This window comes from Crocodylus siamensis, chromosome 1 (genome assembly GCF_052110815.1).
Source record: "Crocodylus siamensis isolate JL-2025a chromosome 1, ASM5211081v1, whole genome shotgun sequence".
Classification (NCBI taxonomy): Eukaryota; Metazoa; Chordata; order Crocodylia; family Crocodylidae; genus Crocodylus; species Crocodylus siamensis.
Window position 1 is genome coordinate 69,557,131 of NC_143395.1, and position 144,179 is coordinate 69,701,309.

Below are 144,179 nucleotides of genomic sequence, written 5' to 3' on the forward strand. Positions count from 1 at the left end.
TTTATCAGGAGGACAAGTTCGTCCTGCTTATTCCCCAAGCTCCTGGCATTTGTGTATAGGCATGCAAGTGTCCCTTTGGGGGCCCTTGCCTTGCCTACAGTTTGTTCCAGGGGTGGGATCCCTCGAGTGCCTTTGCAACCCTTTGGAGCAGTGACACCTGGGATCTGCCTGTGCTGCTGACCCTCTGCCACCAACTGCCCCAGAGGGGACTCAGTCCTGTCCCTTATTCTGCAGCTGATCATCATTGGATGGAGTCCCTGAGCTTTGTGCTTGGATCACGCCAATTGATGCAGGATCCTACTCTGTTGCTTGTTGCTTGCCTTTTTGTTTGCCACAGAGGTCATCCTTCAGCCTCTTTGGGGGGTTGGGGTCTGAAACAATTTGACTGCTGCAGACCAGAAGAGCTTATACTGTTGCAGTCTATCACTTATTGGAGCTGCTGGAAATGAGCAGCTGTAGCATCTCAGCAGTGGCTGAAAACTGTCAGTTACCCTACCTGTGGTTCTTGAGTCAAGCGTTGACTAATGCATTATGGTTTGTTTTGCCATTTAAGTTCACTTATAAATAACCTTTACTATTATTCTTGTTTTTTAAATAAAGTGTAAATAGTTAAATCAGTTAAGTGTTAGACCTTCTTGGGACCACGGGCTGCTTTGTGGGGAGCAGGGGCCAACTGGAAAGTAAATTGGTGCTTGCCGGAAGTCCTGCCCCACTCTCACCACACCATCCCTGATATTTAGGCAGGGGTGGCAACTATTGGGCTGCCACCCAGGTTACAGGATAATGCCTGATCTGTCATGTGGTTGTTAGAGCAGTATGTCAGGAAGTCAGAGGGATGTAAGATCAAACCACTTCTGGGCAAGGAGAGGAGCCTAGGACCTAGGTCTCCTATTTCCTGAGCAAACTCCTAACCCCTCAGCTACTGGACCTAAAATATAAGATGGCCCTGGTTTACTGTTTAAAATGTTAGCCATGGGTTTCTGGCTGGATACATTGTCATGACCAGGGATCCAGGTTTTCTGTTTGATGTGGAAAAATGTGGATTTTTTCCTTTAGTGGAGAAGAACTTGGGAAAACGCAGGTTTCCCTTTGCAGGCTGCCAAGGGGCTGCTTGGGACTGGGAGGAGCAGGAGGAGAGTAATCAAGGCAGGGGATATTACGTGCATGTGTATGCACAATATGAACATGGCAGCCAGGCAATGGGGAAAAGCAGCTCCCACAGCTCCCTCCAAGTAAGGCTTTGGAGGTGGAGAGGAGGGGAAGTAGGGAAGGAGCACAGGCTATGCAGCGGGAACGGGGCACAGGTCACATGTTGTATGGAGGAAGTGGCACAGGCCACACATTGGTGGTTGGGGAGCATGTGACCCCCGAGATTTCTGCACCCACAGCACAGAAATTGTTGTTTACATGGGGGGCATCTACACATGTACTTTACTGTGGAGCCGACTAATTAGCTCCACAGTAAAGCATCACTGTCTACACATACAGCGCTATAGGCCAGAGTAAACTAATTAACTCCACCATAGCATAGTACTGCCTATGGCAGAGTTATTTACTCTGCTGCAATGCATGTGTAGATGGTGACCAGGGCTGAGTGGGACATGAGGGCGGTACAGTATGGGAACTGCCTGCCAGCTATCCCCACACTGTGGCATCCTTGTGCCCTTGCCAGGCCCTCTGTAGCATGTTAAGCTGAGGCAGAACAGCTCCAGGCTGGCAGGCTGACCCCTGGAGTTCCCTGTCAGCCGGGGCTGAGCTACCCCAGCAAAATGTGCACACATAAATGCTGCACCCAGGAGCAATAAACTTCAGCTTGAACTGTGCTAACGTTTATTCCTCTGTGCCAACTACAAGTGTAGATGTGCCCATTGTGTATGTATTGTCTCTACATATTCCCATCCATATGCATGCCTTACTGTAAACTATGAATTTTATTTATATACATAGGTGACTGGTAAGGGGTGCATGGGCCAGTGCCCCCCCCCCCCCCCGATGGCTGACAGCAAGGCTGGTGCCTCCCCCTCCCCACCCCCTGACAAGGCCACCGCCATCAGCGGCTTCTGCAGGTGCTCCCCCAGACTCAGGAGGTACCACTCACTCACGTTTATATATCATTATCTTAAGAAAGTATAAATAAATACCTTGCAGAATTTTGGATTAATTTTCTGACTCAACATTATTAGCCCTATTTACTGGAAAATTGGAAAACAATTTTGTTGCTTAGATACAGACCTACTTGATATGCAAAAAAAGTTCAGATTCTAGTCATTTATAATAGCTAAAACTACAGGAATCAGTTACCAGGAGGAGCCTCCCGTAGTTTCATATATGGATGTACGAATCTCAGTTTATAATTCTTTGAGCATATGTTAAGAAATTAGTAAAGGCAAACAGAACAAGAACAACAGATTGATCAAAAATTTAGTACTTGAATAAGTCACACAAGAGCTTTCCACTTAGTATTATGTTAAAATTATTCTTTGTTTTCTGCTAGTGCCCATGTGTTCCAGATATTAAATTAAGTTGTTTGGCAGAAATTACCTATTGTCTCAGGGCAGTTTTAAGTATATCATGTTGTTTATTGTTATTGATATTTATGGACTTGGCAAAATCAAAGGACTGGGTTTGCTTGGACCGTACACAAATCTCTCACCCCTGGAATTGGTCCCTACTAGTCCAGATTTAGACACAGTGACTTTCTGTTCTAGAAATGGAAGAGGAAGTAATCGGATGAGAGAGGGACAATTTCAAAGAAGTTGGGAGAAAAGGGTGCACAAGAGTCAATGTCTCCCTGCTAGTTTTTGCCAGTCAAAAATGACACAGCTTTCAATCACAGCTTGCTGCCTGGAACTCCAAGGCTTGAGTGAGCAAGACCAGCATAACAACAAGTAAATATGACATCACAGTTCTCATCCTTCTCACATCTGACATGCCTCAGCCATGACTGAAGCCTCTAAGCAACATATGAATGAACGCATTCTTGAATCCAAATAATCTGATCTGACAAGCAGATTTCTCTTCACAGTGAAAGATACTTGACTGCACATAAAGGAAGGCAACTCAGTTTCATGAGATTGCTCACCATCTACTGCAAAGGATTGAGTGTCCCAGAAGCTAAGTTATTGAAGGTCCATTGCTAGAGGTGGTGTAGGAAAGCTCATACTGCTATTACCTGTACATGCACATAACAAGGGCATTGTGCCGCATGCTGAAGAGCAAGGAAGGAAGGATTAGGGGATGGGGAAGAGGGACACAGGGTCTTAGAGGCTCACTGCACTCTGGCTTCTTCTGTTGCAGCTGGGGGGTGGACTCCCTGCACAGTGGCTACAGCAGCTCCCATAGCACAAGGGGCCAGTGCCAAACTTGCTCAACCCTACTGACTTCACATCAGAATGACCTTGTGAATCTAGTACCTGTGGCTGTTGTTACAGTACTTGGCAGGAACATGGCATTAATTTAGTTTTTTAAATAGCAGCAACTAAAGAATCAAAATACTTAATTTATTTAATATTCTATTTTGGGGGCTGTCATACCACTAAGCTTCAAGAAACCTTCTGCCTAAACAACTCTGAGTGACTAATGTTTATTCCTTTCAATGGGATTGCATTGTTTCTATTTAAATCCTTCCTTTCACATGTTATTCGCTATAACTGCTATTTTTTACAATCCATTATATTTTTATTGTCAAGCTTTTTAAGAAGTTTGAATTGAGGGCTCTGTATAAGTAAATGATTGATGTATTCCCATAACATTCTTGAAGGTAGCTAGCTTGAATTTACTCTATTTGTTCTTGCCATAGGAGTTGGCAAGAATGATAAGATGTAGTGATCGTTAAGTGGGAGAGAAGGCATGATAAAGTGAGTAATATAATTCATTCAGTCTTATGCACATCTGAAAAGATATTACCTTACAAAAAAATGGTTCATATTAAAATAGTGACAAAAGGCCCAAACCAAGATCATGGCCTCGTAGCATGTGTAAAAATAGAAATACTTGTAATCCCACAATTTTTGCAATCTAAATAGAGAAGACAGAAAATACACCAGAAAGTCTTGACTATTAATATCACAGGCTATGTTGTTCAGTGTTACTCATGATCTAAAAGTTTCCCCAAAATATTTCCTGGTTATTATTTCAAAGGTCCTGTATAATATTGAAACCTGAATTAATGGGAACTTAGGGGCCTTTGTACACAACATATTTTTTACCCTTCTTACATTACAACAGCATGACTGTTTGCATGAGTGGGTTTTCCAGATGCTTTTGAAGTCTTTCTGGTGCATTAAAGTAAAACTCCTTGGACATAATTTAGTTGGGCTTGCAGCAAGTTAAAGTGTTGTATCCATGGATTCATTGCATGCCACACAAAGGCACTCAAAGACGTATAATAAGCCTCTTTGTCCACCAGATGGTGCTGTGACTTTTTTGTAGTTCACCCCTTTGAATTGCTTCCTCTTTCAAATTGCTTACACTTTTTTTTTCTTGCACCATTTGCCAGCTCCATGGTCCCACAGCTGCATGGCAGGGCATGGGATGGAGGGCCCTGGGCCTGGGTGGGGGGACAGGACAATGCTGGACTGTCCCACTCCCCTGCAGTGCTGGCCAGGGACTGCATTTAAGTCATTCAGAAACCAAGTGTGCGCAAACACTGATGCGACACTCCAAAGTGTAATTTGTTCAAAAACCTACTACATGCAAACACTGATGTGACACTCCAAAATAAACAGGTTTAAATTTTATAAACCTATTTAATTTAATGAAGATTAAATCCCTTGGTGTGTACAGGCACCCTTAGAGATTTCACTCAATCTTAAAGCAAATGCCTGCCTATTTAAATCATATGTCCAGTAAATGGAAGTCTCAAAAGGGATGGCCACAGAATTCTACTGATGGTGAGAGATATCATTTTGCTTCACTTCACAGCATGGAAGCTGGTATAATGGATTGGCAGGCTGGCCTCAAAGGAAAGGTTCAAAAACAAAACAGGTAGAAAACTACAGAAACACTGGAGCTTGTAAGAGACTTCTTTGTAGAGCTGATCAACCAAAATACCCTATAGGGCAGATGGAAGGCAGGAGGTAAATCCATATGTTCCTTGGCTCATCTTTTCTCCTGCCTTTCTCCATCTCCACCCTCAACTTGTTTTCATTGACTTCCTTATTTTTCCCTCTTTTTTTTAATCTCTTTTGTTTTGATAGGCAACATAAAAATGTGAGGCTAAAAATACTGTGGCTCATAGGTGCGAATCCAGGCACAGCATAAAAATATGGCCCTGTTTTCTTAATGTACAACACTTTTCTAGTTGTTTTATATGTTGGCAACTAAACTTTGTTTGGCTTGTTACAAGAAAAATATTTAATAAATAGACTGTTTTTCATCTTAACAAAACAGGGTGCCCAATAGGATTTGCTTTGTTGTTTTGGCACAGGAATGGCAGGCTCCCAGTCTGACAGTTAAATGGGGGGTGGGAGGGCTGTTGTTTTAAAGAGATGCTTATGGGAGAATGAATCATAGAATCATAGCAAATTAGGGTTGTAAAGCACCCCAGGATGTCATATAGTCCAAACCCCTGTTCAAAGCAGAACCATCCCCAACTACATCCTGTCTAGCCAGGTCTTAAAAACCTCCAAGGATGAAGATTCCACCACCCCTCTGGGTAACTTGCTCCAGTATTTTACTACCCTCCAAGTGAGAAAATTATTTCTAATATCTAACCTAAGCTTCCCTTCCTGCAACTTGAGACTGTTGCTCCTTATTCTGTCATCTGCCACCACTGAAAACAGTCTAGCTCCATCATCTTTTGAACACCCCTTCAGGTACTTGAAAACTGCTATTAAATCCCCTTCCAGTCTCCTCTTCTCTAGAATAAATAAGCCCAGTCCCCTCAGTCTTTCCTCATAAGTCGTGTGCCCCAGCCCCCTCGCCAGTTTTGTTGCCCTCTCCTGGACTCTCTCCAATTTGTCCACATCCTTTCTGTAGTGGGAGGCCCAAGCTTAAACACTGCAAACCAGATGTGGCCTCAGCAGTGCTGAATAGAGGGGAATAATCATTTCCCTTGGCCTACTGGCAACACACCTACCAAAGCAACCCAGTAACCTGCTAGCCTTCTTGGCAACAAGGACACACTCTGGGCTCATATTCAGCTCGTTGTCCACTGTAACCCCCAGGTTCTTTTCTGCAGGGCTGCTTCCTGTACTACTCCATGGGATTGTTCTATTTTAAGCGTAGGACTTTGCACTTGTCCTTGTTGAACCTCATGAGATTCCTTTTGGCTCAATTCTCCAATAGAATAAGCTCTCACACTGGGGATTAGAATCATTGTTCCAGGTCCAGCTACACCCCTGCATCTCGGGCCTCACCGAATCCCACAATTTTAGCACTTTTAACACAGGTTCCAGCCTGCAGTACCCTGGGTATCAGCAAACCCTGCAGGTCTGGCTAAGTTTGCTTCCTGAGTTCTGCCCTGCAAAAAGGGGCCTGAGGATATCAAGAAGTTGCCAGGACTCCTCCTTCTCAGGAGAGTGCCATATTCATACAGCCAAAAAAATAGGGTTGTAGATACAGCTGTGTGTATGGTTCCTTCTTAACTTTCCCCCAGGGTATGTTTATGTATTTTACATTGGACAGGAATTGGCTAAAATAAGAGAAATAAGCCTGACAGTAGGCAGTAGAGCCTAGGAACTTCCCCCTCCCATAACTACCAGGCTATACAGTCAGGTTTGCTGTGTAATCTGCTGCTTGTTGTCCTTGTGGTTCCATGACTCTTACACTCTTGGCTGCCCTATTTCAAGAGAAGGAGTGTGGAGTCCTTTCACCTACTAACCTCTTCTCTAGTCCGATGGTTATGGCACTCTCCTGGAGTCTGGGAGATGTATGTGTAATTCCCTTCAAGGGCATAGGATCTAAATCTCCCATTTCCTGAGTGAATTTGCTAACCATGAAGCTATTGGACAAAACATAGGCACCATTACAGCTATTCTGAGCTGAATTCAATGCAGTTGGTGTGAGACAACAATGAAGGGGTGAAGGCACAGGAAAGAGGGCTTTCCTTTGATTAGCGGAGGGACTTAGGCAGAGGTTTAGTACCTCCCAACACCAGCTGGAAGCAAAACAGAGCATAGGCAAAAATTAGGCACAGGATGTGCCTAAGTGCTTCCCCTGAATCACTTCTGATCGGGAGTGGAAACCTTAGCATCAATAGCTAGGGACCTCAGCAGTCCAAAATGGAGGCATTAAATGAATTTAGGCACTTACTGAGCTTTGTGGCTGCTTAGGAGGGGCCAGTTTAAATTGCTGTTTGAAATGGGGATGTCTAGACCCTGTGTAAGTCCTAATTTGGTGCAAAAATAAATTCTGCTCTAGAGATCTAGCTCCACAAGATCCAGCTCACACCAATGTCTGTGCTCTGTTTCAGCAAGTCACGTAGCTGCAAGTGCCATCCTCCACCAGCAGCTCCTCCCTCTCAGGCTGCAGCTGTTCTCACTCTAGCTGTAACTTTTTACTTTCCTGATACTGTAGATTTGGGAACGTCTTCTGAATGGAGTCTGGTCACTCGTCTAGTCACCCATAAACTCCTGACTACCTCTTCTGTGGCCTTTTCATTTTTACAGCCTCTCTGTTCTACTGGTCCCTCCTGGCCAGCAAGAAAACTGGGACCTTCCTCCAAGTCCTGATTTCAATCTGGTACTCTAGGTCTCTTCTGACCAATTTCTCTGTCTTCTCACAATCAGCAGTTAGCTAGCCTCCCTGATCATAAACCCACAAGTTCACCTTTCTGTGTAACAAATGCTTGGCACCTGTCTTTCCTGACCACTCTTGGTTTTCCAATTAAGGGGAGAAAACAGAGAAGGGTAGTACTTAGAGATTAACTGGTTTAAAGACATATAAGCTCTCATAGGAGATACCTTTGAAAGCTTATGCTTCTGTGACAGGCTCGGCTATTCACCTTCCCTGAAGTCTTGGTGCTCCAACTGTCCAAACTGGCCTGTCTGTGTTCCCAACCTCCTCTGCCTCCTGTCTCTCACCTGCCACGACTTGTTGTTAGATATATAAAAGGGCAGCTGCCTATAAAAGCCAGGTAGCCTACTCCTTGATGCCTTTTACCTCTCTGTTTCTCACCCCATAGGCATGTTCCCTCTTTACCAGGGCCTGAGTTGACTTAGAGGCTAGAATCTTGACTTCCAGCCACCCTCACAGTCACATCCATGCCTCACAGATGACTCTCAGTGGTCCTTTCATAGCAGGCCTCTATGTCCAAATCAACACTGAGCCCTCAGGCCCCAAAATCCTTGTCCAGGCTTCTGCCAGCCTGGCTTTGGCCATTTTTGTCTGGCTGAGACCCTTCAACCCAGGTCCACCGCCTTAGACTTCCTGGGTTCCAGCCCCATCAGCAGAGAGTGCCTCTCCTCCACCCCTACAGCCACAACCAGTGTCCCTCCAGTTTTCAACATTGTCAAAACATAAACACAAGCTAACTGCTTTCCAACTAAAAAACAAACCACTTTGGCTCCTTGCTGCATCACACAGTCAAGGGGAGCTTAGGATTTTTCCTTGCAACCCTGGGCAACTGCTTAGGCATCAGCCAGACTGCCATCTGAAGTCCTCTCCTTCAAAACATCCTCTCCCTGTTGCCTTCAGGGAGGTCTCAGGCCTCAGTTGTATATGCCCCAGAGCTCAACCCCTTCCTGCAAACTGACTCCCCAGGCATGTACACAGGTTTCTGCTTTGCTTGAAAATCAGCCTGCCTGCTGCCCAACCCCCGCCACCTCCCAGCATAGCTCAGCTAACCCTTTCATTGGCCAGCTAGTAAGGAACACAAGTTAGAAGAAGAATTTCTTAACCACCACTGACTGGCTTTCTTGCATCTGTACTGGCCCCTGGCTGATTTACTATTCCATCCAGGAAGAGCACAGACTAATTGCAGACACTTCCTCAGCCTGCCGAAGGGTATTGGTACCCAAAAGTTTGCAAAGCAGAATTTTTCCAACTATTTGAGTTAGTCTAATAACAGATATATGATTTACCCAAAGAAATTTGTCTTTCTTAACCACCAATATTTTAGTATCTTCAGCATCTCCAGGCAAGGAAGAATTTCTCTGCCTACATTCTTCCTCCCCAATTTTGCTTGCATGGGATCAAGGAAAAGCCCCCCGCATAACCACCTAAAATTATCACCTTTTGAAACCCTCTATCCTATTGTCAGCCAAGTTGTCTAGATGGGAAATTAAAATGTAGGGAGTCAAGGTTAATAGCCAAGATCCACCTAAACCTTGTGGCCCAGAAGGCTATTATGGTTAGGGTACACCAGTTCCTGTAGTCAGCAGCTATCAGGCACCAAGACACAGGCAGCCAGGCTTGGGTGCTAATTGGGTTTACAGGTTTAAGTATAAGGATAAAAACAGCAAAATTTGGCTGACACCAGCCTACATGACAAAGGTGCAACTGACACCAACATCAATGGTTGGTGTCAGACCTCGGGACCCTCAGCATCTGTGGCTTATTAACCAACTGCCCCTAATCAGCTGAGCCAGCCTGCATAAGACTTGCAAATATGTTGAGCAAACATGAGTCAACACCTCCAGAGATAGTGAAGAAGAGCCTAGGGCTGAGACAACAATTTGACATTTGAATAACAACTAAAATAACAGTTTCTGACATCTGATTGGTTGAGGCTGGGGCACAGCTAAAGCATGTTGAGGGAACACGATCAAGGCATTTGAATATGAATTAAGATAACAGTTTCTGACATCTGATTGGTTGAGGTTGGGGCACAACTGAAGCATATGAACATGTGCATACACCAATGCAAATTGGAGGGGAAACTGGTTAGGCTGGACAAGTAGTAACAGTCTTAAATTGTAAAAAATGGATACTAGAAAGAACTTTCTGACTTATGAGGGTGGCTATGCACTGGAACAGATTACCTAGAGAAACTGAATCAAAAGCAGGTTAAACAGACATCTGTCTGGAATGGCTTAGACAAACAATCCTACCTGCAGGGAGCTGGACTAGACCTCCTGAGGTCCCTTCCAGCCCTATTTTTCCTATGATCCTCTGTGGCTAGCACCACATCCCAGCCCAATACCCATTCAGAAATAGGTGCACAAGCTTAGGCAAGGCTCAAACTCAAGATGCTTTAGCTGCTCTACCAACATATCCCAAAGTGAATGGCCTTTCTGGTAGAAATCACATTGTTCAAGAAGGGAAGAGTCAATCAACATCAGTAGCCCTTGGTGGCTCTCATTGTTAGCCGACTGCAAAGGATCTGCTACCTCACATGGGCACACATTACAAAACAGACTAACAGTGTTAAAATTAGTGACTTTTGCCCCCAGGTGGATGTCAAACACATCTAGACGTTACAATACAAAGAGAAGGTTGCAGTGAAGGCCAGGATCCCAAGACGATTTTCTCAGAACAAAATGGAGTTCATAATTTGTCCCAAACATACCTGTAATGTGTTACAAGTATCTCTGAGTTTCTGCTTTTCCCACCCACTCCAGGTTTATTGGATATATTTGGTTACTATTTGAGCTTTGCTTCTCAGTAGACAGAATGATATAGTGCCATATCTTCTGTTGGAAATAGGGCTAAAATTTCCAAATATTATTAGGAAGAAAAAAGGCAGAACTTCTCTAACACTGCTCCAGTTTCCCATCCTTCACTTTCACAGACTTCACTTCGCAGTATACCACAGGGATTTGTTTAGGGATTTCCAGCAGCATGGTCCTGAACAGGGGTGATGCATAGGAGGTGCACCACCGACACTGTGGGTGGTCCCTGTGGGCGGTCACCACTCACCATCCTGCCGCCAACACTGCCAGTGGTGTCTATGGGTGGTCCGCAATCATCCCTGGCCACTGCCAATGCTGCTGGCAGCACCTCCAGGTGGTCACCAACCCCTGGTTGGCACTTCCCACCCATCCCACCACACCCCGCTGCTGACAGTGCTAGCGGCATCTGTGGGAGCTCCTCCCGCTTACTGCCACCGCACTCCCTCCACTGCCAGCGCAGCTGTTCTCCCCAGCCGCCGGGGCACACGCCATTCATTGTCCTGAAGTAGAACAACTTTTACTGTTTATCAGCAGAACAAATTCTGCCTTGAGTTACATGGGGGCAGCACACACTGACTCCAGCAGTATTTGGACATGTCTATCCATGAGCTGACTATGGCCCTAAACCATTATCAAAAAATTTCACAGTCTTTTAATCCTTTATATCATCAGAATATGATGACTTGCATCACAAATCCAGACACATCCAATTGAAAGAGGTCCTAGAAGGGGACAGTAGAAAACGCACTGGATAAATGGGGTTAAACTGAAATGACATGGAAAAAATTGAGCAAACAACAGAAGAAGGAAAATAAGTTAAAAGAGCTCCAAATAACAACAACAAAACACATCATTTCTGCAGGAAATAAATGTGAGCAAGTATTAAATCATGCTAAGTAAAACAAAGAAATGTCACAAATTCGCTGTTAGAAAGCAAGCCTACATTAAGTTTTTTATTCTTATAAGGCATTATTTTGTTTGCTGTCATATATCACAGCTGTGCTACCCAACATCACTCTTTTTCTATCATTGTCAGGTAGCTCAGATTTCTGTGGTGCCAGGTCTTCATTGAAGGAGTTGTGGGGATCATGTTAAGCCTACATCTGGTGAATATAAGTTTTAAAATGGTCTCAAACACAGGCTCAGCCTCGACTGACTCTGTCAGGGGAATGTATCAGCCTCTGCCCCGTTCTCTTGGTTCTTATTTGCTTTCGCTCTGTACCACTCTGTTTGTACTCACCCCGCAGACGCATCCTTTTTGGTGCCACAGCACAATTTGAATTAATCTGATGGAGCAGGAGAAAAGTGCAGAGATGAACATAAAACCATCAGAATATAAGAACTGTCATTTACTGTGTCAGATCACACATCCATCTTGACTCAGTCTCCTGTATCACGGTGGCAGACAGTGGATGCTGAAAGGGAGAGTGAACAGGATATGACCAAGATTTTTGTCCACTATTCCATTCCCACTTGCAGCTACCAACATTTAGGCTGCTTGCAGACATTTAAAAAAAAATAACGGCACTTTACTTTAAATTTGGCATGCCCCCATGCTGAGTGCAGCACATGCCCAGAAGAGGCAGTGCATTAATTGGACCTGGCTTGTCCATCATCTGTATAGATCAGGTGGTTTAATGGGGCTTTTTTGGCACTTGTATCTAATAGCTGATTGAATCAGCTGCATAAAGAAGTGCCAGAAAGCCCTACTGAAGCGCCCAAGATGTAGAGCTGGGTTCAAGTAATGCAGTGCTTCTTCAAGTAAAGTGTGTTTTGGGGAGGATTTTTTAATATCTGGGAGCAGCCTTAGGCTCTAAGAAGTTCTGAGTCAGAGGCTGTACCCCTCACTGATGACGTCATGCACTGATGACGTGTAAGTGTTGACAGTGGGGGAGGCACAACTCTGCACTGCCAACCTTGCTCCTGCCCTGCTGCTGCCAGGCTCTGGCTCCAGCCAGGCTGCAGCCCTGTGCCCTGATGTCAGTGCAGAAACTTTGGCGGCCATGTGCTTCTCATACTGCCCCCCCCACACATTGCCTACGCTCCCACACTCAATAGCTACTGATGCCCTTTCCTCCAAGACTTTATCCAATCCCTTTTTTAATCTGGCTAAACTGTCAGCTTCCACAGCATCTGGTGACAATGAGTCCTACACTTGCATGGTACGCTACAGGAAAAAGAATTTCCCTTTCTTCGCTTTACACTTACAACCTACTAGTTTCATTTTTGACCCCTCGTTTTTGTCTGGTGAGAGAATAAGTTCCCATTTACTTTCTTTTCAATATTTAGTATTTTATAAACCCTGATCATGCCTCTGCTGAAGTGTCTCTTTGCTAAACCGGACAGGCCCAGCCCCCTCAGTCTCTCTTCCACACCTCTCCTCATCCTTGTTGCCCTTCTCTGGAACCTCTTTTTGAAGTGTGGGAACCAAACTGGGCACAGCAGGGAAATGTGGACACCCTACAGATTTACAAAGGGTCAGGATGACACTTGTGGTTCCCTTCTGAATAAGCCCTAACATTCAGTTTGCCTTTTGGACAGCTGCTGAGTGCCCAGCATCGATGGCAAAGGCCCATGGGCCAAAAAGCAAAACACCGCAGGAGGCAGAGCTGGGCGGGGGTTGCCCCCAGGCTCCTGTGGTGGAGTGAACAGCACAGAGCTCCTTATACTGGCAGTCAAGGCTCTGGGCTCCTGACAAGGATGCTGGTGAGGACCTGCCTGAAAGGGGGTGTCTGTGGGGGACCCTCAAGGGGAGCCACAGGAGAGGAGAAACCAGGGGCTGATCTGGGAGCGCAGGAGAGGCCAGGGGCAGGTGCAGGTGCAGCTGTGGGAGGCCAGGGGCAGGTGTGGGAGTGCAGGAGAGGCCCAGGAGAAGATCTGGGAGTTCAGGAGACCCCAGGGGGGCAGATGTGGGAGCCCAGGAGAGACCCTGGGGCAGGTGTGGGAGCACACGAGAAGCCAGGGGACCAGGTGCAGAGCACAGGAGAGGCCACGGGGGCAGGTGTAGTAACAGGAGAGACCCAGGGCAGGTGCAGAGCGCAGGAGGGGCCCGGGGGCAGGTGCGGGAGCGCAGGAGGGGCCCGGGGCAGGTGCGGGAGCGCAGGAGGGGTCGGGGGGCAGGGCAGAGCCCCCCGGCCGGCTGCAGGGCGAGCGGGAGCCGCGGGGCGCCCCGTCGGGCGGGACAGGCCGCCCCCTAGCGCCTGGCAGCCGCCAGCACGAGCCGGGCCGGCGGAGCGGGCAGTGCAGCCCGAGCCGGCGGGGAAGGCGCCGGAGGAGCCGGGCTCCGAGACCTGCCCGCGCGGCTCTCCCGGGCGGGCTGGCGACTCCGTCGGGCCAGCAGCGCCCGGTCTCGGGTTTCACCTGCGCCTCCTGCTCCCTCCCCGGTGGATTTAAAAGGCTTCCCGGCCGCCAGGAGGCGGGACCGGTGGCTGAGGGGCCCCGGCGGCGCTGGAGGAGCGGGCAGCGCGGGACGGCTGAGGCGCCCAGGTGAGCCGCGGGGCGGGGGCACGGGCACGGGCACGGGCACGGGCACGTGGCGCTCAGCCCCGGGCATCCGCGTGCCCCCGGTCGCACGAGCCTCGGGCGGGGGTGGCCCCAGATGCCGTGGGGGTCTCTTCCACCCCCGCTCTTCTCCGACTGCGTGACCTAGGTCACCCTTCTCACCCGCAGCCTGGCAGGTGACCCACTCTTCTGTCCCTGAGAGATGGGAGCGGTTCAGCCAGGTTGCAGCAGAAACAGGTGCCCTCTCCACTGAGCTGTAGCCCCCTGGCCAGGAGGCAGTGGCCCTCCAAGGGTGAGCCGCTTGTGCCTGGCAAGAAGGGAGAGGGACCCGGCAGGGAAGGTGCCCGGTCATCCTCTGGTAACTGCACAGAGCCGTGCCGCTGTCCCCCAGCTTGGGTGCCAGAGCTTTTTTCCAGGACTTTTGAACCCAAGGATTATGTTACAAGTTGCGGGGGGGAGTTGTGGTATATACAGTATTGAAGCTATTTCCTCAGAGCCTATTTTTCTCTTGGTAGTTTGCATCTAGTGTTTCAGAGGCACGCCAGGCATTTCTGCATTTGGACAGGGCATAACAGTGGACTGCAGCTCAAATCTGTGCTAGCAAAAAGGGCAGTGGGGTAGGGGAACAGAAAGAAGCACAAAAATGTGTGGAATGAGGTTTTTTCCTTCGGAAGATGGGCATGGCGCTGCCTGTCCATTTGTCGCTGTCACTGCGGGGTTAGTGAAGAGAGATACAGAGAGGTTACCTGAGACTCAATACACGTGTCATCCCACTGAAACCACCAGGAAATTCGCCACCTCTCAATCCATTCAGGTCCTGCAAAATCCCTCTCTGGTTTGGTAAATAGGGGACAGACTCTGAGTCTGTTGACAACAGGCAGGCTGTGTGCAGGTCTTCTTTTAGCAGTTTTTATTCCATTTTTCAGTGGTCCTAAGGAGTCAGGTTGTCCTTCCTAATACCTAGATGAAGTGATTGGCAGTTTTCCTTCCTTTCACTTCCCTCTCGGCTTAGGTAGCTGAATGATCCCTACAGAGTGAAGCAGTACTGCTATTCTCCATGCTTTAAGAGGCATATTAACCCTGACACATTAGGCATGAAAAGTCAGACAATGAAGAAAGATCTGCTGACCCGCTCCAGTACCTGCAAGTCTTAATGCACATCAGCCCTTTTTCTCAGCTGTCTCAGGAACCTTTCTGTGGTAGACCAGCATTTGGGAAAGGGTTGTGTATTCAGTGGAAGCATGAGTGAATTGGGGAATAAGACACATTTATTTTACATTCAGTGCTGTAACCCTCACATTCAAAAATCACGAGTCAGGCCCCAAGGGGAGTTTTAAAAGTAATACATTTCAGCTTCATTTTGGGGGTTGGTTTTTTACCCTTTTATGGTTCAGAATTTTTTTCAGAACAGACATTGTAACTTTCATTAAAAAATCGGATATTATATACTGAGTTTCTCATGTAACCACATGACTCTAGAAGATGAGATGTGATGCACACATGTGCTGCAAGTCAGTGATGTTTTCAACATCAGAAAAAACACCGTACTTCTCATCTTGCTGTAACAAATCCGTAGGGAGATAATAGATAAGTTCTGCAAAGCACTTAAGTATGCACCTAAAGGTGGGACTGTACTCATGTCCCTTTGACTTGGATGGAACTGCTTACATGCCTGAAGCACGTGACAGCAGTGGCTGCAGCAGCTCCAGCACAGAGAACAGCACACGAAGTGGGGGGTAGCGGCTCTAGCTCTCACTGCATGCCTCATGCCCCATACTAGACCTGCTGTTGCTGCTGTGCCAGAGCAGCAACTCCAGCTCCACACAGGGCTCCAGCTTTTGACCTGGGACATGCTGCAGTGCCTCCCCTAGCATGATGCAGTGGTGGAGGCAGTGAGGAGGTAGGGCTGTGGCCATGCAGATTGGCAAAGTAGCCAGAGGGTGACCTGGGTTGTATCGGCTTTCATTCACCCTCCTTCTGCTGATCACCATGTTCACTGGGCACCAGATTTTGCCCCCAGCCATGGCTCCAACCACTGGTGGCTTGCCAGTAGCCTGGCAAGCTGGATAGAGTAGCTCCACAAGCTAGATCCAGCCTACAGGCCTCTAGGTTAGACATCCCTGCTAAAAGCATTAATTCACATTAAGTTTTACTCCAGATATTCAAAATACATTAGCAGACAAAGAGACTTGCGTTCATAGAGCGGCACCGCCTCTGGCATTTGCTGACACAGGAGCAAGGAACGTAACACCCACAGGGAGAGCATGGATTTTCCCTGAAGATGTTAGAGCACATGAATGTATGGAAGTCTACGTTCCTGACCACTTGCTCTGTGGAAAGAAAACCCCCAACTCCACCCCCTGCACTGTGCGATTTCTTTCTGCCAGCATGCAGGCGTTCTCCAATTAAATGGTCTCCTGCAGATTTTTCTCCCGTCTTATTTGTCTCAACAAAAGAAAATCTTTTTCCTGGTAAAAATGAATCTCCACAGTAGATTGACAAACATCATAAATAAATGAATATCAACCATCTAGGTACTCAGGAGCTACTTTTAAAAAAGGAACATTTGCAAAATTAATAGAGCCTATTCAAACTTTATCTTTAGGTCTCCAGATTCTGGGAAAAAAAAAAAGCTTTGAGCCTCTTTCAAATTAGAGCCGCACTGCAAATAAGCTCTCTTCCATTCTTTATCCACCAACCACGCACCCTGCATGCATTTTTGATTCCCAGGTACCCTCCCTTTCTGCTTCAGACTAACAAGGCTGCTTCCCACTGCTCAATTTTTGGGAGCAGACAAGTGCACCTGTCTGTGTGCCTGCACCTGTGAACCACATGAAAAGTTAAATGTGGCACCTTCCCTTCTGCTGAAACTTAAAAGGCTTTAGAGGAGTTATGACAGAATCAAATTTGGCATAGTAGGCTTAGTTTTAAGCTCATTGCTTTTGACAGTATGCCTTGAAATAAACAGCAGCTTTTTAGTTTTTGCTTGGTAATAAATGCAAGCTTCCCTGTGCAGTCACTTCTAGATAACGAATGTGCACTTGAATCTCTGTATTCTTTCAGTCCTTGGTTTTTCCTGCTGAACTTGCCAGTATGGATGCTGGTTAGTGCCAACAGTGGGGTGGGGACATGAAAAAGGGAGTGATTGTTATAAATATGTATTTCTTCAAATCTGTCCTTTTGTGGAATTTGTAATTTGTGAGAGTGATACGTTTATGTCACCATGGTACCCTCAAAAGATCTAAGAAAGGGCATTTTTACACAATGAAAAGGAAAAATAAGGTTTGATGGCAAACTGTGGGGAAGTCCTAAATCAGTTCAAAGATATTTAAAGAGTCAGACATCAAATGCTGTGAAAACACTATACTAAAGAGAAAGTCAGTGGGTCAGATTCATCCCCGGTGTAAATCATTAGGGCTGTTGTGTTCTGTAAGAGATTAGCTTGCCTAAAATATTATTCTTCTTGCACTTAATAATATGACTGGTATATTACAATGGTAAGCTCCTATCCTCCGAACATTTAAGTATGCTGATAACTTTACATTTAAATAGCCCCAACAAATTCAAAGAGTTCCATCTGTGTAAAGTTAATGACTTGCTGGAGTGGATTAGCCAGTGTGACAATTTTTTTAAACAGGTAATTTAGCGCTCCTAATAATCATGGTGCAAGTAGGCCTGAAGTCTGTAATTGTTCACAGCCTAAGAGGTCTACTGCCCCTTTTAACACTGCTGGCAAGGCTCCTGTTTGCTTTAATGTGGGCAGTCTAGCCAAAGAACATTGCACACATTGGCACTGCATGCTTGCATATATTGCCCTGCCAACATGCCTCATTCTGAACCTGGAGGACATGCCTGCTGCTACTTGTGAAGAGTCTTTAGGGCAGATCTTTTCAAAGAAGGAAGACAACTGCAATGTGGTTACTCATTTAAAAGACTCGCACTATGTTAATGGAAATTATGTTCTTATTCTCCTGCAGTAGATTTGTACAAACATAGGTGTCATGAAAGAGCAAAAGAAGGGCCTATATTTTGTCTATTTTGAAGACATCTGAGTCATACCTTACAGAGCTTTCATAGGCTGTAAAACATTCTATAAGTCTGGATGCATATGGTTAACCTAAGAGCAAGTGCATTTCAATGCAAGGGATTCCTCCTTAGTGTGCAGAGTTCTTTGACATCCAGGATGTGAACACATGCCAGATATGCAAAAATAACACGCTCCCTTCAAAAACTCAGCTCATTTATATTAGCATCAGCAAAGAGCAGTGATTATACCTACTTCCATACCTGTGACACTGACCCATCACCTTCTTGGGTAGTAAATGAGTGCAGAGTACTTGTGGCTCCTACAAAGATTACCTAGTCAACATTTTTCAAGACTAAATCCTAACTCAATCCCCAGGACATGTAGTAAACCAGTGGTATTCAATCTTTTTCATTTGTGGACCACTTCAGAAATTTTGAGGGAGGTGCAGACCCATGTGAAGTGTAAATGTAGGTATTCACACACTTTTGATTCATCACAGTCATCTTTTGCAAACCCCTTAGACATTAGTCAGCAGACCCCGTGGATCACAGGGTGAAAACCACTTCAGGGCTAGGGACTGGCATTACACGTAAACTGGTTTAAGTGATCAGAAACTGGTTTAAACCTGTAACAGAACAGACATTCAGTGCACATAAACCAGTTTCAAATTGGCTAAAACTGGTTTGAGATAAACCTGGTTGAATGTAGTATCAGACTTAATTGTTTGAGCTCAAACCAGTTTATGCAATGTCTGTCCCAGACTTCTTCCTGGTTTAAGTTAAACCAGACTCCCCCAGCATTGTGTCTGGGCTGGGTTACCTGTTCCAGCAGACCAAGGCTGGCTCTGCCCCTCTGCTCCTTAGCCCAAGCAGGGATAGGCAGGGGTGTGGGTCTGGCCAGATGCTGGCCCAGAAAAGAGCAGGGAAGAAGTTTATTTCCACCACCACTCCTCCCCATCCCACCAACATGGACTACACTTCTCTGTGCTGGCTGCTCCAGTGGTGGGGGCATGGCCAGGCCTGGCAGTAGCTTTGGCTGAACTGGCCAAAGAGGGGTTTAATTCCCCACCTCCCTGTCCCACTGGTAGGGCCCCAAGCTAGGTCTTCCAGGTACTCCCTCCTTGCTGCTGCAGCAGTAGGTGCAGTGTGGCCCCTGAGGCAGAGATGGCAGGGAGAGGAGTCATTTCCCCCCTCTGCCCCCACTGCCCCCAGGGGAGCACAGCTAGGTCTGCCCTCCCAACTCCTGCTGCTTGCTCCATGCTTGGGGCAAGCAGCAGAGTAAGCCCCCTGCTGCCACCTCTATTGGATGCTGCCCTCCCTGCCCTCTGCTGGCTGGCGTCTGGCCATGCCCCTGTCCACCCACTGGAGTGGCAAGGGGGCAGGTCTCTTGATGGGGGCAGCAGTGGAGTGGTCAGAGCTGTAGCGCACTGTACACGAGACCACTGGGGCTCAGAGGGGGCCAGAGCCCCATTTCCCCCAGTGCTGCCACAGTCCACAGCAGCTTTTCTTACCCCACAGCATGGTCCTCCCACCAGGAAGGGGCTCACATTCCCCGACACCATGACAGCGGCTGGTGCCCCTGTCACAGTTGTTCACCCCTTGCCATTCTAGCTATCAGGCAGGGGCAGGGCCAGATGCAGACCAGCAGGGCTTCTTAGGTGGAGGGCAGGGAGTGGGGTTATCCAGCGTTCTGCCCCATGGGGCCGCAGTGGGTTCTGCCCATCCTTATCACCACCGTCACTTGCTCTGTGCCCCGGGTCAAGTGGTGGAATAAGCCCCCTCCACCAGACAGGGGAGGGAGGGGACACTGGATGGAGTTTATTCCTCAGCTTGTCCTGGGCACAGAGCAAGCAGCAGCGGTCAGCGTGGGCAGACCCCACTGCAGTCCCCTGGGGCAGAGGATAGAATAATCCCCCTCCCTGCCCCCTGTACCACAGGGGCCATGCCAGCCAACATCTGGCTACACCCAGCCCCACTGTTGCAGCAGCAAAGTAGGAGTGCCTGACAGACCCAGCTCAGGTCCCTGCCAGTGGGACAGGGAGGAGGAAATTAAACCCCTCTCTGCCCATTCAGTTAGAGCTACTTTCTGTTCCAGCCTCCCTGTAGGGGCATGCTTGAGCACCCCCCTGCTGCTGGCCTCAGCACCTGCAGGCATGTGTCAGCATTTCCTCAGTCTAGAGGGAATGTCTGTACAGTTGCAAATCAGTTCAGTCTTGGCAGGTTAGACTAACCTACCAAGACCGAATGAATTCAGGCTTCAGCTTTTTGAATGTCTGTCCCTAGCCCAATAGAGCAGCCAGCACTTACAAAATTACTGTCTAATATAAATGACTCACCAGGTACTTCTGAAAAACCAGAAAAGAAAAATAAATCACTGGTTCCTAACTATGAACTTCCAGTTGCCAAGATGCTAAATTCTTCTCAGTGAGGGCTCAGAACAGAGCATGACACAGCTGTCAGTGTTGATGGTGGGTCACTACTATCATTGTTTAGAAACAGCACAGTCCTCATCTTACTGAAGCTCTCTGTAATATTAAATAATTTCCAAATGTTCCTCTCTCACCTCTGTGAGGCTGCAGGAATGAATGGAAGGTATCCAGAAGTGGCTGGAAGCCTTCCCTTGCAGACTGAATGAAGAGGAGCAAGTACCCATTCTAACCTTCAGTCACAAAATCCTCCCTTGCAGAGCTGCATTCTCATCCTCTGTCTCATTCATTGAACTCCATTTAGCTTTGTGGAAACCAGTTAGACATGATGGGCAGAAATGACAGAAGTTAACAGACACCACCCTATGCTACCTCTTAATATGTGTGTCTTAAGGGAAAAATATGACCTGAAGTCAGGTCAAAACATTTGGTCACCAAATAGCAGATTTTTCTTTGCTGACATGCTCAGCTCCTGTTTACGGCAATAAGTTCATTGATGTGTGAATCAGAATGAATTCTGGCCTGATTTGGGGGGATTCCACCTCCCACCCCTACCTTTCAAACCAGCTGGCTGCTCTTTTGCCAAGTCTTTCCTAGAAACAAAATAAAATTAATGTCATTGTACTGCATACAAAATACTTGCCAGTTGCCATCACAGCTATAAAGCTAGCTGCATCTCCTTCCTTTTCCTGGCCTCCCTGGATTCATGTCCTTTAGGGGTCTATTGCTCTTGCCCATCTTGGAGTGAAATCCCACCATTTCTTCCTGTGTGTAGAATACAGTCCAAGCCCACTGCACTGTATATTATCAAGAGGTTATGATCCCATGTCTCCAGTTTGGTTTCATGCACCAGTATTTCTCCCTTCGGGATCCCGTGACCACTGATTTTTGTTTTGCACTTGAAATAGGATATATCCGTTTAGCCTTAGCTAATCTGACACTTCACTACAAGTTACTTTAGCCTTCTTTCTTAAGTACTAAAATAGATTCAATTCACATTCTTCTAGCAGATTCTCCTGTAACAGATTCTACTATTCTACATGGTTACTATTCCACCATGTCCTGAGGTTTCTTGTCTTCCCTGGCTTTAAGAGCACTGTATATATAAACTATTGCCCCGCTTCCCCTGCAATCCCACCTCCAAACTCTTAGTAGGAGAATCCATCTGAGCCTATCTAGCAGAACGTCCCCATAATGCCTGCACCACTGTTTGAACAGATCAATCCATTCAGTCTCCATGCTGAGATACTTCACACTAGGGGTGTGCAAAGCTTCGCTGGCTGTTACGTTTCGACGCTGTTTTGACTCGTTTTGAGCTCGAAACAGTGAATTTGAAATGAAACAAAGGATTTCAAAACAACCTTGAAGTGAAATAAGGCCAGTCAAAATGTTTTGAATTTTGAAGCAGCAAGGTGGTGGGAGACAGGAGAGAGCCAGGGCCGCACTCCAAGCACCTCCATAGCCCAATGTGGCTCAGCCCAGCAGAGAGCGCGGTGCCAGCTATGCCTACCTCCTGCTGCTGGGCTCTGCCAGCCCCATGGAGCCCAACCCAGTGGTGGGAGGTAGGCAGAGCCGGAGCTGCACTCCACTTCCCACCACCGGGCTGAGTTCCATGGGGCTGGGAGCTGAGCCTGGTGGAGGGTGATGGGGTGCTGGGAGCTGAGCCCAGTGGAGAGGCAAAGCACAGCCCTGGTGCTGCTCCCCAATACCACCCCCATTGGGCTCAGTTCCATGGGGCTGTGAGCCTCTGGGAGCTAAGCCTGATGGAGGGAGGCAGAGCAGCGTGCTGGGAGCTGAGCCCAGTGGAGGGAGGCAGAGCACAGCACGAGGGCTGCGGTCTGGTTTCCACCCCCCGGACTCAGTTCCACAGAGTTGTAAGCTGCTGGGAACTGATTTTCCCTGGACCCTGGACCAGAGCCAATTGAGGAGGGTGTGGGGCCCAGGTCCCAGCACGAGCTGATTTGCCCCGCACCTGCCTGCCACTGGCCCCAGCCAGCAGCACTAGCCTCCTCTGATCCAGGAGGCAGCTTGGAGCCTGCATCCCCAGGAGCGGTCTGGCACAGCCCCTGCAGCCCTCTCGGGGGTGCAGGTGAGGCCCCGATCTGCCTCCCAGATCACAGGAGGCTGGTGCTGCCATCTGGGGCCAGTGGCAGCTCCGATCTTCCCGGCACTGGCTATGGAGTAGCATATGGGCAAAACATCAAAACAGCGAAAGAGTTTCGGCAAAATGAAATGGAACAGTGCTTTCAAAACAAAACAAAGCTCGAAATGAAATACTGCTCTGTCGAAGCAGAATGATGCTGTTTCACACAGCCCTACCTCACACTAGCTCTGGGCACACTCGTTCCAGAACCAGAAGTAATATAGATACTTTGATGCAAGGGCTCACAGGTCCTGGGAAGTAGTGCCTAACATGACAGAGTACTTCTAATTCCAGAGATGAATAGTATAGGATTCCTCAGCCCAGCACTGGATAAACATAGCCTATGAAATGCAATCACACACCCAATAACAGGGCCATCCCTGTGGGAGAAGATTTTAAAGTCAAACACAAAATCACTTTTGAGGATACAGCTCCAATATACTATAAACACATATATTTTGGTCTTATTTCACTGTGGGTACAGTTATGGAATGATTGTCATTCTGAAAGCAATGGATTAAACATTTTTTTGTGAATCGCCAGAATAACTGTCACCCTCTGTTTCTGAAGAAGTTAATTTTTGTGCCTTGCTTGGAATGTGTTACTCCTAAAGATCTTTCAAACTTCATTTTAAGAGAGTTTCTTCAGACAGATAACATAAAACTTACTGTAATTGTAGCTGTGTTTTGTCATGCAAATTAAGGTTCTACAAAGCTGCTCTTGAAATTGGTCCAATGACTATCAGTCAAGTACATTAGTATAATGCATTTAAAAAATCAGACTGCTGTGCATGTAGCCCTCTCTGTTATTGATTTATGTTTGGAATATTGCTAAAATACATCTTTGGCATCTCATAACTTCAAATCCATAACTTCAGTTTCAAATCCTTTGACTTTTGTCACTAAAATAAAGTGGACTGCCTGGATTCCAGTTTCTTATGCAGCAAAAAAAGAATTAGAAATTAGAAAAGAAAATGTTATTCAGCTATTATATAAACCCATGGCTTATATAATACAGTCCTCTTAAGGACTGAGAAGTTCTGGTCACCCCATCTCCAGGAGAATATAATAGAGCTCTACACAAGATGCTGACTGCGTGGTAGTTCATTACTACTTTACTACTACGCAGTAGTGTTGCATGATACAAAGCATGACATGTTGCTATTGCACAGTAGTACAAGCTACTGAGGAGTCCAGAAGCTGTTTGGCGGTGCTACTCCCCAGTAACTCAGGTTACTACACAGTGATTTAGTACTTGTTTATACAAGTACTACTGTATATACAAGTACTAAATAACTGTGCAGTAATGACTGTGCAATCAGTGCCTTGTGTAGACATGGCCAAGAAGTACAAAGAAGGGCAGCAAAGACGTTCAGGGATATGAAACTGCTCCTATTCCAAGAGGGACTGAATAAAAGTTAGATTGTTTCAGCTTTAGAGAGGGATGACTCAGAGAGGGGAGGATATGACATGTCCATAAAATCATATTGTGTGGAAAAAGTGAATAGGTTATTTATTTTTTGTGTGTCATAAAAAAGAACTAATGAGCATCCAATGAAAATATGTAGTAGGTTTAAAATGAAGGGAAGGTTTTAAGGGGTTTTTTTTGTTTGTTTAATGCATAATTAAGCTGTTAAACTCATTGGGCGTTTTTACATGTGCTCTAGGAGGCATGGTTGGGGAGGGGCACTTTTAATTAGCGAGCCACACTAATTAAAAGCACTTGAGCATAATATGTATCAGCATCCCCTGTGTTGAAAAATGGTGGCAGGGTGCTTTGAACTAAAACTTGTTCGATGAGCTTTAGTTCAAAGCACCCTGCCACCATTTTTCTATAAAGAGACACTGATACACGTGATGCCAGAGAGAGTGATCACTAGAGATAATTAATCAAGTCTGCTCCACCGTACTGGATTTCCAGTGCATCGGAGGCAGCTCCCTGCACATCTGTAGGAGCCCATTGACACAGGATGATTGGGAGACCAAGAGTAAATTAGGTTCAAAAAAGAATTAGACAAATTTATGGAGGATAGGTTCATTGGCAGCTATTAAACATCAACAGTTAGGGATGTAACCTACTTCTGGGGAATGGGTGGGTATGACAGCAAATGGATCGCTATCTTGTTTCTTAAATCTTCCACTAGATCATCTGCTACTTGCCATTGTCAGAGACAAGTTACTGGGCTAGATGAACCTGTGTCCTGCCTCTGTATGGCACTGTTTATATATTTTCCTGAGCGGGTGATGCTAATTAATACTTAATGGGCTAGATTCAGATCCATTTATACAGCTAGTAACTTAATTCTGGTGCCATTCTGCAGACTCTTCTTCCAGTACAAGATAGCCCTGGCATAACAATTTAACAATACTTCTCAAATTACAGAAAAAGGTTGGGTTCCTGCAGAAGGATGAATGAGGATATACAGATAAATTAAAAGGAGTCATTCAACAGACACTTACTTTATTTGAAGACAAGAATAAGATCTGATCACGCATTATGCAAACACAGTTACATAGACATTGTCTTTACTAGATATTGTAGAATTGCTTCAAACATCAGAGACCCATGCATAAAAGCAAAAGCCACACCAGCAGTTACCACATTAGGTGTCAAATTGAATGTTTTCATGTGCTCACTCCTATAAGGCAAATGCCTTTGTCAAGTTACACTAAGTAATGACTTCAGTGATCATTATATTATATGCAGATAAAGTTTTAAGACACCACCATTTAATTAAAGATTTGGTGGAGATATTTAATGTGTTTTTATGCAGGGTGGTTGTATATGTGTATGAATTTCCTTCTGAAGGAAGCAGATACCAAGAATGCAGAACACGTCCAGGGCATTATCAGACTGGTGAGAGGCTTAGTTCAATCATGATGTTTCCTAGAGTGAAAAAATAATCATCTCAACATCCCAAAAAGTTTGAAATATTTTACATTTCTATTTTTATACATGTTATAGCTTCCCTGAGAGCTTTTCCTGAGCAGCATTTCAGGAGCCAGGCTCAAAAAAGCATTTAGGGCTCAATTGTGTTTCATCCACTAAAAATCTAACTTGCAGTTGCTGAAGCCAGTGGGGAAAAATCAGAGAGGCATTTTATTTTGCATGTGTAGACTCACAGGTCTCCTATACTACAAGCAGGGTAGTTTATGTACCCTCAGAAGCAAATTATATTTCACCCTGCAGAACCACACTTCACTTCCATTCATTTCAATGCACAGCACTCGGGCACCTCCAGGCACAGATAAGCATTTACACAGGAGACCTGTAGCTGTCCATTCATTCCAATGGGGAATTTTAACCTGTGCTAAAATGACACCCATTTGCCCAGCATTCTATTTTCCTGAATGAATAAAGCATATGTGTCTTAGCAGGACTGCCGACATAAGAAGATGGCCACCATGTGAACAGCAGCACGAGGGTTCCTCACTCATTCCTCCTCCAATTAGTCTAATAATTAACGCATTTGCCCAGCCTATGTTCAACCTGGGTTCTAAGGCTACCTGAGTCTCAGGGACTTTGACCCCATATCTGTGTCCCAGCAGTGCCCTCACCCCCAATCTATCGAGCAAATATGGCTGCCTGCCCATTACAGACAATTCTCCTGAAGTAGGCCCAGTAAGTTAGCAATAGACAAAGTCATGGAGCCAAGAACAGAAAAACCAAGGTAGAGCCCAATTCTGCAACTCACAGACGAGAGCCCTGCCCTGCAAAGATAAGAAACTTCCTCCCAAGGCCAGCCATGCACTTTATACAAGGACTCTTTAATGTCAGTGTGTTGTAGACATTCATCCATAGCTGAGTTGTGCCCTTATAAGTTAAGACACTATTGGTATCGTGGATCTGTCCTGAATGATACCAATGCAAGAGGGATGGGGTCTGGTCAGCAGTGCAGGGGTTATCTTAAAAGAAATCGATTGCCAGTCATTAATATGCCAACTCAACATTTCTGCACAAAACAGATGTGGTGAGAGGTGGCACAGAAATATGACTTGGAGATTTGACTGTGAAGAAAGTCCCTTGGTGTCCCACAAGGCAAAATAGGCTAGTGACAGGGTTGGAGAATGTTAAGTATTATGTATGTTTGGGCTGCTTTATTTTCTGAAAGGAAAATCAGAAATAAGGAAATTAATTACCCCCAGGCACTAGTTTCCTTTCTCCAGATGCAGATACACCCTTCTTCCTGTTAAGGATTCTGGGCTTGTCTTCTAAGAGGTCTCTCCTGCATGAGAAAGTACCATAATGTGGTTGACAAGGTTCTATGGGTAAATGTGATAAATTGTATTAGACCAAATAAATAATTTATGAGGTTGGCCATTCGCGGCCTTTCCAGTCTGGGCATCTATACCAGCCCCACGGGAAGGGAGTTCCAGACAGGTGGGGTCATAGGCAGATCTAGAATTTTGAAAAGAGGGGCATAGTACTGAGATGCATCATCACGTATAAAACACATTTTTCTCCAGTTAAAAATAAACTAGACACTTTACTCATAGGCTGGTGGCTTAGGCCTGTGCTGTTAAGTTTATGATTGAAGTAAAAAAACAAATTGGAATGAGTTCGTTGGAATGAGTTAAAAAACAGTCTGTGGGGCTGTGAACTAGGAATGTCATTACTATGAGCAGTTAACAGCCAGTAGAACTGCAGCTTGATTGGTGGAACATCAAGACCATTAAAAAGCAGAGAGGATTGTTAACACCCATGGAATGAAGTTTAGAAGGGATCAGGTAGATTATAACAAGCCATGAAGTTGGCTGACTCCCTCAGCACTGCCTGACTAGAAATACAGCTGCCACTGCCAAGCACTTGGTTTTAAACTTTGGGTGGAGCAGGAAGCAAAGAGGGGTGTAAGTGCACCAGTGCACCTCCCCTGGGTCCACCCACTATGTGAAGAAACCTGCTTTCTGTTCCCACTGCTGCTTATGCAGATGCTGTCTGTCTGAAATGCTCCTTCCCCCAAGAGTTACTGCCTTGCCCAGTCTAGGAGTGAGGGGCATGTCTCTCAGCTATGGTACTGCCCGAGTTATCTTAACTCTTCAGGTCCTGAATTGCCTGTCAGAATCCCAAGCTACTTGGTCCTGCTATTAAGCAGGGGTGACGCATAGGGTGTGCACACAGGTGCACTTGCACCCCCTGAGCATGGCAGTGCACCCCTTGCAAAAAGGCATGACTAACAGTGGGTGGTTGCCGCTCACCACCCCACTGCTGCCACTGGAGTCTGCACGCGGTCCGTGATCCCCACTGGCTGCTGCCAATGCTGCCAGTGGCATCTGTGGGTGGTTGCCGACCCTGGATCGGTGCTCACCACCCCCGCTGCCGACTGCGCCAGTGGTGTCTGTGGGAGCTCCCCCACTTGCTCGTGCTCCTGCTGCCACCATGCCCCCCCACCAGCCACTGGAGACACATGTCGTTCATGCTAATGAGACAGTTTTATCTGTATTTTGCTAGAGAGGGTTTTACCAGCCTTAGCAAGAATGCCCTCAAGGTGGGGGCTCCAGTCTAGAATTTTACTTACTTGCTCACTCTCCCCCTTTCTTCTTGAAGAGAAAAATAGAGGACATAAAGGCGTCGGGTTTCGTATCAATAGAGGACAGAGTAGCAGAAAACTGGAATGTCCTCTATGATGACCACCCTAGCCCTGGGCAAACAGAAAATTGGAGGCCCTCTGCAGGGGGAGGAGAGGCCCCTTCCCCTCCTTGTGCTGGCAGGGGTGGCTGGGCTGGGGATGGGGGGCACATGCCTGCCTCTTCTGTCTGCTACCTGTCCCCCCCCAGCTCTGGCCAAACATACACAAGCAGACAGGCACACACTACACATGGACATGCAGACGCAAACACACTCTCCCTGCCATGAATAGATACACACGTGCACAGCAGCACATGCACAGAAGCTGACACATACAGATGCATAGATGTGCACAGACAAATGTGTGCATATGCACACAGATGGGCATGCACACACACACAGATGCACACATACATACTTACGTGCACACACAGAGATGCATGCAGACAGAGACATATGCGCGCGTGCATGCGCACACACCCCCAGCCCCAGTTGCACAGACCAGCAGGGAGCAGCTGCCTGGCTGTGTCCCTACAAGCTGCATGTGCACAAGGCTAGGCTGGCTTAGGCTGGGAGCCCCTCACCGTGCCTCTGCGTGCAGGTGGCAGTGCTGGAAGGGGTGGCTACGGAGGGCTACGGTGATATTAGCCCTGCGGTGGGGAGGTCGGGGATACACCCCGCTCCACCCCCCCACGAGGTGCAGTGTTCCTGGCTGGCCCGACCCCAGCTTGCCCCCCTCAGCTCCATGGGGGGAGGGGCCTGCTCCTGGCTGCAGGGAAGAAAATGCAAAAGCTGGGGTTTTAAACCTGGCATCATTTTTGTCTCCCTGCTGGGCTCATGTCCAGTTGGCCCATTAAGCCACCCATGCTGGGAGAGGAACAGGGTGGAGTTAGGGGAGAGTGGCTGCAGACTTGCTCCTGCTCCAAACTGCTGAATTGCCCCAACCTCCAGACCCAACAGCGAATGTCTGTTAGCTCCAGGGGGTTGCTGTATTTCACAGCACTTCCTGCAAAGCACTATGAGTCACAGCAGGGAGCTGCATTTCTGCCTGTGCCTTATGATTTTTTTTTAATATTCTGTTATAAAGATAAAATAACAGATTTTTTGCCATTTAATATCATTAGAAAATAATTTGTTCCTAGCATATTTTCCTAAAAATCAAAAGAAAGAAATCTCATTTAAAGCTTTTCACATTGAGTTTTGATTTCTAACTTGGATTTGTTAAAAAAAAAACACACCACCAGCTCAACCATAGTCCTGCATAAAAATGCTATTCTTGAGGAAAGAAGGTGGTTTTTAAATGGTCAGGGAAGAGACATGTGTTGAGACAAATTTACAACAACCAGCACCACATACAAATTTAGAATTGCCAGACAGGGACTTTGTTTCTCTGTGTCTGTGAAGTGCCCTATAATAGTCTGGTTTACTGTTGATTCACCCTGTTAGTAAGTGCCAGATGGGTCCTGCATAAAGCCACAAAAGTTCAAATTAGTAAATCATGGAGGGAAGTGAAGCTCCACTAGGAATATATAGAAGAGGTGACGGCATCCTTCAGAGGGAAAAGGGAGGTAGGACAGCCAAGCTCAGGGAGGATGAGCTTTGTGTTCCATTTTTGTTTCTGAAATGCTAACAAAGTCAAATTCTGGGAGTGGGATGAATTAGGACACCAAAGGCAAAATCCAAAACAGATTTAAGCACCAAACTCCTATTTACTCCATCAGAATTAGAATAAATTCAAGTTAGACACCTGATTTTTTTTTTTCTTGGATCTTGCCCTATGTCAGGGGAAAAAGTAGAGACTTGGGCCATTCACAGTGCCAGATTAGTCAATATGCAAAGTTCAAATCCACTACAGCCAACAAGAATTTTGAAAACACTTGAACTATTATTCTGTTTACCACTGTTGGAGAGGGAAAGATATAAAAGCTAGTTAAAATTATAACTTTACTAATTGTTTGCTTTTTGCTCTCCTTAGGTTTGCTTTTAACAGTAGATCTACTGGAGAGATCAGTAATATGGGAGGTGGGGTGTGTGGAGACAGATCTATATCTCTCTGTACATAGAGATATATATCATCATATATACACACACACACACACACACACACACACACACATTAATGATCTCTGATATACATCTCTCTTTGTGTATGTGTATATGTATATAGAGAGAGATATACAAATACAGTATCTTGAGGAATTAAATGTAGCTGGGTCCAAACTCCTCCTAGTTTCTTCAGATTTGAATTTCTTGCTGTGCACTCCCACAGAGAAGATCATATCCTCTTGATTTGCAAAAAAAGGATCTGATAAAGTTTTCATGTTGTGGAAATGAATACGAGAAGCCAGCCACCAGAAACCACCATTAAAATGGAATAAAGTTGGTTGTGTATTCCCCTCTGCCATCCAGTAACCAGAAATAGGTCATGGCCACCTCTTGTTCTTGTAAGCAGCATAATTTTGGGATCCAATTGCCCCTCCCCCCCCCCTTCAATGCTATCTGAAGGATGGGAAGTGGAGGAGAGAGCTCTGGTCTGGTGTTTGCCCAGCCTGATTAGATCATAGGCTCTAAACTATGCTCCACTACCTAAAGTGGTAATAGGCAACCATCAATCCTTCTGTATGCATGAGAGGTCATCTGGCTCACAGAGCTAGGCAGCAGCATGGAGGAGAGGAAGCTGCCCAGACTTTTCACATCTCCCCTTTAGACCATTGAGAAAGAATCCAAAGGTCTGACCAAGTCCAGAGCTTCAATGGCTGTGGCTGTAGTTATATGTACATCCAGGAACTGAACCTGAATCTCTCATGCGGCAGTCAAGGATTCTACCACTGAACCAAAACTGTGGGTGCCTAAGATAATAATGAAAAAGGACAGTGGAGCAATAAGGAACAAGCCAGCAGATCTGTAATGATGAGTCATAGCCTTTGGAGTTAATACTCCAAACTTTTCTTTCATATATAAACAGAACTGAGTCTGATAATAAATTTATTATATATTTGTTTAACTCTGCATTTTTAATATGTAGTGTAGCTTTGTTTTACTCTTTGTTTAGCTTTCTTTGGTTAATAGTGAAATGCATGTTCTAATAAATTATTTTATTGGAGGTTTGTGTTAGGTTAGGAGCCATAATGAAACAGTCCTACATCTAAGAGCCTGGCAGCATAGGGAGAGATAATGATTTTAATACAAGGGTGGTGACATTTACAATGATACAATTTCCATAATATCTTCTGAACCTTTGTTTTGCAGCTAGATACATAATGGACATTATGCTAGGGAGGAGAAAGGGGATATTATAGTTCTTTTAAAAAATGACATATTGTGTGTATTCAATACATGTGCCATTAGAGAAGGGATGTGTATATTTAACCCCAAGCTGCTATTGCTGCCAAAACCTGCTTATAGGCTATTATGTGTCCTTCTGGAAACTATATTATAAAATGTACAATCCAGAAGCACTACCTTCAATAGGCAATCATACAAGTAATTCTCATTTTGCTCATTTTAAGCAGATTGTATATAAACTCTCAGCATATCAACAAATATCATAATGGATTTTTTTTTTAACAAACTGACCTTTAAAGGACATTGCTACAAAGTATGTTTATAGCAACATTCCTTTCACTCTGTTCTGTTTTATACAATAGCTTAATCCATTCCATGAGATGAGAAATCTTACATTAACTATATGATTGGATATATGTCCCATGGCAAATTACTACAGCCTGAGTTTGAAAGTGTGGCTGAAATTTTGTAGGCCAAATTTTCACCTCCTTTAGAATAGTTATAGTCTGATAGGGAGGGTCCACCAGATTTCAGGGCTCAATGGAATTCAGAGGGACTTTGGGATGCATCAAGAATGTAGTATTGGGTCCTCCATAGCAAACAGATACTCCTCCATGATCTTTGGGAGGCTAAATTATTAGTATAGAGTCCCTATATCCTGGCAGCCTCCTATTGCCACAGGTCCAGTGAACTGCTAGGCACTCTTTCTGTCCTGCTATGGTGGTTGAGGGAACCCAGGAGAAATCTTCAGAGAAGTTAATACAGCTGACAACCTGAGAAAAATATTACTTCCACAGGGTTGGGTGGTGGAACAATGGGTGCTGAAAGATGTGCAGCTCCCCAGTGTAACTCTTGGTGCTTCACAGAAAGCGCCATGAGTTACAGCAACCCCCTACAAATGACGCAATGATGCAAATGACGTTCGCTGTTGGGTCAAGGGAGTGGAGTCAAGCTCCACTTCGGGGCTGATCCAGGAGGAGCTCTCCCGCTTAGCCCTGCTCTCTGCAGCCTCTTCCCCTTAGCCCTGCTCCCCTCCCCTCTCTGTCCCTCCCCCCCAGCTCCGATGCTGTCTGAAGGATGGGATGTGGAGGAGGGAGCTCTGGTCTGGTGTTTGCCCAGCCTGCTTCAGAGCAGGGGGGTCTAGGGGATAGTGATATTGGGGTCACTTTTCCATACAGGGTCTGAATTCTGCCTGCCAAGTTTTTTTTTTAACATGAACCTCTGCACACAGAACTACTACACTGAACTGGTTTATATTAGAGACTTGAGAAGGAACAATTTTCCACAGAAGCGATGCCTACATACAGATAGGAGCAGGCATAATTTAGCTTCTGAATTTTAAAGCCACTCTTTAAATTGAAGTTTCTTACCATTTCTGAGAAGCTGCCAGAAAAGTCATGAGAACACCTTGTTTCATGCCATCCTTTGAGCTCCTCTGTAGGCTGCTCACTTTGTAGAATTCAAAACAAGCATTTTCACTAAGCTCCCTGAAGTGCTTGGTGTCCCCTGAAAATTGTTTACCTGGCTTTTTACCTTGCCATCCGTAGTATGATCAAGGAAGGATTGTTTCCCTGCAAAGAAATACTCAAGAGCATAGATTACTTGTGAAGCATACCATGGCTGAGATACAGCAGCTCTCGGGGCTTCATGCCTTTGAAAGACAGGCTATCTCAGCTGTAGTGTTCAGAACCTCTCCATGTTGACTTCACTGGGGACTTGCATGCGAACAGGCTCATCTGTCCTAAGAACAGTGGTTAGCTGCTCTCAACGTAGTGATGTCTGAAAGAGTCAGTATCCAAGAAAGCAAAAGTAGTGCAAGAACAGAAGCCATCTACCAATGACTCCCTTATTCATTTCCTTTCAGTATAGCCCTGCAGTTACTTAATATGATCCTTTCCTTTCCTGTGTCCTTGTGACCACATATTTAGCAGAATTTGCAGTCACGGGGCACAACATGAGTGCTTCTGCTATGGCATTGAACTTGCAACCTCAGGGCTGTTAACCGAGTGCCTTTAGTGCCTGTACCCCCCACAGGCCTCTTACCACAAGTGAATGGGGTAAAGAGAGACAAATCCCATCCCCCACATTTTTTTTTAGGATATTGAGCAGTGTGAAAAGCCCTTTCCACAAGCTCAGGTTGTTCATGCTGAGTGCTCTTTGCACAAGAGAGGTAAGGACAGGAGTGTCCTGTCTGCTCCCCCAGTACCACACTCATGTTAATGTTAGCCATAAGACACTTAATAGTTTAAGCTTGTGCTTCTCAACTTTTTTAGACTTGAAGCATCTCTGCATTGACTTGAGGCACCCATCAGAAAATGTCAGCTCTTAATTTTCATTCTTTTTTCTATTTTTCTTTTTTGAAAGCAGAAAAATAATAGAACAGTTTTTTCTGTTGTGAAGAACTCAGAAATCCATAGTTATGGTGTTTCTATTTGGGCTTAATCTTGTGATTCGTGTTTGTAAACATAATAGTGTTAACACTGCATGCATCCAAAGGAGTGCGCACATGCAGGGGCATGCATTTACTGTGGCACAAACAGCTTTGGCACATATTTGTGCTGCTGCTTTGTGCTGCAGAGCATGTCCCCACACACACACTCTGGTGCATGCCACATTGTTCTGGGTGGAGTAGGGGAGACTGCTGCCAGCACCTGTGCTGGCCCCAGCAGCCTTACCTTCCCAGGACAGCAGTGGTGCCTATCCAGCTGCACAGAGCCTGACCAGCAGGCAGAGCATGTTTCTGGATGGCCAGACTCCATTTCTGGCAGTGTACACTGCTGCCACATACGCCACACTGTATTTTTTGCAGCTCTTTTTTTTTTTTACACTGGGATCTCCCGGTGTCAAATTTTGGCACTGTGCTGCAAATTAGCAGCACAGTGAATGGGTGCATGCAGTTGGCGGTGCCTCATACAACACCTCAAACAGCTTTAAGGCACCGCAAACTGCATGTGTGCGCTCATTTGGATGCACCCATTGTGTGGCACCCTTGAAAGGATCACAAGACACCTGAGGGTGTCATAACACCATGGTTGAGAGTCACTGCTTTAAGCAGCGGAAGGCATGTTCCATTCATTACTGTCAACAGCTGGCTTCTGGACATAACAGTGGAATCTGTATTTGGGAGGTGGGGGTATCAGTCAGAGAAATAGTAGGACCTATTTCTCCATACGAAAGTTCTCAAAGAATGAGTTCACTGTCATAGAGCTACCCTTTCTCTTTAAGGACCAACACTACAGATTATTCAGCACATGTCAGTACGTTCTTCTGATCTGAGGACTTTAATTTCAGTTGTGATAATACTTCTAGCTTTAAAGATGTTCCCCTGACTCCCATCTCAAAAGCTGACACACAGACCCTTGAAGTTAATGGAATTGCTCAGGTACTGGAGTGGTGACAAAGTGAACACTTGTTTCTAATGGAGGGCTGTGGGTAACCATTTTCAGATGCTCAGTTTGATACCACCTATACTGTCAATTATCTTCCTTTCAAAATATTACACCTTTTAATAAGGCCTACATAATGTCATCATTTCTTAATGCTAATCAGAGGAGCAGAGGCTTCTTCAAAATCATTGTTTTGCTACCTTGAGCTTTCTAACTCTTAAAGGTCCCAATCACTGGTTAGGATTAGTATCATCAAAAGACTTTAGCACTTGAAAATCTGTTAACCTCAAAAAAAATCCATTGATCTGTATATCAAGTCCCCTCCCAAATGCACACTATACCCTTCCCATCCCACATATCTACCTTTTTTAGGGAGAGTATGGAGAAAGAAAAGCAACATCATACCCAGTTCAGCAGATTATAGTGTAACATTGCACATGATAAAAATAAAACAATTGCAAGTATAACTGTTAACTCAGGGTAAGTCTATATGTTACTATGCAGCACTGCCTAAAGATACCAGAGCTAACCTAGGTAGTAGAAGCAAGATAGATAAGCTAACCCAATGGTCTGCCCAAAATAAATTTACCAGGATACCGCCAAAGAGTCAGAGTCAGTCAATACAGAGTCAGTCAATCAGGAATAGGGGGTTGATAGAATTTAAAATGTCCAGCTTGGCAAATATCCTGCCTCTGGAGTATAAAACACATTTAAAATGTTATACGATCATGAATTTCAGTTGGAAAGTGTTGCCTGTTGACTTCTGTAGGCTGAGGTGTAATTCTGGAGGTGATTTGTGGCGTAATTTCACCAGTAGAGTACATGCTGAGGAGTCATTAGGAGTATGACAAGCCTAGATGGGATTTCATCAAGAACTGTTAAAGGTACTTTTCCCAACAGTTGTGCTGAATTCTTCTTTTAGCCTAATGATTTGGAGCATTTACGATGTAACTCTAGTCATGGTAGATTTGTTGTTTTTTTAATTTTATTTTAACACTTACAGATCACCTTTAAAACTGAAGTAGCCTACAATTTAGTCCAGAAAGCTTTTAAAGTAATTTGTGCTGTATTTACTGTGTCACCCAGATGCTTTGGGGTGATGAGAAATGTCAAACACCAATGCTACCACAGGGGCGGGCAAAATATGTCCCATTCTATCTGGCCTGTGGTGCCCAGAAAAAATTTAGAAAATTAATATTCATCTGCCCCTGGCTGCCTGCCTGCTTGCTCCCCTTCCCCCCAACCCAGAAGCCTCTGCCTAGCAGAACCTTCTGGCCTGGGACCCTGGGGCTGTTTCTGCTTCCCTGCACTGGAGGCAAGTTCAAGTAAGAGTGGGAGTGGGGGAGGCAGGGGAGGGCTGCAGGGATCGCCTCAGTCCTCAGGGCTGGGTGAGGTCAGGGTGGCTTCTGCTGAGTCCCATGGTCTGGCTATGCAGCTGGGAACCACATGGTGCAGGAGCAGCCAGCAGGCAGGCAGGGAAGTGATGAAAGCAGTGACAGGCACGTGGAATACAGCAACAGCTGGGTGGGAGCGTGGAGCCCACACCAGTGTCCCAGAGCCAGCACCAGTGGGGCCCAAAGCAGGGTGGCATGAGCACAGGGCCCAGGCCAGCAGCTTCTCTGGAGCTGGGCTGGCTCCTCATTCTCCCTGCTCCACAGAGCCCTGCCAGCCTGTACCCTGCATTCCTGCTGCCCTGCTCTGGGCCCCGCCTGTGCTGGCCCCAGGGCACCAGCACAGGCCCTACACTCTCGCCCAGCTGTCATTGCACTTTGCAGACCCACCCGTTGCCACTTCCCCTCCTCTCCCCACCACGTACCACCGCCTCTTTCACTGCTTCCTTGGCTGCCGGCCGGCTGGCTGCTGCTACACCATGTGGCTCCCAGCTGCATGGCCGGACCATGGGAGCAGAGGGCCTGTGCCGGTACCCCAAGGCCAGAAACAGGGTGTGGGGGGTGAGTGTGTTGATGCAATGAGGGAGGGAGGGAGACCAATGAGGAAGGGACACTGTGTGTGTGTATGCATGTGTACAATGAGGTAAGGACAATAGTGTGTGTGCATGTTCATAGGGTGAGTCCCATACACACACCCCACCATACACATGTACCCACACCCCCCATCAGACTGCCATACTCACAGATACCCACACCCCCTCACACACCCCAGGCACCCTCCCACCCCACACACAGTCCCCCACAAACCCCATACCCACCCACATCCTACATATCCATCAACACCCACATACTCCCTCACCCCGTACACATACACACACCCCCAGCCCCCCACAAACTTCTTCCTGCCCCTCCATGCCCCCTACACACCCCGACAATATACAAAAGTAAGACTTCATTTTAAGCCATTGTGCAATCACCTCTATGTACACTATACAAACACATGTAAATCAGGACAAAAATCTTTCTTGAAATCAAATTAATGAATGTTGTAGGTGTTCAATTTTTAGAATATAATTTGGTATTTTTCTGGTTCCAAGACAGCAAAACCCCTTGCTGAAAGGAGTACTTCCAGGGACAAAGGGAGGGACTTCTGGTCGCAAAGTTCAGGGGTTAGAGGGAGGGTCACCACAAGATGGTGACCAGGGGGCGAGGCACCTGTCAAGAGGTGAGGCTACCCATGCGGCCCTCGTCAGCTTGCCAAAACTTGGTAAAGGACCCTCCACCCAAAATAATTGCCCGCCCCTGTTGTAAGGTCTTTAGTGAAAGAATTGTTTCCTTTAGGCTTGGACAGCACCAGCTACAGCTGAGCACCCATTCTATTACCTGCGAGTTTTCCCTTGATCCGTACTCAGCAGAACCGCAGCTGCAGGATCTGATTCATCATGGATGTAAACACATAGCTTCAGAAAGATAAGAATAGTACAACTGATATAAATTGGTGCTTAAGCATGTGCAGGGCCAAGTACTGCTGAACTACAATGTTGTGGTATGGCAATATGGGTCTGATGCAAAAGCCACTTAAGTTGGAGACAGTTTTTCCATCAACTGCAGTAGGCTTTGAATCAGGCCCAAAGAGTGCAACACAATGTGATTACTAAAAGCACATATGTATCAATGCTTAGATGCCCTGGAGACATGTCTCTTGGAAATAGCTAAGATACCCAGACAATGCTAAAATAAAGTAATTTTTGTCCAAAGAAAAGCAATTTGCAAAACTATCTGGAGACCTGCTAGATGCTACTACGTTACTTTGAACAGGTGTCGTACTGCTAGCATCCATAGATTTTTGGGGGGAGTGAAACACCTTCTGCAGAGGGTGTAACCATCACAAACATAATGCTGGTACTTGGCAAAAGGAATTCCACTGAAGCACTTTTACTTCTTTGGGGCTGTCCAACTCCTGAGTGGTCGAGGGCCCCATGGGCCACATTGCCCTACCCCAACCCAGTCCCAGGGCAGGAGCAAGTAGCAAAAGCAGGAGGAGGGAAAGGGAAGCCCAGAGGTTCCACAAGCACCACCAGGAGTGCAGCAGAAGGAACAGTGTCCACTCAGGGACCCTGGGGGCTGCAGACTAACTCCTCAGGGCCAGTTGGACAGCCCTGGTTTACATCATCTACATTTTGTCCTTCAGTTACATATAAAGTAGCATAGGCCTAGTGCTGTGGGCACCTCTGAAACTCAACCCTCTCTTATTTATGGGTCAGATGAAAATCAACCTTGTAGGTCTCTCCATTTAAGCATCACAATGCCTAAAATTTAGGTACTGAGGAGGTTGCTCTAAAAACAGACCAAGTTAAACACCTAGGATCCCTACAGAGCGGGGTGGGCAAAATACAGCCTGCAGGCCAGATGAGGCCCACAAGGCCATTCTATCTGGCCTGTGGGACCCCTAAAAAATGTAGAAAATTAATATTTCTCTGCCCTTGGTTCCTGTCAAAAATGACAGGAACCCAGGGGAAGCCCGGTGGGCTCCAACAACAGCAGGGCCGTCTGACCCCTCTCCCCCTCCCCGCTGGAAGCCCTAGCCAGGGCTTCTGGCCTGGGAACACGTGGCTGCCCCATGCTGGAACTGCAGGTAAGTGGGGGCAGGGAGGGCGGGGCGGAACCCGGGCAGGGAAGGAGCACAGGGGCAGGAAGCAGTCCCGCCGGCACCCCATGCTGTAGCTGCTTTAGACAGCCCTGAGTGGGCTGTGAGTGGCTGCAGCAGGGAGTACTGGCCCTGGGGCAGGGGGAGGGGCTGCTTTCCCCCAACACTCAGCTTTTCCCTGGGCTCCTTCCCTGCACAGAGAAAAGCAGCCCCTCACCCACCCGATGGCCAGTGCTCCCTGATGCAGGCACTCGCAGTCCACGTGGGGCTGTCTGGAGCAGGCACAGGCAGCCCCAGGCAGGCTGCAACCAACTGCAGCATGGGGTGGGCGAGGGGCTTCTTTCCCCCCCCACCTGCCCGTACGTTCAGCACCACCGTGTAACCTGGCCCAATGGCTAAGCTGGTGCTGAGCACAGGGAAAAGCAGCCCTTTGCTCACCACGTGGCCGGTACCCCATACTGCAGCTGCTCGCAGCCCTCGTGGGGCTGCCTGTGCCTGCTCTGGACAGCCCCATGTAGGCTGTGAGTGTCTGCAGCAGGGAGCGCTGGCCATGGGGTGGGTGAGGGGCTGCTTTTCCCTGTGCTCAACACCAGTTTCTTCCCTGGTGGCAAGCAGGGGGTCGGGGCTGTGCTCTGCCCCCTGCCTGTACTGCAGGGCTGGGGGGCACTGGGAGTGAGTGGGTGGGGAGCCAGCAGGAGGATGGGGCCAACACCGGTTGCCCTAGGGTCAGTGCCAGCGGGGTCCAGAGCAAGGTGGCAGGAGCGCGGGGTTCCAGCTGGCAGGGGCTCTATGGAGCTGAACCAGCTCCCCCTTCTTCCTGCTGGTGCAACCTAGTCCAGCTCCAAAGACCCCTGCCAGCCTGTGCCCCATTTTGGGCCCTACCAGTGCTGGCCCTGGGACACTGGTCCCAAGACATTGGAGCATTGGTCCCAAGATGGTGAACAGGGTGTGGGGTACCTGTCAAGGGGTGGGGCACCTGTCAAGGGGCAGGGCTACCCATGCGGTCCTTCGCTGCCTGCCAAAACTGGGTAAGCGGCCCTCCACCCAAAATAATTGCCCATCCCGCTATAGAGTAAATGGGAAGACTTTGATGACTCCCAAGAGTAATCTATACCAGAGCAGCTAAATGCTGGTCAGGAAGGTTCCTGCAGCCAGCCAATAGGAAGTGGTAGGTATAGGAATGTACCTGAACTCCCACCCCTTCTCAAAGTTTGGGCATCTGATTCAGGCCACTGTATTCCTGCATCTGTACAGCGGATTGAACTAGGTTACCCTTCCAACTCAGTGATTCGACACTTTCATTATCTAAGATCTACAGCAGTGATCAACAACCTCTGGTCCACAAAGGTACTGTATCTGGCCTGTGGAAGCAACATTTGGCAAGAGAATACATAACATGTGATGCTGTCTGACAGTAAAGGGAAACAGTGGCAACATGAATTTGTGGTGGTTGGGATGTGGGCAAAGGTTTGCCTTAGACCGAGCTACATTAATTCAGCCCACCACTACTCAAAGGTTGCTAACACCTGATCTAGAGCACCCAAAGGAGATATGACTACCTGACTGCCAGAAGTGCTGAGAACACTGTGCAGTAGCCTCTCTCATTCCTGAGTATGGCTTGTGCTGGTGGTGTCACCAGCTCTTTGACCTGGTATTTTAGTGATTCAAGCACTTGCCCGGGAAGCTGAAGAGCTGTATTCTAGGCCTTACTCACCGAAAAGGATTTTCCCACTTCCCAGGAAACTCCCCTAAGCACCATTTTATAAGCTGGACTTGATGGAGTCTCCTTCTACTTCTTCTGTTAAAGCTAGTCCACTGGACAGCAAGAATTGTGAGGTTAGAAGGCAAGCAAGGAGGTATATGAGGGAAAAGGGAGTCCCAGGTCCCAATCCCTACTAGCAGACTATTCCAGTTATATAACCAGTAATCCTCTAATGTGAAGTTCAGTGCCAGTCTTCTAGTAGCAGCTGCTTATTGTAATAAGCTGCACATATGCAGTCAGCATGGAACACAATGGTTGATCTGTGTCCCCAAGACACCTATGGATTTTTTTCATTCGAAAATGGAGGTGCCTAATCAATCTAAGCATCCAAGCAGGTTTGCAGAATCAATCTGGATCCCTTTTTGTAACTTAGGCACTTAAATTCCAGCAGCGTCCTGCATGGGTGTCTTTAAGGCTGATTCAGAGCTTGTCCTAGGTACCTCAGCTTAGGTCCCCATGTTGGAAAGTGCCTTAAAAGACATCACAGTATACGTAAGTGGTGGTAGGGAACAAAACCCAAGGCTGCTTTATCCAGCTACTGCCAATAAAAATTACCTGATGTGGGAACAAATCAAAGTTCTATATTGTCCCATTTTCTTATTCCCTGGTTCCCATAAATTTAAGTGTATGGAAGATGATGGGGAGGGTAGGTGTCCAAAGAATCAGTTTTCTACTCATCATTGATACACAAAATGGAAGCAGACTTGGCAACAACTAACATTTTTTTTTTCATAGATTTCATAGACATTAGGGCTAGAAGGGTCCTCGGAAGATCAAATCTAGGCCCCCGCCCAAAGGGCAAGAAGTAAACTGGGGTCATAGGATCCCAGCAAGATAAGCATCCAATTTACTTTTGAAGGTGTGTTCAATGTAGGTGTTTGAACCACTTCTGATGGCAGGCTGTTCCAGACCTTGGGGGCTCGGACAGTAAAGAAATTCTTCCTTATTTCCAGCCTGAAACAGTCTAGCAGTAGTTTATAACCGTTCAACCTCATCATCCCTTGGGGCGCTCTGGTGAACAAACGTTCCCCCAGATCCTGGTGGTCACCCCTGATAAACTTATAGGTGGCCATCAGATCACCCCTGAGCCTGTGCTTTTCCAGGCTAAAGAGCCCCATGGCTCAGCTTGTTGTCTTAAGGTCTGTTTTCCTGACCTCTGATCATGCGCATGGCTCTTCTCTGGACTCTCTCAAGCTTCTCCACATCCTTTTCGAATCCTGGAGCCCAAAACTGGAAGCAGTACTCCAGCTGCGGTCTCACCAAGGCCAAGTACAAGGGGAGAATGACATCCCAGGATTTGCTTGAGAAGCATCTATGGATGCAAGCCAGCGTTTTGGTTGCTTTACTAGCCGCAGCATCACATTGCAGGCTCATGTTTATCTTGTGGTCAGTCATGACCCCCAAGTCTCTTTCTTCCATAGTGCTAGCCAGTATAGCACTGCCAAGCCTATAAAGATGCTGCAGGTTTTTCCTCCCAAGGTGGAGAACCTTGCATTTTTCAGTGTTAAACACCATCAGGTTCTCGTCCGCCCATTTGCTGAGCCTGTCCAGGTCAGCCTGAATTGTCCACCTGTCTTCTGGTGTGGATGCTTCGCCCCCAGGTTTGGTGTCATCAGCGAACTTGGCCAGTTCGCTTCTGACTCCAATGTCCACATCATTAATGAAGATGTTGAACAATATGGGTCCACGGACAGAGCCTTTGGGGACCCCACACGTCATGGGGCACTATGATGATTGACTTCCATCAATCACAACCCTCTGGGTCCAACCATGGAGCCAATTTCCCAGCCAGCGGATCGTGGTGGACCCAAGGCCACAATTAGCCAGTTTCACCAAGAGGTGATCATGGGATACCAGATCAAAGGCTTTTTTGAAGTCACGATATACAACATCAATCTCTTCCCCCTTGTCCAGGTGATACGTCACCTGGTTGTGGAAGGTACTGAGATTGGTCAAGCAAGACCTACCCGCAACAAACCCATGCTGGCTATCCCTCAAGATGTTAGCATCAACCAGTCCATTAAGGATGCCCTCTTTAAACTTTTCTAAGACCTTGCCCAGGACAGAGGTCAGGCCTATAGTTAGCCGGATCCACTTTCCTCCCTTTCTTGAAGATAGGCACCACATAGGCTTTCTTCCAGTCTTCAAGCACTACACTGGAGTGCTAGGAGTTTTTAAAAATCCATGCCAGAGGCTGGGCTATGATGCCCGCCAGCTCCTTGAGTACCCTGGGGTGTAGATTGTCAGGGATGCCTGACTTGAAGATATCCAGCCTCTCACAGTGTTCCTTCACGAGGTCAGCATTGATGGAAGTCAGGGGATCTCCCTCACCCAAACCTCCTTGTCCTATAGTGGGCATGGGCGTCCCATGGGACTGATGAGAGAGACTGACGCAAAGCACCCATTTAATAGGTTGGCTTTTTCCTAGGCGTCAGTTGTCCCATCTGGTTCAGCAGGGGTCTAACGTTGCCCTTGCTTTTCCTCCAGCTCCCTACATATCTGAAAAAGGACTTTTTATTGTCCTTGATGCTTGAAGCTAGTTGGAGTTCAGTTGCAGCCTTGCCTTTCCTGGTTTGCTCCCTGCAGGACTGAAACAGTGTAGAATATTCCTCCTTGAAGGTGGATCCCATCCTCCATCCTTTGTAGGCCTTTCTTTGTAACCTCAGTAGGTCTCCTAGATCCCTGGAGAGCCAGGGGATCTGCTGTGCCCTCTTGCTGCATTTCCTCCGAGATGGAATACTAATTAGCTTGTGCATTGAGATCACTCCCTTGAGGAGCAACCACTCTTCCTGGACTCCTCTCCCCCTGGGGTCATGGTTCCTTAGGGCCTCACTGACAAGCCTCCTGAGCTTGTCAGATTTGGCTTTCCTGAAGTCAAGGACTTCTGTATTGCTGACTGACTTGCCAGCTTTACAGTGGATGATGAAGGTGATCAGCTCATGGTCGCTGTCACCCAGCTTTCCATCAATCATTAGGTCGCCAATTAGGTCATCCCCAGTAGCCAGTACCAGGTCGAGCAGCCCTTTACCTCTCATTGGCCTGTAGACTTCTTGAATCAGGTAGAGGTCATCCACTCATGATAGGAAGCTTTGCGACCGCTCAGATTTTGCTGATTGATCCTCCCGTGAGATGTCTGGGTAATTGAAGTCACCCATGACAACCATGGTCCTGGAGCATGCGGCCTCAGCCAGTTCCCGGGCAAACTCCTGGTCAGGCTCTTGACTTTGGGTGGGAGGTCTGTAGTAGACTCCCACTGTTGTGTCCCCTGTGCCATGTACTCCACGGATTTTAACCCAGAGGGTCTCCAGTCACGCATCCTGGTCGCCAACATCAGCTTGCAGGGACATGTAGCTTTCCTTGACATAGAAAGCTACACCCCTGCCCCTTTTATCTACTCAATCTCTCCTGTACAAGGTATAGCCATCTATAGCTGTGGTCCAGTCATGGGTGGAGTCCCACCAGGTCTCTGTTATCCCTATGACATCATAATTATTTGTGTTAAGCAGTAGAACAAGTTCCTTCTACTTATTCCCTAAGCTCCTGGCATTTATGTATAGGTAGACAAGTGTGCCATTGGGCCAAGTGCCTTGGCCTGCTGGCTTTCCAAGGGTTGCTCTGCGGGCCAGCAGTGGCAGTAGTCCCCCCATCCCCCAGCGGGCTTAGTTTAAAGCCCAGTGGAGCAGATCAGCCAGTCTGGCTAAGAAGAGCCTCCTCCCCAGCAGAGAGAGGTGGAGGCCATCTCTTCCTAGCAGCTTGCTGCCTCTCTCGCCAAAGAGCAGGCTGTGGTCATGGAAGCCAAAACCTTCCCGATGATACAGTCTTTGGTTAACTACCTGGATCTTTCTCTCCCTATTTAGAAGTAGCTAGTGAGTCACAGTAGACCTTGGGGTGAAAAGTGTTAGAGGAAAAAACATTGCTTTTGTATTGGCTATCTATGCCTGAAAAACAAGAAGAGTCTGAGATAGGATCGGTGCTATCACCAGGGATCCTGGTTTTCCCTGATAAATCGCAAATTCTCAGATTAAAACCCCCTGAATCCCGGATTAAAATGAAAGGCACCTGACTTCCCCCCAGCCCCCTGGCTCAGACAGGCACTCTAATTAAAATTCCCCAGCATCACATGTATTCAGTGTCCTATGTTTTAGTTAAAGCACCCCCACTGCCATTTTGAAACATGGGACGCTGAATACATGTGACCCGGTAGCATGCTGGAACATTGTAATTACAGCACATCAGCAGACTTGATGGAGACTACCCAGGGCCCCCAAACTGGGGGGCTCTGTGTATGCATTTGTGGTTGGGTGCTGAGGTTGTGGCAGGGCAGGGAGGCTGGGAGGGAGGCGCCAGCCTTTCCAATGAGGAGAGGGGCGGGGGCCCTTCAGTAGCAGCAGGGTGGCAGCCATGGCCAGGCCTCCTGGCACAGCATGGGAGCCCCAGCCCAGGGCAGGGGGTGCCAGAAGCCTCCCCTCCTCCTTGTTCCAGCCCGAGCTGGAATTGGACTTACTCCGCTGCAACCCACATGAACTGAGGTGGGACAGGAGCAGCTGGGGTCCCCCTCCAGCAGGGCTAGAGGGAGCAGGGGGATGCTGGTGGGGAGCGAGGGGCACCAGCAGGGCCCAGTGGGTTGTGGGTGGGGGGTAAGGGGCACCAGCAGGGCCTGGGGGGTGCAGGTCAGGAGTGAGGGGCACCAGTAGGGATGGCGGGGCTGAGGCTTGGGAGTGAGGGACACCGCCATGGCTTGTGGGGCCAGGGAACTGTGAGTCAGGAGTGAGAGGCACTGGCAGAGCCAGGGGGCTACAGGTTGGGAGTAAGGGGCACCAGCATAGCCCATGGGGGTGGCAAGAGACTGTGGGTTGGGAGTGAGGGGCACTGGCAGGGCCAAGGGGCTGTGGGTCAGGAGTGAGGGGCAGCAGCAGATGAGGGGTACTGGCAGGGCCAGGGGGCTGTGAGTTGGGGGTGAGGTGTACCCCAAACAGGTGTCATCTCTTTTGGAACTGGAAATATGGTAACCTTAGTCTGTGTGGCATAAGAGGGGGTGAGCAAGGCATGCTTCTCAGGGATGGACTCAAGAAAAACACAGCGTCAGTACAGAGACCCAGAGAGCAGGACACCTCACCATGTGTCCTCTGGCTTTTAACAATAGAAAAAGTACACATATTTGCTCGCTTACCATTATTCATGGCTTATGATTAGGCAGTACAGAATTGCGGTGAAGAAGATTCACAGTATTTAACTTACTAAACAGCTGCCACATGAAAAGATGTAAACACCCTGTGTTATGGAAGATGACTGTGCACCCTGTACCTTCTTGCCCAACAGGTCCTGTGCACATCGGTTTTTGGTTGGTGATCATGCAAGACCATAAGTCCATCCCTATAAGAAAAATTAAACCACCCTTTGCTTTCCAGTTTAGTAGGCACCAAGGCAGCTCCAGCACTGAGATAGAAGAGGCAGAATAGGAGTCTTCTGGTCAGGAAGCTCTAAGTGAAAATGCCTACAGAAAGTTGGGAGGGAACAGAGGCAGAACAAGCAGTTCCTGTACCAGTGTGGCAACAGAGGCCAGGGCAGCAGCCATTCTTGAGCCTCCTTCAAAATGAGCACTGCCCTAGTCACCCACCCCTAGTTATTTTACTAAGAGGAAAAGTCACAATCCTGAACTGCCAAGGAATAATTAAGCCCCTGGAAATCTGTAGCTTATAAGAGTGCTGTCGTAGTAAAAGGCCAGCGTCTCTCTTATGAAAACAAAATCTTCCTGTGACATTTCACAGTTCAGAAGAGGCATGATTCACTAGCTCCTACAAGCCCACTGTGCTGCATGTGTCCCCATAATGAGAGTGCGCTTCTCATGAGAACAGTGATTCACTGGCCCTCCCCCAGCCCACTGCTCCATACATGTCCCAAGGATAACAAGAGAGTTCCCTTTTCAAATGGGGCCTGGATCCACTGAGCTCCTGTCTTCTGTTCTTTGATGAGATGAGTTCCTCAGCACGTAGGAGGTACTGTGATAAAACAGCGAGTCTTGGATGAACTGAGTAGAGTTCAAAGTGACTTGCAGTCGGATTATTCAGGTGAACGGGTTGTCTACAAGGAGCACATTATACAGTATTACAACACCCCCCTCTGCACAGTGATGCTGGTATGAAAAGCAGCTTTTTCAGCTTTGCTTAAACCTCTTCCCAAGTGACTTAAACCAAACTGAAAAATCAACTCTTATACCAGAAGAAATGTTCATAATGACAGATCCTGGTATAAACATAGATTCATAAATTCATAGATTCATAGATGTTAAGGGCTGGAAGGGACCTTATAAGATCATCAGGTCCAGCTCCCCTGCACTTGGGCAGGAAAGACTGCTGCCGTCAGATGACCCCAGCAAGGTGGGCTTCAAAATGCTTTTTGAAGAACACCAGGGTGGGTGATTTATACCACCTCTGGGGGAGCCTGTTCCAAACCCTTGGCACTCGACTTGTAAAGAAATTTTTCCTTATTTCCGGTCTGAAGCGACCTTCAATCAGATCGGTTTAAAGACACACCTTACCTCTTTCCTGTTTTAGACAAAGCCACTGACTTTGTTTCAGTCTAGGATGAGGCAGTTGGTCCAAAATAATGGGATGTTGACAAAAGGCTAAGTAAAATATTCAGTTCAGTCACTGAGTTTGTATCGAGAGAGAGCTAGAAAGAATAGGCAGGGAACAAATGGCTTATGGTTAATTTACAAAAAATGGGTATGACCTGTGAACTTTCTGGGCTTGAACAGGTTTAAAGCAGCAATGCCAAAATATCCAGGAGGGGCTGGTCTCATAGTATTTTGCTTTGACTGGAAACAAGTAATACAAATGACTTCACCAAAGAAATTTACTGAAGTTATCTTAGCTTTCAGAAGATTATCTGAATCATATCTAACCTTGAACCCTTTTAAAGCTTGGCTATCATCCAACTTCAGTTGAGATATTCAGAGATGGCTGTCATATTTTTTACCTTTCTTCCTTTTTCATCCAACCCTATTAATGGTCTATGTGTAGATGTACAATATAGGAGGACAGTGCAGAACTTCTCATATCTATTTTCCCAAACAAGCTACTGAATCATTGTGGGTAACTAAGAAATATTTTAAAATCTCCAGGCTGCGGGCAGCAGTTGGGCCCCAGGGGTACCCCCATGTGCCCTGCCTTGATCATACTGCCTCTCCCTGTGTTCTCAGGGCTTCTGCCTGGCCTGGCCCTTGTGTGCTCAGGGCAGGGTGCGCAGGGGTGCCCCAGGGGCCCAGCCACTGCCCCTGTGCTGCCTGCAGGGGTGGGAGGCCGAGACTGTCAAGAAGGGGCTGGGCTACCCCTCGGCTGGTGTTCACTAGGTGGGACTCACACCCTAAGGAGATGCAGGGGGCGGGGACGAGCTGCTTTCCGACCCGGGCTGGGTGGCTGCTTCCTCTTCCCATGTTCCCAGAGGTCCAGAGTGCACTACCTTCCTCTTCAGGCCCTTGCCTGCCCGGCTTTTTCCTGATGAATGGACAGAATGTTTTAAAGCAGGTATGCTTTACTAATGTATGTATATTTACTTTTATATATTTTAACATGTGATTTTTATAATGCTTTTAACAGTATACTGTCATTACTAAATTGTCTTCCCCCACTCCCTTAATTCTGTGCAATCCTGCAAATTTAAATGGATAAAAATTGGAAGAAATGCTTTAAAATAAACATAAATTTTAGCCATTGAGATTATAAAAAAATAAAGATTGAATTATGCCAAGTCTACTTATCTTGAAAAATACTACTGTGGAAGATGAGTCTGTTTAGACAGTAACTAAGTGCTCCAGAATGAGGTGCTTCATTACAATGAGTAGCATTCAGCAAAAATATATCATAACAAACACATTTGCTTGTTTACCAATACACTTACTGTTTTACCACAAAACAGCTTAGCATGACTCACAATTTATGTATTACTACGGTTAAATGTTGTTGAAACAGAGGTTTCAGTCATGTTCTTTAAAACTGAAATGAGGCTCTGCTGTGACAAGAGGGTAAAATTTGTTCTTACTCCAACAGGTCTGCTTGCAGGGCGCATTCAAAGGAACATACATAAGTTTTAGGAAAGAAAGAAAAAAAGTCTGTATCTCCTTATTCTTCTCACATTGTAATGTCAGCATAGCCACAAAAAAAACTAGCTGTATTCTAATTGTTTCCCAGGCTCCAATCAGTTACATCCATGCAAATCCACTGAGGGAAATAGATCCAATCAAGAGTCACTAAAGGTGCAGACAGAAGTGACAATTTTCACCTGATCTGGCCCCCAAAAGCACTTTACAGCCATGACCAAACACAAGTGCAGAGCTTCAGAGGGCTTTAAAAGGTCCCAATCCCATGACAATCCAAAGGAGAGTGCCTTCATTAAATTCTGTCTGCACATGCTGGGAGCAGGGCTTGGCTGAAGCAGCCCGGTGCTGCTCCTGGCACTGTTTTCAGAATGGGAGGCGTGGAAGGGAGCAGATGGAAATCATTCTGGGGGTTGCCCAGCCAGCACTGAAGGGTGGGGTGGGTGGTTTGGAGCCTCCCTACCCCCCCAACTCCACTGTGACTAGGGAAACCTCAGAATAGATCTCTCTTCTCCCCCTCCTATCCTGAAACAGAATGGCGGGGGGGGGCGCTCTCTCCCTGGATCAGCTCCAAATTGGAGCTTGGTCATCCACTCTCCTAACCCATCAGCTAATGTCTGTTGGGTCAGAAGGATCGGTCTAACTCATAGCACTTTGTGTGAAGCACCATGAGTTAGACCCATGAGCTCCATTTCTGTCTGTGCCTTAGGGGCATAAACTCCATTTGAATGGCAGGGGATAAAACTTTGCAGCTGTCTTCTACAGGTTATCTACTAGGGGAATTTTACTCAGATTGGAGAACTAGGAGCCCTTTATAAACTGCTTCAGCCCATAAAGGGTTTGCAGGAACAATAAGCATCTTGCCATACATATGACAAATGGTCTTGCAAACACTCATATGTATGTTCATAATTGAGTATGCACACATGTATTTTCAGCACTGGTGCCTAAATAAATCAATGATAAAGTGAAATTATTCCAAATGTCCACCAATTTAAACTGCATCATTATCTGGCCTAAAGGGTCTGTCAGTAACCTCTGCCAAGGGTCTGGTAGAGAGCTTTCACAAGGCCTTCTGTGGTATATGAGACCCACTTAAGACCCCCTTGGTGGATGTGACCCTTTGGGTGTAGACAGAAGTGCAGCTCCCTACAGTAACTGAGAACACTTTGCAGGAAGTGTTCTGAGTTACGAGGATCCTACAGACTAAACAGAAGTTCACTGTTGGTTCAAGGGGGGAGGTGAATTTAGCTATTGGCTGGCAGCCTGCAGCTTTTTTCCCCTAGCAGCAGCCCTTCCTCCCTGCCAGCCTGTTGCTGTTTCCAGAATGGGAGGAGGGAAAGGAAGCAGAGGGAGCTCGTACTAGGAGCTCCCTCTACTGGAGGCTCCAGTGCTGGAGGGTGGGGTGGGTGTTTTGGAGCCTGCTCCTGGTGGGGAGCGGGGGTCCAATTCACCCACCTCACCCTCCAGTAGGGGCTGAAAAACCCCTAAACTGAACTTCCTCTGCTCCTTTCCCCCCTCATTCTGAAAACAGCTCAAGGCTGGGAGGCAACACAGACACAAGTTACAGACCATGCCGTGTTTTGAACTTCTGTTCTGTTCTTTGTCTGAACCCTCATACAATGGTTTTTGTGGGATCAGGCCTTTTAAAGTGTTTTGCAGCTGTGCAGTTCTGTTTGTTCGTGGTTGTAGTGTGCTTTCAGGGGCCACATCAGGTGAAAATTGTCACTTCTGTCTGTGCCCTGTGACTGCAGAGAAAACCTTAAAAGCATGAACCACATGTACTCTACAGGCGGAGAAACCAGCAGACAAGTACGAAAAAGCCAATATTTACTAATTCTTTTCATATGGTAATTTTTCATGATTTTGGGGGAGATCCAACTCACAGTTTTTGATTGTGTGGTGTTGACAATACTGGATTCATAAATAATTTAAGGATTTTTTTGTTTGTTTTCTATATATATAGTGTAGACTAGTAATCTCCTGACACATAAGGGCTGGCCTTGCTTGGGGTTTCTAAACTAATCACTAATTGCCAGGAAAGGCAATTGTCTCAGCTTTTATTGATGAATTCTTGTTTTAATTTCATTTTATGTCTATATGTTAGTGTTACAGCCGTTTTGTTAGGTGATAAGTACCACAAAGCTAAGCAGTTCTAGGCCTGTCTGGACAGACAGGACATGGTTAGCAGAATGCAGGTGTGTGAGCATTGTACATGTAGATTGTTGAACATGCATGGATAAACTGAGTAATTTGCATGCACATGACTGGTATATGCTGCTCTCCAGTCATCTGTGTTCATAGACCCAAGAGTCAACACTTTGTAAGGTAGAGTCAAAGCGAAAGCTTTTGGAATGAAAAAAGCATGTAACTGTGTCCCTGGTTATTTCAGAAGCACATTAGGATCCAAATCCCAACTGGGACAATGAGGTACCACTATAATAAATAATGGTAATAATAACTGTGTAGTCTGAGAATATTGTATTTCAGGGTCTATGTCAGATTTTTTTAATTGTACTCATGGAACTCTTGCAAATTAGAGAGAGTTCAGGATATTTCACGTGCGTTCCAGAGGCTCATTTTAGGTCAGCCCAGCATTGTATTAGAAATGTTAACACAATTTCATGCTTGTGGGTGTCATGGTGCTACAGGAGCCTGAAAATGTAATTGTATTGCAAGTTGACTCACGATGGCAGTAATGTTCAGGATAATGCAGTCCAGAACAGCATCTTGTGAGAAACTAGATAAGATCTGGCAACAGTGTGCATGAAACCAAGGTAGTTGTGGACAATATTGAATCTACTTGAAACATGGGTAACTGGTGCTTCCTGAGACTGGGAGGGCACAGTTTGTGGGCAGCAGCAGTAGAGGGTGCCTCCTTCCCTACCAGTCGCCTATGACTTGAAATCGCTATTGTGAAATGATATAGGACAAGGTGTCTTGTATTCTGTGATGCAGCTGTGTGGCAGATTTAAATGTGAATCTTCGTATGGCTAATCTTCAGTGTGAAAAGGGATAGAACTGTAGTTTGAATATAACGTCAAGGGGCTTTTTAAGCAAAGACTATATGAAGCTTTTTCTTACAACGTTGTGTGATAAAATGTACCAACAGTATTTTAAAGCTGTATTTCATAAATGCTACCCAATATCTATCTACATAGAGTAAGAAAAGATACTTCCTTTATGTCTCCGGTCAGGAAAAAACCATAGAAATCCAAGTAAGTGGTTTCTCTTTGGGTTCTTCCTGTAAACATATGATGTACAATGTAATAGGGGAAGGGTTTTGTTTGGTTGGTTTTTTACAGGTGCCAGCCTAATGATACCAAACAGGTTAGCACTAAGGAAAATATTATTTCATTTGTAATTTTTTTAACACAGTGAGCAACTTCCCATTTCAGTACCCGTGTGCTTCAAAATAGCAGCAGTACCCCAGTGGGACAAAAGTCTGACATTTGATTAGAAAGGTTGACATTATGGTTGAGATGTGATTTTTTTTTTCCAGCCTGTCTTCTTCCTTCTCACTCTTCATTTTCTTGTAACTTTCTCAAAACACACTCTGCTGGGGCTGAAAGATCCCTTGATGCAATCCAAAAAAGATTTTTTAATTTAAGTTTCAACAAAAAATTCAGCCCCTTGAACTTTGCAAGTATAAAAAGTGCACTTCTCCCATATGTTACATGTTAAAACTGTGTGCTTGCATAACTCAAAAAATGACTGAAACTGGAAACTTCAAAATGATTTATGTTATACTCTCTTCTGAGGAAAGAGAAACAAGTCAAATTTGAAAGAGCAGCAATTCACTCAGTTCAGTGTCTTTTTTATTATGATTATTATGTGTACTTAACGTTTGCATGCTGCCATTATATTTTCTGTGTGCCTTTTTCTGATACCCTTGCTTTAGAAGAGTTTTGAATGCTATGTAGATGCAGACATGGACACCCCATTTAAGGCTACCTCAGTAAGTAACAGATAGGATTGGTATTTTTAATAACCTTCCTTATGTCCCCATTAAACTGAATTGGACTCCGGGGGAGAGAATTGGATCCTGAGAAGAAATGGGCATCTGCAGCTCCCACTGAGGATAAGTCTTAGTAGCTAGGGACAGAAGTTATACATAAACTGGTTTAAGTGAGCTGATCACAAACTGGTTTAAACCTGTAACAACAGATGTTCAGTGCATATAAACCAGTTTCAAAATGGCCAAAACTGGTTTACGATAAACCTGGTTGAATGTAGTATCAGATTTAACTAATTTAGGTCAGACCAGTTTATGAAACTTCTGTCCCAGACCCCTTCCTAGTTCAAGCTGAATCGGAGTGCCCCAGCATCCCAGGATGATTTGCAGCCCTGGGCTGGGCGGGCTGGGCTGTGCTGTGCTGTCTGCTCCAGAGATCAGGGTTGGCCCTGCCCCTCAGCTCCCTAGTTGGAGTAGTGAGGGCTGGCTAACAAGAGGGTGGAGGTAAGAAACCCAGCTGAGGACCACAGCTGGGTCTACCAGGGGGCAGGGGGGGAAGGAGAAGGGGTGACCCTGCCAGACTTTTCCCCTCTGGAGCAGAGGGGGCGAGGGCAAGGGTGAGCGGTGGGGTGTGGGAGAGGGCAACAGCCTGAGAGGGACTGTCCCACCCCCAGGCAAACCTCAGGTGGGGTCTGGGGGTCTTGGAGGGGCTTTACTCCCCGCTTCCCCAGGTCAGTGTGCTGGCCACTTGCCCTTCTCTCTGCTCGAACAGGGCACAGGTGGGCAAGAGCCTCAGAGGGACTGCTCTCCTAGGCAAACCCCAGATGGGGTCCGGGCAGCCTGGAGGGACTGGTCCCCTACCACCTGTGAGCATAGAGCCAAGCCCTGCAGGACCAGACTGAGAGGTGGGAGGTGTTGGCAAAGACCTGATACAATCATCACATATATCTACTGGAGATGGAGTAAGGGAACAAGAAAGGGACTGCTTGGGCTGATATGACCAAATAAAGCAGAGAACTACATTTACATTATAAAGCAGAACTTGTAAAAGGTGGGAGACTGGAATACTTACCTAAGAAGAGATAAAAGACACTGAATGCATGAGCGTCCTGCCAAAGGTGCTATAGGTGACAAGCATACAATGTCAAGATACCCACAGAGGACAAGGCGGTGAAGTGTGCCTGTAAAATCCCAAGTAGAGATGAGGTGTGTGGCATCTCCACTCTAGCGCCTAAGACCACCTCCTGATTCCCCAAGAAGGACCTTCTGAATACCTGGCTGTAATGAGACACTCTGCTCTCAGGATTACATAAGTTTTATGCAAGGCTTTTTCTTGTCTTCAAGGTTTACATTAGAGTAAGTTAGACTAAGTTGTGTGTGCTCTCACTGTGCTTTACTGGGCTGTAACTTAGCTTAAGTGAAGACTTTTGTTTGTTCTTTGCTGTGTGCCTGAGGTTGCAAATTGCTGTGTTCAATACATGCTCGCTTCAGAGAATGGACTATTCCTGTTCAGGCTTTTATGAATTCAGTGCCACTATCTTTTTCCCCACCCACCCCTCCTCGGCCTGACAGCCTCAAGCAGGGTGCGGTGGGGAGGAGGCAGAAGCCTGGCAGGCACTGCCCCCCAACCCAGGCAGACCTGGGTTGGGGTCCCCTGTGGGCCAGGGAGGGGATTTAAACTCCCACCCTTCAGCGTACTAACCCGAGGCTGGGGCCAGACATGCCCCCTCCACTGGAGCAGGAAGACGGGGAAAACCTTGGAGCTTCAGTCCCTTCCTCTTGGCAGTGGCTGGGAGGCATGCCCTAGAGCCCTCCGGCTTCTGGCCTGAGCCACTGCAGGCATGTGGCTGCATTTCCTGAATCAAAAGTGAATGTCCGTTTGCTTGCTTCTCGGTTTAATTTCTGCAGCTTAGACTGACCTGAAAAGACTGAATCGATTCAACCTCGGGCTTTTTGACTGTCTGTACTTAGCCAGCATGTTTGCAGTTTCATAGTTTCATAGTTTCTAGGGTCAGAAGGGACCTGAGCAGATCATCTAGTCCGACCCCTTGCCATGGCAGGAAAGAGTACTGGGGTCAAACGACCCCAGCAAGGTGTTCATCTAACCTCCTCTTAAACACCCCCAGGGTAGGAGCCTGCACCACTTCTCTTGGAAGTTGGTTCCAGATCCTAGCCGCCCTGACCGTGAAGTAGCGCCTCCTGATATCTAACCTAAACCTACCCTCTGCCAGCTTGTGACCATTATTCCTGGTCACTCCTGGCGGTGCTCGGGGGAACAGTGACTCCCCCAATGCCTGCTGATCCCCCCTGACTAGTTTATAATAGGCCACAAGATCCCCCCTCAGCCTTCTCTTGTGGAGGCTGAACAGGTTCAGGTCCCGTAGCCTCTCCTCATAGGGCCTGCCCTGCTGCCCCCTGATCATGTGAGTGGCCCTCCTCTGGACCCTCTCCATGCTGTCGACATCCCTCTTGAAGTGCGGTGCCCAGAACTGGACGCAGTACTCCAACTGTGGCCTGACCAGTGCCGCATAGAGGGGGAGGATCACCTCTTTGGACCCGCTCGAGATGCATCTGTGGATGCATGACAGGGTGCGGTTGGCCTTCCTAACTGCCTCCCCACACTGCTGGCCCATGTTCATCTTGGAGTCAGTGATGACCCCAAGATCCTTTTCCGCCTCCGTGCTGACAAGGGGGGAGTTCCCTAACCTGTAGGTATGGTGCCGGTTGTTCCTCCCAAGGTGCATCACCTTGCACTTGTCTGTGTTGAAACCCATCCTATTCTCATCTGCCCACCCTTGTAACCTGTCAAGGTCTGATTGTAACCTGTTGCATCCTTCCAGTGTGCCCACGTCCCCCCACATCTTAGTGTCATCAGCAAATTTGAGCAGGGTGCTTTTTACCCCCTTGTCCAAATCACTAATGATGTTGAACAGTGCGGGCCCGAGGACCAAGCCCTGTGGAACCCCACTGCCCACGTCCTTCCAGGTTGAGAAGGACCCATCCACTACCACCCTCTGGGTGCGGCCCTCCAGCCAGTTGGCAACCCATTTGACAATGTCAAAAGCCTTCCAGAAGTCCAGGAAGACTATATCCACTGCTACCCCTGCATCTAATGATCTGGTGATCTGATCGTAAAAGGCCACCAGGTTGGTCTGACAGGACCTGCCACTGATGAACCCGTGTTGGTTGCCCCTAAGCATGCAGTCCCCTGCTGGCCCCTCCTGGATGTGTGCCAGCATAATTTTCTCAAACAGCTTGCCTAGGATCGAGGTAAGACTAACTGGCCTATAGTTTTCTGGGTCCTCCTTCCTCCCTTTTTTGAAGATGGGAACCACGTTGGCCCTCTTCCAGTCCTCCGGTACCTCACCAGAGCACCACAAGTGCTCGTAAAGCCGTGCCAGGGGACTTGCAATGACCTCGGCCAGTTCCTTTAGAACTCTAGGGTGGAGATCATCCAGACTGGCTGTCTTAAATACGTCCAACCCCTCCAGAAGCTCCCTAACTAAATCCTCGCTAACCCGTGGCCCAGGTCTGCCTCCCCCGGGGCCCAAGCGGGGCCCAGCAGGGAGGTGGCTGTTCTAGTCCCTTCTTAGGAAGACGGAGGCAAAGAAATCATTAAACATGTTAGCCTTGCCATCTGGTGTGACAACCAGATTTCCCAACGCGTCCTGCAACGGCCCCACATTACCCGGGACCTTCTTTTTACCCCCTATGTATTTAAAAAAGGACTTCTTATTGTCCTTAATCTGGGAAGCTAGTCCCAGTTCAATCTCCACCTTGGCCTTCCTAACTACCCCCCTACATCCCCGAGCAACTACAGAATAGCCCTCCCTGGTGATGACCCCTTCTTTCCATTGGGTATAAGCCTCCTTTTTAGCAAGGAGACATTCCCGGATGCTTTTGGTGAGCCAGGGAGGCTTGTGTGCTCTCCTGCTCCCTTTGATCCTCGTTGGGATTACCTTCCTTTGGGCTTGGAGGATCGTCTCCTTAAGGAGCAACCACTCTCCTTGGACACCTGGCTCCCCTCCCCTCCGGGACCTCAGCGCTTCTCCAACTATCCTCCTTAGCTCATTGAAGTCTGCCCTCCTAAAATCTAGGGCCGCTGCCTTACTGCATGCCTTTGCCGCCTTGTGCTGGATGGTGAATTCCAGCAGGCAATGATCGCTGTCACCCAGGTGGTCAAGCACCCGCAGCCCCCTCACCAGGTCATCACCCGTGGCCAGCACTAGGTCCAACAAGGCGTCTCCCCTGGTGGGGCTGTGCACCTCCTGGGTTAGATGGAGGTCCTACACTCTGTCCAAGAACCTACGTGAGCATTCAGATCTGGCTGACTGCTCTTCCCAGCAGATGTCCGAGAAGTTCAGGTCCCCCATGACTACCACATCCTTGGCCTTCACTACCTCTGTGAGCTGACCCAAGAATTCCTGGTCAAGCTCTTCTCCCTGGTTGGGAGGTCTGTAGTAGACTGCCACCGTTAAGTCTTTTTCTCCTCGACTGCCTTGTACCCTAACCCAAAGCACTTCAGAGTGCCCCTCCCCTGACTCCTTGCTAATGTTAATGTTTGAATGAACAGGAACAGCCAAGCTTTCTGCACACGTGAGTTTACTGACAATTTATCCAAAGCCTACAGATCAAACACAGTTTCCACAGGTCTGAGTAACACAGTAAAGATGGGGATTATACTGCATACCAGTCAGTAAGGCTTGCTGTATCTTGAACCAGTACCTTTCACCTGCAAAAATGAAGATGGAACATTGCAGGAGGAAAGATGCACTTACCAGAGACCACACTTTCATTATATCGATGGTTATAAACAGCATTTAAAGCACTAGACTAGGGCATAGAAAACTCAGGCTGTATTTCTAGCTCTGTCACTGCCCACCGGGTGACCTTAGGTAAGACCTCCCTTCACCGTCTCATTCCTCAATTTCCCCATCTGTGAAATGGTAATAATACAAATAGACATCCTTTGTAAGGTCTTTTAAGATCTACTAATGAAAATTGTTCTATAAGAGCTTGGTATTACTAAAAGCACATGAGTAGCCGTTTGGCTACCCCTGTGGTAGGCTGGTCATTGCTCAGTAATGGGGGAAGAGGATTAGATTTTTTTGATTTTTTTTTTTAATGTAGTGGGTGATCTGTGGCTCCAGTGCCATAAGGAGATTAGTTAGCTTTTGTTGTATTAACTTGTTCAGTATTAATACATTAGCTTTGACATTATCACTGATGACATAGAAGGATATGTATTGCTTACCTTCTTCTTTATTACACTGGTGTATCTTGACTAACTCCATTTAAGTCAGCTGAAATACTCCAGGCCTCCAGAATTATAACACAAAGCAGAATTTGTCCCATTAGATACAATACTGCCTTTTAAAAATGACTCCCCCTCAGCACAGATCATTACTTTTTGGGGCAATCCTCAGGGAGTTCAATGCATTTGTAAAGTGATCTTCATAGGTATAGTATCTGAATCTGCACACTTTAGGAAAAGACACTTTTTACACTTTCAGGATTGCAACATCTAAGAACTTGGTATGGCAACTGGTTTAAAACAAATGATTAAGAACGAAAGATATTTAAATGTAAAGTTCATGTATTTAATAAGCAACACAACAATTCTGGAGACAAAAATCCTAATAGAACAAGATGTGCGTTAATCCTTTTGCAAGTTTATTATTCCAGGTGTGTACTATTTGTTAGAATGGACAGAGCAGATGGTAATGGTTATATATTTTTTTCAGACTAAGTAGTTAGGTTTCAAGAGAAAGTTGTACTTTTTATTGTTTGCTAGTGGCTGCATCTACATGAGACACTGACTGCACAGTAGCCCATGACAACTGCACAGTAGCTTCGTGTGTCAGGAAGCATGACACGATGCTACTGTGCTGTAGTCATGAGCTATTGTACACTCACAAAAAAGCCATTTGGTGACATTACTGTGCAGTTATAACTACACAGTCAGCGCCTTGTGTAGATGTAGCCTGTTTCTTTATAATATGCCTCCGATTTGATGTGAGCAGTTTGTGGGGAAAAGGAATTGTGGGTGGAATTAATGTCAGCTGGATGCATAAGCTTTTGATTTTTACTTGCAAATATAGTAGATGAAGGGGGGAAAAAAGAGGTTGCATCCATCCAGCACTGGATAGCGTGGCACCTTGTGACTGAAGTCCATACTTCACAGTGTAGTGTAGATATTAGGTATTGTAAACCAACTGCTAAAAAAGATCAAGACCACTGTCTGGAGGGAATACATCATAGGGTACAATAACAATGCGCTGTTTCTCTCTGAAAGACTGATATACTTGGAAAGGGAGCTAACAAACTTATCAGTGGACGGGGGCGGTCACGTTTAAATTTCAAAGTTTTTGAGTTCAGCTCTTGGTGAGAGTTGCACAGAATGTTTCTTTTTGGTCTAAAGATGTCTTCATACTTTTTATCATGTCAGAGTCAGATAGCTCAGTACAACTGTAGCATTTATCTTTGTCTGCCAAAATATATGTAAAGAACAAGTTGTTCAAGAAAAACCATACTAATCACAATTAAAAATAATTTTCACGATCTCTTGGGTGATGTCCTAGTAGATTTTCATGTGAAGCAGTGAATATATAGGTACTCTGTACTCTATATAGATGCTATGGAACTTTACACACTTATTTTTTAATTTAATTTTATTTTATTTTTAAAATATCATTCAGTGGAATTATTCTGCATTCATGAAACATTGTGGCTCAGTTAACTCTAGTCTTGGCCCTGCTATGAGTTTTGTGTAGGTGGCCTGCTATACCTACACAAAATTTGTTGCAAAACTGGGGGTTTTTAGCAGATCAACAAAGGAGAGGAGGCCTGCCCCATTCCGTCCCTGCATCCTTCATGTTCCTCATTGTTGACTTCCTGTGGCATAGCAAATAAAAGCTTTATTTGCACAGGTGATTAAAAATACAATTTTACTTGTTCCCAAAACTTACAAGAACCTTTACAAGAACAATAAATACTATATGCACAGTATATAGACTGAAAAAGGACTGTGCTCTCAAAATTAATGTTCTGCCACAGAGACTAGGCTTGGTTTTAATTCTTTATTTGCTAAGACAACACAGATCTAACTCAGATTTTGCAGTAAAACACCACCAGAAAGGAGGACAGGAGCTGTTCCAGGGTTCATGTTCATAAGAGTACCTCTCAATTTTGAACTGCAGTAACTATCATCTCAAGGTGCAGCCACCAGTAGGATACCATTTGTTCAATATCCAACCTTCTTTGCTCAGCACAAATAATATATTTTAAACAAGTAACAATCTACGTTATTTTGTCCCCTCTCTACTGAATCATAGATCCATAGATATTACAGCTGAATAATGTATGTTGAGCTGGAAAAACATTTGCCTTGAGTGTCAATTAGTCAAGGTGTTCATTTTTCTAGGACAATGGAGAACAATATTCTGTATCTACCTAAAATAATTCACGTGTGGATCAAGTACTGTCCTCTGATGCATATACACATGCTGCTTTCTCTAACATAATATGTATGCCAAGGGACAGAATTTGTGTTTTATTATATTCTTTAAAATACTATTTAACCTTTAAAATACAGTGACTGTAATTACATTATATTTGTACTACATTTATGGTGTAATTATACTGTGGTTATGCTTTTTGATATTGATAACTGATTACCACTAAGTCATATAACAATATGCCTGAATTACTTATTATTGATTTGCTTTCATAATCTATTTTTAGAATTCAGGTAAATTAACTACCTTGGATTTGCAGTGTATTTACTCCTGTCATGTAGTTGCCCCATAAGTTTTATGTGAGTTTATTAGCAAGTAAAAGTATCAAAAAGTTTAAATAGAGCTTGATTGTCCTGGATAATGGCCATAATTAAGCTTTTTATTGTGGTTTTAGAGAGATTAAAGGTCTCTGAAATATTCCTTTTATTTACACAAAAGAAATCACTAGGACTAGACATCTACAGAACCCATATTAATGTGAAAAGAGCCCAGTGAAGTTGCAGTGTTATTACAGTTACTGTATTACACATGCATCCTTTTTAGTAATATATCTATCCTTGTCCTTTTTTTAGGATATTTTCTGCTCACTTTACTGCATTTGTAGTAAGTCATTTCAACCACCTTGTGGTACTCATATCACAATGCATATCACCTTACTCCATAAGTAGCTTCACTGGTTTCAGCAATACAAAATAGTATTAAATATGTGTAAGGGTATTACAATGTGACCTTCTACCTTTTCAATGCAGAGAGTATGGCTCAGTGAGATGAGGACTGTCCTGAAAGAGAGATAGCTCTGGCCACTACCACCTAAGAGACAGAAGCTTTCCCACTCCTGTCTCTGTTTTATCCAATGACCATTACATGCAAAATTCAAAAATACTATTGGGAGCAAGACCCAGAACACACAGCCCTTTGCATTCTTAGGCAGCACCCATCTATCTCACTGCACCATACTCTGGCTAGCTGGCCACACTTCTAGTCCCACATATCTTTCTCCCTTGGTTGTCCAAGGGCTCGCTTCAGCAGAAGGGGTACCAGTTACTCTTGGCCCTGCCTAGCCCATGGTCTAGTGAGTGGCCAACCGTGGCATGAATGCCACAAATGGCATGGACATCTTCTATGTGGCACACATAGAATTGGAGAGGGGACAGGCAACAAAGTGAGAGGGCAGGGAGCAGAAAGCAGAGCAGCAGGTCAGGCACAGAGTATAGGACAGAGAGCAGAAAACAGAGCAGCATATGGGCAGGGGAAGGAGTTCGAAGTAGCACTCAAGGAGGGTGCAGAGTAATTTGCAGCATGCCTGCCAAAAGAAGTTACCCCCTCATTCACCTAGTGGAAAGGGCCCTCTTCTCACCGAGTGGGGCCTAGCTCTTTTGCTCCCTGGGGAAGTTTCTTAACCACCCAGCAATCAGGCTGACAGCTAAGACTCTTGTCATCCTCATCTAGTGAATGGTCACTAGTTGAAGATTTCCTGTTACTAACATTTCAGGGAATTTGTGCAACTAACTAAATGGAATAGGACTTTAATAGAGTAAGTGGCCGGAGTTGGGGAGTGGGATATAAAATATACTATGTAGCTATGTGAAATATACTATATAGCTAATGTTACCTGGGTAAATGCTACCCTTTGTCTGAAAGGAAGTTGGGATTTGGGCCATGGTTGCCAAAACTTAAGACAAAGCAACTGCAGTTACTGGGAGTCTTTCTGTTCATTTCAGTGCATTTTAGAATGAGCTCCATAACTGATAGACTGCTATGTTTTACTCTATCAGACTTATAGAGTTGAACCTTTATGAATTTACAGAACAGTTGTGTAGAGAATAAAACCACATGTAGATCAAATCAGCCTCATCAACATCAATTTTGTGACATGAAATAGAAATGATAACATAAAAGAAATTCTGACTTTGAAAAGCAATGCCTACAAAGTCACATTTAACTTGTACAAAATGATAGTCACTATGTAAATCCATGTGGCATCATTTCCCCAGAACTGAATAAGTGGTACTCACTGGTTCTGAGGTAAACGTTTGTGCATTTTTGTATGTCTAAGCAGCAAGACAAGAGATGTATTCACAATAGATTAAAAATGTGTATTTCATTATACTATTGCCTGCAAAGACTAGAAGCACCTAGGAGGTCTGAAATTGCAAACTAGACTACATTTTTTTGTTTAGTTGGTGAGTTAAATTGAAGTAGCAAAAATCATGGCAAGACTATGACTCTGTCACTAGTGTCAGTAACCTTGGCACATGTAGGTACCGCTACACGGTGCAAAGCAGCACCACACAGAGATTCCCCAGCTGATTTATTTGCACTAGCATCTGAACTAGAAGCAGTATGGCACCTTCATGCAGTACAGCACCTGGATGCATTAGCACTGTTTCCTGCTAGGTGAGATCTGATAAGTCACTCAGCCTTCCTTTACCTCAGTTTGCCCATCTATTCTTCAGCAGAGGTAATGACTCTGGGCCCAGTGCGACATGAACACAGCAACACTGTTCCTGGTTTGAGGACCAGCTCTGCACAGGGCCATTTCACATGTAGCTATGTCCATGCTGTGTTGTACTGCAAGTGTCCATTTCTCAAAATACTTTTCATTTGTGCCTGAGTAACTTAGAGACTAATACCTATTTTATTTTCCAAAGTGACTTATACACTTGAGAGCCTAAGTTCTGTTGTCTTGGATGCCAAGAGCTAGATTTCATATTAATGGGAGTTAAGCACCTAGACACTTTTAAAAATCAAGACGTAAGTGCTGATATCACTTTGCCACTTTCTAAAAAAGGTAAACGGATGCTTTGAATGCTCTTGAAATCAGTGGGGGTTCAGTGCTTAAATACGTCTGAAGATTGGAGCTGTAGGCGCATTTTAAGATTGACCTTTAGAACTTCAAATGACGTTTACTAATGGGAGTCACCAGTCAACCACAATAGCATGTAGTATATCTCGTAGTAGTCTTCTCCTTCAGCAGTCCCTCGCAGTTGAGGATGATTGTCTTCCATGATTCTCTTATCTGTGGGTCCAAAGATGGTTGATGAGGCCAAACCAGGATCGACAGACTCTGCTGCAACTTGAGCATGTGTTTCTGCGTGGGGTGAGAGGCTATGGATTCTTGATTTGGTCTGCAACACGCTGTTTCTGCCAGTCCCACTTTTCCATCACCTGTTGTTGTCGTAAGGTGTCAAAGTACTGAGATCCTTGTAGCAGACTCTTCCTCCATTTGGTGTGGTCCTGGGTGATAATCTCCCATTAATTGATGTAGATATTGCATTTTTTTCAGGTTGGCCTTGTGGACATCCTTGAAGCAATTTCTCTGCCTTCCTCTTGAGCATGTGCCATGACTGAGCTTGGAAAACAAAACTTGCTTCAGTAGTCTGGAATCAGACATCTGGATGACATGGCTGGCCCAGCAAAGTTGGTGTTGGATGTTCATCCATGTTCATGGTGTTGGCTTGTTAGAGGGCACTAATGTTGGTGCGTCTGTCAGATAGTAAGTTTCTGATAGAGTGGGTGTTCAGCTGGTTACACATCACAACCTTATGCTAGCACCGATCCTTACCCTCACAGTCATGGGGAGTGCCAAGTGTCAACCAACAAGGTATTTATATCATCAGATTAGAAGGGCGGAGGACAGTTTCTCAGGTGCAGTTTTACAATTGATTACTCTGGAATTTTCAAATAAATCTAAAGGAATTAGAACCCCAAATCACATTACATTTCAAGAGAAATTGGGCACTAAACTCTTCCAGATTCCTTTGAAAATCCCAACCCAAATGGTCTCTTTAATCTCATGGCTGCTGCTGCTACATAATAGCAGGTCCTGGTTTAAAGAAGGTTAAAATTGAATAGGAACTAGTTAGAGTGGCTTAAAGGTTGTCTGGGTCCCCCTCTGCACATTGTTGTGAGCATCAAGGGGGAAGGCAAGAGAATAGAAGAAAATAAATGGGGTGAGCGAAGTGTCTTTAGAAATTAGAGTGCAGCAAGGGATGCAGGGTGAGTCAACTGAGTTCTATTGCTAAGTCTGCTCTTGTTCAGTAGGTGATAAAAGATAAATAGTTCAACCTCTCTGCACCTCAGTGCATAATGCCTACCTCCAAAATGTTTATTAGTACTCATTTACATAGCATCACAACTATGCGGGACTTGGGTGTAAACTGTCAAGTGAGTAAAGTGTAATACTCACTGACCACTTTTAGTGAGAGATATTTTGTAGCTATGGTTTGGCTTCTGATGTCTTTAACTTTACCCCTACCCCTCCTTCAGCAAAGAATCAGAAGGAGCTGGGTTTTTAAACTGCGTCATTGGTATGGCTTAATTATCAGCTGATGAACCAGAATTTTCCTTAAGAGAAAAATAATCTTTTTACTCATTTCATCCAGGAAACCTTTCTTTAAAAAAAAAAAAAGAGTTTTAATTTCAGTCATTTGCTTGGTTACTTCAGCACTGCCAGTCAGGAAAGATTGTGTGACTATTGCACACAAGTAGGCCATTTTACCTCCAGTTACAAAAGATGAATGCATTATTTCAGTACTGTTTTGAAAATATTGACCTTCAAGCCAGTTTGTATCACTGAATGAAGTGACCTTAATGAAAACCATACATCAAGATCTGTGGATAATTCATCTTTTCTCCACATAATCAAAACCTCCAAAGAAATCAAGATTAAAAAAAAATCATCCTTGTCCAGTACAGATTGTATGTGACAAAAATAAATGAGCAACTTAAATAACTAATTTCTCTTTCATAAAACCATTTTGAAAGGAAAACCAGACACTTTAAGTTACCAAAGTCATTTTTTGTTTGAACCAAACAAAGAAAGGTTTACTAGGAAATTTTGCCCCTCCTCTATTGTATAAAGCAATAATCCAGTTACTGAGTAAAGACAAGATCAAATAAAGGATGTAATGCATCTTAAAGAATCCAGAATCCTGTGTGAAGTGCCTACACTCCATATACATTACATGGGGAGTGATGGACACCTCAGAAGAGTGATCCAAAAGATCCAAGAGGGAGAGCTGCCTAAAATGAAACATAAGGGAGCACTAAACACAGAAGTGTCTACCATCTGGACATTGGTGCCTGAATCAGGGCTATGGGGTGCTGCTGCCATGCACTTGGGATCCAACCGTAGAATCCCACTCTGACAGAACATCTGTTTCTTGAAAAAATTAAGCAGACTTTAGTGTCTTTTTAAGACTGGTGACAATGCCTTTTTTTTTAATGGAATAGCCCCCATGCTGACCAGCAGTTGCTTCAGAAGGTTGAAAAAATGTTCTTCTCAGCCTAAGGGTTTTCAACCCACCTCTCCCATGCCCCAGACATCTGCACTATTTGGCAGGTGATAAGTTAGTCTGGGATAGCGATATGCTCCACCACTCTTGTTGGAGCTGTTCCATTGTGCATGAAGGAGTGGGAAATGGATGGAGCCAATAGGAGGGAGCAAACACAAAAGGGCATGATTGTGTAGTCTAGTGGTTAGGAGTGGCAAATCCTGGATTCTGGCCCCTGCTCCCAAAACTATTTGCACATTTTTAAATGCTCTTTTGATTTAAAAGACAAAAAAAAAAGCCCAGGAGGAGAGACCCAGAACGCAGAACTCCAACAGCCTAGAGGAGGGCCTATAACAGGACTCAAGTGAAGGGCTCTTCCATCTCATTACAGCCAGTCCTGTTGTCCCCCAGTCTACTTAGAAATCTCCCCTATCCTGACTTTTCTGCCATGTCTTGCTGGAAAAAAAAGTGATCTAGAAGGTGTTCTGGCTCTGTCCACAGTAGAGAGGGGATGAACCTGATAAGGTCTCACTGCACAAACAGGACTCCATGGGTGCCTTATCTTGAACAAAGCTTCACTGGCTCAACACTTGAATCAGTTTGCTCTAGGCCCTAAGTCCCAGGGCCTCCAAATTCTCTCTCTGGGTGCATCCAGATGTGTGTGGATGTTTGGCTCCCCAGCTAACACCCATGCCACACATGCTTTGGCCTGTGGCAAGTTATCCCGGGGGTGGGGGGCAGCACTGGGCTGGCCCCAGCAGCCTTACATGGGGGCCTCTCAGGGCTGCAGCTGTGGTGATCCTGCCAGGCAGAGCCTGACCAGAAGCTGCAACATGGCTCTGGGCAGCCTGTCTCTACATTTCAGAAGTGCATGCTGCAGAAGCATGTGCTGCTGTGTTTTTTTTCCATGGTTTTTTTTAACCCTGGATGTCCAGAGCAGTGTACCCTTGCAGCACAGAGAATTGCTGACTGTCTGGTGTGTGGGCCTGCAGATATGTTTGCGGTGCCACATACCACACTTACCTGGACGCGCCTTCTCCATCCCAAAACCATGTCTGAGTTTCTGCCACTCTAGGGTCTAGAGCCCAGAACCCTGTGCTCAGCCAGTATACCACCTAACCCTTTGGGCCACAGCAACAGGTCCTTACATGCAGATACCCAGCTCCTCTCACACCTCCAACCTCCTCCACCAAAGGGAGGATATCATACAAGATGTTGGGTCACCCTGTTATGCAACCTCTTCATCTCCTCTTAGCTGCTCCTGGTTCACCAGGTGTCTGTTGAATAGAAATTTCAGTGTAAAGTTCCTCTCCACCCCTGGGTAAATGGACACAGTCCACAACTCAAAGTTTCATACCCCCAGCCAGTTACATGACTACACAAGGAAAAAAAACTCCCAACTGAAACTTGTTCCCCCTCCAGGGCTACTTACACTATCCATCACAACCTTTCCTCCTTCTGGTAAAAGCAATCCAGCCTTTTCTGTGATCAGGACTTGAGTGCTCCTCTCTCCTCTGGAGTGAGACTATATACTCCCTGCTCACATCTACATGAGATGCTGACTATTCAGTAGCTCATTACTAGGGTATCATATCCCTGTTATGGAGAAGGGATGGAGAAGCTCAGAAAGTTGGCAGGGCCCCCTTTAAGGATTGAAGATTGGGGGTAATGGGAGCCAGAGGCTGGAATAGGAGTCTAGAGGGAGACAGGGAAAGAAAAGTGGGAAGTTCTCCCCTAGCAGGAACACAGCAGAGACGGACAGCAAGAGACTCCTGCCAGGTGGAGCAGAACAGGTCAGATGATAGGAAAAGGGGAGGGGCTGGGGGCCTCATCTACATGAGATGCTGACTGTGCAGTAACGCACAGATGTTTAGCACTTGCATACACAAGTACTAAATGACTGTGTGATGCTACTGCATAGTAGTAATGAGCTACTGTACAGTTGGCATCACCAAAAAGCTGTTCAGGGACACTACTGCACAGTAATGCTGGTTACTGCACAGTCATTTAGTACTTGTGTATGCAAGTGCTAAACATCTGTGCGTTACTGCACAGTCAGCATCTCATGTAGATGAGGCCCCCAGCCCCTCCCCTTTTCCTATCATCTGACCTGTTCTGCTCCACCTGGCAGGAGTCTCTTGCTGTCCGTCTCTGCTGTGTTCCTGCTAGGGGAGAACTTCCCACTTTTCTTTCCCTGTCTCCCTCTAGACTCCTATTCCAGCCTCTGGCTCCCATTACCCCCAATTTTCAATCCTTAAAGGGGGCCCTGCCAACTTTCTGAGCTTCTCCATCCCTTCTCCATAACAGGGATATGACACCCTGTTATAGGATCCTAACTACTAATCTACAGAATCAGGTTCCTTCTTCTGATGCTGCCCATCTGGCCTCATTAATTTTGGGTTTCTGTCTTCACAGTGGTCCAGCTTCAACCGGTGACCCAATCCAACCTAACCTACAGCCTGATAGATAGAGCATTTCCCTGGGAAGTGAGAGATAAGGGCTGGAAAATGGGTAGGTTGAGAGAATTCTGGGACCCAGGTTTCCAGTCTATTGGGCCAGTGCTCTGACTGTTAGACTGTCATACAAAAGAAGGAAAGCACCACCACCCAGAGGCATTTTGCCCAAAGTTGCCTACCAAATAGGCCCTCTCAAGGGACAGAGGCAGAGCTGCATCTTCTTTCCAAATCCTAGTGGGGCTTTGACAGGAGTTAAGCATCAGAGCTGCCTATTTTGAATCAGGTCTGGACATAGGATCATAGGAAAGTAGGGCTGAAAGAAACTTCACATGGTCATCTAGTCCAGCCCCCTGCTCAAGACAGGATTGTCCTTTATTAAACCATCACAGCCAAGTGCGTGCCCACCCTGCTCTTAGAAACTTCCAACAATGGAGAATCCACATTTTTTCTAGGTAGACTGTTCCAATGTTTGGCCACCTTCATAGAAAGTTCCTCCTAATTTCCAACTTAAATTTCCTTTGCTGCAGCTTGAAGCTATTGCTCCAAGTTCTATCCCGTATAGCCGCAGAGAAAAGTCCATCTCTGTCCTCTCCATAACTACCCTTAGGTTATCAAATCCTGCCTCAGTCTTCTCTTATCCAGACTAAATAACCCTACTTCTTTCAGCCTTTCCACATAAGTCTTGTCTCCCATGCTCCTAACCATTTTTGTCATTCTGCACTGGACTCTTTCCAAACTGTCCACATCCTTCTTGAACAGAAGATTCACTTCCCTTGATTTCCAAGAGACACTCCTATTAATACAACACAGTATGATATTGACTTTTTTTTTTTCAACGAGAGCACACAGTTGGTTCATATTTAGCATCAGGTCTATTGTAAACTCCAGGTCCTTCTCTGCAGTACTACATCCTAGGCAGCCATTCCCCAGTCTTTGTTTGTACATGCCATTATTCTGTCCCAAGTGCAGGACTTTGCACTTGTCCTTTTTGAGTCTTATCTGATTGATTGCAGATCATTTCTTCAGTCTGTCCAGGTCATGGCCCAAGGCACAAGCCTTGGGACCTAGGAATCTGAGGTCAAACCAGGAGGCCCTCCAAGGGTTAGACAACCACTGAACAGGAGTTTTTGGATTGCAGTTTTGGATTTAGATGCCTAACGTCTCTGTAAAATAACATTTTAGAGGCATCTAAGTCCTTCTTTGGATCTGGCCCTAAGAGTTTGTCTCCACAAAGGAAGTGAATCACTTTCCATCGTATTCTGCTTTCTTTGTTCATTTTATTAAAATAGCAAAACGGTATATGTGTTATGCCAAGATTAGACCTAGAATATAAGTGCAAAAGTGTTTGCCAACTGATTGTGTGAATTTTAAAAATAGCTGCACCAGTTACGTGCTTTGGGCATGTATTTAAGTAGTTAAGTTATTGGCAGGAACATCTGCCACAACTGGCAGTTTTAAGAGACTTTTGTAAAATTTTTAGAGAAAGGAATTCTGAATCATAATAAACATTCTCACGAGAAGCCCCCATTCTCCAAGTTATTTCTCATTCAACTAAGGAACAGAGCTGTACCATGTGATCATTTTATACAGGCAAACTAGCTACAACATTGAGTCTTTTCAATAAGCCACTCAAAAGCAGTCTGTATATTGCCCATTCTTTTCAACAACTATTTGGGGAATAATTGCAGTTAAGAAAGGAGAGTGTAATTTGCTTCCAGATAATTCACAAACATTACAGAAACTAAATAGTTTGTTATTAATTATTCATCTCCAACTGCCATATACTGTGTTAACGTAGGTCATGCGAAGTGTAAGCAACCAGGCTGGTCTACTCCTGAGTTTAGTCTGCCTCCATTCTCTTCTACTCATGACTTCCCAGCATGTCTGCTGAGGCTTAAGCAGATGTGTCCAAATCTCTCAGAGCCATAAGAAAGACACACAAAAGTATGAAAACAAATTTTAAAACTGTACTATTAATTCTATATAAGCTCATCTTAGCAACTTGCAGTAGTACATTAATCAACCTCATAAACCCGGCACATGTGCTTTGATTATAGTGAAACTGTAAGATAGATATGATCTCTCTTTAAAATCTTCCTCTCCAAATGAAGGAGAGCTACCTGACTCAGTCAGAAAAGCGGAAGCAAGGTCTCAGAAGTGAATGCATCTTCTAGACTACTTGTATTCCTGTCTGTACAAAAATAGCAGATTTCCCCAAATCTTCAGGAAACAGCAGTTTTTACATAGAACCCACACGCTGATGCACCTTTTGAAGTTTCAATCCAAAAGTATTAACCTCTCCCATCCACATCTGTATTAACTTGTGACAAAGCAAAGTGCGCAACACACTGATAGTGGGTGACCAAACAATTCCTTGTGTGTATTCCTTATCACTGAACAGCTTAAGGTCAGTTCCTTTTCTTTAGGAATTAGTAGCTAGTCGGAGCATCTACACATGCAATTAGCACATAGCAATAAACTCTGGCTCAGTTTATGCCGGAGTTTATCGCTCCTGGGAGCAACATTTATATGTGTGATACCCAGGACTGCAGCACACTGAGCTGAGTCAGAGCAACCCCAGCTGGCAGGTGGTCTGGGGGGTCAATAGCCAACATGCAGCCCCTATGCTGTAGCACCTTCATGCCCCATCCAGCCCCAGTCACCATCTACACATATGTTTTGGCACACATAACTACTCTGCTGTAAGATAGTATTTGTCCCAGACAGTACTACCGTACAGCTGAGTTAATTAATTTACTGTACCCTAATACAGATGCACATGTAGATAGTGATGCTTTACTGTGGAGCTAACTAATCAACTCTGCAGTACAGCATACATGTAGATGCACCCACTAATACTGATGCATAGGAAACAAATAGTAAGAGATTCTTATGTCCTTAGCCTTGGAAAAATACAGCTAATGAGTACCCTCTCACACTCTGCTTATTGACCTACAGACTTAGGTGCCTTCAGACACTGTAGTGAAGGGACTGAACTCACCCACTGAAGATTCTGAGAAAAGTGGCAATTCTGAGAAAATGTATCTCTCTCCTTTTGACACATGTATGTGGATGCACTGACATTGATGAGCTATATGTGCAGACTGAAGACAGAATAAATCCTTCAATCATTGCCTTCTCACTGATTTCAACTTATTAGCAGACTTCACAGATATCTGCCCCTTGACCAGTGAACTCCACACTCATCAGTCAAATGGAGCCCACAACCTTCTCCTCTGATCAGCTGTATCATTCTGAAGATGGCCCTCATTTCCTCCTCCCCTCACCCATATGAATTACACTAAGGAAGTTCAGAACTTAGCTGTCAGTCTCTAATATCATGTCTTATTATCTGAGCTGTCCTCCCACCAGTATTTCATCTGCTTTCACATCTTTGTCACATAGTCAATAACTAGTTTGAATGGAATTTTGAACACTAGGAGGAAAGAGTTGAAGCCCTGCCCCTCCTCAGCATAGGAAATAAAGTCTCAATGTATTTACTCTTCGAGGGGAGAAGAACTTTTCTTTACCCTTTCTTTTCCATTTTCTTTTGCTCCTGGCCTGCTCAGTCACATAAAAGTGAAAAATATAGCATCAGGACAGTGCCAAACAAAATCACAAATAACTGCAGGTTTTGTGTGTATTGAAATATACTGACTTACCACATGTCTTTACTTTGAGCAACTCCATCGCCTACAGCAGAGATTTGGCTCCCCATGATCATTTTTTACATTCACAAATGTTCTAAAAGCTCTAGAAACATTTAGCTTGTGATATAAGCTTTAGAAGGCATTTATATTGTGATATAGTTTTAAAGAAAAACAAGAGTGTCAGAAAATCAAGAAATTCAAAAGGCAGGTCCTGCTTTAATCATTAAGAATACTAACATGGAAATACAAAGAAAGGTAATGCAACAACCTTCACAGGAAGTTTTGTTTAAAAGGATAGTAATGGCATACAGCTCTCTGGCCATGTCTACATGAGACATTTTACTGTGCAAGAGACTTATCTACTGCACAGTAAATAAAGCATCACTGTCTACAGGTGCAGGTGCTTACTGCACAGTAAAGCCAAATAGCATTAATTGCGCATGTAAATATGCCCCCTGGGGTATATCTTGACTGCAGACCCCCAAGTTAGTTTCAGTTGAGTGAGCTTGGGGATTACAGGAAGTCTAGCAACAAAAGCGCCACCATATAAGTAGTTTACCCTGGCCCTTGGTTATGTAAATTAGCCCAGACAGCGTGCTGTGCTGCTACAGCTAGACTCTCTTTATTACCTGTTTACCTTGGTTCTTACATCCTCACTGTATTACTCCTGCTGATTATTCTAAGGTGTGTTTCTAAGCAGTCAGAACCATCATTGCAGGTACCTAAGACCTGAAGGACTACCACAACCATATAAAATAACCAGTTAGGTCTTCATGGAGGAAGCAGAGATGAAAACAAGATCTTGCTTCAGAAAAACAAGTGGTAGGCCAGATCTGAAAAGCAGCACTCTTCAGTTTTCGTAACACAGCATTTATCACACCATAGATCAGTGTTATTTTTATCTAGTAAAGACCATGAGATACAACGCCTCATTACCATAAAAAAATCCACATGAAACCAACCTCCTCATCAGTGTTTTCAGCCCAAAAACTGCAGCCTTATGTTGGAGCATGAGAGCCAAATGGTGAAACTAACTAAATTAAACGTGAAAAATATATGAGCATGTTATGCTGAAAAATAAATTAAATATTTAAGTAAGAATGACGTTATCAGATTGTTATTAGAGATAAGGCACCCCCTGTACTTCCCAACTAGCAGCAGCATTGATATTTTATGATCTTACAGGATTGTATCCCAGATTAACTGCATACAGCTCAAAAATCTGCAATGCATACTACTTTATGTCAGATTGCAGCTCATCATCATCTGATACACGTGAACTGCCTCATTCAATAACATTCTTCATTAAAAGTAGGTAAAAAATGAGTAATTATCTGTGGATAATAATTATGCTGCTGCCTGTGAGTGGAAATGAGGTTTGAAGAAACACATTATTGTTTCTTGTTTGTATATGCCAAGACTTACCCTGGATAAGTTTACATTTGAAGAGCAGATCTGAACATGTTTTTCTAAAATGGCACTGTGAAGGTCGTTATATAATGTGTTTCAGAGACACTAAATCATAATTTGTTCAGGCCTGGTTTTTGCATAGCGTTGTGGCAATTAAAACATACAGTGTATTTTAAATGGATTTAGTTAAATTAGTGCAGAGCTCTTCATGGAGATCCTCCAGTTATTTTAAACCTGGCTGCTATCAATTTACTTTAAGTCAATTCCTTTCCGAATATTTTACATCAGTTTACATAATAAAATGCATCTTCTATATAGAGCAGCCCTTCAATTTAAAATTAAAAAGATGGTTCCCTACTTCCCTGCTATCATAGTGACCTAGGCAGTTTGTAGAATTGTGCTAAAAGAAATCTTGTGACATTCAACAAGGACAAGTACAAAGTCCCATGCACCAGATCCCATGTACTACGGGTTTGGGACCAATCAGTTAAATAGCAGCTCTACAGAAAAGGACCTGAGGGTTACAGCAGACAAGAAGCTGGATATGAGTCATCAGTGTGCCCTTGTTACCGAGAAAGCTAACAGCATACTGGGCTGCATTAGTAGGAGCATTGCCAGCAGATTGGGGAAAGTGATTATTTGCCTCCATTTGGCCCTGGTGAGGCCACATCTGAAGTGCTGTGTTCAGTTTTGTGTGTCCCCCCACTGCCCTCCCCACACACTATACAAAGGATGTGGACAAGTTGGAGAGAGTCCAGTGGAGGATAATGAAAATGGTTGGGGCACATGACTTATGGGCAGGGATCTGGGTTTTCTGTGTACTGCAGGAAAATGCAGATTTGCTCCTTTATAGGAGAAAAATGTGGCAAACCACGGGTTTCTCCTTGTAGTCTGGTAGAGTATCAGCCTGCAAGGGGCTGCTTGGGGCTACAGGGAGCTGCCTGACTGTGCACATGCACATCACAGTCAGGCAGCAGTGGAGAGCAGCTCCTGCAGCTCCCTCCAGGTAAGTCTCGGGGGGCAGAGGGTGTGAGGAGGGACACAGGCCATGCATTGGATGGTGGGAAAGGAAGGGGCACAGGCCACATAGGGAGAGAGAGCACAGGCCATGCGTTGGATGGGGGGGAAGGGGCCCATGCCACATGGCGGGGAGGGAACACAGGCCACGTGTTGGGGGGTGGAGGAGCACGTGCCTCCTAAGATTTCTGCATACACAGTGGGGCATGGGGCTACAGCCAGGCTGGACCAGCTCGGGAAGAGCTGCCTTCACAGCCCAGTGGACAGGACCCAGTACAGGAGGGAGCGCCGCACTGCCTTGACTACCAAGCTGAGGCAGCCTCTCCCTGCTCAGCAGCAGCAGGGGCACAACTCCATGCTGCTGTCACTGCCACTGCCTCACCAAAGCAGTACAGAACTCTCTCCAGCACCAGGTTCCACCCGCTGGGCCGCAGAGGAGAGGGCACCTCCTGCCTAGAGCTGGTCCGGCCCAGCTGTGGCCCTGTGTCCTGCTGTGGGTGCAGAAATCTTAGTGGGGCATATGCCCCCCTACTGCATCACCTGTGCCCCCCCCGCCTTCCTAACACACCTACCCCCTCACACATGGAGGGGGGGTAGGAGTGGGGGGCAGCATGTCAGGAGCAAGAGGCACCAGCAGGGCTTTTGGTTGCAAATAAGGGGCACTGGCAGGACTGGAGGACTGTGAATTTGGAATAAGGGGTACCAGCAGAGCCAGGGAGCTGTTGGTTTGGAGTGAGGGGCACTGGCAGGCCTGGGGAGGCTGTGACTTGGGAGTGAGGGGCAACAGCATGGGTAGGGGCAGGGCACCAACATAATTCTCCATGATAAATAACCCAAAATCAAACACCAAAATGTATTGGTATTTAGAATTTATTTTACTATAATGATTGAGGCACTGGTAGGCTTCCAGATTGCTTTTAAAATTGTAAATGTATCAATAAAACATTGTGTTCAGCTGTTACCTATATATATAGTGGTGTTTCATTTTAGTAGGGGAAAAACATGGATTTGGGGTTTTTAATAAGAGAATCTGGGATTTTTAAATCAGACAATTTGCAGTTTTTAAACAGAGAAAACCAGGATCCCTGCTTATGAGAAGCTGAGAAAACTGGGCTTATTTAGTCTGCAGAAGACAAGACTGCCTTTAACTACCTGAAGGGTGATTCCAAAGAGGATGGATCTAGATAGTTCTCAGTGGTGGCAGGTGGCAGAACAAGGAGCTATGGTCTCAAGTTGCAGCAAGGGAGATGTAGGTTGGATATTAGGAAAAACTCTCACAAGAAGGGTGGTAGAGTGCTGAAAAAGGTTACCTAGAGAAGTGGTAGAATCTCCGTCCTTGAAGATTTTTAAGTCCCAGCTCAACAAAGCCCTGGGTAGAATGATCTAGTTGGAGGATGGTCCTACTTTGAGCAGGGGGTTAGACTAAATGACCTCCTGAGGTCCCTTCCAACCCTAATTTTCTATGATTCCTAATGCTGCTGGTGTGCTGGCATCTGATCTTTTTGCATTTTGTGTACCATCCCCAGCAATTTGGGGCCAGATGCAAATTGCTCACCTGGCCAGGTACAGACATTACATATAAACCAGTATAAGTGACCAAAAACCGGTCTAAACCTGTAACAGAATAGAAATTCAGCACAAACAGACTGGTTTTAAAATGACAGAACCCAGTCTAAGATCGACCTGGGTTGATGTGGAATCAGACCTAGGCGATTTAGGTGAGACCAGTTTACTGAACTTCTGTAGCAGATCCCCTCCCAACTTAAGTGGGGTCACCATCCACCGGCATTCCAGGCTGCTCTGTCGGTCCCCTCTAACCTCCCCTTGCAGGGCAGCCTGCTAGAATTTGGCTTACTCTGTCCCCAGCCCCATCTCCTGCCAGAAGCAGCAGAGGGGAGGGAGGAATCATAGCAACCATCTCCTCACATAATGGATCAGCGAGGGGAGAGGAGACTGCTCCCCCCATCCCAGGACCAGGGGAAGAGCAGTCCCCCCCGCCTCTCACTGCTCTGTCATGCAGAACAACAAACCCAAGGACACAGATGCAGCCACAACCAGGCATAGGGGAGGAGGTAACCCTGGTGTGTGTCTGGAGGGGCTGGATCCATGTAGCAGTGGTCTTCATCTCCCCCCACTCCCACTTCAGCTGCTATTGACAGTCAGCATGGCCTGAGCCAGCATAGCTAAGAGGGCCCCACTCTGCTTCCCCTGCCACTGTCCTCCCACTGCAGCTGATAGCCGTAGACTGGCAGGAGGTGGGGCTAAGGAGAAGTGCTGCTGTGGCCAATCAGGGGTTGTTGGCTGCAGACTACACTCAGTATTCTCCGGCAGCCTGCTGGGAGGGATATGGGAGTGCCCCTAACCTGCTGGCCCTCCAGTGCAGGCAGCCTGTATGCCTCCCCCTCACAATAAAAAGGCGAACTTGTTCTGTTTGCTCCCAAACTAACGTAGTCTGCCTAGAGAAACCCGCATAAATTAGTTCAAATCTGCCTCAGGCTTACTGAATTTCTGTACCCAGCCATATACACCCTTTGAAGGTATTGGAGAGAAGTAGGGTAATCCAGACTCCAGTATTGCCTAAAGCTAACAAATAGGAAACAGTAAACACTGGATTATATTTCCTTTCACTTCAGAGTGCTTCATGAGTGCCCTTAGCATTAGGTTATAGTGGACACGTGAAGTTAATTCAATGCAATTAACTCCAGCACAATTTGTGTCATTTACAGATGTGCCCAGGACCGCAACACATTGAGCCAGGATGCCGCAGCCCCAGCTGGCAGAGGTCACAGCGCATCAGCCTGCCAACCTGGGGCTGCTCCTACCCAGCTCAGTGTGCTGTGGAGGGGCTGGCTTGGGCACAAGGGTGCTACAGTTTGGGGCTAGCTGACAGGCAGTTCCACAGTGTAGCAACCTCATGCCCCAGCCAGCCCTGGTCACCATCTACACGTGTTGCAGCAGAGTAAAAAACTCCACCGTAGAATAGTACTTATATGGCAGCGCTATCCTATGGTGAATTTAATTAGTTTACTCCAACCTAATAGCACTCTGCTAATTAGGCAGCTGTAGGAAGCAGCTCATGTAGATGTACCCAATGCCATGTTACCTCTTTGCTTTCGACCTGGCCCCATGACTCTTGTATTCCTCGCTGCCCAGTGGTCCAGCATCATCAGTAGGGGTAGAAGATGTCACCCTCCTTGGCCCATACTTCTGTAGCTTGGTGATTGAGGCACTCTCCTAAGCAAGTGGCAGTACTGGATCTGAATATCCTGGTGCTGAAAAGGGCCTAGGGCCCTGGTCTCTCAATGCCTTAGCAAGAGCTGTCTCCACCAAGCTGTTATGCAGAAGAGAGAGACCTGCTCCTGTGGCTCTGATTTCAATGAACTGGCTGTGACCTCTGAGCCTTGACACAAACTTCTTGTCAGTGAGTCAGGCATCACCTAACAGACTGGGTCTTCCTGGGCACTTAGATACAGACTAGGCACCACCCTACAACTTTCCTTCTGGATAACTGAGGAGCTGATGCATACTCAAATTGGATCACTCTGGGGCAGAAAAGCATATGTCTATGCACCTAGGAACTTTGCGACCCAATGAAGACTGAATTTAGACTTCTGATAAGTTCTGTGGCCTCTGGAACAGGCCAGTCTGAATTGATCTTTAGAGTTTAGGCCCCTAAGTCCCACCTATGTCCTATTTAGGGGTATACAACAGTGATACAGATTTTGTCCTTTGTAGCTATGATGTAGTTACTAAAATGCTGAGGTTTAAACTAAAGGAAAAAAATCCATCCCACCTTCCAATGGCTGGGTCAGTCCTGGAAAGCTAATGGGAGAATTGTGTGTTAAAAATTGTTTTTGTCATAATGGGAAGCAAATATGAGCCTATAAAACACACACTCTGGAATACAGGAGTACCATTTATTTTCTGACTTTTTGATTTAAAATATATTTCCAAATAAAATTACACTGAGTTTAATTACATGCATATGAGTGAATACAAAGCATACGGGCATTGTTTTTAAACATTTGCACGCATGCAACAGACTGTGGCTGTGTACATATAGCCATCTTTGTCAGCAGATATTGAAGCCAGAAACTGCAGCACTGAAACCACGGACATCTGCCACTTTAGCTAAGGGAAAACTCTTTAGCCAAATAGTAACTGGGATCAGACACTGGAGAAAGATGTGTTTACAAGCACCAAGCCAGCATGATAAAAACTTTGGTGCCAGACAACTAGCCAAAACACTGGATGTTCTCCAAAATATTTTCTTAATGCTGTACCCTATGGCCGCGTCCAGACAAGCACAGCCACGTAGTATGTGACATGCAAGCACGTCTGCAGCACCACATCCTGCACGTTCAGGTGTTCTGTGTGCTGCAAGGTGGGGGGCATGGCCCTGGATATCCAGGGGTCAGAAAACCCGTGGAAAAAAACCAGAGCAGCACATGCAGGGGTAGCGTGCACTGCTCAAAGCCAGAGCTGAGCCATCTGGAGCCATGCTGTGGCTGCTGGCCAGGCTCTGAGCAGCAGGATTGCCGCTGCTGCAGCCTTGGGAAGCCCCCAGGACCTTACGTAAAGCTGCTGGGGCCAGCCCAGTGCTGGGCCCCAGCCTCCCCTACCACACCCGGAGTAACTTGCTACACACCAAAGGGCTCATGGCACAAGTGTTCCCTGGGGACAACTAGCAGGAGCACAAGGTACACAGCCGTTACCAAACAGCCCTGGAGAACCAAACGTCCATGCTCATGTGGATGAAGCCTACTAGTTCATATTTTCATGGTTCCAGTTCAGTTCATTAGGCTGTGCCCTAAAGCTAAAAGGCCAGAACAGAGGCATAACAACATGGCCAAGCACCCAAAGCAGTGATGACTTCCTGTTGCAGCTGCTATCAGCACAATTATGCTGCATAATTGACAACAGATGATTTTTTTCTGCCTGTTCCCCCAGCAAGTCAGCACCTAGGGCAGCTACCCCAGTCATCTCACCCTAGTTACACAACTGGGATAGACCCAAACATTGACCCTGTTTTGCACAAGCTTCTGTGTGTTTTGACAGTGACTCAATAATAGCAGTAAAATACATGGGTTCAGACTCCCTCAGATGGTGGGAATTGAACCTAAGTCTCTCAGTCTCTGAGGGATTGCACCAACCACTGGAACATAGTTAACTAAAAACTATTAAACATTGAATCTTCTGAATACTTTTAGGATTATCAGAATGATATATTTCCAGCAAATGGTTTTCCCACACAGACACCCCCCACCCACCCAAAAAAAAAACCCAAACTGGCCAGCCTTATTTAGGGCATATATTTGCCATGACCGCCACATACCTCAAAGGGCATGTGTTACTGTCACCAAGAAGAATTAATATGATATGCAGCTGACATAGTTTGAGGATCTTCATAACTAGAGTGCTTCACAAAGCTTTCCCCATAGAGGTAATAAAACAAATATTGGCTTGAAGTGGTTTACAGCCCAAAGGGATATTGTTATTACTTCAGTGTTATTTTTGGTACTGACACTTGAAATAAGACACCTGTGTTATTAACTTCACTTCTGATAGCTAGCTTGGATAAAATCACATGGGAATTCGTTACTAGAGAGATGGGAGCTAGGTAAGTGCTTAGCTAGGCAAGTTAGGCGAGTTCTTTGTATGAAAAAGATTGCAGTTTTTCCACTCAGCTCCATTAATTTTACCTAATCTTTGTAGCCTCCTGCACCATGCCTGTTTATTGACCAGTTGCATAGTGTCTGACACCCAGCAAATTGTAAACTCTCTGTGGACAGGATTTTCTTTGTCATCTTTTAAAGCCTCCACCATAGGTAGGGGTCTACTTAACTCACAACAAGACAAAAGAGCTTTTGTGCCTTGATTGCAGCACAAAGGTTAAGTACAGACAATCAAAAAGTCTGAGGCTGAATCAAATCAATCTTTGCAGGTTAGTCTAACATGCCTAGATTGAACCAAGAAGCAATGAACAGACGTTCACTTTTGGACCCAGAAATGCAGCCACATGCCTGTTGTGGCTCAGGCTGGAAGCTGGGGGGTGCTAGAGTATGCCTTCCCTTCTGCAATGCCCAGAAGGCTGGAGGGAAGCTGGGAGAGAAGCCCTTTGAGGCTTTCCCCCCCAGCCTTCTCCAGCTAGGGGGGCATGGGCATGGGCAGGGACCCCAGCTGGGGTGGGCTGGGGGTGGGGGGCAGGGGAAAGCAGCCCCTGCCAGGCTTTTCCACTACTCCCCACTGAAATAGAGGTGGGGTGGAATATAGCCAGACCCTGACCCAGACTGGCATGCTGAGGTAGAGGGGAGGGGTGTTTAAACCCCCACCCCTGCCCACACAAGACCCCAGCTAGGTCTGCCTGGCAGGGGTGGAGTAGCCCCTAACAGGCTTTTACCCTGCTCCCTGCTTGAGCAGAGGGGGCATGACCAGACACTGGTATGGGCCAGCATGCTGAGGCGGAAGGAAGGGAGGGGTCATTAAACCTCCTCCCCTGCCCACAAGGGACCCCAGCCAGGGTCTCCTTGGCAGGGGTGGATCATCCCCTGCATGGCTTTGCCCCGGTCACCGCTCTGGCTGGCGTTCATGTGGGCAGGGGAGGATGTTTAAACCCCACTCCCTCCCCTCTGCCTCAGCCTGCCAGTCCAAAATTGCAAATTAAGTAGACTCCTAACTATAGGGCCTTAATCCACAGCTGGGGTTGCTATGTACTGCTAATACATACACAATAGGTAATTAGCCAAAATTAAAATTTCATGTAATATATAGCATGAGTAGTATTTGGATTAGTGTTAATTATAGCTTATTTACAGCAGAGGTGAATCCTAATCAATATCTATCTTTTAAATGTATATACCTTTTCATTTCAGCCTTTTTTGAAGAATAAGGTATCCAAAGAAAAACGTGTTGCTTACCCATATTAAAATATTCCAAAAACCTTTAATATGAGCAGCTGAAGCATTTCCTTCAGACCAGAAACTAAGCATTTGGTGGTACAACAGCCCTCATTAGGGTACAGCAGCATTTGCCAGTCCCTTGAAAAGCTGTCTGACCTTGGTCAAATTGAAAAGTTATGATTTCCACAAGATCAGTAGCAACTTTTCCAAATTTATCAGGTAAAATATCATAAAATTCCACCCTCATTGAGTATGTCCAAGTCTTTTGTAGCCTGAGGTGCAGACCAGACTAATTGTACCATCTCCACAGAGCAACTGAGCATACTCTAGCCCAGGGCTCCAGGGGTTCAGAAAAATTCCCTTGTAATTGCTGCTCTAAGCCAAAGAACCATCAGGCACCAGAACTGAAAGCAGGGATCCTATTGCCTATGCTTTTGATGGTCCACTTACTGATATCCAGGTTGTGAAAAAGAGGAGAATGTTGTCTGATCTGAATGGAGAGGGAACAAAATGAATGAATGAATGAATGAGCAAAAGTCAGACCAAGAGAGGAAAGAAGCAGTTTGGAATATGCAACTTATGACAGGTGAGGGGGAGGGAAAGTGACTGGACAAGGAGATTGAGACTGGGAGCAACAGAAAAGGGCGGGCTGGAACTGGAAGTTGTGAGGCAGCAGGACTAGGACAGGCTGAGCTTGGAAGTGAAGGTTGCGATCTGGGGACAAGAGTGAGTAATCAGGCATTCTGAAATGAAATGACTTAGCCACAAGTGTGGGAAAGACTGCTATCAGGTTGGCAAGCACAGAACATGTTGTAAACATATAGTAAAGCTGCACCTGCATTATCATTAACAGATTCAACAAAAAGTAAATTTAGATTCTCTTGTGTCTATTCAGCACATTAACATATCTCACAGTGGAGAGACTGCTGTTGAATTTCATGCAATCAATGAAATTCAACCAAGACAAATGCAAAGTCCTGCACTTAAGACAGAACAACTGCATGCACAAATACAGGCTGAGAAATGATTGGCTACACTGTAGTACTGTACTGCAGGTTGCAGTGGACCTGGAGGTTAAAGTAGATGATAAACTGAATATGAGCCAACAGTGTTCTCTTGGTATAGAACAAACCAATAGCATACTGGGCTGTATTAAAAGGAGTGTCACCTGCAGATCAAAGGAAGTGATCCTTCTTCTCTACCTTTCATACAGATAAGGCCTCACCTAGAATACCATATACAATTTTGGGCCCCAGCCATAAGAAAAATATGTGCAGATTCAAAAGAATCCAACAGAGAGCAACAAAAATTATTAGATCCCTGGGAAACATGGCTTAAAAGGGAAGGCTGAAAGACCTAGGATTATTTACTGTGAAGGAGAAGGCTGAGGGGGGAGGATCTGATGGCTCCAAATACCTGAAGTCTGGTTATAAAGAGGACGGAGATGGACTATTAACTGTGGCTGCAGTGGGCAGGACTAGGAAAAATGGCCTCAAATTGCAGCAGGGGAAATTTTGGTTGGAGATTAGGGAAGTCTTTCTGAGGCTAGTTAAGCTCTGGAACAGGCTACCAGGTTCAGGGGTGGGCAAAATGTGGCCCGTGGGCCAGACGCAGCCCACCAGGCCATTCTATCTGGCCTGTGAGGCCTCCAAAAATTTAGAAAATTAGTAGTTATCTGTCCCTGGCTGCCTATCATGCAGCCCTCGATGGCTTGCCAAAACTCAGTAAGTGGCCCTCCACCTGAAATAATTGCCTGCCCCTGGGCTACCTACTGAGGCTGTGGATCTTCATCCCTGGACATTTTTAAGAGCAGATTAGACAACAATTGTCAAAAATAACTTAAAGGCACAGTAAATATGCACATTTGCAGACTAAATAAGATATATAGAGAACAGCACAAGCTTTCATGAACTGAAGTTCCCTTCATCAGAAGCTATGAAAGGACATGCAGAAAGCAAAGTAAAATGAGAGAGAAATTAGAATACAGAAGTCAAGTGAGGGGAGAAAGAGACAGAGAGACAGGTAGCAGGGAGAGGGTAGAGTGGTGTGGTGTTAGGAAACAAGCAAATGAGCAGTAAACCTATAGGAAAAAAGGGGATCACAAAAGGATAGTTTAAACCAGGGGTGGACAAAATATGGTCCACAAGCCAGATTCAGCCCACGGAGGGGCCTTGCCTGGGCTGTGGTGGGTCCCTTGGTCCTGACTGGCCCAGGCAATGTCCGGCTGTGGTGTGTTCTGCCCCCCTAAGGACACAGCATGGCTGGGGCAGCTCGGCAGTGGGACTGCAAACCCATGCATGCAGCCCCAACCTGGCATGCCCCACAACTGCTCTAGACTTGCCCACCCAGGCTGAGCAGTGGCAGCAGTGGCTGGGCAGAAACTGTTGCTCGGCATGGGGGAAAAGTGGCCTCTCTCCCTTGTTACCTCCTGCACTTCCTGGTACAGCCAATGGAGCCCACACCATGCCAAGCTGGCCTGTGTCCCTGGCACTGTCACTTCCACCTCTGGGTTGCCCAGCAGCTGCTCTGCACTGTCGTCACCACTGCCGCACTGGGCAGTTCAGAGGCAGTGGTGACAGTGCCAGGGACACAGGGCAGTCCAGCCTGGCAAGGGCTCCACTAGCTGCACTAGGAAGCACTGGCAGCAGTGAGTAGGAGGGGCCTCTTTTTCCCCCATGCCAAGCAACAGTTTCTGCCCAGCTACCACCACTGATCAGCCTGGATGGGCGAGTCCAGAGCAGGCATGAGACATGCCAGGTCAGGGCTGCATGTACGGGTTCCTGCAGGGCTGGGCCCAGTGGCAGCAACAGCCAGAAGGAGTTGCCACCACCTGAGCTACCTAGAAAGGCAGCCCCATCATGGAGCTGCTCCAGCCCTACTGTGTGCCCGGGGGGCAGCAGGACATGCCTCAGTTGGGCGATGCGAAGCAGGTTTAGGGCACACTGGGGCTACACGCTGTTGTTAGGGAGGTGCCACAGGGCATGCAGGCTCTGGACTCTTGTGGGGTGGGGACGGGTAGTGACCAGTTCAAGGGGCTGTCCACAGGGGGCTCCCATGCACACCCCACCACACCCTCAAACCCTACCCCACAACCACACCCTCCCCCACACACAATCACACTACCTACAAACACTGAACCCACCCACACCCTTCCCCACACACACATACCCATGCATCTCTTGGGGGGACCCTGCTCACTGCTACATGCACATACCCCACCACACACACGCACCCACACAAACACCCCCAGCCACCTTCCCTTTCCACACACCCCACAGACCCCCACAAACCGTATACCCCACACACACACACACATCCCCACACACCCCCCATACCAACCCATATCCACACATACCCCCACACCCTCCCCCACACCACACATACACACACATCCACACACACATATCCAGCCCCCGACAAAACATATACCCACCCACCCACTCATACTCCCTCATACCCACTCACCCATACTTCCCTCCATACACCTCCAATATACAAGAGTAAGACTTCATTTTGAGCTATTATGCCCTATATACACAATGCAAACACACAAATAAGAACAAAATATTTTCTTACTAAAATTAAAATACGTTACTCTGGATGTTTGATTTTTAGTATATAATTTGTTTTTTGTTTCCAGTTCCAAGATGGCAAACCCCCTTCCAAAAGCTATACTTCTTGGTGGCAAGGGGAAGGATTTCTGGTTGCAAAGGTCAGGGGTTAGGGGGAGGAACTTCCAGTCCCAAGATGGTGACCAGAGGGCGGGATGTCTGTCAAGGGGTGGGACTACCCTTGCAACCCTTGACAGCTCACCAAAACTTGTTTAGCAGCCCTTCAGCCAAAATAATTGCCTGCCCCTGGTTTAGACAGAGATGGTCACACCTTGCTTTGCACTAGATGAACTCATAGCCTTGCCTTTCTCTGATTCTATTAATCTATGACTGGCACTGATTGATTGGGAGACTAGGACTGGGACCAAAGGGGAAAAACATGAGGAGAATTAGGAGCCATTTAACTAGTGGGGGGAAAACTGAGATTAGATTTTGTTGGGAGAAGATTGTTAGGACAAGGAGAGAGACTTAGCCTCAGTGTAGGAGGAATGGGAGGAGGAGAAATACATTCGAAAAAATATCAGTCCTGAGGGGGAGAACTGAGAGCTGTATGGGCAAAGAGAATGAGACAAGGATCAAAGAAAGGTATAGGAACAAGTCAAATGGAGACATGAACTGGACAAGGCACCCAAAGAGACAGGGACTGGATGTGGGGGGTGGGGTGGAAGAGAAGAAGAACAGACTGGACAAGAAGGAAGTTGGGGAAAAAGTGATTGGCTAGAAAAGGAAAATGGAGAGAAAGTGAGGCAGGATGAGTGATCTCTGACTGACTGAGAATAAAGCAATAATGTGAATACTGGGACTGGGCCGCCAGGGGTGCAGGATGGAGAAGAGACAGGAATGGGGCAGAAACAAATTGGAGAGGATGGAGCAGAAGAGACTTGAGCTCAATGAAAACAAGCAGAAAAAAGTCTGCCCCACTAAAGAGCACAACTTTCTAGAGCCTGAGATGGAACCCAAGAATCCTAAGGTTCACCATTACTCCACTGTTGGCAAATGTCTGAGAAACCCACTCATGGGGTGCATCTACACATGCAATTAGTGACATGAATAAACTCTATAGCATATTGTTCCACAGTTTTTTGCTCCCAGGCATGCTATTTAAACATGCACAGGGAGTAATTAACTCCAGAGCAATCAGCTCCACATGTTATTTATGCGCAGCACATGGAGCCAGATTGGAGCAGCCCCCAGTAGCAGGATGCCCCAGGGGTCAGCCTGCCAACCCAGGGCTGCTCCCCCTGGCTTAGTGTGCTGTGAAGGGGCTGGCTAGGGCATGAGGGAACTTCAGTGCAGGGTTAGCCAGCAGGCAGCCCCCACACTGAAGCATCATCATGCCCCAGCCAGCCTAGGCAGCATCTACATGTGCACTGCTGCAGAGGTTTTTACTCCACACTAGGATAGTACTGGTATTTACAATACTATCGTGCTGCAGAGTAAATTAGTTTACTCCGGGTGCACGCGCTGGTGCGGAGCTGATGCTGGAGCCCAGCACAGCTGTTTGGAGCCTCCTGGTTCTGGGGAGCTGCTGCCAGCCAGGAGCCCGAGCTGCTCCCAGCAGGCAGCTGGGATGCTGCAAGCCCTGCTGGGAGCAGCCAGGGTAGCTGCTAACAGCCACAGAGCCTGGGCTGGGGGCAGGGGCTTTGGGTGGGGGCGCAAGGGGTGGCAGGGCTTGGGGGTAGGGGCAGGGGCTTGGGGTGGGGGCGCAAGGGGTGGCAGGGCTTGGGGGCAGGGGCAGGGGCTTGGGGTGGGGGCAGGGGGGCAGCGGGCTAAGGGACAGGGGCTTTGGGTGGGGGGCAAGGGGCAGAAGCAGGGCATCCTGCCATGTACCCCTTGCCCTCATTTTTTTTTTCTGCCATTCTGGCACTCAGTACCTTCCAAGGTAGGCATTGTGGTATTTTTTTGGCACTCCAGCCAAAAATGTTGCCTACCCCTGCCCTAGCATCTGATTTGCTGAATATTCACAGCTGCATCTAGAGTCAGTGGGAACTGGTTTCTCAATATATATTAAGGGCTTTAGAATGGTTAGTGTGCTGAAAAAGATCACATTTCTTTGCCTCTCATATTGGGCACGCAAAATGAGTGGAAACTTTTTACCTTACCCTGTCTGTGCCTCTATATCCCTTGTCAGTAAAATGGGGATATTTACTTTGCTGGGATGTTGTGAACATAAATTCAGCAGTTTGTGAAGCACTTGGATACTGTAGTGATGAGAACCTTAGAAAAGGCCATAAGTAAATAGCTAATTCTGTCTTCAAATCAGGGTTTGACTAGCCTGCAGTAAATAAGGAATGGAGCCATACCTTGAATAATGAAAACAAATATTGAATAGCTGCTCATTAAGTTAGCTCTGCCCTTTCTGTTCACTGAATGAGGCGAAGTCCTGTGGAAAAAATGTCATCATATAATTAAAGACTAGAGCATACTGCCTGCCCACCAGGTGACAAATTAGTTTGCTTGGACAACCTTCTGACTACACCGTTAAATATTACAACCTTAATAATGTTCCTTTAAAGCAGTTTGTATGTAATGTCATCATCTGTGCTGAATGCTTACTTCAAATACTAAGTGTAGGTTTGAGAAACAAGTATCTCTGCAGCTTGGATTTTGACATTAAGTGATGATTAGATATTTGCTGGCCTGATCTGTCTCCTCTCAGCCTGCTTCTTCTGGAGTACCTGCAGACTCCTGATCTGCAAAGAATTTCAGGTGTTGGGCTTGTTTAATTTTTCTTGTCCTCTCTCTCTCAGCATTTTAAATAACTGAAGGAGGTTTCCAGAAATAAAAAGTCCAATCTTGCTGAGCAGCAACAAGACACAACCTGTCTCATGATAATGATTAAGATCATTAAGAGCAAACAGTACCCTTGACTACACCAACCACACCTTGTCATGCATCCATGGCCGCCAAACCCCAAACAGTACGCCAACCACACCTTGTCATGCATCCACAGATGCATCTCGAGCAGGTCCAGGGAGGTGATCCTCCCACTCTATGCGGCACTGGTCAGGCCGCAGCTGGAGTACTGCATCCAGTTCTGGGCACCGCACTTCAGGAGGGATGTGGACGACATGGAGAGGGTCCAGAGGAGGGCCACTCTCATGATCAGAGGGCAGCAGGGCAGACCCTACGAGGAGAGACTACGGGACCTGAACCTGTTCAGCCTCCACAAGAGAAGGCTGAGAGGGGACCTGGTAGCCATTTACAAACTTACCAGGGGGGACCAGCGGGGAATGGGAGAGACCCTGTTCACCCGAGCACCTCCTGGGATAACAAGGAATAATGGCTGTAAGTTGTTTGAGAGTAGGTTCAGGCTGGACAGTCAGGGCAGGTAGGAGCTGGAACCACCTTCCAAGGGAAGTGGTGCTGGCTCCATCCTTGGGGGTCTTTAAGAGGAGGCTTGATAGTTATCTAGCTGGGGTCATATGAGCCCAGTATTCTCTCCTGCCCAGGGCAGGGGGTCGGACTTGATGATCTACTTAGGTCCCTTCCGATCCTACATCTATGAATCATGGCTGATGTGCACTTGACCTTATTTTTTGTTCTAATAGAAACATTTGCATTGGTGCCTATTAAAGTGTGATGGTTTTATTTAAAGACAATTTACTACGGAAGAATTTACTATTAAAGACATCCATTGAGCACAATGACAGAGTTTAAAACCTTCTGAAGAACTTGTTAAAAAGAAATCAAAGTGAAAAACCACTTGAAAAGGACCACAATAATCTAATTCATCTTTCTGCTAAACCTCTTCATGAAACCAGTATCAGGCAGAGATTATGCCAGGGTTCAGCTGAACTCCATTGCCCCAGGAGCCATTGTGCTTCAGAGTACTGCAATGCCTCCTGGATCTGTAAAGGAACTAAGAATAATGTGAGGGAAATGCATCCAAGGTACTCTGTACTCTCTTCTGCAGTTGGCCAGATCCAACAGATGTGGCGGGCATGTGGAGCCACTTGTTCCATCTGCTCCCTACTGCATTAAAGGTTGCTTGTGTACCAGAAAGCAGCTGAGAGGTACTAGTAAGAGGGAGTTCATAGGTATTGCAGGCATGGCTGGTGTCTCTACTGGGGATACAGTGGGATGGAAGACATCTCTTTGCATTATCCCTTTCCTGTACATAGAGACCAACCAGAGTTGGGTAGCAAACTAGCCCAGACCCTTATCTCCAGAGCCTTGTCCTTTGACTCCTACCAGCAGACAGACTGTTTAATCCTGGCACAAACCTCAAGTGTGAAGCTTCAGCTTTCATCATAGCTGCTCCACATCTTGTTAATTAACAACCCTGAATTTTAGTCAAGGTTTTTAATATTTTTAAGCATTAAATGAGAGGAGAGATTTTAGCTGTGAGGAGGTCCCTTTTGTTTTTATTTAGACCAAAATTTCCACCTCTGAAATTATGAAGATATTTTTGGTAACATACAATCTTTTACAGTCCATAGTTAGGTTTGGTCTGCACACACAGTTACTCTGGAATAGCTGCCCTTGATTATTCCTTTGGAAGTGGTTTAAACTAATTGAGATTAAGGTACTCTTATTCTGGATTAAGAGCACGCATGCATGAAGACAAGCAGATATAATTGATCCATTTTAAAATTCACACCTTACTTCTTTCCTGGCTGTTCACATCTACACAAGCCCTAAGGGCCTTATCCAGGCCCCACCAAGTAAGAGTTTTTTACTGACTCTAACGAAAACTGAATCAAGCCTTAAATTTGTGAAACCAGCTCCCTTCTAGAAACCACGGTGGGTATCCAAAGCTGATTATTGCAGACATCAATACCACTAGGTTCAATCCTGCATATCATTAGTACTCCCCAAATTCTTGCTGAAGTCAGTGGATGAGTTATAAGAAATACAGAATCTGTCTGATACTCTCTCATATTCATAGGGACTTTTTCAAACTAAATGACTAAAAATGTTGTTTCAAAATAGAATCCTTTTTTCTCTAGATTTGTTTGTGCTTGACACCAGAGTGGACTGTCTGACAATGAGTACGGTTTGATGTAAATCACAAAGCAAAGGCATATGCTTTTTTTCTCTCTCCTCCAAAGCCATGCCTAGTAGGATATGGGAAATGTCAACAATAATTAGATAAAACTGTATAACCTCCTAGCAACACTAATGTACCATGTAAAACTTAATATTTGTTATGAAGCTTTAAACATTTGGTTGACGGCTGCTTATTAGAGATATTCTAGGTCTTTTTAAAATGTTTCATTTCTGGGATATTAAGAATGAAAGAACAGTGAATATAAACGAGTACACAGCAAGCTATGAAAAGTTGTACAGATTAGCTAGAATGAGGAAGTTTTTTTCAAATGATATATGGAGAAGTAAGGCATCCCTCTAAGACAGGAATTAAAAGTAAAATAGCCTTCTTCTGCTGATAATGTTTTGGAATTGGATTTGCAGAGAAGGGAAAAAAGATCATTTCTGCAGCTGATGAAAACTGGCATAAATCTACTAAAGTCAATGGAGCCATCCTATTTTATATCTGTTGTTTATCTGGACCAATGTATTCTTTAGAGCCTAAGAAACAGCAGGAAGAATGAGGAAGGGGAAAGCAAAAGCAAAGGCAGAAATGTCCAAGGTTCTTGTCTGAGGCAATAATATTAAAAGACTAGTAGTTGTTATAAACACAAAAGGTAGAATTTTGTAGGTTTGTTAACTAATATCATTTTATCTTCTAGGAAAATGATGAAGAGAAGATGTTTTGAGTTGATCTGATGAAAATGCAACAGAAACAATTTCTCAAGAATTCTACATAACTTTATTAAATGTAGGAATTTTAAACCCCAAACAGTTACCATCTAAAAGCACCGGTCCCTTTCCCTCACCATCTATTCCGTAGGGAAAAAAATGAATTTTACAAACTGTACAACAGAAGCCAATGTGGCTATCCAGCCAAAAACAGTAACTGAAAAGATGCTTATTACCTTGACCTTGGGCACAATCACAGTCTTGACCATGCTGCTGAATTCTTCTGTAATTGCAGCAATCTGCACAACCAAGAAATTACACCAGCCAGCAAATTATTTAATATGCTCGCTAGCTGTGACAGATCTGCTTGTTGCTATTCTAGTCATGCCTTTGAGTATTATATACATAATGATGGATAAATGGACTCTGGGACACTTCATCTGTGAGATATGGCTCAGCGTTGACATGACTTGTTGCACATGTTCAATTCTTCATCTTTGTGTCATTGCTCTGGATAGATATTGGGCAATCACAGATGCCATTGAATATGCCAGGAAAAGAACTGCAAAAAGGGCTGGGCTTATGATAGGCACCATATGGACTATATCCATTTTCATTTCAATGCCACCATTGTTTTGGAGGAATCATCACAGCATCAGTATTCCAAGTGAGTGCCGTATTCAACACGATCATGTTATCTACACAATTTACTCCACTTTTGGAGCATTTTATATCCCCTTGACTTTAATACTGATCCTCTACTACAGAATTTATCATGCCGCAAAGAGCCTTTACCAAAAACGTGGTTCAAGCAGACACCTAAGCAACAGAAGCACCGACAGCCAAAACTCTTTTGCCAGCTGTAAGCTCACACAAACCTTCTGTGTGTCAGACTTCTCTACATCTGACCCCACCATGGAATTTGATAAAATAAATGCTTCAGTGAGAATCCCTCCCTTTGATAATGACCTAGACCTGGCTGGGGACCGTCAGCAGATTTCAAGTACACGGGAACGAAAGGCTGCTCGTATTCTGGGACTGATTTTAGGGGCTTTCATGTTGTCTTGGCTGCCATTTTTCATTAAGGAGCTTATCGTGGGCCTTAACATTTGCACTGTGTCTGAAAAAGTAGCTGACTTTTTGACCTGGCTTGGTTATGTCAACTCCCTTATCAACCCTCTGTTGTACACTAGTTTTAATGAAGATTTTAAGCTGGCCTTTAAAAAGCTCATTAGGTGTCGGGAACATTCTTAAAAGTATCTAAAAATGTTGATGACATGACTCCTTGGCCTTAAGAATGAGTAAAATAACCAGAATTTAGCAGCCTTTTTGCTTGGAAAAGAGAATTTGTGTTTGTCTATATGCTCAAATTCTCTTTAGCCTGTAAGTTGTTCTGCAGTTTTTTACCTCTGTTGTTATTTATGGTCCATAGTTTCAAATAAATTTTATTATACTGAGGCACAGATGTTTCCAGCAAGTGAACACAAAAAATAACGTATCCATTCATTTTTAGGATATTTTGCTTATGAATAATCTATCGTTCAAAAATCATATTTCGTTTGTATTTTTCATTGATAAATGTCTAAATGAGCTTGCACTACAGTTACATGAAGGTTGATAATCTAAATCTACATAAGTATATACTTGGTAAAAAATTAATTCAGCTCATGGTCATGTCATTAACTACCAACTGAACTGTAAACCTTTGATACCGTCTCCTGAGAAAATATTACCGTTCATTGAGAAGGAAAATAATTCTAATTTTCAGTGTAACTCATGGTAAAATAAACCTGCAGAGTCAAATTCTGCCATTCTACACATTATTCTTAGTCTGATGTAAATCCAGTGATATATCTGGAGTCAGATTTTGGCTCATTCCTTTTAAAAGAGGAGCTTGGCATATACTCCAAGAGATCTATATAAGTGACTTTGGCATTAGAGAAATAGGTTAACATATTATCCAGTTAACAGCTATAATCAGATGGCTATTGGCAAAAGCATAGAACGGCTATTGATTTGATTTGTGTGCTAACTGAGAACAAACTTAGCAGTGTCATGCTTATAGAGCCAGCTGCACCTCTGTCACTTTTCAAGTTTAATTATATCCCTTCAGGGCTTGGGCCTTGTGCCACATCTTGATGTGGAAGTACCACAAGTCTTCTATACATCAACTGGGCATGGAGCTAAAGAACACTGTATCGCTCATTCTTACCTACAGAGCCAACTGAGTTCCCTGGGTTGCAATTCTTCCCTCAGGCATGAATGGCCAATGCTAAATCATAGCAAAACACCCTACTAAAAACCAAAGTGTTGTTTATTTTTAACTGTAGGAATAAAGGAGTTACAGGAAACAATCTACGACACACAAGTCTTTCTTACCTAAAGGCTTACCATCTCTGGTGATAACCTTGGCAAGACTGATTTCTTCTGAAGCCTCCAGGGTGTCCTATGTCTCTGTCTAGTTCCCCCAAAAAGCTAATTCCTCTCTCTTTAAAGAGGTTGCCCTTTTATCCTTCCTCTATGTTTAGAGACTTTTGCCTGTTCCGCTCTAAACCAGCATTGTAAATAGGCTGGAAAGGAGACAAAATTAAAGCATTAGTCTTGACACTGTCTTTTATACAACTCTCCGTGTTCTTTTCTAAAAGACTGTTCTCTGCCGTTCCTTTTCTCCTTGCTTCTTTTTTCAAAGTTCTCTCGAGTGAAATTAATATATTAATATAGAAAGCAGCTCAGTAATGCAGCAAACATTCAGTGCTCATGTATTATAACATGGCAGCTCCAAATCCACCATAGCAACTATTCACTATAGTGAAAATGTTGTGATAGAATAAGCCTTGGCAATGTGCACTGCACAGTGTTTTGAAACTTTGCTGTATGATGTTCATCTCGTCATCTTGAGTTTAAGAAACTATAAGTAACACAAGACTTTCTTGCAGTTGAGAGATATCATCCTTAGTTCTGGGAAAGAGCATTTGTCTGGAAAGAAAGTGTTGGCTGAATGTGAATGTGAAAAAGTGTGACCCAGAGCATATCCCATCTGTAGTGGCATTCTGCATTTAATGATTATAAAAGACTTATTTGCCTGAGCTCAAATATGTTCATCACTAGAAGCTTTTCTGAAGCTATGACTGTAGCTACTACTACAAACTGCCTGGAGTCCTAGACCTATTAATATTTAGCAGCTAAAACGGGGAGGAAATATCTTATTCAGCTGTAAAGTTCTGGTGGGAGAGTCCATTGAATCCATTACAATTTCTCCTCTTTGCAGTTTGTCCAATAACCCAGAGCACAGCTGTTAGGCTGATTTCTGGCTCTCAACCAATGACTGTCTAACACAGTGATTCTCAACAAGAGTGCCATACTGCCCTGGGGTGCCTAGAGATCGTCTCAAGGGTAACCTGGGGTGCCACACAATGTCAGTATTGTTAGGTTTACAAACATGATTCAAAAGATAAACCCAGCAATTTCAAATAGAAATCCATAGTTATGATATTTCTGAGTTCTTTGCAACAAAAAAACTGCTCCGTTATTTTTCTGTACAGTAGTAAAAAAAAAGAATAAAAATTAAGAACTGGCATTTTCCAAGGGGTGTCTCAAGTCTATCGCAGGGTACCTCAAGTCTAAAAAGGTTAAGAACCACTGGTCTATGATAAAAATGTATAAACAATCCTGAAAGCAGGGACCAGACCCCATGTTCCCCTCCCCCACATCCCAACAGAGGCAGATTTCCTTTTGTTTTTTTCTCCCCCCTGGACTCTATTCAATTTTATATGAATGTCCATTGGTTAAAATGCAATTAAATCCAGTAGCAGAGAATCCTAGACCCCGTCCTCCTAACAAAGTGCCTCCCTCATTGGACGATGGAGGTATGATCACTCTTGCTTTCTTTCCTTCTGGCTCCCTGAATATTGCTGCTTGGATGTCCAGTTCACCAGCTTCAACAAAAGAGGTGGAGAGATAACTCACATGGACCAGTCCATGGGCTGGTGTTTATGGCGATACTACTGGAGGTTGGAGATGTGCCTGTGAATTCCTTCAGGCTGAGGAAGGCCAAGAATACGGGCTTTCTACTTCTTGGACCAGGGTGTTAGCCACCCCCTAAGTGGCCCCTGCACATGGCCGAGTGGCTGGGATGGGGCTGTGGGCAGGCGGGAAGCAGCATCCAGAAGCAGAACAGGTGGGTGGGCCAGAGCTGGAAACGCAGGGCAGTGACAGCACAGAGCCAGGGCCCATGGCAGAGCTGCAATCTACTCCCCACACGTCACTGTCCGCAGAACTGATGCCTGGCGCAGGAGCATGTGGGGAGTGGACCATAGCTCTGCCCAGGGCCCAAGCCCCACACTGTTACCACCCCATGATCCCAACCCAGCTGCACCCAGCCAAGGCCCTATCCCACCTGCCCAGCTGCACACCCTGCCTGTACGGGTCCCATGAAGCCCATTGTTTTCAGTTCTACACAAATACATTTATCTTTGCATGAGAAGGGGCAGGTAATGGAGTGGCTGTGCTGAGAAAAGTTCAGAAAAAGAACCCCAAACATCACATAGGCTAGAAGCTAAACTACCAACAGAAATATTCTAATATCATCACCTCTACCACTGAAACGTGGAGAGTCATATTTCTATGCAACAGTAATTTCTTGATTTGGAACAGGAAATGCCCTAACTGCTCTTCATGATAGCTGTTGTAGATATGCAAAAAGCTTTGAAAACTAACATGAAAATCATAATACAAGCTGCCCAATCTTAATTTCTGTGCACTGCACAGTTCTCCTTCTAGTAACTTGTTTCCACCACTCAAACTACCAGTTAGTGTCAGCTTTAAGATTTTATTTAATTTTAATATTCAAAGGTAATTAACAGTAAAAACAAATGAATACTTAATTTTCATGTTTCTCTATTAACTAAATACTTCACATTCATTGCAAACTGACTAAAGATTTTATAATTCAGTCATTAGCTGAACAGAGCTATGTTTTTTAACAGACATTGCCACATAGATGAAGATACATGGTGCATGTCCTAGCACTCAAACCAAAGCTGAAAACAGCTCACAGGGTTGTATATTTACAACAATTAAACAAAGCATTTAAAAAAACTTGATTAGAACTTCCCTGTTACTTGGTGAAAGTAAAGCCATATATTAGCAAGCATAGTATTGCTTGTTGACAACTTCATTTTTATCTGAGATTTTTCGAATATGATGAAAAAATGGTTTGATAAAATGGTTAGAGATATAATTTTTATTTCATATCTTCTACAACCTCAGCTGCCTTCTTCCAGCTCTTTCCTGGATCTGTTCCAGTCAGACCACCACACTCTTCACCCCACTAACTACCCTTAACATGGTCTCTATTAACAGCTTTATGGCCAGATTCCTCTGCCTCCACTCAGATTTTATTTTCCTTGACCTTCTGATACTGTTGGTCATATCCATCTTCCTCAAAATCTTATCTTCCTTCACTTATACTGTCATCAACTGGTTTTCTTTCTGACTGTGTTTTCATTTTTCTGCATTGCTTTCAGAGATTCTGTTTTCTTTGTTTTTCCTATTCACTGCAGGGGATCACAGCTTTGTCCTTGGCCCCTTCCTCTTCACTGCCTACACTATTTCTTTGAAGCATCTCGTCTCTATGCTACCAACTCACAAATCTAGTTTCCAATCCTGATTCTCTTCCTTCTGAGTCCCTTCTCTCAGCCTGCCTCTCTGACATCTCTTTTTGGCCAACTTTCTGGCAAATTAAATTTAACTGGTCCAAACAGAATGAACATCATGTTGTCCTCTCAAAACCTTCCCACTGCCCTCACTGGTTCCTCTTTCACCACCACTTGAATTTCAATCTGCTGATCCTCATTTTTAAGGTCCTTTGCTCCTGCCAATGTATTTGCTTTGTCTCTTACCCGATTCCATTTATTCTGCTTGTGTTGCCCATCTTAACTCCCTGTTTCTCCGAATAAAGCCTTCAAGATTTTTTCAATACCAACTTTTCATCATGTAATACCCTCCTTTATGGCCACTCTCCTCTCCCCTCCTCAAGATCCCCTTCCACCATGACTCCTTCAATAAAAATCTGATTGCTGAAGGCCATATTGAGGAGAAATGGAGGGATGTCACTATGTCATGAAAAAATAAGTCTGTATCCTTCCCCAGCCTTCATGTGATGCTTGTCCCATTAGACTATCCACTCTTCAGGGCAGGGAACATGTTGTCATCTGTATATGTAAAATACAACAATAAATAACAGTTCCTAAGGGTGGAAAATAACCTGCTTTATCCATGTCATCCCTTTCAGGCACTGGTACTCTCAGTTGCAGAAATAGGTTACAATACATGAGGTTTATCACATTGGTTTATCACCATCAAAGGAACTGAGAGAGGATGTTGATGAGGTGCTTAGATCTTTAAGTGAAAATTAAGAATCCCTGTCCCATAAATTCTGCAATATAAAGGAATAGGAGTTAATTGCCAAACCCCCATCTAAAGCTACCATTTTTCCTAATGACAGATCTTCTCCATCAGATATAACAAATGCAGGAAAGTTCTACCAAAAAGAAGATGCACAAGGTTTATTTTAAGAGAACAATAAAGGTTATTCTATTTCCTTAAATTTTGTTTGGTTTTTGTCTCCATTATGAAAAAGCAACCAGCATGGCAATGTTCAAGGTAATGTAATCTTCCAGTGTGAGGAGACAGCTCACTTAATATGCTTTGTCTGTTCTGCTTAAGCACTTCAACATCACTGTCAGTTATGTAGTTTTAAGTATCTTAAATTGCTCCACTGTTTTAGTGGACATGGTAGATCTTTCATTGACTGCCTCAAACGTGACAAGTTTGTATTATATAAGATTCCAATTTAAAACAAAGCTCCCTTTGTAATTACAATACACTCAATGTGTGAGGTCCACTCATTTAAAAAAATAATTCTTGAAAGTAAACTCAACTGACTCCACTTACCAGCTATAAACTCATTCTCTCAACATCCTCTAAAGATGAACGTCATTGGCACCTAGTTGTTTTTCTCACAAGAGTTTTTTGCTTTATAAGTTACATGCAAGCAGATGATTTCTTATAAGTTGATTCTTATAAATATATTATCTGTGATTATGCTTACCCCCAAGCTAATACAGTATTTGATAAACTCACATTAAAGTGAACTGAAAATGAAGTATCCAGTCATATCAACAAACTCTTGGGAATGAGTTAATAGAATTTTACCTAATTTGGCATGGAACCAATTATAAAATCCCACATTCTACTTAGCTATCACAATGTAAGTCTTATCCAGGGCTCCCTGAAGCCAGTTGACATGATCTACTGACCTTAGTGGGCATTGGTGCAGGCCTTGGATGCATAATTTTTTCCCAGTTATGTCATCTCACATCCTCTCCTTGTGATAGGTTAGATCTTAGGTGAAGGATCTCTTCAGCCTTCACAAGAGACGCCTGATGGGAGATCTTGTAGCTGCCTATAAGCTTATCAATGTAGGACAGCAGGGAATTGGAAATGCTCTATTTACCAGGGCACCCCTAGGAGTAACTAGGAATAATGGGTGCAGACTAGTGAAGAGTAGATTTAGGTTAGACATTAGAAAGATTTTTTTTACAGTAAGGGTGGCCGGAATCTGGAATGGTCTTCCAAGAGAGATGGTACTACCACCTAACTTGGAGGTCTTCAAGAAGAGTGTCACAGGACACTCCTGTGCCCTGCTCCTAGTGAGTTAGGAACTTAAGGGGGGAGGTGTGTCACCAGGCACTGAAGTGCCCTGCTGCTAGGAAAAGGTACAGGTGCCGGTTGCCGGGGCAACCGCAGTTCAGTCAGCTGACCAGAAGGGGGCAGGACCTGGCCTATATAAACAGCCTAGGCTGAGGCCAAGCAGGTAGTTCCCCACTAACATTCAAGAGAGAAGGAGCTCTGTGGGAGTATGCAGCCTAGAGCCACTGGATGGCCTGAATACTTCGGTGCAAGGATACTGGGAGAAGAAAGCCCTGGTAGGGACTTGATTGCTGATTAGCCAGGTGGCATAGAGGTTTATGTTTAGCCAGGAGGCTTAGTTTGAGTTATAGCCGGTTGGCTTGTGTTATTGCATTTGTTGTTTATTACACCGGAGGACCGGGTGAAGCTGTAGGGGTTGGAGGAGGCCTCATAGGGGCTCCACAGCAGTGTGGGGACCTCAGTGCCAGTGTGGGCACATCCTTTAGTGGTGCACTGACCCCAGGCCTGCGAAGGGGCATAGTGGATTGGGGCCAGGTAAGGCCAAGGCCACCTGAGCCCACAGGAGTTGTAGATCTGCAGAGGGGATTTAGGGGCCAGGCATGGCTACGGCCACCTGAGCCCCAACCACAAAGAGAAGCCCCAGGAAGGGCGCACACTCTAGAAGCCCCAGGGAGGACAATCGTGAGAGATGCCCCAGGGAGGGCACGCAGACAAGAAAGGTCCCAGTGTGGGCGAGAGTACAGAGATGGCCCCCCAGTGCAGGCCACGAGTAGAAGACAAGCCCAGAGGGCGTCCGCAAGGGCATGGGCAATAGTAGGCAAGCAAGGGGGCGCTGTGAGGGCGCGGCAAGGGATTTTGACAAGACAACATCCGGTACATCTGAGAGGCTTGGGGCGTGGTATTAGGGGTGGTAGGAGCCACACGTAGCCCTTGAGGCTTTAATGCACGGGGTCCGCTAAGACGGGACACAAACTGGGATACATCAGGAGTACCGTGTCCTAGGGGGCAAAAAGATAGCCTCCCTTAATACTTTTATCATCAAAGATGTGGCGGGCGAGAACAAGGGTGCATGGACACCCACTTGGCACAGTAGGGGGCACTAGGAGAGATCACGGCTGCTCCTAGGTCCCTGCCCCATGACAAGGAGGCTTGACAGTCACCTGGCTGGGGTCATCTGAACATGGCCATCAGCAGTTACTGTGGAGTAGCTGACTGTAATGTCCTTCCCCCATTTACCTTGCGGGAATTTGTTCACATGTCCCTGGCCCTAGTCCACAGCTTCTCTTGCCATTTCTCCTTGTCCCTACCAGGTCCCTGGATCCTCTTCACTATTCCTGAAGTATTCTTCATAACTTTTTCCATATCTTCTTCCTCTCAAGTTCCTGTACACTGATTCCTTCCAGGAATAATAAATCATTAGTAATTATCTTTATTACAGTAGTGTGTAAGAACCTGATGTGACGGGCTGGCTGGCAGTGACCTGGCCCAGGGGTTTTGAAAGGGCAAAAGATGATTATAGGACTTGGGATTCCCTTTCCTCACCAATCAGGCCCCAGGGACTCACCCCCCGTGTTCCCCAATTGGCCCCTTGGGTCACCTGGAGGGGGATAAAAGGGGCAGCATGGGCTGACTCAGGAGAGACCAGTGAGGGACAACAAGGAAGGAGCTTCACAGAGCTGGCAGGAGCTGAGCCAGCGGGGCAGGAGCAGTGCCCCGGAAGAACCTAAAAGAGCAGGACCTGCAGGCAGCAGTGGGACCATCAGCAGCACGGCATGCAGCCAGCAGGAGAGGCTCCCCACTGGGCTCCAGGATCCCCAAAGAGAGGCTGCAACCAGCAGGAGAGGTGTCCCTCCGCTCCAGCAGGGATCTGAGCAGTGACCTGAGAGGTTCCCAGCTCTGCTTCCAGCTCCTCCAATCATAGGCCAGGCAGCTCGAGGTGAGGCCGGGGCTCCAGGAAGGTCAAGACCCCTAGCAGCCAGGAATAGTGCCACCAGTGGTGGCTGTGTGGTAGTGTTCCTGCCTACCATATGGGAGATCTGCGTTCAAGTCTCAGCTGAGGTGACTTGGGGTGAGTAAGCTAACGAGAAGCAAGTCTTCTTGCAGTGGAAAGGGGTCATTGTGTTTTCTCCCCCTCCAGGTACCAAGGCCCTATATTTCCTTGTCATTTGACATTTTGCATTTTGTGCCTTTTTTTATATTTCACCAACCCATATTGTTTGTTCTGCTGTTTGTGTTTTATATTTTGTTAACCCTGTTTTTTTGTCAATGATTGTAAGTGTCTAACCTTTGTTGAATCCTGCCCCCTTGGGGCATTGTAGTGTCCACTATACCCTCTGATTTATGCCTGTTATGTTCCCAGGATTAAAAGGTACATGGTTAAGTCCCCATTGGTGGTCTGGCTCTGTCCTATAGGGGGAGGAGAGTCCCTACACCTCTCACAGTGCTTGTGCACCTGCTTTGATCCCTTCAATTGGAGAGGGGGTACCTCTTGGAGTACTGCCCAGGTTACACCTGAAGTATTCTTCATAACTTTTTCCATATCATCTTCCTCTCATGTTCCTATACACTGATTCCTTCCAGGAATAATAAATCATTAGTAATTATCTTTATTACAGTAGTGTGTAAGAACCACACTCAAGAATCAAGGCAATGTTCTCCTGGACTCACCTCTGCTAGCTAAACACTTTCTTCATAGTGTAACTGTAGAATAGTTTGATCTTTTAGGAAATCAAATTACAGCCCTGGCTTCTGTTTATCAGCCCAAACTTCTGGAATACTACTGTACATGATCCAGACTATGATGTGCCATGCTGAAAATTGCCACTACTTTTAACAGAGGGTATAGTGATGCTCATATACTGTATACAAAGTATTAAATTCTTTGAGATGTGTAAAGTTGAAAGGTGCTATATACAAAATCATTAACACTGGATTGCCATGCTCTGGTGACTCTTCAGTTTCATTATTTTAGAATGAATCTCCCCCTACTGTAGTACTCTGGAGATATAAACTGCAACATTTTTTGTGCTCCCCAAATGGCCCACGGTAGGCCCTGACCAGTTAACCCCTTGTCCGTTTTTTTCCCAAGACAAGGTGTTTTACACACAGCACAAATTAGATATTCTCAAACTGAAACCTAATTCTGAATCTTGTTTGTTTAACTAGTTGATTTTTTTTTCCCATGAGTATGTTGGTTTCACTCTACCATCATGGAAAAAAAGAAACACCTGTGATATTGTTTTGATTATATTATACAACAGGATTATACCTTTACCAGTATTGAGCTGACTTTTAAAAAATGTTACTAGCATACAGAGTATCTGTCTCAAATTGTGGTGGATAATTGGTCATGGAGGAATTTATTCAGTTTAACTTCAGGCATAAGCTCCCATGTTCTTAGGATGTTCAGACCTTTTTAAGCATTGTATCTACAACATCTGTATGCCTTTTTCAGTACACCTACACTGACAATAAATGAACATATTATATAAGGTAAGCTAGAAAAAATGATGATGTCCTTTCAGCTGCACTTTATAAAGCACACCTCTTGTCTCAGTTCAGAACAAGACTCTATCTGGTGGAAAGGAAGATGGCTGTTTTAAACTTAAGATGGTCATTTAAATTGGAATGGCACTCAGCCAAGATGGTCTTAAGAAGAGCCCTGAGAAATTCATCCACCAGATCACAGTGTACAGGCCTTAATTACCTGGAGCAAACAGAGGTGACCTTTGTAATAGACTTAAGTAGGCATCATCTCCTTCAAAAACTGTACACAACAATTTGTTCGGAGAAATGAAAAGTTCCACGCATCTGACTTTCCCTTTACTGATGTAAACAGAAATAAAATCTTACTCGTTCATAATGGACACAGTCTGACAAGCTGCTGGCATACTCAGATAAGCCCAGACAGGTTTATTTTATTGCCATATAATAAAACACCTAACACACTCACTCAGTCTGAGAGCTCTTGAACTGGAAAATTTGCCCATTACTCTACCAGACTTTATTATGGCTGTCCTTTTTACTGTTACATGCATCTGAATACAGTCCATCATTTTATTATTACTGAATCTGTATTTGAGGAAGAAATAAAAAAGCATCAGCAATTTTATTTAGAACAGGAAGTGAATATGCATTTTCCTTTTCATTTCAACTCTTATTTTGCATTTTTTTCCTGATTAGTCAGTAAATTTAAAGCCACCAGGAAGGGAAAAATTCCTTTTACTATGGATTCAGTTGCAGAAGTTTATCTAGGATTACAGATGAGGTCCCAGGTCTGGCTGACTTTGTCTGGTACTTGTATATATAAGTCACAGGTTGTAATCCTTTAATCTTGCCATTGCAGTGTCCTTACCTTCCATTAAAGAACGTTGCATCTGTACCTCTTGAATTTCCAATAAAGATCAAAAAAGAGATTGTGCTGTCTCTTGCTATTTAGAAAACAGCATATCACTCCCTTTCCTCCTCTGCAAAAGAGCTTGTAAACAGGTAGCCAAGTGCATTTGAGCACTGTGGTTTGCATCCGAAGCTGTCTCTTCATAGCTAAGGTCATAGCAAGTTTTCAATTATTTTGTTATTAAAAAGAAACAAATTTGAGTGTTACTCATTTTTTTTAAATCCCTGACCCCTCACTCTCCTCATCCTTCCTGCCTCCCCTAAGTATCAGAATTCTTCCACAGCAGTATTTCCTCAGCAATTCCCCAGCTCCTTGCCCCCCACCTCCCCATGGGGTTTTCTTCACTCTCAGACTTTTCTCACTGCCAAAAATGTTTTTCTCCCTCTTCATCCAACATGCTTATCTGTCTCATCACCACAGATTCTGAGCACCCTTACAAAGCAGGGAAGTGCTTCCATTTGCATTTTACAAATGGGGACCCGAGACAGGAGTGCGTCTACATGTTCATTAATGTGCTTTTGGTAATGCACATTAAATTTAGTACCTCTATTGTGAGATACTAGAAAAAGACACATTAGCCTATTTTAATGCCCACAAGCAAAAGCATATTTTTTGTGATGCTTTAATGCACATTACAATTGGAAAATGTGCAATTAAAGCACATATGCAGACTCACCCAGGGTGGGTAGGTCTATCCTGCAGATCAGTAAAGCTTGGGTACCAGAGTCAGTTTAGCCAAACTAGGATAGCATTCTTCCCAGGCTAATTTGCAGGGTATTCCATACAGAGAGCTATGCTACCACAGCAAAATTGTTTCTGGTACCCAAGCTAGCTGATTTAAAGCTAGCCAAGGTAACTCTGCTCTCCTAGGTATCTGTATTCTGAATTCTTCCTTTCAGTAAGACATGGGCAGACAATACCATTTTAAAGGGAGTTACCATGCAGGAGCCCATATCAGCTGATCCAGTACAATGATTCCTAACCTGTCTATTCCTAACCTGCAATAAACAAAGCAAAACCACAGTAATTTACTCCCGATGAAACAGCTTTCCTTACGGGGAGTTAGAAGACAGGCAAAACAGTTACTCCTGATTTGGCTGACATGATAAATCCCCTACCCTCCAAAACATACTCAGGATGCCAGCACGTTCTAACACTCATGTGCCACCACAACTTCACTGCTTTGATTGTCTGTCCCAGGAGCACCTTAGCACATGCTACAACCTCACCTTCACTTGCTGTGCAGATATACCCTTACTCACATGACCCCTATTAACACTAATGAGACCTAAGCATGTACCCTCCCAAATACAAATGGAACAATAACAGACTGCTCCGCTCCCATGGTAAAATGTCTTCCCTTTGTAGTACTGTCACCATGAGGTCAGGTCTCACTATTTCTTAAAACAGAGTACTAAATCTGGACTTTCTTCTGGGAAAAAACATAGATGGAGAGAGGCTTTAGACTCATTTTAAAATGAAAGTATGTGGAATTTGCTGTTCCCATTGATTCTGTCTGGAAACAAGCTGTTAGCCTAGTACAAACACCATTGCAAATTTGTTCAGACTAATGGGTTTATTGACATGTTAAAACTACTGAAAATAAACACAGGCATACAGGGTAAATCAAAGCAAACAATGGCACTGGCAGCTAATATTCAGCATTCTGTCAATTAAAAGGTTGTGTTGACAACAATTTAAAAAGAATCAATAACACCTACAATAAATTATAACCATTAATCCCAGAGTGCAACAGCTGGGGCTCCTTGGTGTGACAACAATTGGCTCCATGTCAATGACCAAGTGCACCAATCCTACTGGCCCAGAAACAGGCACAAGAAGCAAGGCGGAGTTCTCACTTTTGCATAGAAATCCATAGGGGCTAAGGGTCACAGCCAATGCACCAAAGGAAGGTTAAGCAACATTAACACTGCAGTAACATACACTCAGCAGTTTAATTTTCCCTTGCACCTATGGAGGTGTCCTCAAACTAGCCTTTAGTCCTTAGAGTGCTCAAAACAGCAGCCTACAGCTTCTCCCGAGTCCAGCTCCCTCAGCCCACAGCCCTGGCTGACTGAGCCAGTGAAAACTCCAGCCCCACTGTGCGCTTCTTGGTGTACAGGAAGACAGAGGAAAAAGCCAAACTAAACCCAACAAAGAAAGGTATTACAATGCAAATGCTATCATGAACCAAACCAGTACCTTCAGCTCCAAAATCAGAGGGTCCTATTGCAGTGATGCTCAACCAGGGTGCAATGGCAGGTGTCTTGAGATTGTTCCAAGGGTTCCATGTGGTACCATGTAATATTATCCCTGTTAGGTGTGCAAACACAATTCATAAAATAAACCCAGAGATTTCAAATAGGCCATGTGTAGACAAAACGAGAGGCATGTGCACATGACACTTTAGAGCAGGCTAAATGCTTTTGTACCACTTTAATGGTGTCAGTGTTTGCACGTCTCAGTGATGTATTGTACATTAATTCCAGCCACTGTAGAAAATTCAGCAGCATGAATGACACATGCTCCTGATGGCTGGGAGGACACAGCAGCAGCCGGAGCACAGTGGTGGCAATAGGAGCATGGTGGTGGTAAGCAGAAGCTCCCACAGACACTGCCAGCACTGTTGGCGGCGGGGGGTGGCAAGTTTTGGTCAGGAGTCGGCAACCAGCCACAGATGCCACCGGCAGTGGTGGCAGCAGCCAGCGGAGATCACTGACTGCCCACAGACACCGCCGGTGATTTCAGCGGTGAGAGGGGAGGTGGCGAGCAGCAATCACCTGCAGGCACCACCAATAGTGTTAGTGGTGCCTTTTTGTAGTGGGTGCACTGCCACACTCAGGGGGTGCATGTGCACCCCTGTGCACCCTCTACACATCACCTCTGTTCAGTGGCATAATGCTCCTTAAATGACTTAGGGCTCAGCAAGCTAAAACTCCTTCAAGGAGTTTTAGTTTGCTGCCCCTACAGCTGCGGAGCTAAGCACCGGGCTCTTTGCAGCTTCACGGCTCTACAGGAAGCCCTGCAGGCAGCCTGGCAGCAGCCCGGGAAAGCAGCTCCACCCAAGAAAAGCAGTGAACCTGACCTTTTTTTTCTTTCTCCTGGAGCCTGCCTGAGCTGCGCAGGGGCCAGTGCTTCCCTCCACGGCTGCGGTGCCCTCTGGGATGCCCAAATTAGGTGCCCATGGGCGGATGCTGCCTATGGGGGGGCTGCCACTACCATGGAGGGAAACACCACCCCCCACCCCCACAGCCCAGGGACCGCTCTGCTCACTGGCAGCTTGCCCTCCCCTCCCTGCCAGTGTGTGCACAACACGGGGGTTTAATCAGCCCTAGATTGAAGTGGTGCTTTTTAAACCCCACCACTTCAATTTAGAGCCCCCATTTTGTCTACACACTCCCCACAGTGTTAAAAGCATTCTGCCTTGCTGCTGGCTTTCTAAGTTCTTTGCAACAGAAGAAATGCTTTGTTATTTTTCTGTCATCAAAAAAACTAGTGAAAACTAAAGAGCTAGCATTTTCCAAGAGGTGCCTTGAGTCTGCAAAGGGGTGCCATATGTCTAAAAAGGTTATGGACTACTATAATATTGTATAAGCTAACGGTAAATCTCCCCAAGCTGTTATAACAATAAGATCTGTTATCTGCTTTGGGTCATCAGAGAGACTTGTTCTCATGCAACTAAGTCTGTCATTCCATAAAATAGAAGAGACAGGTTAACCTACACATATGGGGCAAGAATAGTAGAGGTACCCATGGCAGACTGGAGGGTAAAAGGGTTCAGAAAAAGCAGTTCAAACTAGTTCAGCCTATCTCAAGCAATGGCACAATGTAAAAATTCCCTTCTCACAGCTGAAGCTACGTGCAGTTTGTATCAGCCTTTGTTGGAAATCCTTTGTTGGAAAGGGCAGCATATAAATCTCGTAATAAATAAACAAACCCTGGAGACAAGTCAGTATCACAGGCTTCACAGGATCTGAGTTAATACAGACAATGCGGAAAGTCTTGCTGTACCCAGGCTCTTGCGTTCTTCTTTTTGGGAACATCAATGGAAGATGCACCAAGAAGATGCACTGAGACATAATATTTAGCTTATTTCAAGGTTGCTGATACTTTGAAGACCAGGTTCTTTGGGTAAATCCTATATCTTTTATTAGACCAACTCAAATAGTTGGGAAAAAATCTTCTTTGCAAGCTTTTAGGTACAATTACCCTTCATCAGGCAGAGGAAGCATCTGCAGGTGCTCTGTGGTCTTCCTGGCTGGAGTAGGAAAGCAGTTAGAAGCCAGTACTATGCAAGAAAGCCAGTCAGTTAAAATGTAAATTGGGTTGGTCAACAGGTGAGACTCAGGTGAGGGGGGGAGGGGAATTAATGTAGCTACACCCCTGCTACTTTGAAAGCTTTTTTCAATAAGCCAGAAATCCTATTCCACCTGTAAGGCATTTACATGGATTTAGGCCTCTAAATGCAGTCCTATTCCATCCTCCTCAAGTCACTGAAAAACTGTTAGCCCAAAAGGTGGATGGGTCCTCTTCCTCCTCACTGCATTTTTGTGACTTACTCTTAACACTAAAATGAGTGCTTGGTCCAAAAGTACAGGTATTAATGGATTTCAGGAATTCAAATACAGTGGATTAGGATGGCACTTAGGCATTTGATAGAATCTGGCCCTAACTGTGCTGAGAGGGAACTTAGACCGAAGAACAGAAGCTGCCTGACAAGTTATTTGTGATTAATGTGGTACATATTTCATACGTGAATTATTTCTGGGCAAATATTGTGCTTCCATAACTGGAAATTAGTATACCAAAGTGTATAGAACAAGCAAATTAAAGTACTCATTACAGCCAACTGCAAAATGTGACTTCCCAAACCTATGATTCTATGATTCTCAGATATATTCAAGACAATTTTCTTAAAGGTACCATGGCAATCTCAAAACTTAACTATATCCATATTTGAAAAAAGGGTAGATGGGCAAATCATCTTAAGTGCAGTAGCTACACTTAAAAAGTAAAGCCCAAATGCTTACATTCAGCATGGAGATGACTGAAGTTTCCATACTGTTGACATATTATTGACTTCTTTGCATGAGAAGAATATGATGATTTTGAGTCTACAATCAGTTTCCCTTCCATTTTGTTTGGTTATCATAAAATTATTTATTGCAAGCGAGGGGTAAGCAATATGTGAGGCAGTTCAAATAAAATACTTATATGCAAGAATACTGGATGTATCTTAGTTCATCTTACCTTACCAGGTCTATAATCAAGCTAATAAGAGAACCCTTTGTTCTGAAAAAACTAATGTTTCCAAGCACCTTGTAAGTTATCAACAGTATGTAATACTAGGGGTAATGCGTACGGGATGCACATGGGTGCACATGCACCCTCTGAGCGTGGCGATGCGCCCCCTACAAAAAGGTACCACCAACGCTTACCACCACTACACTCCTGCTGCTGCCAGTGCAACCGTGCCCCACCTCCCAGCCACCAGAGGCATGCGTCATTCATGTGTAGTACTCAAATAGTGATTTAGAGAAATTAATTTTTGTGTTGCCGTTGTGATGGATATGGGTGGATCAGTGACTTGCCCAAGATTACACATGGGGGTGACAGAGTCTGAATTAAGATACAAACATTCTATGTTGAGCCCAAACAATTACACTCCCTCTTAAACACAGCTATACTAGAACTATGAGGCAACTCAGAAAAAAACCCTAAATAGCCTAGATCACCAAGTCACAGATAGTTTAAGTGATTTGTTCACATACGCGGTTGTGAATCACACCCAGATTTCTTGGCATCCAATCTTGAATCAGCTGGAAGTTGGCAGACATGGGCAAAGATGTTCCCAAGTCACTTCCTAAACTATACTCCTGAAAAAATCACTGAAACCACTGAAGCTAGTGGAACCTGTATGCAAATAATGCCTCAGGCTTACAATTTCCCCAGCAGAATCAACCCTGTAGAGAATAATGGCAAAAAAACTGTACAAAATACATAAAAATACAGGAGGTACATAAAAAAAGAAAACGGGGGGGGTGGAAATCACATAGTGTATCATGCAATATTCATTACTGTGTATTTTACAGTAATAATAATAGAAGACAATTACCCTGAAAGAGAAGATTGAAGCTGTCGATTGAACACCTTTCCAAATCACTATATTCATGGAAACATTTTTAAAGAGACAAATACTACTTAAAATCTGACCTTCAAAAATACTACTCAAAATCTGACAAATTACAATTCAAGAGCCGGTTTTCTAGTTAAATATTTTAGAACAGAGTGGGTGTGTCTACATGTGTATTTATGTGCACCTAAACTTAATGCACCTTTGCCTAAGGCACATTAAGGTGATTTAGGCATGCATCTACACATGGACACACAAATACACATAAAGGCGCATTAAATTTAGATGTGTATAGCTAAGTCACATTAGTACATGTGCAGACATGCTAATGTGCATTAATGCAGTGTCTATCCAATGACACACACTGCATTAATGCACATTAGCATGCCTACACATGTACTAATGCAACTTAGCTATTCACACTCACATAGGCTTAAAGTGCCATTTTTAAGGCACATTTAGGGTGCACATGTGTAGCCACCCTTAAAATGGTGATTTTAAGCTAAGCCCACTTAAGAGAGGCATGTGTAGACATGCCCAGTATGCAATGACTATTCCCACATTAAACAGTACCTGTATTATGGAGTGTGAGGGAAGAAAAGCATATAGAGTGGAAACTAATCTCTTGACATTAAGCAGCTTATCATGATTCTTTCCTTACTAACGCAAAAATATTTCCTGACTGAATTCTTCAAAATGCTAATATGCCAGGAAGTTGAAGGATATAGAATGGCTCCCCCTAAGAGAATGAAGTGAGCATTTAATACAAAGAAAATGAGCCACCAATTATGGAATGAATGTACCATATCGTATAAAGGAAAACGATAGTAAATCATTAAGATTGTGGGGCTCCCCAATGTTGTATGACAGTTTTAATAATCTTAAGGGAAGAATGTACCTATTACACAAAAAATAAATGAATACCTCATTATTGCAGTAGTTGCAACACAGACTCTTCTGACAACTTGTTCTTATACCCACATATGGACAACATTCACAAGTATTTTCCTAAGTATTTGTTTCAGTACTGACAACTATGTCTTTTAAAAGTGGGAGTATTATAATAGCTAATGTAACACACCAAAGATATCACATCTTCCCCAGTCAGAAAGGAAGCATTTACACATGTGCTTTAATGCACATCAGAGCATCACAAACTGTGCTCTTTTGCTATTGCACGTTAAAATAAGCTAATGCGCATTTTTCTAGTACCTCACAATGGATGTATAATTTGTACAAATGCATGTGCCGCAGTACTGGATGCTTTTAAAAGCGCCCAGTGCTGCAGCCTGTGCATTTGTATAAATGGCAAAATGCACATCAGCGCTGAGAAAATGGTGGCAGCACGCTTTTGAACTAAAACATGGACCAGACAAACATATATAAATGCCCAATGTGCATTAACTAAAGCGTATGAATGAATGCCCACAGGCTTTACAAACATATTTAGCTAAATTTTGCAATACCTATGCAAGACCTTGTACCTACAGCCAGCTGCTGTCCAAAAAGTTTTACAAACAATTGGCCAAATTATAGTTTGGCTTGTGCAGGTGTGCATGGGAGAAAGGTATAAGGCATGCATGAGAATTAACCTGTGATGCAAGTATCAGCATGAAAAGGAGATCAGACTATATGGGAGCGTTACATCCTTCATGCAAGTAGGTAGGTTGTGGCAGTCTGTGGTAGAGGATGAGAACAGCCTTGGCTATACCCACAATGCACTGTTTCTCTCGCAAACTGGGAGAAATATGCTGCACTAAAAATGTAGGCTTGACACAAGATACTTTCCCCAGAGAACACCAGAAGGTACAACATGACTCTCAGAGCTAAATTTGCCTTCTGATCTTCTCAAGGCTAACCCCAGTCTGCCCCTTCAGCACTGGCTGGACGAGCTGGCACAGCATCGAAAAGCTCTAAAACCCTGATTCTAGCTCAGGAATAGGCATCGATGAGGGAAATTCATATCTTCCAATGACATCTTTGCAAGCCTGGCAAGAGGGGGTGTCATAGTGGAGGCTAGAGGTGGAAAGGGCATGTTGGGGAGGAATGACAATACAATTATCTGTAGAACAGTGAAGGGACACCACTATAAAATTTAGACAAAACCTCAGGTCGTCATTACACCATGCCAGCTCCAGGGCAGCTGGATCAAGGGCATCTCGGTAGAACAGAATCTCAGCCAAAGTCTTACATACAGGTCAGAAAAACATGAGCTAATCTATAGCACTGTCTTCTTATTGTGGAGGGAGAGCCACCAGTGTTGAAACTTCATTGGTTAATCTACTGTTAAATTGCATCATTTCATATTTAGATTCATAGATTCATAGATGTTAGGGGCTGGAAAGGACCTCTTGAGATCGTCAGGTCCAGCCCTGCCTGCGCTTGGACAGGAAAGACTGCTGAAGTCAGATGACCCCAGTAAGGTGAACGCCCAGATGTTTTTCAATTATCCCAAAACCCCTCCATCAAGCCACAGGGCTGGGCCTAGGATTCTTCAAGGCAGTAGAATGCATGGTTCAAATCCTAGCTATAAAACCTGCCAATGTGTACACTGAATGTACCATGCATGTGTGTGTGTGTATGTGTATGACCAAACAGTCTGACAAACATGTTACTACCATGCTGGTGCCAAAGCTGAGAGTCTAATGTAGTGAATAATTCATTTGGCAAGTATTGCTTCTGTCTGTGTTTACTCAATGCTGACTGTAGCAGGGCACTAAGGTGCCTGCTGCTTGGAGAGCCGGGATAATCACCCAGGTGCAGGTTGCCAGGGCAACCTGAGGGCGATAAGGACCCACACCTGCCTGATCAGCTGGCAGAAGGGGCAGGGCCTGGCTCCTATATCACTCCCAGGCTGAGGCCAGGCAAGCAGTTCCCTGCTGGTAGCCAAAGGGGAAGGAGCTCTGCTGGGCTGAGCAAAGAAGAGAGGCCAGGCTGCAGGTACGGCCTGAGATTGGGGAAAGATGGAGCAACCCTGGTGTGGCAGGAAGAATGTGATGTTGTAGCCGACTGGCAGACACTTATGTTATAGCCTAGGGGCTTGTTTCATTTGTGTTTACTGAGTAACATCCCAGAGGTTTGGGTGAGGCTATTAGGGGTTGGAGGAGGCCTCATAAGGGAACCCCGGCCCCAGACAAAGGGGGCAGCGAGAAGCCCCAGACAAAGGGGGCCGTGATTCTACAAGCGTCCGGTGAGGCGCGGTTGCAAGATGCAGAGCGCCCGAGTGCCCGGTGAGGCGCAGTAAGACTGAACAACGTTTGGTACATCAGCGAGGCTTGGAGCGTGGTACAGGGGTGGTTAGAGCCACGTATAGCCCATAAGGCTGGGGTGTGCAGGAATGCCCGTTAGCAAAGAAGGATAACCCTGTTCAGGGAGACTAAGAGGCAGCCTCCCTAATTACATATGTGACATCAAAGATGTGGTGGGTGAGATTGAGGGTGCATTGTAGACTGACTGGGCACGGTAAGGGGTGTTAGAGGAGAGCACGGTGACCCTAGGACGCCCTTCCTGCTACACTGACAAAGATAGTTTCATAGTTTCATAGTTTCTAGGGTCAGAAGGGACTTAAGTAGATCATCTAGTCTGACCCCCTGCCATGGCAGGAAAGAGTACTGGGGTCAAATGACCCCAGCAAGGTGTTCATCTAACCTCCTCTTAAAGACCCCCAGGGTAGGGGCCAGCAGCACTTCTCTTGGAAGCTGGTTTCAGATCCTAGCCACCCTGACCGTGAAGTAGCACCTCCTGACATCTAGCCTGAATCTACCCTCTACCAGCTTGTGACCGTTATTCCTGGTCACTCCTGGCAGGGCTCCGGGGAACAGGGACTCCCCCCATGCCTGCTGATCCCCCCTGACTAGTTTGTAACAGGCCTCAGCCTTCTTTTGTGGAGGCTGGACAGGTTCAGGTCCTGTAGCCTCTCCTCATAAGGCCTGCCCTGCTGCCCCCTGATCATACGAGTGGCCCACCTCTGGACCCTCTCCATGTTACAACTGTCTTGAATTTGACAACAAAAATGATGAGAAGTTTAGCAAATGTTGCATACAAGGACAGGTTGGAAGAACTGGGTCTATTTAGTCCACAGAAGAGCCGACTAAGAGGATTTGATGATAGTCTTCAAAAACAAAAGGTTTGTTATAGCGCAGATGGTGATGTACTTCTCCCTGGCCACAGGAGATAGGGCAAGAGAAGTCTTAAATCGGAACAAGGGAAATTTAGTTTAGATATTAAGAAAAACATTCTCACTGGGTGCATCTACACAAGATGCTTTACTGAGGTGCTGTCTGATTAACACTGCAGTAAAACATTACTGTCTATATGTGCAATGCTGTTAGCCACAGGAAATAAATTAACGTCACCATAGGATAGTACTGCCCAACATAAGTACTATCGTACTGGCAGAGTTATTTAGCATGCCACAATGCACGTGTAAATGATGACTGGGGCTGGCTGGGGCATGAGGGTGCTACAACACTGAAGCATCCTCGTGCCCCAGCCAGCCCCTCCGCAACACACTGAGCCAGGTTGGAGCAAGTGGGCCCCCTGCCAGTCTGGGCTGCTCCACCCTTGTTCAATGTGTTGTGGTCCCAGGAACACATGCAAACACTGTGCCTAGGAGCAATAAACTCTGTCACAAACTGCACTGGAATTTATTGCTTTTCATTAATAGCAGGTATAGACGCTCACACTATGAGCAATGATTAAGCACTGGAATAGGTTCCTTGGAGAGGTTATGGAGCTTCTACCACTGTTAAGCTTTTAAGTTCAGGTTAGACAGATGGTTTGGTAGGAATGATTCTGCCTTGAGCAGGGGGTTGGACTAGATAACCTCCTGAGGTCCCTTGCAATCTCTTCCTTGCTATGACTTGGAACCTACCCTCCACTTTGTTCATCAGCCAGGCTTGGAGAAGTTCAGATTCTGGACAGGTCAATTCTTCTCCAGAGACCTATGCAGTTCCATGGTCTCTACCACCTAACTTGACTGAAGTGATTACAACTAGCACTGGGCAAGAAGGCACTCGCCAGAGCCCCTCGGCAAGCCTGCTGCTCCTGGTGACTTCAGCCACACAATCTCATCTCCACTCAGCATTTTTGCAGTATCCTAGCCCTGCTTGCTGCCCTAAAACAACCAGTGTAGCATCTGAGCTCTCCAGAAAGGAATCAGCACCACAAAAGAGACTTACCACAGAAGAAAGTGTCCTGAATGGAGTCCCCTTCCCCCATCCCATCTCTCTCTCTCACCCTTTCCATCTCTCTCTCTCTGCCCCATCCCTTCAGACCATAGTCGTCTGTAGGAGTAACCCCTCACTCCAGGCATATTCAAGGCAGGTCTTTTGCCCATTTGTAACCCAACAAGAATAATATAATTTCAGTCACCCTACTTCTGAAAACACAATTGCTCCAAACTGTCACATCCATGAAATGAAAACGAAGCCTGGCCTATTCATTTCCTCTTGTTCACCCACAGATTCCAGCCAACCCCCCATGAGGCGTCTGTCCATCAGTAGAGCTTGCGATCAATCTGGGCAATTCTTCTCTTTTCACCAACAGGTGGTAACAGCGAGCTGTGTAACTCTTTATGTAACTCTTCTGTGTAACACTGCTTTTTGTGTTGCTTCGCTGTGACTAGTCACAAGGTCTCTGGTGTTATTTCTTGTCACTGATGAGAAGAAGATACTCTCTCTTCTCTTCCAGTTTCAAAAAGAACTTATTTCAGAAAGTCCTTTCAAATGTGCGTTTCCTCGGCATGAACATTTGTTGAGTAACTCTGATTGAAAAAATTGTGGGACGCAAACAAAAAAGGGTGACCAGAATGAAATGGTTCAGAGTAAGGTTCAAGAAACTACGTTGCATAACAGACTATCGGAGAATAAAAAGAAATCCATTATCTTCAACTAACTACACCATTTCCTTTGGCTTCCAGCAAAACCCTAACAATGGGCAAGGTTTGCTCAAAATACAATTGAACAACTTGAACCTGTTGGTGAAAACAGGCTCTAGGGTCAGCACTAAAACCCACATAACACTTACTTTTCTAAAGACACATTGGGTACTTCAGGTCTGAATTCAATATGGGACTAATTCTAGTGCTCTGAGTGCCCCTGAAGAGAAGCTGAACCCTCAGCTGTCACTGAAGTCAGTGGCAATTGAAGGCAAACCCCAGTTTTCAAGAGGCAGACAAGAAGGCTCAGGCCCAATGTGCAACTCCAAACGAACTCCTTTCTCTCTGTTCCTGTTCAGTTAAATACCTATGATGAGAAATGCTTACAAATATGAAATGCTTCATACAGTGCATGCCTGAAAGCAAAATATGCTTCAGCAGCTCTCATCTCAGGAGACGGTATTCCAGGAACCAGACTGTTTAAACAAGTGTGTGCTTACCAAGAGAAGAAATGACCTTCAGCAGCTAGAGAAATATCTTCTAAATATCTGTGTGCTGCTGGCTTTCCCCATGATTGTTTTCTACATGCATCGAAGAAGTGTGTGAAAGGGGACAGGTTTTTTCAATTACATTCTTAAACTTGTCATTTTAGTCATTATTCTCCTATGGCTGAACACCATCTGGCCCTATGCAGGGTAGGGGGAGAGGAGAGCATAAGCAGCCTCTCCTCTTTCATAGATTTCATAGACACTAGGGCTGGAAGGGACCTCGGAAGTTCATTGAGTCCAGCCCCCGCCCGAAGGGCAGGAAGTCAGCTGGGGTCATAGGATCCCACCAAGATAAGCATCCAATTTATTCTTGAAGGTCGTCAGTGTAGGTGCTTGAACCACCTCCGATGGCAGGCTTTGATTTCCTGAGCAAGTTCCCAAATGTTACTGCAATCCTTGAGGTCTAGGAAATGAAGGATTAGAATTCCACAGTACCACTAACTTTTCTTCACGGGGCAGGACCAGCTCCCAGACCCACCCATGCTGGTTAGAAGAACTGGCTGGGTGAAAGAGGTAGACTATGTGGCAACAGACAATTGAAAGGGACCTTTGGGGTCATGGAATTGAGTCCCTGCTATGATGGAAAACCATGCTATATAATGACTTTCATAAACTGATGAATCTTCATCTAAGGAGCAGTTAGTTTTTTATCTCATTATTATTTGAAAACCACACTGCTCTGATTGGTTAAAAATGGTCTTCAAGTTTCCACTCTAAATTTATTCATAGCCAGTTTATACCTATTGGCTCTGGTGCCAACCTTCTTCTTCAGCTTCAGTTCTCCTCCCTCCCTGGCAGCAACATTCTCTCTAGGTGCTGCATAAATGTGTTAAGGCAGAACAGAAAGACATGTGTGTGATTCCCCTTAGCCTGGAAACATGGTAGCCATTTACACGTGGTTGACCTGGATACAAAACTCTCCCTCCAAGCTTATGAGGAAGTGGAAAATTCTGATTTAGTCACATTTCATGGCCAGTTTGCCAAGGTGTAAATGACAGGAAACTATGTAAAACAGCAGGAACTAGACTCTTCAGATTTTTTTCCTCCTGCTATGAGGACACAGCACCAATTTACTCTTATGTATGAATCACACCACTTTTACCTTGTGAAATTATGCAGAAATGATCAACACTCCAACTGCTACCAGGAGGAGTAATTCAGATCTACTGGGCTCCTGTGTTTAACTCCTGTTCTTTTTAGTGGGGAGATTGACAGCCAGGAGATACAAAACCTAGATGGTTTTCTATATAAGACTCTGCCTTGCTGCTTACAGAACACTGCCATTTGACAGTGGGCGCATCTACACATGCAAATCATCCAGGAGCAGTTTATTCTTGACTAAATTACTCGAGAGTAAATGCTCCCAGCCATGCATCTACACATGCAGGGAAGTGGAAGCAGATTTGCTGCTCCTAGCAGCAAACTGCGCCTGCTTCCTACAGCCCTGCAACAGGCCCCTGCCACCACCAGGGGGAGCTTGCAGCTCCAGCCACAGCTGTCTGCAGCCATCTTTAAAAGGCAGATCCACTCCCTGCTCCTTGGCCAGCTGCTTTTCTGGCTGGCAGCGGTGTGCAGACCATGGGGGCAGCATGTGGTGACTCACTCACTAAAGTCTCTGCCTCCCCACACCATGGCTGCTCCAGCCCCAGCCCCTGGCAGAAACATCCAACACCCTGGGCTCCTGATGGCCATGATGCTGGCCCTGCTGACCTGCTGCAGTGACCACTATCTGACCCAGGGCAGTCAGGGCCCTGCTGGCTCCCCTAAGAGTAGCAGCTGCCTGGCTGGCCTGGCCACACTTTCCCAGGCTCCCCACTGCCATACAAGTGCTGCCCAGACCCTGTCCTGCTGGCCGGACGCTAGCAGGGATGGCAACAACATGTTCATGGACACCACCACTGCAGCTGTTAATGCCCTCCTGACCTTGCAGCCCCACTGCCTCTGGGCCCACCCAGCCTGCTGGAACTGGACACTGTACATCATCCAGACCACCTGGGATGATGAACAGTGGCTGGAGATGTTCCAGATGACCCAGGCCATCTTTCAAGACCTCCTAGAGCAGCTCCACCTGCACCTGGAAGAGCAGGAAACCACCATGAGGCTGCCCCTCCCCATGGATACTTAGCTGGCCATCATCCTGCTCTAGCTGGATGCACCCATGAGCCTCCACTATATTGGCCACCTCTTCAACATGGACAAGTCTACTACCAGGAAAGCCATCCAGGATGTCCTGGGGCACACGGTACTCAGTGTGCATGACCCCCTGGTGCTGGTGGGGGGGTTCCATGCCCTGGGCTTCCCCCCAGTGCCCTGGATGAGACCCACATTCCCATCACCTGCCCACCCCACAGTGACCACCCCTACTGCAGTCAGCAGGACTTCCATTCCATCAGGACAGTGTCCAGAATCCAGCAATCCTCCTTTGTGGCCTCCACAGTCCTGGCCATTAGCACAGCCTGCCACTCCATGGCCTTAATATGGTGCTCCTCCACAGCCAGGAGCCTTGCCCTGGACTCCTAGTCCTCTTGGTCCTGCACCTCTTTGTGGGCCACATTTTCCATCTACCAACTGTCCTTCCAGGTGACATCCTCTACTTGCCATGCCTCCAGTGAAAAAAGCCACTCCTAAGACACCATGACTAGCCAGTGCAGCAGAAAGATCTGGTCCCGGGTCCTCCTCTGCTGGAACCTGCACATCTGCAGGACCCCAGCCAAGGCTAGCGGTGACCCTGAGCTGCCATCCCACCTGCAAACTGGAGCCTTTCCCCTGCATGCAGCTGCAGGACCTGCAAACTCATGAGAAAAAAGCTGTTTGTTTGAGAGTTTGCAACATTTCTGAGATAAGATGCTCTGTACCAGGGGGCTGTGGGCTGCCTGGCCTCAGATTGGGGGATCGTACATGTGTCCTGGTGCTCACAGACCATGGTAAGTTGGCCAGGAAGGCCTGGGCCCAGGAGGCTTCCAGACAAGTCCCCTATCCATGCTCATTCCCATGGGGATGGTGGGCTGCTGGGTGCTGCCCACAGGCAAGCTGCCTCCCCTGCCCCATTCCCAGGGCAGGACAGAACAGGCTCCTGGTAGCACCTGGTGCTGCAGTTCCAGAGCCACTTCCCACCCTTGCAGACCAGCCTGTCTCCTGTGCTGCCAAGCCCACAGCACCCAGGCTTGGGGGGGCATGGGGCTCCTGGATGACTGAGATACTGAGCTACCAGCACTCTGCTCTCCCTGCAGGGTGCCTCTCCTGGGAGGTATCCTGGGGCCAGTCCTCCCTTGCAGTGGCATTGGGCCCTGAATGTGCTTCTGCTGCGAGTGTCCCAAGCACAACATGAGGAGTTGTTTGTGCAGACTGAGGGATTCCTGACCCACTATACCCTGCTGCTATGGTTATGGTGCTGCAGGTGTACCTGCACACCTGGCACAGGACCCTGAGCTTCAACAGTGCAGTAGGCAAGCCCACCCTGCCCCTCAACTCTACCACCTCCTGTGGCTGTGCTACATACATCCATGGCCCCCAGAGCCAAGAAGGACATTACTGCCAGCATCAACATGTCCCTCAGCTTGTGAGAGGTTTGTTCCCACCTAGCTGTGGGGGCACAGGATGCTCAATAAACTTCTGCATGGCTTCCCACCTCCCTGCATGCTGTGGAGGGAATCCATGGGCCAGAGGAGCATGGGTGGGTCAGGCAGGGCCAGGGAACTGAGGCCAGGGCTGGGGCTGGGGCTGGGGCTGGGGCTGGGGCTGGGGCAGGGGCTGGGGCAGGGAGGGCCCTCTGCCCAGTGCAGATCTTACCAGGTGGGCAAGGCTGGCATTCCTGGCAGCTCAGTTTGGTCCCCACTGACAGTGAGGGCATGCAGCTCCCTTGAAATTCCTGGGTCACAGGGGCATGGTACATGGTGCCCAGGGGCAGGGACTCTTCCAGGGAGGAGCTGGAGCTGCTGAGAAGTGGCAGTACCATGGCTGGCCTGGCCTTGTGGATGGGGCTGAGGCCATGGAGCTAGTGGGGCAGACATTGGCCTGGGCTCCCAGAAATGCTGGATGATGCTGTGGGTGGGTAGTCAGCAGAATGGGCTGGTGGTGTCCTGAGGGGCCCTTCCTCAGTGACACATCACCATGAATGCCAGGTGTACCAGAGGATCAGGCTGGATGTCTATGCTCAAGTACAGGGCATGGCTGCAGCCAGGGTCCCAGGGTATGAGAATGTCATCCACTTGCCATATAAAGGGCATGGACTTGCAGGCAGACCCAAACCAGCAATTGTGGTCAGTGATGGTAACCCACTGTGCCTGCAAGGCCTTGACCTTTGTGCGGCACTGCCACACCAACCAGTTATGCCTGTGCTCCCACAAATGTCCTGACAGTCCCTTGTAAATATAAGCATTGGAGTGCCCACCCCACGTGAACTGGCTGAGGACCTCAGCCTCACCCCACAGCATTGTCAGGTCTGCAGTCTCCTCCTGAGACCAACTGGGGCCCTGGGAGATGGCCTGTGGTGTTGGGGAGGATGCCAGTTGGCTCCCTTCATGGCTCACTGAGCCTCTGCACAGCATTCTTGGTGCTTCCAGGCCTGGGCCACTGCCTGAACCACCAAGCGCAAAGTCATGGCACAGGACTGACAGACACAGGGCAAGGTGGTGCCAGGCACCAGCTGCAGGGTCAGAGCAGACTGCTGTGGATTTCCTGTGCCAGCTGGAGCTGTCCCCAATGGCCAGAAGCTGGCTGCAACTGGGCTTGGGTGCTGCCAGGCCTGGCAGGTGCCTGCAGCACCCTGCAGAACTGGATGACACAGCCCAGGCAGCCGCCCAGCACTGCAATGCAAGGGAAGGGCACCCTCGTGCAGGAAGGATGCTGCAGCTTCAGTGTGGCCCGTGCTGGGAGATGCCGTGGCCAGCTGTAGCCACAGGCAGCCAGAACATGCCCCTAGGCCCCAGCATCCCTGCAAGCTTTTAAGGGCCTTGGGCTGAGGCTGGGGCAGGCATAGAGCCAACCCAACCCTGGGGAAGGAGAGGCTCCCAGCCCTGGGGTCCTGGGGCAAAGCAGACTGGGAGCAAATTTGCTCCTCATCAGCGTCTACACGTGTGATACTGCACAGTAACTACTCACAAGTAAATTTGATACTTGCATTTGCAGTCAGGAAATTTATTCATGATTAGAGCAGTTTGCTGAACAACAAGTCTGCATGCATAGACACAGGCGCTTGCAGTAAACTGCTCTACTATGCAGAAAAGCATCTTGTGTAGATGCACTCAGTGATAATAGCAGGTCTGGTGGTGTGCTAAACAGGGCATATATAGGCTATACAAAAAACATGCTTTTATAAGTGACATTGTTCTTTCTCCAATACACCTCTGCCATGTGTTTCACTCCCCTCATGTCTCCTTTTGCAAGTCTATAAACTTTTTGGGGCAGGGAATGTTTGTTACTGCTGATCTATATAGCACTTAGCATTCAGGCCCCAAGCCCTGGAAAGGATCTCTTGAGTCTCCCATAATCATACCAGTCATATAGAACTAGTGAAACTTGATGAGATTTCCTGTATTTTCTTCATTTTTCCGTTAATTATAAATGTCTCTGCATATATCCGAATAGGTTTTATCTAAGCTGTAAAACAATTACAGTACTTCTGCTTGAAAAAATGCTAATAGAGACACATTTTTACCCCATGACACTTTGAATTTCTATCTATTATTAGATGAAATTACATTACAAATATCAAAAACTCAATGTATAACGACAACACCCACAGTTCTTCTGAGTCTCTTAACAAAGAACAGCTCATAGATGAATGCTTTATCTGTCCATCTTGGGTGCACATTGAAAGCTGCAGTCACCTTAGGTTTTTTTTCCTATCCTTTTATTTGTCAGTCATATGCAAAACAGGGCATGTCTAGACAAGATGCATTACTGCTTATTAGCCTAGTTTACTGCACAGTATGAGCATGCGTCTACAAGTGCACACCCTTAATGCACAGTGAAAATGGCTAATCATGACTAAATCTGATACCTGCAAATGCAAGCATCAAATTTAGTTATGATTAGTTAATGTGCAGTAATGCACACGCAGACATGACCTGGCACTAAGTTGCCCTGGGTTGCCCTGCCTTTAAGGGGATGGCCTGAGCCCATCCCCAAGGCTCCTGTGAGAGTTTGCCTCTGTGGTAGCCCCTAGCTGCAGGCTATAAAAGCCTGCAACCATTCTGTGTCCTAGGGAGCACAGCAGCCTGAAGGAGCCTGTACACTTTCCAAGGGCACTGCAGGCCCCATGTACCCCCCTGAACAGGACACAGGCTGCCTCTGCCTGCCTTATCTTGAAGCCAGAACTGCTGCTTAGCCACTGCAGGGCCAAGCAGCTGCCAGGGCACCTCTGTCAGGCCAGGTGGGTGCTGCAGCCTGCTGCACCCCCAGGCCATCCATGATAGCTCACCAGGGCTGCTTGCTGACTATTTCTTCCAGCAGGTCCAGCACAATCTCCCTGCTTCTCACACCCAGCAGCCTGCCCTGAACCTCCAAGTGCTGTGGGACATAGCCTCTGTTGAATGGCTCCCAATCCCTTGCTGTGCCCCTGCACTGGGCTCTGCTGGTAGCTGCCCAGGGCCAGCAACAGAGGAACAGCCACATGGGGGCCCAGAGAGCCAGCACAAGACACACTATGTCATCTGTCTCTCACACCTCAAGGCCCAGCCCTGCCTGTGTGTGCATGCTCATGCCATCCACCCAGGGCCTCAACTGGACCCTGAAAGAGATCAGGGACCTCTTGGCACTCTGGGGTGATGCAGAGGTCCAGAGGCAGTTTGAGTAGGGCAGGTGCTCAAACACCCATATTCATGAGGCTCTGCCAGGTGGGATGAGGGAGTGGGTGCACTCCTGGTCAGTGCAACAGTACCTCATAAAGGTCAAGGCCTTGCAGGCACAGTGGGTGGCCATAACCAACCACAATCATCTGTCTGGTCATGCCAACAAGACTGTGATCTTTATGCAGCAGCTGACCCATATTTTAGTGCCCCTGGACCTAGGCTGCAACCCTGTAGTTTTCACTAGCAGAGGCAGCATGCCCAAGTCCCAACCCCACCTGCATGCAGCTGCAGGACCTGGGCCTGGTAATATGTCACTGGAGGAGGGGCCCTCAGGCACTCAGTGCCCCATCCCACCCAGCTCCCCAGCTGCTATATCCACTAGCTGCTCCGGGAACCCTGGGCAGCAGCTGCCTCAGCCACTGCATAGCCCTGGACCTCATCACAAGGAGCAGCTGGCTATGTCACCACTGACCATCAATAACACCAGCTTCTCCCCGGAGGGGGCCCTGACCAGGCACTGGCTTACTGCACACTGCAGGCCATGGACACTGGGTGCAGCCAGATACTGTCACCAATGGGGAGGACTGCACTGAGCTGCCAGCTATGCCAGCCCCAACCACATCGTAAGTCCTGCACTGGGGAAGGGGAGGGCCCTCCTAGCCCCAGCCCCTACTCCTAGCCCCAGCCCCGCCTCTCCATTCAGCTGGAAATCACCTGGGCCCAAGCCTTCCCAGCCTGACTTACCATGGTCCTTGGACACCTATGCATGGCCAACCCCTGATCAGAAGCCAGGCAGTACACAGCCCCTAATGCAGAGTGTCTAATCTCTGAAATGTTGCAAATTCTCACAAAAGGTTTCTGTCTCATGGTTCTGCAGGGCCAGCATCTAGATGCAGGGGAGATATAGCAGCAGCCTGCCTGGAAGACTGGTCAAGGATGCCATCACCCACTGCCAGGGCCCTCTGCATGTGTGCAGCACTAGTGCAGCTGACACAAAATCAGATCCTGCTCCTACAGCTGCTGGTGGTGGTGCTGGCAGAGGATAGAGAGGAGTGGACTCAGGCCTGGTGGCAGGAGGACTTAGCCCAGGAGGACAGAGGAGGAGACATTCTGGGCCAAGCTCCTGGCCCTAGAGCAGGTGCCAAATGCCATCTAAAACTGGGCAGTGGAGGCCATGGACAACAATCGCCAGTACCTGGACACCCTCCTGGGCTGGCGGTCATGTGCGTGCTCCCACTGCCCAGCCCTGGCCCTGCAAGGCCCCTATTACCTATCCACTACCCTGCATCAGGCCCCTGCCTGGGCCTGGGAGGAGGTCCTCTGGCACCTCCCACCCACAGGAACCCCTAGCCCAGTCCATGCCCCAGGTCCACCACTTGCCCTGCCTCCATGTGTAGAGCCAGAGATCCTAGGAGTGGCACCACAAGGGGATGCTGGCCCTGTTGGCCCTAGACACGGGCAGCTGGAGGAGGAACCAACTGTCCTGGAGGAGTACTGGCTGCTGTCACCCCAGGATGATCCTGCTGCCTGCTGTGGTTGACATGGCCCATGGACCCATGAGAGAATGGCCTGAGGCTGGGGTGCATGCCGTCTGCCCCTGGACTCTACCCTCTAGGCAACCGTACCCCACAGCTCCCTCACTCTGAGACTCCCAGAGACTGAGACTCTTGTACATAGTTTTGAGGCTGGGAAGCAGGTTTTTAATTGTTGAAGGATTGAGAGGGTGGTGAAGGGGCTCTATTTGTTGGGGAGGGAAGGACAAGAGTCGGGGGGCTGGACCCAATGATCTGTGAGGTCCTCCCTAACAATCTATGAAGAGGACTTGGTGTATTGAGGGAGGATGGATGGGTTGGGTTTTGTGAGGGGAATAAAGCATTTTTGGTTCAACATGTGCCTGGCTTGAGAGTGGCGCTGGGGGTGGGCAGGGGGTAGGTGACCTGTGGGCAGTGGGGCAGGCAGGCTAGAGTGGGGAGCACTCCATTAGGTGGTCCACAGAGCCTCCTGCATGCAGTGCCCTGGCCCCCACTGGTGGGTGCATGCCTCACCTGGGGCCTCTCCAGGAGGACCCGCCACTGCAGCTCATGCTCCCACCACCAGGCTGCCTCCACCCAGCACACCTGCCCCTGCCTGGGAACAACTCTCCCTGGGCCTTGCAAATATTGTACAACACACAAGCTGCTATGATGACCCAGGGGAGGTTTTTCTCCACCAGTTCAAGGCAGGTAGTAAGAGTTCATCAGTGGCCCTTGTGGCAGCCAAAGGCTCACTCGATGAGGGTGCAGGTCCAGCCAAGGCACTGATTAAAGTTAGCCGGGTGGGGATCCAGGTGCCCAGTGTAGGGTCTCATTAGCCATGAAAGCACTGGGTACACTGGGTCCCTGATGAGCACAGGCAGGATGACGACAGCATCTAGCTCCAGGTCCCCCACTCCTGGCATGAAGCACCCACTCTCCATTACTGTGCCCTGTCTAGAGTTTATGAATATGCAGCCATTGTGTGCACTCCCGGCCCAACTAGCACTGACATGGGTAAAGGTCCCCTGGTGATAGACAACTGCCTTCAGGACCACCGAGTGGAATCCCCTGCAGCTATAGTAGGGCTGGTCTCCATGGTATGTGGGGCACTTGTTCAGTGCGGACAAGGCTTGGGAGGCTGTCCTAGAGGTGTGTGGCACCCTCTAGGACATGCTGGTGGATACTGTCCTCTGTGTCTGAGACCCCCCAGGTAGTGGTCACATGGTTTGGTGTACAGGCTGCACATCTTGGTGACCTGTCCACCCCATGGAGACTAGCCCTACTATAGCTGGTTCACTGGCTTATTGCGGTTGATCCTGGGGCTCAGCCTTCCCTACACCCCATCCACTCGCCAACCATGAGGGCTGTAGTGCTGCTGCACCAACTCCTGGCTCCAGCCTCTTACATCCTGCCATGGAGTCTCAGCCTTATCGGCCTTCACTTGAAGTGCAGGCTTGTGGTTGCAGCCTGCCCTTCACTCCTAATCCTTGGCCCTACTCCATCCCTGCACCAGGCCTGTGGCAGGAATTGACTATGCCTGGCCCAGGCTCTAAGGGTGGTAAATGATGCCAAGCCCCTTCCTGTGGAGCTCAGAATCAGGAAGCCTTATCTGGCTCCCTTCTACTGCCCTCGCTTGTCGCCGATGGGGCAGTGTTGTGAGGTGGGGTCTGGTCTGCTAAGTAGCACCCCAACAAGCTTCGTGTCTCACCTCCTCCATTTCCCCCTGCACCCGGCATCTGCTGGGGTTTTTAAATCTCCCACAACAGCAGCCACAGCTGACATCATCAACCTGCTGCTGCCCAGCTTGATTGACAGCCACTTAAAAAGCCAGCACAGCGGCGGCTCGCACAGCTCCCTCCCTGTCCCAGTCTGCCTCCCAGGTAAGTTTCCTGCGGTGCCAGGTGTCACAGGGCATTAAGGTGTCTGCTCCTTTAAGGGCTGAAACTGCTAAGGAGAGAACCCTAGCAGTCAGTCAGGAACCCCTCAGCTGCATGTTACCAGGGCAGCAGGAATGAAAGCATTAGCCCGCACCTGCAGGCAGTCTGCTGACCAGAAGAGGCAGGGCCTAGGGCATATATAAACCCCAGGGCTGGGACCAGAGGGGCAGTTCTCTGTCAGCAGCTAAGGGGGAAGAAGCTCTCCTAGAAGAAGCTAAGTGAAGAGGCTTGACAGCCCATCTCCTGTTTCTGGTAAGGTTAAAGGACTATAGGAGTGCACCAGACCCTGGTCTACAAGGCATGTTGTGCTGGGGAAAGGCTGATTCATTTTAAGGGGCAGAGCACACCCTGAGCTGCTTGCATTATGTTAAGCCCAGGGACTTGTATTTTGATTTCTGTTTGTAAACTGGAGGGTCAGGTTGAGGCTATTGGGGAAAGAGGAGGCCTCACTGGGGGCCCACTACAGGGTGGGGACACCAGCGCCAGTGTGGGCACAGTACCCAGGTTGCACAGAACCCACCACCAGTGTGGGCGCAGACAGAGGGAGAAAGATAGGGCTGTGGAGAGCCCAGCACTGAGGGCCACAGAGAGAGAGAGGGCTGCGGAGAGCCCAGTAATGATCACAGGCCAAGTGAAACTAAGGCCTTGGAGGGACACTGTTGAATGCCATCTGCAAGGCTTGGGGTGTGGTAAAGGGGTGGTTTGGAGCCACGCATCTAGCCCGTAAAGCTGAAGGTACCCTGAGAGGCAACCATTTCTGTGCAGGACCCAGAAGGGGTCCAAGAACCAATAGGGTCCAGCTGGGTCCAGCAGGACTGTGCCCAAAGTCAACTTGGCAGCCTCCCTATTCATAATTATTACCAACAAGACATGGTGGGCAAGCAAGAGGGTGCTCACTGGGCCAAATTGGCATGGTCAAGGGGCCCTAGGGCTCACATGGCCATCCCTGGGGTCCCCATCATGTGACACCAGGGTCCCTGGGCCTTCCTCTGAGAGCGGTGTGGTCTGCCCCTGGACCTCCCAGCCCCTGAGGGTGGCCCCCACCCCCACATATGACAGGGACTTCTCTGCCTGTGAAAAGGCTGGTCAAATGCAGGAATCCTCAAACTACTGCATGCAGTGTGGATTCAGAAGAGAATGTTTGTGCACTAGTAGTCCCGCAACAGCTCCCCAAAATTTCTTCTTTATCTGCGGCCTGGTTCTAAACTGTATGTAATGTCTGGCCTGCATAAAGAACATTTGGGCTTTGGCATTCAGACCTGACCTTAGCATGCAGCAATCTGGGCTTGTAATGTTATTATGGTGCTTCTCATCAGTTCAGACCAGAATGGATGATCTGCAACAGGTCGTTAGACATGTTAGTCTGAAGTCAGTCAGAAGGCAGGGTAGAGGAACACAGAGCAACCCAGAACTCAGAGTACCAAAGATGAAATTCAGGAATAGAATCAAGTTTTCCAAGGCAGCATGCTGCTGTTTCAATCGCAGACCATCTCATCTCTTCTGTATTCCTCTGTGTCATTCACTACACATTCCCAAATACAGCAGAGATGCTACAAACAGCAGCTTCTTTCACTCCACCATTTTGATTCACCTTCTTAAGCATTGAATAAGAAGAGATCCCATGGCAAATGAGCAGGCAATTAAAAACTATATTAAGGAGGGCAAACTAAAGTTGTAGAGGCATCTAAATATCTACTCTCTGATCTAAACACGTCACAACTCATGTGAACTTTCTTTTCTGTTCATTCTATCTCAAGCATCGTAGGTGGTTTTGGGTGTGGATATAAAGCAATGGGTCAATTTTATAAAGAGTACTTGTGCTAAGGATGGTTTCATATCATTTATTGTCCCTCAAGCTAGTTGGGAAGTTTCCAAAGAACAGGTCCAGGTTACTTTCCAAAGGGAAATTTCAGTTTTGTCAAAAACTTTAGTTTTTCCATTAGAAAAACCAAAATGAGCTCCCTGGATGTCCACCTGGAAATGTCTGCTTAGAGACAAGGGACAAGCATCATAGAGGCTGAGGGGTCTGTCTCTTTGCATCTCCTGTAGCTATAAGGAGAGGGGAGAAGGCTGAGAACTGGATAGGGAGGGCAGGGAGCCTGTGACAGCCAGCCCAGCAGTTTCTCATCAATTTTACTTTCCACCTGCAGTGAGCAGCAAAACTGATAAGGGCCTTACTGGTAGGGAGCTTGGACAAGTTAAAACTTCATTTTTGGTTCTCTAGAATTTTTTTTTCTGAAAACTCTTTTCGAGGAATATAGATAAATATTTTTAAGTTTTTTGTCCTGATTTGGGCACTGGAAATACTTTCAAAAAGTGAAAATCTCCATGGAAAAGGATTTCTGTTTTACAGACAGTCCTCATCATTACACACACTCTTTACTAAAATAGGCCACAGCATAGATGAAGTCGATTCCTAATTTTAGGTGGACATAGGCATTGCCATTCCAGATGAGCAGTTCATCTAGTTTACCTATCATTCACAGTGATCACATCTATGCATGCTGTTAATGCATAGCAATTAACTCTGGAACTCCTGGGCATGCCATTTACATGTGTACCCAGACAGCAGCACACTGAGCCAGGTCAGGGCAGCCTCAGCTGGCAGGGAACCAGCGGGGTCAGCCTGCCAGCCTGTGGCTGGTCCAACCAGGCTCAATGTGTTGAGGAGGGTCTGTTTAAGGCCCTAGGGAGCTTCAGCATAGGGCTAGCCAGCAGGCAGCTCCCACACTGAAGCACCCTTGTCCCCCAGCCAGCCAAGTCAGAACCTACACATGCACTGCTACACACAAAAAAGCTCCACAGCAGGGTAGTACTCCCTGATGTAGAGTTTATTAGTTTCCTACACCCTAATAATGTAGGCCAGTGGTCACCAACCAATGAATCTCAATCCACTGGTAGATCTCGGAGCCTTTTGGAGTTGATCCGAAGCTGGGGTGGGGGGCTGATTGCCCACATGCATGCAAGCACCTGCCCCAGTTCAGCAGGTCAGTCCATGGGGGAGGGAAGGAGCAGAGGCTAGACCAAGGCCCGGGTGGTGAGGGACAGTGCCACAGAGGCAGGAGCAGGGGTAAGTTAAGTGCAGTCCCAGCTGGGTGGGACTTACCTGGTAGGGAGGCACACCCCCAAATAATTTTGTATCCCTCTGCCTCAATCTGCACCCCCTGTCCCTCCCCACAGACTTACCTGCTGGGGTGTGGTTGGGGGGGCAGGGCAGCAGCACATGGTAGATCTTGGATTGCTTTTAAAAGCCAAAGGTGATCTCCTACTTAAAAGGTTGGAGACCACTGATATAAACACTGAGACATTTACTGTTGAGCTAATTAGTTAGCAGTAAACGTCTTGTGTAGACATGCTCAGTGAGCAATGCTGCATGTTTCAGAAACAGCTGCAAGTAACAGCATGTAGGCACTGCTCAGGAATTATCAGCTCACTGGGAAGTTTCTTGCTAATCTCATGCCATTAGCAGTTGCTTTACAGGCTGATGCAAGATTTAACCCTTGTTACTTTTTTCCCTGCTGTGTAAGTGTGGAAATATTTATTATCAGTATAAATATGTGCTCTTTTTCCTCCTTTAACTCCCATTTTTTTAAGCTTTTCATCTCTCAGCAATAATACAGTAGTGAATTCCACTGGCTAATTAAATATGGTGTGAAAAACATTTAACCATTTATCAGTTTTAAATACTTTGCCCTTCAGATTTACCAAAGGCCCCATAATGCATATAATTCTTATGATACACAGTAAACAAGAATGACTTGACCTACACCCCTTACCCCATATTTCTCCTTTGTCTTCTCTCTCAAATAAAAAGTGATCATCTCCATCCATCCTCAAGTAAGTTTTCATTTAATCATTTTCATGGTATTTCATTTGGCCTCTTCTCTGTCCTCTTGGAGATAAAGTGATCAAAAGTAAAGGCAGAAGCCTAGGTAATATTAGTGTGAGTCCTCTGCTTTCTAGTTTATGAAACAGTATTAAAGCCAAATGTATACATTCTCCTCCATGTCTTACAAAGCTATTAAATGCAAGGCAGTACCAGATAATGAGAACCAGGGACCATGGTTTTCTCCATTTAAAAAGCACAAATTCTCTGATTTAAAAAAATTGCAAATTCAGATTTAAAAATCCCAAATCCACGATTAAAATGTAATCCTATTATATGTATATATGTATGTATGTAAGTATATAGGTATCAGTTGAACGCAATGTTTTATTGATATATTTACAATTTTAAAGCAGTTTGGAAGCCTATCTGTGCTTCAATCACTATAATAAAATAAATTCTAAATAACAATAAACTCTGGCATTTGATTTTGAGTTTTCTATCATGGAAAATCAGAGCTCTCCCTGCCCCCTTCACTCAACAGGACACAGGTCCAGGCCCCTCACTCCCCCTGCTTAATCACCCTCCTCCTGCTCCCCCCAGCTCCTTGCAGGCTGGAAATCTGCCAGCCTGCAAGAGGCAACCCACAGTTTCTCACATTTTTTTCCTTTTAAAAGGAACAAAAAATCCAAGTTTTTCTCCTTAAAATGAGAAAATCTGGGTTTTACCATATTTCTCCATGGGAAACAGAAAACCTGGATTCTCAGTGAGAACTAAGAGTAGTTGAAAGGGAGACTAAAATAACCTGATTTTTTAGAAGCCCACAAATGTTTAGGTCCTTTAGTGAAAGAAAGCTAAAAATAAATTTATTTCAGGTCTTCTGTACACCACAGCAGCAGACACTTCACCTGCATGCTTTTGGGATCTTGATTTTTATACTATGCCTAATTAGCAACTAACACAATAATTAAATCAGCTAGAATTTCTCCATGGTACCCTTCCTAATTAACCCCATTGTTAAATCACTGGCATTAATTTGTCAAATCTTAACAGTTAAATGAAAGCAATCTGTCTAAAAGAAAAGGCAGGAGGAACAATGCTGAAGTTTATTTTCAAAACTGAAAGAGACAAAAATCACAGTCCACACTTCCTTTGTGCCTGTCACAGCATCATAGGGATAGCAAAGGAAGACCTCACTAGGGTCTTTTGGTTTTAAATCATTAGCATTACAGTAATTCATTAGCACATGGTACTTGTGGAAGTTACATTGGTAAAATCCAGACTGGAGTATTGATGCCCTCTCCAGCCGGAAGATGGGAAATGTTTCTTAATTTAAGAATTCAGTGAGGTGGCTGTACTATGAAAACACTGCATGCAAGGCTTCCCACCCATCTCTGCCACAGGATCTATAGTCCTAGATCTCTGAACCAGAGATCCACAAAAGTACCCCACCTTGTGGAAATTTTCCCATTGCAGACAAAGATCCATTGGGGAACTAGCCACTGTTTTTTGCCTGCGCAACTTACTGCTCTGCCACTATTTCCTGAAAGAGTTACTCCCCTAGGGTTAAGCTCTATCTATGTGGCCACAAGTCTTCCTGTTTGCTGGAAGCTAGCTCACTAGCAGTTAGCCTGCTTCCTTGCTGCCAGCCCTCCCAGAGCCAGCTCAACCTGCTGCAGCTTCCTCTTAAAGTAACAGGAGCCCTCTGGCTCCCTGTTACACTACGTAGTCCATAACCCTATTCCTCCCATTTTATTGCTCCATGCCGTATCATGCATCCTTTTCTCACTCCTGCTGTCGTCTTGAACCACCTCACTTGAGTCTATCCTCACTTGTCTGATTCTCCCAATCCTTCCTTCCTTCTTTCTCATGACCTTGTCCTTGTGACCTAGGTAATTAGCAGACTTCACATATTCATTGGAATCTGAGAAGTCCACATGATGAGCACATCTGCTATGGCCTCGAACTCATGATCTCTGGACTTTCAAGGGTCCATGGCACCCAAGCCCCCCATTCTCCCAGGTACTTTGTCATAGAATCATAAAAAAAGTAGGGCTAGAAGGGACTTCCAGAGGACATCTAGGCTAACTCCCTGCCTAAGGAAACACCATCCCTATCCAAATTACCTCATATGAATCCTTCTTTAACCTATTACTAAAATTACACAATCAACCCTTTCACACAAGCAGAAGGCACAGTGCCCTAACCCAATACAGGTAAAGTAGTAACCTGTCAGTCTCCTGATATCCAGTCTAAACCTACTTCACTGCAACTTCAAGCCATTGGTCCAAAGAGCCTCTTCCTTAGGCAGTCCTTGAGATATTTGAAGACTGCTGTCATGTTTCCTCTTTTCTGCAAGCTGAACCTTCCTATTTCCTTCAACCTCTCCTACTATGGCTTGTTTTCTAAGCTCTTTTTCATTTTGTCATCCACCTCTGGAGTTTGTCTAACTTCTTCATGTCCAAAGTTACCAGCATGGTGCCAGCATGACTGGTGTCCTCACTTTGTGCACCAAAAGCAGTGGTTAGGGGGACTTCCCTGGAACCATTCACCCCAAGACATAAATTGAAGGCACAGCTCCCCTCGTACCCCTTATTGATCCGAGTTGTGTGAGGTTGAGGAGGGAAGAGAGTAGACCAGGGAGAGAAAAGAGCAGACCAGGCCTGCAGGACTAGGACCACTTGGTCCTATATAGAAACCAAGAGCCTGGTGCAGGTGCTGGGGGACCTTGATGTATTGCACCAGTTCATCAACAGCCCATAGGTGACATGTCCAGGAGACTTGCTCTGCAGGGGCACAACATGGCAGCCCAGTGCCAGGCGAAGGCCAAGATTCTGCAGACTGCTTTCCACCATGATATTTCAAGAACACAGCAGCAGGGCACTCCAGTGTGTGACATATCACATTACAGGTATCTCCATCCACTAATGGAGTTACTTGAACACTCTGAACAGATGCACACAGAGGTCTCCATGCCATCCTCTACTCCGGAAACTTCACCAATCATGGCTGCGACTCAAGCTGGCTCAAGAGATGAAGGTAGTGGTGGGATAGCAGTCATGGCACCTGTGGGTTCCTCTGAGGAGGAAAGACCTGCAACCTCAACTTCCACACCCAGTATAGTAAGCCCTGTGGGGACACTTTAAGTCACCTGTTATCTGAACTGACACTGGCAGGCGATTAGGCTAGGCTGTGAAGTGAAGGTGCGGGGCTGGAGGGGTTGGGTTGGCATAGGACACCGCTTTGAGGACCCTGCAAGTTAGATGTCAGTTCAGGGAGGTGCAGGGCAACACACAGAAGGGAGTCTGTGATGGGCACTTGTTTGCAGCCACTCAGGGCCTGCAACAACCCCTGGCCCTGGCAACCCCTTCTTGGTCATTTTTGCCCAAATGCTACTTATCCATTCACAAGATTTGCTGAGTGAAGAGGTCTCAAAAGAGACTCTAATCCCAGCATTTCTTCATTTTCAGCTCCGCTTGGTATGACACTGCTGAGTAGACAGAGGCCAGATAGGCATGCTGTCAATGATGCCCAGACAGATAGGATCATCAGTACCTGCACTGTGTGGCTGCACGAGGTTGCCAGCCAGGTATGTCTCACCACCAGCTGCTTATTGGCTGTCCACCATGGCAGGAGGCATTCCCACACAAGTGGAAAAGAACCATAGTCAAGCTCGAAAACCAAAAGGCATTCCAGAGTCAAGTCCAGAAAGTTGTTTTTGCTTCACTGTTATAAAAGTTGTTGATTATTGGTTCTTGCTTGTCATTATAAAATGTACTACTGCTCATTGCCTATTGTTACCTTTTAAATGTTGTTTTGTGGTGAATTGCGAAATTATGGAAATTATACTTAATATGTCAATTGTGTTTAATTATGTAAATAAAAGTTTCTATACATTTGCCTTCATGTTCCATGTGTGTAGAGGCAAGGGGAGGAACTTTCATAAGGTTGATGAGCATGCATTTGTTTCAATGGGAGTGATTAGTAGGTCCTCAGGCCAGGCTGCCTGGATTTGTTCTCCTTACTGCCAAATCAACAGAAGTTGGCAGAGGGCCCCATAGAGTGGCTGGTAAGACTAGTAAAACAGGAAAAACTGGTAATCCCTCCCCCCCGCCGCCATCCATGCTGACAATTCATCCATGATGGGCATTGTCAGGGTTGAGGGGGCTGTGGGTGGGGATTGGCAGAGAGACCCTCTGACATGTGCCCAACACACACTTCTGCCCAACACCCCTAGCCTCCCAGGACCTGGGGACTCCTGGGACCATACAGCCATCATTTCCTTTGAATGGCAAATGAAACCACTCTCAGGTGTCCACATCCACCAGCCAAGAAGTTCCTTAATTCCTTACATGACCCAAGTTAAAGTTTTGTGACCTAGTGGCTGTTCAGGTTAGTAGGAAATGAAATCTCTCCCTCCCAGCCACCTGCATAAAATGGCCAAGCAGCCTTTTTCTCTATTGCATTAAACTGAGGTGGATTATGGGCCAACAGTGTACCTGTTAATCAAGGCCTCCCCTCTGGCAAGCTGGAAGCAGCACAGCCCAGGCATGCACCCTTGTCAAGACAATGATGGCTTGGAGGTGTGCTCACAGGCGGCAGCCACTTCCCAGGGTTGTTTGCTGCCTGCAGTCCTGGGAGCGGGTGACTGCAATTTATTTTTAACCAGGCAATGAAACCACTACCAGCCATATGCAAAAGATGGCCAGGTAATTTTGTATTCCTTGCATTAAGCAGGGGCAGATTTTCATGGATGATGGCGCCACTGGCAACAAAGGCCCTCTGGTGAACTGGGGGCAGCATGGTCCAAGCAGGCATGGTAGCATAAGGAATAGAAGGCCAATTCTGTCTACATTCATTTCTTCACAAGCTACCCAGGTGTGGCCATGCAAGATTGACTTATAATTCTCACTGGGAAGGCACCCCCATGCACAGCCAAGCCGCGATCTGAGGCAAGGCAGCACACAGCCCATGGTACAGAGCTTCTTATCTCTGTAATGTTGCAGAATTTCACAAAAGGCTTCTGTCTCTTGGCTCTGCAAAGCCAACATCTGTATGCAAGGGAGAGTTCAGCTCAGGCTCCTGAACACCTCAAGGTCCCATGCAAAGAGCATGGTGTGAGGTGGCCCATGAAGGCTTTCCATCACAGTCTTAAGGCCAGTTTCTTTTATGAGGAAATATACTTACTATTGTGGTCATGGTGGGGGTGTGAGGCTTTTTGACTTCCCCAGAGGTGTTCTGTTAGCCCAAACAGAAGTGATCTGAATCCCTGAATGAGTGTTCAGGCTGACCAATTCATGTTTATTAGATCAATTATGTTTAACTATCTAAATAAAGTGTTCCATATGTGTTTTTGGGGAAAAGGGAGGGACTTGCATAAGCTTTATGGGCAGGCACTTGTTTCTTTCAATATGGGCTATTAGCAGACACTCAAGCAGGCTCCTGAGCTTTGACCTCCTCACTGCAAAATCAACAGGAGTTCACAAAGGGTCCTGTAGAGGGGCCTTGTAAAAGACGTAAAAATAGAAAACCTGACAACATTGCAGGTCAACTTTGTGGTGAGGAGGGGGTACAGAAAAAAGTGTGGAGAGCCATGCTTGCCAGGGCCATGCGTGGTGGGTGCAGGAGACTGTGCAGGTGAGGAGGGGAGTGGGAGGGCTGCCTGTGAGTGTCTGCTCAGAAGTTGGGAGAAGCCCTGGGTCAGCTCATGCCCGGTGTCAGCTCATGCCTGCACAACAACAAAAAAATTGTTATGATGCCTGCAGGCTAAAGGCTGCATTCCTAGGACCAGGTGCATGCCCTTTGCTGTGACCAGCCAATAAAAGCACTTCCAGGCACTTGTGTTAGGAATCCAAGCAGCTATTAATTCCTACCCAGAACTAGGGGCAGATTATAAGCCAATGGTGCCCCTGGGCAGCCAGGGGCAGCATGGCCCAAGTAGGCACAATGGTCATGGTCATGCAGGATCAGGGGATCCGTGCAAGCTGTGACCGGCAAACAAAAGTGTTCTCAGGCACCCACGGTAGGAATCCAAATGGTTATTAATTCCTGGCAAGAACCAGGGGTGGATTATGGGCTGACAGTGCCATAGGCAATCAGGGCCCCCTTGGGAAGCCAGGGCAGCATTGCACAGGCAGGCATCCCAACAAAAATGCTGGTTGTTTCCTAATGCATCTAGCCAACCCTCCTTCCAAAACTAGGGGTTTTAGAGTTCTTGGTGAAACCCCCTGACATCCATCAACTGGCTTCTTTGACCACAGGATGTAGGGAAGCCCTGGCGAGGTTCACAGGGGGACAGAGAAGAGGGGGATTGCCCATGCAGGCGGGGGGTGGCTTGACAGTGGTGCCTGCTGCCAGTCCAGGAATACCTATGGGTCTGACTGTGCTGTGAGTTCATGCCCTTCTGACTCCCATGCCAGAACAAAGGGAAGAAAAATTATGATGATGACTAGTGGCTACAGGCTGCACTCCTGTGAGCAGGCAAGCACCATTTGCAGTGAAAGGAAAGTGAAGGCACTCCCAGATGCCCCTATTAGGCACCCAAGCAGTTATTAATTCCTTGATGAAACCAGGGATGGATTCATAGATTTCATAGACTTTAGGGCTGGAAGAGACCTTGGAAGCTCATTGAGTCCAGCCCCCTGCCCCAGGGATAGGAAGTCAGCTGGGGTCATAGGATCCCAGCAAGGTAAACATCCACATTTCTCCTCAAGGCGTTCAAAGTAAGTGCTTGAACAACCTCCAATGGCAGGCTATTCCAGACCTTGGGGGCTCAGGCAGTAAAGAAATTCTTCTTTGTGTCCAGCCTGAAATGGTCTTGCAGGAGTTTATAACTGTTACACCTTGTCATCCCTTGGGGCACTCTGGTGAACAAATGTTCCCCCAGAAACTGCTGAACACCCCTGATAAACTTATAGGTGGCCATCATATCACCCCTGAGCCTGAGCTTTTCCAGGCTAAAGAGCCCCATGGCTCTCAGCCTATCATTGTAAGGTCTGGTTTCCTGACCTCTGATCATGCACGTGGCTCTTCTCTGGACTCTCTCAAGCTTCTCCACATCCTTTTTGAATTGTGGAGCCCAAAACTGGATGCAGCACTCCACCTGCGGCCTCACCAAGGCAGAGTACAAGGGGAGAATGATGTCCCAGGATTTGCTTAGAAGCATATATGGATGCAAGCAAGCATTTTGCTTGCTTTACTAGTCGCAGCATTACACTGAAGACTCATGTTCATCTTGTGGTTAATCATGATCCCCAAGTCCCTTTCATCTGTAGTGCTAGCCAGCATAGCACTGCCGAGTCTGTAAGGATGCTGCAGGTTTTTCCTCCCAAGGTGGAGAACCTTGCATTATTTGGTGTTAAACACCATCAGGTTCTCATCTGCCCATTTCCTGAGCCTGTCAAGCTCATCCTGGATTGCCCTGCTGTCCACAGGTGTCGATGCTTTACCCCAAAGTTTGGTATCATCAGCAAACTTGGCCAGTCTGCTTCTGACTCCAATGTCCACATCATTAATGAAGATGTTGAACAAAATAGGTCCAAGGCCTTGATGGACCTCATTGGTCACAGGTCACCATAACAATTGACTTCCGTCAACCACCACCCTCTGGGACTGACCATGAAGCCAATTCCCAAGCCACTAGATCGTGGTGGACCCGAGGCCACAGTTGGCCAGTTTTGCCAGGAGGTGGGATACCAGATCGAAGGCTTTTTTAAGGTCAAGATATATGACATCAATCTCCTCTCCCTTGTCCAAGTGATAGGTCACCTGGTCATAAAAGGAAATAGATTGGTCAAGCAAGACCTACCTGCAAGAAACCCATGCTGGCTATCCCTCAGGATGTTGCCATAAGCCAATCCATTAAGAATGGCCTCTTTGATAATCTTTTCTAAGATTTTCTCCAGGATAGAAGTCAGGCTGATGGGCCTGTAGTTTGCTAGATCCACTTTCCTCCCTTTCTTGAAGATAGGCACCACATTAGCCTTCTTGCAATCTTCAGGCACTTCACCAGAGCATCAGGAGCTCTCAAGGATGCATGCCAGGGTCTGACCTATGATGCTAGCCAGCTCCTTGAGTACCCTGCGGTGTAGATTTTCATAGATTTCATAGACATCAGGGCTGGAAGGGACCTCGGGAGATCATCGAGTCCAGCCCCCTACCCAAAGGGCAGGAAGTCAGCTGGGGTCATAGGATCCCAGCAAGATAAGCATCCAATTTACTCTTGAAGGTGTTCAATGTAGGTGCTTGAACCACCTCCGATGGCAGGCTGTTCCAGACCTTGGGGGCTCGGACAGTAAAGAAATTCTTCCTTATATCCAGCCTGAAACGGTCCTGCAGGAGTTTCTGACCGTTTGACCTAATCATCCCTTGGGGCGCTCTGGTGAACAAACGTTCCCCCAGATCCTGGTGTTCACCCCTGATAAACTTATAGGTGGCCATCAGATCACCCCTGACCCTACGCTTTTTCAGGCTGAAGAGTCCCATGTCTCTCAGCCTATCATCATAAGATCTGTTTTCCTGACCTCTGATCATGCGTGTGGCTCTCCTCTGGACTCTCTCAAGCTTCTCCGCATCCTTTTTGAATTGTGGAGCCCAAAACTGGACGCAGTACTCCAGCTGTGGCCTCACCAAGGCTGAGTACAAGGGGAGAATGATGTCCCAGGATTTGCTCAAGAAGCATCTATGGATGCAAGCCAGAGTTTTGGTCACTTTACTAGCCGCAGCATCGCATTGGAGGCTCATGTTCATCTTGTGGTCAATGATGACCCCCAAGTCTCTTTCTTCTGTAGTGCTATCCAACTTAGCACTGCCGAGCCTATAAGCATTCTGCAGGTTTTTCCTCCCACAGTGGAGAACCTTGCATTTTTCAGTGTTAAACACCACCAGGTTCTCAACTGCCCATTTGCTGAGCTTCTCCAGGTCAGCCTGGATCACCCGCCTATCTTCTGGGCCGGCTGACTTGAAGGTGTCCAGCCTCTCAAGGTGTTCCCTCATGAGGCCAGTATTGATGGAGGTCAGGGAATCTCCTTCACTCAGGCCTCCCTGTCCCATTATGGGCAGAGGCATCCCATGGGACTGGTAAAAGACTGATGCAAAGTACCCATTTAGTAGGTTGGCTTTTTCCTGGGCATTGGTCGTCAGTTGTCCCATCTGGTTTGGTACAGTATTGCTTTTCCTCCAGCTCCCCACATATCTAAAAAAAGGGCTTTTTATTATCCTTGATACTAGTAGCCTTTTGGAGTTCCATCACAGCCTTGGCTTTCCTGGTTTGCTCCCTGCAGGTCTGGACCAGTGCAGAATATTCCTCCTTGGAGGTGAATCCCATCCTCCATCCTTTGTAGGTCTTTCTTTTTAGGTGCAGGAGGTCCGCTAGTTCCTCGCTGAGCCAAGGGGACTGCTGGGCCCTGTTGCTGCCTTTCCTCTGAGAGAGAATAGCCTTAGCTTGTGCATCTAGGATCACTCCCTTGAGGAGCAACCACTCTTCCTGAACTCCCCTCCCCTTGGGACTGTGGTGCCTGAGGGCCTCACTAACAAGCCTCCTGAGCTTGTCAAAGTCAGCTTTCCTGAAGTTGAGGACTTCTGTATTGCTGACTGACTTGCCAGATTTATGGCGGGTGGTGAAGGTGATCAGGTGATGGTCACTGTCACCCAGCTTCCCTTCAATCATTAGGTCATTGATTAGGTTGTCCCCGGTTGCCAGTACCAGCACTTTACCTCTCATTGGCCCGTAGACTTCTTGTGCCAGATAGAGGTCATCAAAGCATGAGAGAAATCTTTGCGACCGCTTAGATTTGGCCAAGCGCTCTTCCCATGAGATGTCTGGGTAGTTGAAGTCTCCCATGTCAACCATGGACTGGGAGCATGCAGCCTCAGCCAATCCCCTGGTAAACTCCTGGTCCAGTTCTTGACTTTGGGTGGGAGTAGTAGACTCTCACCATTGTGTTCCCTGTGCCATGTTCCCCACAGATTTTAACCCAGAGTGTCTCCAGTTGTCCACTTGGGTCACCAATGTTGGCTTTGCAGGGATGCTTAGCTCTCCTTAACATAGAGAGATACACCCCTGCCCCTTTTGTCCACTTGATCTCTCCTGTACAAGGTATAGCCGTCTCTACCTGGGGTCCAATCATGGGTGGAGTCCCACCAGGTCCCCGTTATCCCTATGACATCATAATTATTTATGTTAAGCAGGAGGACTAGTTCCTCCTGTTTATTCCTCAAGCTCCTGGCATTTGTGTACAGGCAGGCAAGGGTCCCCTTGGGGGCCCTTGCCTTGCCCACAGATCGTTCCAGGGCTGGGGCAGGGGTGAGCTCCCTTAAGTGCCTTGGCCTGCTGGCTTTGCAAGGGTTGCTCAGCAGACCAGCAGTGGTGGTAGACCCCCATCCCCCAACGGGCTTAGTTTAAAGCCCAGTGGAGCAGGTCTAGCTAAGAAAATCCTCCTCTCCAGCGGAGAGAGGTGAAAGCCATCCCTTCCCAACAGTTTGTTGCCTCTTTCACCAAAGAGCAGATTGTGGTCATGGAAGCCAAAGCCTTCCCAATGACACAAGTGCCACAGTCTTTGGTTTACTACCTGGATCCTCCTCTCCCTCCTCAGCCCATAGCCTGAGACTGGGAGGATTGAAGAAAACACCACCTGCACCCCCGGACCCTTTAGCCCCACTCCCAAATCCATGTAGTACTTCATGACCCAGCTGGGAGTGCTCTGAGCTATGTCACTGGTGCCCATATGGATAAGGAGCATGGGATAGTGGTCTGTGGGCTGGAGGAACTTAGGGATCTTCTTCACAATGTCTCAGATACGGGCTGCCAGGAAGCAGCAAACTACCTGGGCTAGGGGGTCGGGGCAGCAGATTTCCCCCTCAGTCCCCCTCAGGATGGAGTCTCCCAGAACAAACACTTTGCGTTTACTCTTGGGGAGAGTGGGGGGGGCAGCTACAGTAGAGCCTCTGTTGTCTGTGGGAGCTGGCAACTTAGTAGGCTCTGCTGGGACTGCAAGAGGTATACCTGTTGCAAAGCTCCAGCGGGGTAGGAACCTTGGTGCGGCAGGCCTTGGGGCCCTTGACCACTTTGGTCCAACCCCTTGGCTGGACAGAATGGGAGGTCCCCAAGTCTTTCCTTGTCCTGGCAGGAGATCAAGGTCTACCCACTGTCTCCCGGGGGAGAAGGACCTGGCAGTAGGAGTCAATCTCCTGCTCACAGTCCTTGATGGCACAGAGTCTCTGGACTGTGGCCTGGAGCACCTCCAGCTGGTATGCCAGAGACCCCAAAAGGGATCAGACCTCACAAGGGGAGGTGGCTATGCTCCCGGGCCCCAGAGCCTGAAAAAGTGACAGGCAGCCCCCGCAGCCGAGAGCCAGAGGCTCCATCTGCATGGAGCCCGGAATCATAGGTTCCATCTGGGTGGAGGCCTCTGAGGTGCCAGAGGGAGAGGCCACAGACCCCAAGGGGACCCTAGGGTTGTGGCATGTGCCCATCCACAGCATACCGCTGGTAAGCTGGCTATGGTTGGGAATGCCTACCCAAGGGGGCTCACAGGCAGGGCCTCGGACACTCCCTGTCACCCTCCTGCGCAAACTTCACACTAACTCATGAGCCGGGCAGAAAAGTGCGCCTGTTTGCACAGCCTGTTTGCACAACTCCAGTTGTGTGGCTTCCTGTGGGGCTGGGCAAAGTAGGGACCGGGGCAGAGGGAGACCCTCCTTGCCTCTAGCTTAACTGCCTCCCTGCAGCTAGACTGGAGCTAGTCCCTCCCACCACGGGGCTCACTTACCTCTGACTGCTGCTGGGGGTCAGTGGGGACACTTCACGGCAGTTGGGGGTCTCTGGGGGACTTCAGGGGAGCAGGGGCACAGATTATGGGGCAATGGTGCCCCTGGCAATCTAGGCACCCTCAAGAAGGGGAGAAAGGAGGATCCAGGCAACTATAGGCCAGTCAGTCTCACCTCCATCCTTGGTAAAGTCTTTGAAAAAATTATCAAGGCTCATATATGTGAGAGCCCAACAGGAAAATTATGCTGAGGGGAAACCAGCATGGGTTCATAGCAGGTAGATCATGACTGACTAATCTAGTCTTTTTTTATGACCAGGTTACAAAACACCTGGACACAGGAGTAGGGATAGATATCGTTTACTTAGACTTCAGGAAGGTCTTTGATATGGTATCCCACCCCATACTGGTGAACAAATTAAGAGGCTGTGACTTGGATGATTACACCGTCCGGTGGTTGGCAAATTGGCTAGAGGGTCATACCCAGACAGTGGTGGTGGATGGGTTGGTATCACCTGGAAGGATGTGGGCAGTGGGGTCCTGCAGGGCTCGGTCCTTGGACTGATACTCTTCAATGTCTTCATCAGTGACTTGGACAAGGGAGTGAAGTGTACTCTGTCCAAGTTTGCGGATGATACAAAACTGTGGGGAGAAGTGGACACACCGGAGGGCAGGGAACAACTACAGGCAGACCTGGACAGGTTAGACAAATGGGCAGAAAACAATAGAATGCAATTTAACAAGGAAAAATGCAAAGTGATGCACCTAGGGAGGAAAAATGTCCAGCACACCTACTGCCTAGAAAATGACCTGCTCGGCAGCAAGGAAGTGGAAAAGGATCTCAGAGTCCTAGTGGACTCCAGGATGAACATGAGTCATCAGCGTGATAAAGTCATCAGCAAAGCTAACAGCACTTTGTCATGCATCAGTAGATGCATGACAAACAGAACCAAGGAAGTGATACTTCTCCTCTATCAGGCACTGGTCAGACTGCAGTTGGAATACTGCATCCAGTTTTGGGCGCCACACTTCAAGCAGGATGTCGATAACCTGGAGAGGGTCCAGAGAAGGGCCACTCGTATGGTTAAGGACTTGCAGGCCAAGCCCTATGAGGACAGACTAGGGCACCTGGACCTCTTCAGCCTCCTCAAGAGAAGGTTGAGAGGCAACCTTGTGGCTGCCTCTAAATTCAACAAGAGTGCACAGAAGAGAATTGGTGAGGCTCTACTCACCAAGGTGCCCCTGGGGCTTACAAGTTATAATGGCCATAAGCTAGCAGATAGCAGATTTAGACTGGACATTAGGAAGAACTTCTTCACAGTTAGAGTGGCCAAAATCTGGAATGGGCTCCCAAGGGAGATGGTGCTCTCTCCTACCCTGGGGGTCTTCAAGCAGAGGTTAGATAGGCATCTGGCTACATCCTCTGAACCCAGCAATTTTTCCTACCTGTTCAGGGGGTTGGACTCAATGATCTATTGAGGTCCCTTCTGACCCCAACACCTATGAATCTATGAAGCTACAGAGCCAGGGACAGCATGGGCTAGGCAGGCACCCTAAGCCGGGCCATGCTGGGTGGGCAGAGGTATCTGTACAGGCGGTGGGCACGTCCCAGGGCTGCCTGATACCTGCAGTGGTAGGACTGGGTGGCTACAACTTAAAAATGTATGAGGGAATGTAACTGCTCCTGGCCACCTGAATAAAGTGGCCAGGTGATTTTATATTGCTTGCATGAAGCAGGGGCAGATTATGGGGTGACAGTGCCCCTAGCAACCAAGGCAACCCCTGGGGAGCCAGGGGCAGAATGCTGCAGGGGGCGCATCTCGGCCACATCCATCCAGAGTTGCAGTGTGTGTCTTCTCCTCTCCAGCCAGGCCAAGGATGGGTTAGGGGTGGGGTGGGTATGGGACTAAGGGTAGGGGTTGGGCTCCATGTGGGCAGCTGTGGCTTTAAGGGGATGTGCTCCAGAATTTATGGGATTAGCAGGTTCCTGGCACCACCTGCTGTAATTGAGTACCAAAGAGATCAGCAGGGTGAATTGTTTTGTGGCACCCCCTTGCTGTAATTTACTGTGGATAGGGCACTGAGCCTTATTCAGTTTAAAAGCTGTCACTTGTAAATAGTGATGGAACAAATTGAAATACACCACATCAATTTTAATAAACCTGTTTTATTTAGTGAGGATTAAATCCCCATTGTGTGTACAAGTGCTCCAGGTTGCCATGTCAGTCAACCACTGGAAAAGCAGACAGGTTTCCCCAGACCACATGGAGGCTCACCCAGGGAGCCAATGCTGATTGGTCAAGCATCTGGAAAGCTGGGTAGAAAGCTGGCTGAGCCTCACTTCCTTCAGAGAGGAGAAGTAGAGTTGGTGGCATAGGGTTGCTGTGATATCTGGATGGAGGCACAGAGCAGAGCTGAGGACTTGGAAAGCCCACACTATGGCGGGACACCCTGAAGCTGAGATAAGGTTCAGTGGGTGAATCACAGCGAAGGCCAGCTAACAGTGGCCATGCCACAAGCCGCGACTATATTAGAAAGAAAGGGAAGTTAGTCTTACTAGGTACTTATTGAGAAGAGGGGCAAGCTGAGTCTGATCCTGAAGGGGAACTGGTCGGGGGAGAGGCCTGCAAGTAGGTGAAGAGACGGCCTGCCTACTTAGGAGGATCAGAGACAGAGAGTGTTGTCTGATGCCCCACAACCCTCCCGGGTGGTGGGGGTAGATTAATTAGGGGTGATTGAAATTTCTTCCAAGATGGGAGTGGCAGACTCAGACTGAGATAGGACCATTCACCTTCCAGCAAGGGAATTCCTTTACAAGGATGGTCAGTCTTCTACAACATGCAAGCTGGGGTAAGCTGCCCATTCACTTGAGAAAGCAAGGTTCATTGGCCAAAAAAAATCAATACCTATGCATGTAGGTGTGGTGAGGACAGGGTGTAGAGGAGGCAGAGCCCTGTGGTAAAGACCAGGACATGCGGATTCATAGTTTCATAGTTTTTAGGGTCGGAAGGGACCTGAGCAGATCATCGAGTCCGACCCCCTGCCATGGCAGGAAAGAATACTGGGGTCAAATGACCCCAGCAAGGTGTTCATCTAACCGCCTCTTAAACACCCGCAGGGTAGGAGCCTGCACCACTTCTCTTGGAAGCTGGTTCCAGACCCTAGCCGCCCTGACCGTGAAGGTCTCATACCATCTGATTGTTGACCTCCCCCATTCTTATTATTTCTTTCACAACAAAGCATGGTGGGAGAGTGAAGAGGAGGACCAGACTGGAAGAGAAGGGTGCCAAATCAGGATGCCCACTCAGATCCATCTTGAGTACTGTAGTTTTGTCTAGCCCACATTTCTCCAATTTGTTTAGGAAAAGATCAAGTGAGACTTTGTCAAAAGCCTTACTAAAGTC

General features: G+C 46.5%; 1 protein-coding gene and 1 pseudogene across 1 annotated transcript; one reads left to right on the forward strand and one right to left on the reverse strand.

Moving 5' to 3' along the window:
- Nucleotides 1-13,822: 13,822 nt before the first annotated feature.
- On the forward strand, nt 13,823-92,166 carry HTR1E (5-hydroxytryptamine receptor 1E). The gene is made up of 2 exons (XM_090031403.1): nt 13,823-14,039; nt 90,265-92,166. Exon 2 carries the CDS (start codon nt 90,434-90,436, stop codon nt 91,526-91,528), a length of 1,095 nt encoding a protein of 364 aa, XP_089887529.1. The 5' UTR covers nt 13,823-14,039; nt 90,265-90,433; the 3' UTR covers nt 91,529-92,166.
- Nucleotides 92,167-116,995: 24,829 nt separating this feature from the next.
- On the reverse strand, nt 116,996-119,489 carry LOC149872894 (uncharacterized; annotated as a pseudogene).
- Nucleotides 119,490-144,179: the final 24,690 nt, after the last annotated feature.

Coding starts and splice junctions, on each gene's coding strand:
- HTR1E (XM_090031403.1), top strand. CDS start 90,434: ATGAATTTTACAAACTGTACAACAGAAGCCAATGTGGCTATCCAGCCA.